Source organism: Mya arenaria, chromosome 4 (genome assembly GCF_026914265.1).
Source record: "Mya arenaria isolate MELC-2E11 chromosome 4, ASM2691426v1".
Lineage (NCBI taxonomy): Eukaryota > Metazoa > Mollusca > Bivalvia > Myida > Myidae > Mya > Mya arenaria.
In genome coordinates this window covers 67,106,054-67,215,319 of record NC_069125.1, presented here as the reverse complement: position 1 = coordinate 67,215,319, position 109,266 = coordinate 67,106,054, and the positions used below count along the sequence as shown (strand labels likewise).

At 36.0% G+C, this 109,266-nt stretch overlaps 8 protein-coding genes and 1 long non-coding RNA gene across 20 annotated transcripts; 2 read left to right on the top strand and 7 right to left on the bottom strand.

The window, feature by feature from the left end:
- Positions 1-1,145: 1,145 nt before the first annotated feature.
- Positions 1,146-22,774, bottom strand: LOC128232055 (kinesin-II 95 kDa subunit-like). 2 transcript variants are annotated; one of them, XM_052945391.1, is made up of 23 exons: positions 22,716-22,774; positions 19,826-19,852; positions 18,419-18,519; positions 17,901-18,008; positions 17,120-17,244; positions 16,773-16,897; positions 15,336-15,419; positions 15,066-15,145; positions 14,709-14,778; positions 14,432-14,524; positions 13,312-13,444; positions 13,007-13,094; positions 12,641-12,736; positions 12,235-12,308; positions 11,884-12,041; positions 9,040-9,132; positions 8,592-8,690; positions 8,293-8,412; positions 6,076-6,194; positions 4,218-4,331; positions 3,938-4,043; positions 3,482-3,621; positions 1,146-3,117 (listed from the first exon to the last, which is right to left on the bottom strand). In XM_052945391.1, the coding sequence occupies exons 2-23, from the start codon at positions 19,826-19,828 to the stop codon at positions 2,988-2,990; spliced, it is 2,259 nt and encodes a 752-aa protein (XP_052801351.1). In that variant the 5' UTR covers positions 19,829-19,852; positions 22,716-22,774; the 3' UTR covers positions 1,146-2,987. The 2 variants fall into 2 exon arrangements, with proteins under 2 accessions (XP_052801351.1, XP_052801352.1); XM_052945392.1 differs by having other exon boundaries at positions 22,617-22,725.
- Positions 22,775-25,286: 2,512 nt separating this feature from the next.
- LOC128230152 (tetraspanin-9-like) lies at positions 25,287-35,358 on the bottom strand. The gene is made up of 8 exons (XM_052942196.1): positions 35,095-35,358; positions 33,781-33,855; positions 30,995-31,186; positions 30,627-30,701; positions 28,295-28,378; positions 27,824-27,958; positions 27,447-27,530; positions 25,287-26,022 (listed from the first exon to the last, which is right to left on the bottom strand). The coding sequence occupies exons 2-8, from the start codon at positions 33,841-33,843 to the stop codon at positions 25,954-25,956; spliced, it is 702 nt and encodes a 233-aa protein (XP_052798156.1). The 5' UTR covers positions 33,844-33,855; positions 35,095-35,358; the 3' UTR covers positions 25,287-25,953.
- Positions 35,359-38,847: 3,489 nt separating this feature from the next.
- LOC128232122 (uncharacterized) lies at positions 38,848-40,530 on the top strand. The gene is made up of 2 exons (XR_008260494.1): positions 38,848-38,960; positions 39,950-40,530. It is a non-coding gene; the product is annotated as an uncharacterized LOC128232122 (long non-coding RNA).
- Positions 40,531-46,207: 5,677 nt separating this feature from the next.
- On the top strand, positions 46,208-50,277 carry LOC128233065 (farnesyl pyrophosphate synthase-like). Its single transcript, XM_052946943.1, has 9 exons — positions 46,208-46,371; positions 46,686-46,845; positions 47,165-47,299; positions 47,574-47,654; positions 47,794-47,916; positions 48,110-48,274; positions 48,410-48,487; positions 48,760-48,894; positions 49,369-50,277. Exons 1-9 carry the CDS (start codon positions 46,367-46,369, stop codon positions 49,567-49,569), a joined length of 1,083 nt encoding a protein of 360 aa, XP_052802903.1. The 5' UTR covers positions 46,208-46,366; the 3' UTR covers positions 49,570-50,277.
- Positions 50,278-50,840: 563 nt separating this feature from the next.
- Positions 50,841-53,017, bottom strand: LOC128233064 (uncharacterized). Of its 2 annotated transcripts, none has more exons than XM_052946942.1 (2): positions 52,833-53,017; positions 50,841-52,270 (listed from the first exon to the last, which is right to left on the bottom strand). In XM_052946942.1, exon 2 carries the CDS (start codon positions 52,221-52,223, stop codon positions 51,042-51,044), a length of 1,182 nt encoding a protein of 393 aa, XP_052802902.1. In that variant the 5' UTR covers positions 52,224-52,270; positions 52,833-53,017; the 3' UTR covers positions 50,841-51,041. The 2 variants fall into 2 exon arrangements, with proteins under 2 accessions (XP_052802902.1, XP_052802901.1); XM_052946941.1 differs by lacking the exon at positions 52,833-53,017 and adding an exon at positions 52,414-52,792.
- Positions 53,018-53,303: 286 nt separating this feature from the next.
- On the bottom strand, positions 53,304-62,177 carry LOC128231013 (thymocyte nuclear protein 1-like). Its single transcript, XM_052943437.1, has 8 exons — positions 62,113-62,177; positions 60,964-61,052; positions 57,255-57,412; positions 57,021-57,089; positions 56,793-56,888; positions 56,562-56,623; positions 53,767-53,951; positions 53,304-53,498 (listed from the first exon to the last, which is right to left on the bottom strand). The coding sequence occupies exons 1-8, from the start codon at positions 62,175-62,177 to the stop codon at positions 53,452-53,454; spliced, it is 771 nt and encodes a 256-aa protein (XP_052799397.1). The 3' UTR covers positions 53,304-53,451.
- Positions 62,178-65,191: 3,014 nt separating this feature from the next.
- Positions 65,192-72,556, bottom strand: LOC128230276 (uncharacterized). Of its 6 annotated transcripts, XM_052942410.1 has the most exons (7): positions 72,099-72,556; positions 70,196-70,557; positions 69,817-70,038; positions 69,324-69,497; positions 68,481-68,496; positions 67,275-67,288; positions 65,192-65,680 (listed from the first exon to the last, which is right to left on the bottom strand). In XM_052942410.1, exons 2-5 carry the CDS (start codon positions 70,532-70,534, stop codon positions 68,488-68,490), a joined length of 744 nt encoding a protein of 247 aa, XP_052798370.1. In that variant the 5' UTR covers positions 70,535-70,557; positions 72,099-72,556; the 3' UTR covers positions 65,192-65,680; positions 67,275-67,288; positions 68,481-68,487. The 6 variants fall into 6 exon arrangements, with proteins under 6 accessions (XP_052798370.1, XP_052798368.1, XP_052798365.1 ...); XM_052942408.1 differs by lacking the exon at positions 68,481-68,496 and having other exon boundaries at positions 67,262-67,288; XM_052942405.1 differs by lacking the exon at positions 68,481-68,496.
- Positions 72,557-74,285: 1,729 nt separating this feature from the next.
- Positions 74,286-83,516, bottom strand: LOC128231863 (uncharacterized). Its single transcript, XM_052945105.1, has 11 exons — positions 83,432-83,516; positions 81,670-81,881; positions 80,989-81,082; positions 80,747-80,832; positions 80,476-80,598; positions 80,125-80,232; positions 78,815-78,909; positions 78,363-78,613; positions 78,073-78,195; positions 77,698-77,787; positions 74,286-75,976 (listed from the first exon to the last, which is right to left on the bottom strand). The coding sequence occupies exons 2-11, from the start codon at positions 81,860-81,862 to the stop codon at positions 75,583-75,585; spliced, it is 1,557 nt and encodes a 518-aa protein (XP_052801065.1). The 5' UTR covers positions 81,863-81,881; positions 83,432-83,516; the 3' UTR covers positions 74,286-75,582.
- A 1,030-nt stretch (positions 83,517-84,546) lies between these two features.
- LOC128232410 (histone-lysine N-methyltransferase SETDB1-like) lies at positions 84,547-107,328 on the bottom strand. Of its 5 annotated transcripts, XM_052945935.1 has the most exons (33): positions 107,120-107,328; positions 106,704-106,891; positions 106,350-106,533; positions 99,939-100,098; positions 99,724-99,817; positions 99,321-99,482; positions 98,998-99,076; positions 98,691-98,771; positions 97,030-97,164; positions 96,497-96,654; positions 96,214-96,316; positions 95,824-95,938; positions 95,564-95,645; positions 95,374-95,447; positions 95,105-95,178; positions 94,588-94,767; positions 94,124-94,232; positions 93,740-93,889; positions 92,996-93,106; positions 91,846-91,914; positions 91,547-91,652; positions 91,164-91,347; positions 90,624-90,809; positions 90,287-90,408; positions 89,341-89,445; positions 89,002-89,146; positions 88,582-88,706; positions 88,170-88,244; positions 87,247-87,350; positions 86,799-86,879; positions 86,376-86,494; positions 85,752-85,840; positions 84,547-85,199 (listed from the first exon to the last, which is right to left on the bottom strand). In XM_052945935.1, exons 1-33 carry the CDS (start codon positions 107,318-107,320, stop codon positions 85,082-85,084), a joined length of 4,068 nt encoding a protein of 1,355 aa, XP_052801895.1. In that variant the 5' UTR covers positions 107,321-107,328; the 3' UTR covers positions 84,547-85,081. The 5 variants fall into 5 exon arrangements, with proteins under 5 accessions (XP_052801895.1, XP_052801897.1, XP_052801896.1 ...); XM_052945937.1 differs by lacking the exon at positions 97,030-97,164 and having other exon boundaries at positions 84,550-85,199; positions 86,799-86,882; XM_052945936.1 differs by lacking the exon at positions 98,691-98,771 and having other exon boundaries at positions 84,550-85,199; positions 86,799-86,882.
- Between the last annotated feature and the right edge of the window lie 1,938 nt (positions 107,329-109,266).

The following is a 109,266-nucleotide window of genomic DNA, read 5'->3' as shown; positions in this document are numbered from 1 at the left end:
CTGGGGTATCACAGGATATTCATAACACATAAAATTGCTCACCATGCTAAGACGATATGCAGAACTCTTGTCCCTGCAATCTTTTTTTAAGGCCAAGGCAGTTGGTCATTTTCAGCTTACACTTTTTTAGCTCTAGAACCACTAGCCGGATTCCATGTTATGGCACAATTATTCACCACATTGTGACAATAACTCTTCAACAGCATGTAAGATTTCAATATCGCACTATTTCACACAATTAATCCTCATCACATTGTGGTATATGCAGAGTGATATTCCATCCATATCAATCTAAGATCAAGGTCTTGCCTAGGGGCAAGAAGGTCTCATTTTTTGTGTACGATTTACTAATTTAATTGCTTCAAGGAGTTCCCTGTCAACACCATTTCTGCAATTTTTCAATCCACCACTTTACCTCATTAATGGTTGCTTGGCTCCAACTCAGATCACACTTGAGAAAAAATATGATTTCTTAAGATTGTTATGCGTTTTCATCAAAAACAAGCATATACTTAAAATTGTTACTGATTACTGGTACTGTTCTCAAATTGGGACAAAACATGTTGTTACAAAAGTCATGCCAAAGTTCGATATTTGCAATTATTTTTTTTCTCTTCGCTATAATTGAAAATAGTTCTATATATATATATTTATATATATTGAATTATACCAGACTGAGTGTGTTGCTTATTGCACAGGCCATATAGATTGGATCCCATATGATTAGAAATGCTCAAATTAGAGAGCAGACAAGATGGTCTTGATCAGATCAGATTTTGACAAATCAGGTGTAAAATGTGAACTTGCTGGTTATCATGCCCATTGTTATTGAGTTTGGAAGCCTGGGTCCAGACTATATGGGCTCAGAAAAAGATGTATTTTCGAGAGTCTGTGGTGGCAAATGTGGTAATGTGACCCCCTCACACTGTGCTAGTACTGTTTTCTACCTACTTTCAGCTTATATTTATTTTCACAATCAAGCAAAAACAATTGGCTTTATGCTTTTAAGGGTCCAATTTGGATGTTGCCAATGAACATGTCTAGATAAGACCTGCCTACATTACTTCTACCTGGAAAGTAGTTATACAATAACAATATTTAGCAAACAAGTTCACCCTCTATTGCATGAAGAGAAACACTCAATTTAATGGTTGATCAGTTTTATTCACAAATAATCAAAGTTGAAATTTATAATCAAATTACAGCGAAATGTACAACTTCAGTTTGCAAGTAAATGAGACAAAAGAAACAAAACAAGAACACATGATCTAAACTTGTATATGAATAATAAATAAAAGATGATGTACAATGTTTATGTCAGAAAATACACATACATTCTGATCGAAGTGTACATTGTAGATAATCAACATTTTAAGTTACAATCCTATGCAATAACCCTTTAAGAACAAAAGAAAAATCAACAAAACAAAATAAGGACGGATTTCATATGATTAGCCTCAACGTCAAGTGATTGAGAATTAATGTATACTGTATATTACATGTAACCATTTTTTATTAAACAAAGACTAGCAGATCTGTAAAAAGTGAGATTTTTTATTCATAACATATATTTTTAATACTTTCAAAGCAAATTAAAATGGATTGGTCTTACATAAGATACTATAAAAATAAATTAATGTATGATCGAGTAGCTACTGGTAACACTACAAGTATAAGACAATAGGACAATATGTTTTGCTTGAAACAAAAAAACAGTTTTACACTTTACATGAACATCAGATTAATGAAGGTACTTTGAAAAAGAAATGTTTGAATTTGCATGTATTTCCCAACTGAACCAAAACTAACAACAGGTAGATGGAGCAGCCTGGACAATAGTTAGTACACTTGACATTCTCTACTATTTATATAACAGAACTAAAAAGAAAATTCAAACCGTGTCATCCATTGATTTAATAACAAAATATTCTGCAGTTCAATACAACAATCAAACAATTGAACAACACTAAATTTACTCAATAAATATGTATAGAAAACGTTCAGTGTAAAATAAATAAGTTGGTAAAAATATGTACATTCGCAAAACAAAATATCACAGTTGTGTTGTGGCAGCACTACAGATGAGAGCAGTTACAACTTGCAACAGATTACATGGATGCTCATTGTCGTGGCAGCACTACAGATGAGAGCAGTTACAACTTGCAACAGATTACATGGATGCTCATCATTGCAATAGAGAATAAGCCGACAGATGTCTCCCATGTAATATCTTCAAATCCATACAAGTTGGCACATCATTGTTATGGTCCACAACCTTAGGGCTCCCTTCTTAACAGTCTCAGTACAGTTTTCTTACACCAGTTAAGTAATTGACATAATAGTTTATATATATATATATATATATATATAATTATATGAATATCATCAGAATACACCAAAGATTACCCAGTACTTGTGTTTATAGTAAATGAAATCAGCAGTATAAATCAACTGCATGAATTCATGTACAAACTTTTTGTAGTATATTTTATACATATTTTGACAGTGTTATCATCATGTATCCCTGAGCCCTTTAACTTAACAAACATAGTTCATTAATAAATGTTTGCTGTTCACATGTGAATACCAACATATCACATAGTGATTAATAGTGAAACATTTTTGTTGCAGTTAGTTTGCTTGTCGCAATTGTCTAACAATAAGACATTTTTCTTTATGCATGACATTTACAAGCTTCACAAGAATTTTAAGTTTTTAACCATTGTAATCTCATTAAATGAATTAAATTCTTTATTTGAACCATATTTCCGACAACTATACAATGTTTTCAAGAGGAGAGAGATCATTCTAATAATATGCATGGCATGTATAGCGCTAAACAATTAAATATTTGACATAAAAATACAAGCGCCTCAATTTGTTCTCCACTTCGACGTTCTAATCAATAATTGATAAACAGTATCCAACTGAATACTACAATCTGCTCATCTTAAAATGCTATAATCGAACAAGTATTGGTTACTGTGTCAATTTTTATTAACCAGTCCCCGGGCCTTGGGAAACAGTTGTGATTTGTCCACATTGCTCTTCAAGGCTGATTTTGGTCTAGACTTTCCTGCATCCTTTCGTTTCCTGTCAGTCTTAAATATAGCAGGGCTGAAACAAAAAATTATGATTATGTGTTTATTCACTATGCTTGCAAATAAAATGTGATCACATATTAATAAACTTGTGGAAGTACATGTACATTTGTGAAATAGGCAAACTGAGTTTTGTCATTAGAATTAGAATATTATAATCTGGAAGTAAACAATATAAGACTTTGGTGCACATATGGTTTTTAACAAACTATAGATGATGTAACAACAAAAAGAGCTTCCGTCTAAACAAGATTCACTCCCAATGCCACCCCTACTATCAAGCCCACTTCCCAACCACAAATCCAGACTTCAACCTCCCCTTCATGTATTTCTCAATTCCACATTTCCATCCCCCACCAGTCAACATCCCCTCCACGTACCTGCCATCCAGTTCCAGATCTGCCTCATCCTGTAGGGCTGCATCAAGGGCGGCCTGGATGCGGGGAGCCACCTGGGGTCCATCATAGTCGCGTGTTGTCCGGTTAGGCATGTCCAGCTCAACCATGATTATGTTCTCACCCTGCAGTAAGCATAACAATACTGATTGAACACTACTATGCACTATGCCATGTTAAATAATCTTTTAAATTGACACATAAAGCCATCATCCATCTAAAAGCAGCAAATAACCCACAACCAATCCACATGTCAGTCTTTACTAACACACAAATCAAAGATAAAATGTAATTGCTCTCTATCATAAAGACATACATACTGAACAGTGATTTTTTTTTATGGATATTAAGGTGTGCATGAAAGACTGCTGTAACTACCTAAAACGGACATGACATTTAATGTGTATTGATAATTGATAATGGTGCTACAAATTCTCCCACCTTGAACCGTGGGTTTCCCCCCATGGCAGCGGCCATCCTGGCATACTCTGACACAGGACGTCTGTTTCCTAGGGCTGACTTTGGTCTTTTGGCCATCGTCTCAGCACTGTGGTATGAAATACATTTAGTACATGTTATGTGGGAAATTCAATCCACAATGGCTCCCTCCAGAATTTCTTGCAACAAATAAGCTCATTTACATTTCATTTGATTTTCTTATGTTGTACAAGAACTTATCAATGTTGAAAAACAACCGCTATTGTATGTACACACTACTTACTTTTTGTTAGCTAGAGCTCTGAGGACCCATGTGTCTTGTTCCTCATCAAAGTTGGCTCTGTTCTGAATCTTCACTTTGTCTTCAATTGGAATGAAGTTCTCGATGATCAACAGTCTGCAAAACAGAACAAACATCCATATACATGCAAGCATTTTGGGTCAAGATAAGAGACACATTATGATTAATTAGAGATTGTTTTTTTGAAAAAGCGCTTTTCTCCCCTATTGTGTGGTCGTAGCTGAGAAAAAATAAATGATGGACATGAAATTTGTTATTTTTGGACTGGAGACGAACCAACAGTGAAGTTTGGTTCATTCACCCATATTAAATAATGAACATCTACTGCAACCTTGACCTTTGACCTACTGATCTCAAAATCAATAGGGGTCATCTACTAGTCATGACCAACTAGCATACCAAGTATGAAGTTCCTGGGTGCAAGCGTTCTTTATTTATTGAGCAGAAACGAAGTGTGACATACAGACTGATTGACTAACGAACTGATCACAAAATCAGTAGGATTCATCTACTAGTCATGACCAACTTGCATACCAAGTATTAAGTTACTGGTTAAAAGCGTTCTTTAGTTATTGAGCAGAAGCCGTTTCTTCACCTCAATGCCACAGTGACCTTGACCATTGGCCTACTGATCTCAAAATCAATAGTGACCTTGACCTTTGGCCTACTCATCTCAAAATCAATAGGAGTCATCTACTAGTCATGACCAACATGCATACCAAGCATGAAGTTCCTGGGTACAAGCATTCTTTAGTTATTGAGCAAAAACCTTTTTTAAGCTTAAGGTCACCACCAACATTTTACCTGATAACAGTGACCTTGATGGCGACCTTGACCTTTGACCTACTGATCTCAAAATCAATAAGATTCATCTACTAGTCATGACCAACTTGCATACTAAGTATGAAGTTCCTGGGTGCAAGTGTTCTTAAGTTATTGAGCGGAAACTGTTTCTTCACCTCAAGGTCATGGTGACCTTGACCTTTGAATTACTGATGTCAAAATCAATAGGGTTCATCTACTAGTCATGACCAACTAGCATACCAAGTATGAAGTTCCTGGGTGCAAGTGTTCTTTAGTTATTGAGCGGACACTTTTTTTTTCGACTCAAGGTCGCGGTGACCATGACCTTTGAATTACTGATCCCAAAATCGATAGGAGTCATCTACTAGTCATGACCAATTAGCATACCAAGTATGAAGTTCCTGGGTACAAGCATTCTTTATTTATTGAGCAGAAACCATTTTTAAGCTTAAGGTCACCACCAACATATTGTTTTTTACCTGAAGGTATCTTTGACCTTTTGATCTCAAAATCAATACGGGTCATCTACAAGTCATGACCAACTAGCATACCAAGTATGAAGTTCCTGGGTCTAAGCATTCTATAGTTATTGAGCGGAAACAAAGTGTGATGTACAGACTGACGGACTGACAGACTGACGGACGGCAAAAACAATATGTCTCCCCATGAATGGGGGAGACATCATAATTCTTTGATTCAAATCATTCAAAATAAAAATCACTTTTGTAGTTATGTTTGTTCTCAATGTAATAACAATTGAGAATTACAATGAAATCCATGTAGTAGGATAACGAAATTTAATTGTCTTTGAAACCCGCATTCTTCGCTTTGGTCAGTATACAGGTTCATATTCATGCAAAAAGGAACAAATTATTGGTTGCATTAGGTGTCTTAGATGTGACTTAATTCAAGCTAAAATCAATAAATCTGCTGAATATGACAGCGAGGCAAAACAGAAAGAAGAATCATTCAACAACACATAGAAAACCTTTGTATATTCATGTGAATGAAATGTGGTTTGAGGGAGTGAGTATACTTGAGTTTGAGTTCTCTAGTGAGCTCATTCTGTGTCTGCTCCAGTTCCTGGCGTTCCTTTACATGCTCCTCCTGAAGGTCCTGGATCTCCTGCTTTGTAGCCTGCAGCTTCGCAAACAACTGAAATATAGATGCAACAGTGTGGGAGGGGAAAACAAGGTAAACACTAGATAATTCTAGACTGGTGTTATATATTGACTGTTAACAATTTTTAAGATCAATATCACTTTTACGTAATTTCAGTAAAACTATATAAACAGTATTTTTCGGTCCCGATTTTACTCCTTCTTTGTTTAACTAAATTTTTAATCTTTAATCAGAAATCGCTAGTCCGAAATAATCGCTATTCCGAAGTAAAAATTACAGTCCCAATTTGGTAATTCACACTTATTTTATCAATTTCGAACTCAATCGTCACCTAGTTTTTCACACCATACTGCGAATGCAATCAGGCATCGGTTCTAGTTGACAATGGTAGCATAATTAGCGCTTTTTAAAGAATGATATGGAGCATGCGTATGTCACAAATGTCAGAAAATGAGCGATTCATTTGGGTGATGTAGTGTGTATATACCGTAATTGCTGGCTAACACAACCTGAATATCATTCGAAAATGTCTATCTCATCAGATTCGATCGTTATGTTCCGAATGCATACATGTGCTGTCATTTTGTTTGTAATGTTTTATGTTGCTTTAAAAAAGAATAACAAATTATTTGTCATTAATGAAACAATAAATCAACAAATATTTTTGTATACAAAAGATCACTCAAAACTGATGAATCATATAATTGGTAACCTGTAACCGACATTGCAATATTCAAGACTTAGTATTTCACGCCATCTAATATTCTTAAATGCTGTCATTTTCTGAAAATTGTTAATCAGAAATATCCCTATTCCAAAATAAATCTTTGGGTCCCTACAATTTCAGATTAACAGTGTTTAACTGTATATACCCCTCAAATTTGGGTAACAGAGCAAACACAGTAATTGGGTGTCATGGTCACTGAAATCAGGAAACAGAGCAACCCCTGTATTTGGGTAACAGGAAAATCCTTTTAATTGGGAAACAGAAGAAACCCTGTACTAGGAAAACAGAGCAAACCCTGTATTTGGGTAACAGAGCAACCCCTGTATTTGGTAAACAGAGCAACCCCTGTATTTGGATAACAGGGAAATCCCTTTAATTGGGAAACAGAAGAAACCCTGTAATTGGGAAACAGAGCAACCCCTGTATTTGGGTAACAGAGCAACCCCTGTATTTGGTGATTGGGAAGCAGAGCAACCCCTTTAATTGGGAAACAGAGCAATCCCTGTTATTGGGAAATAGAGCAACCCGTGATTGGGAAACAGAGCAATCCCTGTAATTGGGAAACAGAGCAACCCCTGTGATTGGGAACAGAGCAATCCCTGTAATTGGGAAACAGAGCAACCCCTGTGATTGGGAAACAGAGCAATCCCTGTAATTGGGAAACAGAGTAACCCCTGCAATTGGGAAACAGAGTAACCCCTGTAATTGGGAAACAGAGCAACCCCTGTGATTGTAAACAGAGCAATCCCTGTAATTGGGAAACAGAGCAACCCGTGATTGGGAAACAGAGCAATCCCTGCAATTGGGAAACAGAGCAACCCCTGTGATTGGGAACAGAGCAACCCCTGTAATTGGGAAACAGAGCAACCCCTGTGATTGGGAAACAGAGCAATCCCTGTAACTGGGAAACAGAGTAACCCTTGTAATTGGGAAACAGAGTAACCCCTGTAATTGGGAAACAGAGCAATCCCTGTAATTGGGAAACAGAGCAATCCCTGTAATTGGGAAACAGAGTAACCCCTGCAATTGGGAAACAGAGCAACCCCTATATTTGGGTGCCATAGTAACCCCTGTAATTGGGAAACAGAGCAACGCCTGTAATTGGAAAACAGAGCAATCCCTGTAATTGGGAAACAAAGCAACCCCTTTAATTGGGAAACAGAGCAATCCCTGTAATTGGGAAACAGAGCAACCCCTGTAATTGGGAAACAGAGCAATCCCTGTAATTGGGAAACAGAGCAATCCCTGTAATTGGGAAACAGAGCAACCCCTATAATTGGGAAACAGAGCAATCCCTGTAATTGGGAAACAGAGTAACCCCAGTAATTGGATGCCAAATCAACCCCTGTGATTGGGTTGCAACCACTGTAATTGGGTAACAGAGCAACCCCTGTAATTGGGTACCTTTTTTAGTTTCTTTGTTTTGACCTCAACCTCCTGCTGCAAGGACACGTAGGTCTCCTGGAGGTCAACGGCCGCTTCCTCCTTTTCCTCTAATTTCTGTTGGATATCACGCTCAACACGCTGAAATATTTTACATAATGTAATGTAAGCCCTGTACAACACAGTTATGAACAATTATCTGATGAACAGTCTGTGGTACAAAAATCACCACAAGCAGGACTATCAGAAAAATGCCATAAATTGAAAAAAGCAAATTCCTAATAAAAAGCAATTCAATGAATTGAAAAAAAAGTCCTGACCTGCTGTTCCGCAATCTCCCTTCTGCGCTGCTCTAGGGCTCTCTGCTGCTCGTTGGTATGGTCCACAATGTTGCCAACAAGAAGTTTGCTTTCCATCGCCTGAAATACACCATGTAACCAAAACAATTACTTTTATTCATATATTTTATAACAACTTGTCATAAACCAATTCTTTTTTAATTCAAAACACATTTAACTCTCTATGCTTTCATTGGAAACAACAATTAATATACTGCTATAAGGTGTAAGAAAATATGTTTGTTTCAGGATTCATGCCCCCCCCCCTTAAATAGGATAAGGAGGTTGAAAGATTTCCATTCTTTATTTTACATTATGCAAACTGTTTCTTAAGATTTTCTATAACCAAAAACTAAATTAGATATGCTTAATACAATCAGTGTTAACATGTCAATGTTCAATATCCACTTCATTACAATGTACAGTGTACCTTTATTTTTGACTCTAATTGATCTCTGGCCTCCTTCTCCTTGTTCATCGTGCTCTCTTTGTCTTGGATCTCTTGAAGGATCTTGTCTTTTTCCTAAAACAAATTAGTGAAGAGAAAATAGAAAAAAAATAAACAAGAGGGCAATGATGGCCCTAAATCGCTCACCTGAGATGTGAAGAAAAAAATATCTATTAACATTTGTTTGGTAGTTTGCTTAACATGAAATATGTCATTTGTCGGCTAGGCACCCCAGCAGGGAGATGAGATTATTTGATATTGTCAAAGGTATAGTCTATGATCATTAAAAACCAAAACCTACTATCTAAGATAAAAACCTACAGCTTAACTTACAATATGTCAATTGCTTGGAAAATGCTGAAAAATTCATTTTTCTTAGAGCATTAGAAACGCTTATAGCCATAAAAACTCAATTTCCACATGAAAATAAGAAAACTGTAATCGAATATTTTGTCAGCAGTCTTATATCACTGGTTTTCAGACATTTAAACAAAGATTGGCCCAGTCCGAGACAGGAAAAGAAAAGTTGTCAAACAGTCATTCTGTGAGAGTGCAGATTTAAACAGAGACTATAATGATATATTATGCTTCAGAGTCGGGTTAGAGTCAACGTTTTTTTTCTTTATTTCAAACATGTTTTCCATTTACTTTTAATTAAACAGTTCAATCCAGTCAGTTTTTAAACATTTTATTGGCTTAAAAAATTTAAACTGACTTTTAATAGAGAATATTGTACTCAAACTTCGATTGGAAATTACTATTTCTTTTAAAGAAAATAAAAACAGTCATAGAAATGTGACCTGTACCACCATTTGGGCATAAGCTGATGGATTTATATATGGTAAGACATATTCATCATAAAAGATGTTATCTTCTATTTTCACGAGCCCTGAAGATTTGGTATAAATGGTTAGGAAGTAGCTGATTTCTGACTGGTCATGTAAAGGTCAACTGCAAGGCATGACCTCAGAAATTTCCTATGAATTATTTTCCTATAACTAGAGTATAGTTTCACAAGATTTTAACAATATGGAATTTCACTCTGCATTCAACTTTTTATTTAAAATTTAACCATAAACATACAGTTGAAAAGTTTTTCAGAACTTCTTGATGATTAAGTATGTATGAATGATTTCCTGTATCTTAAATACAGCTAGAGAAAAAGCATATTTTTAAAAAAAAGCATGTGAAATTGGAAAGGTATTTAAAATATCAAATTTGACAATGGACAATTCCTGCAGAGTTAATACAATGATCAGACTATTGATAAAAATCAGATGAAATGTTTTGCCCATAAACATAATTACACTGGTCAATTTGGAAATACTGAAGTTAGAGAGCAGACATAAAAGTGTGACCCCGCATAGAAATACTACTGTACATTCTGAAACAAGAGCAATGTTGTTACCATCACTCTTTGTTGTTATTGTTGTTGTTTTTCAAAAAACGACATAACTCAATAAATACATAAGTCACTAGTCAGAAGTATGGTCCTTTCTAAACATGTTCATATTGTCACTGGCAACAATATTACTTTATTTAATGCGAGAATCTTGAAGATGTTTAAGTTATTGCCAAGGTAAAAGTCTTTCACAACATAGGGCACCAAGGCTATCATGGTCTTCCACAACAAAGGGCACCAAGGCTATCATGGTCTTCCACAACATAGGGCACCAAGGCTATCATGGTCTTCCACAACAAAGGGCACCAAGGCTATCATGGTCTTCCACAACAAAGGGCACCAAGGCTATCATGGTCTACCACAACAAAGGGCACCAAGGCTATCATGGTCTTCCACAACATAGGACACCAAGGCTATCATGGTCTTTCACAACATAGGGCACCAAGGCTATCATGGTCTTCCACAACAAAGGGCACCAAGGCTATCATGGTCTTCCACAACAAAGGGCACCAAGGCTATCATGGTCTTCCACAACATAGGGCACCAAGGCTATCATGGTTTTCCAAAACATAGGACACCAAGGCTATCATGGTCTTCCACAACATAGGACACCAAGGCTATCATGGTCTTCCACAACATAGGGCACCAAGGCTATCATGGTCTTTCACAACATTGGGCACCAAGGCTATCATGGTCTTCCACAACATAGGGCACCAAGGCTATCATGGTCTTCCACAACAAAGGGCACCAAGGCTATCATGGTCTTCCACGACATAGGGCACCAAGGCTATCATGGTCTTCCACGACATAGGGCACCAAGGCTATCATGGTCTTCCACAACATAGGGCACCAAGGCTATCATGGTCTTCCACAACATAGGGCACCAAGGCTATCATGGTCTTCCACAACATAGGACACCAAGGCTATCATGGTCTTCCACAACATAGGGCACCAAGGCTATCATGGTCTTCCACAACATAGGGCACCAAGGCTATCATGGTCTTCCACAACATAGGGCACCAAGGCTATCATGGTCTTCCACAACATAGGGCACCAAGGCTATCATTGTCTTTCACAACATAGGGCACCAAGGCTATCATGGTCTTCCACAACAAAGGACACCAAGGCTATCATGGTCTTTCACAACATAGGGCACCAAAACTATCACATAATCTCAACCTTTATCTTTGAAAAACAGACAAACAAACAATTGTTTGCTTGTGGTGTCCAGACTTGATCATCAAAAAAATCCCCAACTTTAAGTTTCATGGCCTCTGGAGGAAGTGCCAAAAGGTTAAGTTACAATCTGTTTCTTCTTCTTAATGAATCTCTCCCTTCCTTATCTCTGCAAACCTAAAACGTTTGAAAAATTGTCTTATAAACTCGGGTATTGCCAACTATCATATCTATATAGCTCCACTTACAGCCTGCATCATGCTCCTATTGTTAAGAATGGACTCCTTTTCTTTTTCGAGGTTTGCCTGCTGTTCTTGCCTGTATGCCTCCAAATCCTCCTCCTTACTCTCAATCTCCTCCTCCTCTTCATCATCATCTTCTTCCTCAGACTCACTAATTATCTCTCCTGGAACAAACAATCAAAGCCGTTTTTATTTACTTTTCATCTCCAGTTTCATAAAAACATGTTCAAGATATACCTACATTGCATGCAGAGTCAATGATGCGATGTATTGCTAGCCTAAGTGGACTCTGTTTTACCCAAATACACACCTCGTACATGTTTGTATAGAAACCTGGTACATGTATTGGAAACATACCATTGTCATTCCTTCTTGTCCTCCTCTTTTTCTTTTTCTTTGGACCTCCTCTCCCTGCCAAGGATGCCTTCAACCTAAAACAATCAAGTATACCCTTAACATTTGTCTCACCACATTTGGTGTTTTATTATTTACATTCAATAATTACTTAATCAGAACTTACTCAGACAAACTTACTTACAAACCAGAAGCTCATTTGTGATTTTGATCCCAAATTTGAATCATTATGATGTTTTTTTTATACCTGGCAATCTCCTCCTGGAACTCCCTAAGCTGAGCCTAAACTTGACACATAATTGTGCCCTAACTTGAAGCATTATTGTGTATGTTACTACATGTACCTGGAAATCTCCTTGAATTCCCTCAGCAGGGCCTAAACTTGAAGCATTATTATGTATGTTATTACCTGGCAATCTCTTCCTGAAACTCCCTCAGCAGGGCGTCCTTCGGGTCTTCATTGATCTTTGGTTTGTTCTTGATGTTCTTTGCTCTGTTTGCATACCTATGGTACACAAGCAATGGTTTAAATAATACTTTTCAAGAAATTTAGCTTATAAACAATTGTAAACTCAGGTCATAACAGATAATTTTAACCACAATTCAGAAGACTTCAGTTTTATAATGTAGAAATATAGGATAAAGATAACTGAACACTGAGTTTTCTAACGAGTTATCTTTCTGAATGAGTAAACATACTATTAAAAGATATTGATTGGTGCTGACATGTACAAACACAAAAGGCATACTGTAGATCAAGTGTTCAACAACTAACCTGAGTGTGCTCATCGTTTCATCAAAGTTGTAATCAGCAGGTCCAATGTTGGCGACCATCACTGTCTTTGCATTTCCTCCTAATGAATCTGTAACACAGCAACAAAACTATTCCACATACAAACAGAATCCGTATTAGACTAATACATTTTTACAATTCCTTAAAAACTTGCACTTTATTGACAGCTCTTACTCAGATGTACACATGTAATTAACTCAAACAATAACTGCTAAATCAATCTAGAGAAACAAAACTTGCAAAGTAACATTTTATTTATAAACCATAATTTTCAACAGTTAACCCACCTTGAAGTAATCTTGTAAGCTTAGAGTCTCTGTAAGGTATGTGGGTGCTCTTGCCATCAACCAGTGCAGATATCACATTACCCAGGGCTGACAGGGAAAGGTTGATCTTTGTGGCTTCCTTTAGCCTTTGTCCCTGAATATAGTGCAGGAAAGTGTCAACTTAATATCAGTTGTAGTTGTATGACTGTTTTAACAGTAGCATTGTATATTCAGCTCACATCAATTGTACAGCAACAGTTAAAACAAATGATGTTTGTCAAACATTATGCCCCCCACCCAGAGTGCCATGTTTTCAGAATTTGGGCAAATGAAAAAAAATATGCATGGACCTCCAAGTCAAGTTTTAGGGCCATGGGTGCAGGCAGTGTCAAGTTATCACACAGACAAGCTTTTAGCGTTCAAGGTCACTGTGACCTTGACCTTTGACCCCTAAAATTAAAAGGGGTCATCTACAGGTCAGGCCCAGCCCCCTAGTCAAGTTTGATGGTCATAGGTCCAGGCTTTGTTATGATATAACTGGGTGAAGCTTTGTTAACTTTTTCGAGTTAATGGTCACTGTGACCTTGACCTTTGACCCAATGAAACCATAAGTCAAGAGTGGTGATCTACTGGTCAGGCCCAACCCTCAAGTTTGATGACTATAGGTCCAGGAATTGTCGAGTATGCCTTTAAAGTCACTCTGACCTTGACCATTTACCCGATGACCCCTAAAATCAATAGGGGCATCTACTGGTCAGGCCCAGCCTCCATGTCATGTTTGATGACACTATGTCTAGAAATTGTTGATTAATCACTCGGACAAGCTTTAAAATCCTTTAACCATTTAAGGTCACTGTGACCTTGACCTTTGACCTGTTAACCCCTAAAATCAATAGGGGTCATCTACTTCTCAGGCCCTTCATGTCAAGTTTGATGACCAAACGTCAAGGAATTGTTATCACTCGGACAAGCTTTGGTCTACAGACGGACCTACCGACTGACCGACCGACATTTGCAAAGCAATATACCCCTCTTCTTTGAAGGGGGGCATAATACTGATTAATTATAATGTACCCATATAATGTCACAGACGATACATAAATTTTCTCTATTTATCATGGGTTGCCACAGTATAGCATACCTCAGCCTTAGTTTTGGCTTGGCGCTCACTGCCAGCGAGGTCCACAAGGTTGAGACGACCTACTCGGATGTGGTTCTCCCCATCCTCACCTTCCTGTAAACAGAATACAGCATGTTTTACACCATGTAATTTAGAGCTATTAATATGTCATAATATGTCTTACCTTAAAAATATATTCAGTTTTACAATCAAAGTTTAGATTATGGAAAATATCAGTTTTCAATTTGGTACAACACTTAAATATCTATGGGAGACCACCAATGTAAGGCAATCGTACCTCACTACACTCAATGGTGATGATGAAGATGGCGTGACTTCTGGAGCTGTGCTCATTCATGTCAGTGGCACTAAAACACATTATAGGTAGGATTATTAAATTTAAGTAAAATACTACAGAAACAGTTGACAAACAAAATATTACAATCATACAATGTTACATGTACATGTATTCATAGTATTGATTCAATATTACTATTCGTTAAATATGCTGAGGCAGCGCCCTTATCAGGTAAAAGTATGGCTGTGTCTTGATTCAACATCATCCTGATTCAGAAACATCGAGTTGACTGTCCTGTTTACAGGTACTTTCAAAATGTAATACCAATAATAAAAGCATAAACATGTAGGCTCATACCCAACTGATCTGTTTTGATTTCCCACATTCATCACATGCTCTATCTCTCGCACACTTTTTGTGACAAATGATGACAGATCCTGCAATATAGAACATGGTGTTTTATTTAGAATCTCATGGTTATAAATGTTTTCATAACATACAGTTACATAACTTACTTTATTTGAAAATCTCTTTATCACATTTTAGCAGAAATATCTACAAAGTTTTAAGAAAGGCCTTATCACAAACATTCAAGCACAGACTGATTCAATGAATAGGAAAACCTACCTTCACATAAACCCCGGTGTCTGGTCGCTCTTTCAGCTCCAGCCTTTTCTTCTGATCTTTTGATAGCAAATCTCGAATCTCTTCCTAAATTGTTATAAAAATAAGTAGACTCATTGAATTGATATCCCCAACAGATAAGGCAAGGAAGGTGGAATGGAAATCATGTGTTGGTAAACATGCAATACACTTTCAGAGTGATGGAAGCTCAGTAACAGTGGATATGAGATACGAGTTTGTTTACAACTGTTTGAAATCAAAATATTGTATATAGTGTACTATTTAGATTTGACCTAGTTTCTGACCCCATTTTACCCAGTTTCATACTAATAAAAGATTTTATCAAGACAAACATTCTGCTTAAGTTTCATGATTGGACCAGAAATATTGCAAAAATGTAGCCTTTAGGAAGATATGGGAAAAAAAAAGAAGTGTGTTGGATTGAGCAAGGATGGACAGATGGAAGGACAGACAACGCAAAACAATATCCACCTTCGGTTCAGGAGATGATAGTTAATGTACTGATACGTTTGTAAATGATGAGATTCTTAGCTGAATTATGACAGTAAATAAGATTCCCCTACAACAACAGAATGAAGCCCTACAGTAAAGATATCCTTCCATAACAGAATGAGATCGACTGTAAAGACAACCTTTCACAATAGAATGAGACCAACAGTAGAGATACCCTTTCACAATAGAATGAGACCAACAGTAGAGATACCCTTTCATAACAGAATAAGTCCCAACAGTAGAGATACCCTTTCATAACAGAATAAGTCCCAAAAATAGAGATACCCTTTCACAATAGAATGAGACCCAACAGTAGAGATACCCTTTCACAATAGAATGAGACCCAACAGTAGAGATACCCTTTCACAATAGAATGAGACCCAACAGTAGAGATACCCTTTCATAACAGAATAAGTCCCAACAGTAGAGATACCCTTTCACAATAGAATGAGACCCAACAGTAGAGATACCCTTTCATAACAGAATAAGTCCCAAAAGTAGAGATACCCTTTCACATTAGAAAAAGACCCCAAAAGTAGAGATACCCTTTCATAACAGAATAAGTCCCAAAAGTAGAGATACCCTTTCACAATAGAATGAGACCCAACAGTAGAGATACCCTTTCATAACAGAAGAAGTCCCAACAGTAGAGATACCCTTTCACAATAGAATGAGACCCAACAGTAGAGATACCCTTTCACAATAGAATGAGAACCAACAGTAGAGATACCCTTTAATAACAGAATAAGACCCAAAAGTAGAGATACCCTTTCACAATAGAATGAGACCCAACAGTAGAGATACCCTTTCATAACAGAATAAGTCCCAAAAGTAGAGATACCCTTTCACATTAGAAAAAGACCCCAAAAGTAGAGATACCCTTTTATAAAAGAATGAGAGCCCAACAGTAAAGGAATGAAACCACACCTGGTATATCTCAAGGTATGATGCCCTCACGAGGTACTGCTGGTTTTCAGAGTTGGAAATGTGGTTGAAGATATGTTCAAATGAATTTGGAATAACTCCTCTCAATTCTGGGTCATTTTTCACTCCTGAAAATAGAGGACATATATTTGTAATAATTAAGAATGAAATATAAATATTGCAGATCTGTTTATTTTTTGTAAAAAAATCATCACCATAACTGAATAAGAATACTGATGTAAACAATTTACATAAAGTTCCAGACAAACATTTTTTTTCTTATCTTAAAAAAACTCTCCTTAGATATTTGCCATGCTAAAACACAGCAAGGTCTGAGGATGATATCTTACCCTGCATAGTGAAAGTCTTCCCAGTTCCAGTCTGGCCGTAGGCAAATATTGTGCCATTGAAACCCTGCAGGACGTTGTCCACAAGATCTCTGAATGTTTCATCATACAGATCTCGCTGCTTAGAGCTGAAAGTTTAGTACGGGAGTATAATTCTTAAATATGTTCAAGACGAAAAATGCAGGAAAAGGACCTGACTATTTAGTATTAGCTATAAAGCAAAAGCATACTAATCTGATCTGATATTGGTACTCTCATGACACAGTATTTAGTTTTGAGCCTGATATTGCACTAGAAAAAAAGTGTAGAGCTGGTGATAGAGTTGTCCAAATACATGTACGTCCGAACACACATTTTTCTAGGCACCCTGCTAGGCAGATATTCTGACCCATTGCGAAGGCAAAATAAATTACAATCACGCAGATTATCCAATTTTTTGTCACGTTACTCCTGAACATTTCATTCCTAATTGAAGGTTATAAATCGTCCAGCAATTGGGTTCCAATGCTTGTTCCCAAAATGCCAAGAAAAAGACCAACAGAAGGATTTTTGATAGGCAATCACAGAAAAATCCACATAGTAACATCTAATTGTTTAGACTAAAAGTTGAGGAAAGCCTTCGACCAAAGTAATATCTCAGATGAGGGGAACATCCAATTTTATTTGGAACAAGGAATTTTCTTGCCTCATTAATATTTTGTGAAAATTTACTAATTCAAACCAAAACGACTACTTCAAAAAACATTTACTCATTCATAGTAACACTGTATTTCTACACACTTACTTCCAATCATACACTGAATCAAATGTGAAAGTTTTCTTCGGTTCAGCAGCACTTAATTTTGGATTCTTCAATTCAATTATTCCCTTTTTTGTGTTCATATCAATAACTCTGAAATAAGAATATAAATCCATAGAAATGTACGTCCTGCTTGGCTCAAAGGTCAATTACCGGTTTCTGAAGTTCTTACATCGTTCCAGGGAGTGCAACAAAGAAAATACAACTATTAAATAGTGTACAAAGTGTAGTTCATTTATTTTAAACATTTAAGCACAATGGTTTCATCGGAATGAAGTTTTTGTAGATTAAATTGTAATAAAAATATGATGTTCTTAAGTGAATAATCAGCATATTAAACTGAGATAGCATACATAAACTAAATAATTATTGAATGTCAGAGTAATGGATCACATTAACAGATCGGATTAAAGAGGAAAATTGAGGAAGACTGTAGTACACTACATTACTTAAGTGCATGCTGTACTTTATAACCATGAACCATAGAAAAGATTGGTACTAACCGTTCAAATCCCTTACTTTCCTCGGTTGAAGCCATGGGTCGACATCGTACCACCACTCGTACACTCTCAGACTTCTGAGGAATGTCAATTTTTGTGTCCCCCTGAAGTATAGTAACAGAATAACAGTGACTGTGTTAATTATTGGTCATGATCTTTTCTATGTACATGAGGCCTAAATTCAGAATAGGGTTGCCACCTCAGTGAATCAGTTTACACCAGAGATATAACGGAAAAGCAAAGGCAGCCTAGACATAAGTAATGTCATGCTTAAAAAATTACAACATGAGCATAAAGCACACCAACATCTACCATTGTTATTTCAGCCTGAATATTTTTCAATCCATTTTCTTCAAATAAAGGGTCATAATGCAAGAACGAATGAAATGTCACACAAATCCCATGTGCACAATTTCTCATCCTGAACAATACTTCTGTGTGTAGGTGAAATACTTTTGGAGCTAAAAGCAGCACAATATTGTGTGGCTAGACATAAAGGAACGGGACATGTGCAGCTCCTACAAACCCCTCAGATATATGTACAAGCTTGGAGGTATAAGTAAAGTTTGCATGCCAAAAAAGTATGATCTAAGGAGGTGTATTTGTAACATTGAGGAGAATTAGATTTACAAATAATTTTTGTCTAATCATAATTTTAGCAATGCCTGCCCTAGGTGCAGAGAGTTCATCAAAATTCCTTGGATAAAAAATGTTCTAGGCATCAAAAATATAGAGACGTTATTTTAAATTGGCCAAGTTATTTTTCTAGGGTGTTATGGCAGGTACATGTACATTACAGACAAGCAGGGCTTTTTCTAACCATTTTGGGAAAAAGACCCTAGACATTTTGGGAAATTTTGCATTGTGAAAATGCGGAAATTGGGAAATTTTACAGTGAAAAGAAAAATCTGTCTAGTCTCCTGTGAATTAGGAAATGATTTAATATTAGTTGATTTTCCCTTTAAAAGACCCACAATGACTGAAATATCAATCATTGGGGTGTAAATATCTATTGCAATAAATCATGACAGATAATATTTCATATCTCTGAATGTGATGAAAATCCACAATTTCCAAGTTCAATTACCAACAAAACTTCACATCACATAATTTATTAGGATGTTGAAAATGAACCAGTACAGGTAAAAAGAAATTCTAAAAAAAATATTTATTTTTTTATTTTTTTTGGATTGGGATTTTTTTCTGAAGATTGGGAAAAATATCTTATATTTTGCTTTGGGAATGGGTCAGATAGTCTGACCCATGGGTACTATAGAAAAAGCCCTGAAAAGTCAACTCTTTCATCCTGATATAAATTAAATTACATGAATTATGTGACATATCCAGAATATTGATATCCCAAGTGAAAATAGGATGGCTACTCCTTCGTCCTATATATATATGACTTACCATTTTACTTATCTTTACTGCACAGATCTGAAATACAGAAAAAAATAAGATTTATATAAATCTGTAAATTTTTACATGATAATAACTATATACATGTAGTATCCTGTTGATGAAGCACATGATATACAATTTTCATAGTGACATTGTGCGCGCTAAGTTTGCACTTTACTTTCGGTTTTGTTGCAATTTGTTATTGCGAAAAATGCATTTCTTTCTATCACACTGGGGGTTAAAAAAAGTAAAAAAGGTTAAGAGAAGTCATTGTATATAAATACAAAAAAAAGTAAGTTACTAAAAGATAATGTGACTGAGTTAAATATTATAATGCATCAGAACTACAGTAGAATAAAAAGGGCATCAACAAAAATTGTGCTAATTTAAAGGTTTTAACAGTTGAATATTGTGCAAGTGTGTCTAAAAATTCTTGAAAACCACGATTGAAAAGTATCCAAATAAATACATGTAAAACAAATTTAGATTCAGTAGAAAATTCTGTTTTACAGAGTATCGCAGGTGTTAACACCTTGGACTAATGCTGCGTTTGTAATTCTTCAATTCACTGACCAGCAAGAAGAGGTAGAGAGAGTGAAAACGCTGAGGAAAGTGAATAACATGAAATAACATTTCATGTATGTGATGTCGAAAATCCGCAGAGGAAAACGAAGAGTGGAAGTTCTGCGAGGACTGTTCTTTTCGCAATCCTGAGTTTGGTGTACAAATAAAAAAATCAGTGCATTCACCATGCCATTTAAGCTAAAATCGTATTGCATTAAGATCAAAATCCCGTGGCGCTTCTTTTTTCCAAATGTAAAATTTTCCAGTAGTGAGAAAAATAGCTCGGCTTTGTTCAGATTCCCTGGACACTTGCATTTTCCTGACCAATTAGCCTGTTCCAAACATGGGTATAACGTAATTTTCAATGACAGGGTGTTGTTATAGCAGCTTTTTGATATCAGATTAATGACTCACTTTACGACTTGTGCCAATCAATAATTGATCTTAGTCGGTGTTTTTGATGCAGGGTATTGATTTTGGATGATTGGTTGTATTAATCCACTATTTATGGCAATTTACACTTTCGGGAATCTGTATTTAAATTTGAATCATTATCACCAACGGAAACTGTTTTCAACATAAATTTTGCTCTTTTAGTCAAACAAAACTAATGAGAGAGCATGCAAACTGAACCAAGGCACATACCAAATGGTAACTTCCTACTCTTTGGTAAAAACAATTGCCTATTCACAACCAGGTGGGTATCCTGATAGCCATATCTGAATATGAGTATCCGAAAGTTGAAGTCGAAAACAAATTGATATAATACAGACTTGGTAGCGATTTGGGTTCTGATGGTGAATATGAATTGCCTACCTAGAGCTTCTCGGAGTTTGGGGTTAAAATTTCCATTTGATTGAGCATATTTTTTTTATATTTCTCTTGGAATTATTGGTTGATATTTCATTTTGTTTAAGCTAAATAATCATGTTTCAATCTATTTTAGTCTTGAGGAAATGGTGGGGGGAGCTTGGCCATAGGTTGGGTCGAGTCAAAATTGTCTGCAGGGCTTTTTCTGCCCATTTTGGGAAAAAGACCCTAGACATTTTGGGAAAATTTGCGTCGTGAAAATGCGGAAATTGGGAATTTTTTCAGTGAAAAGAAAAAAGCTGTCTAGTCTCCTGTGAATTAGGAAATTATTTAATATCAGTTTATTTTCCCTTTAAAAGACCCACAATGGCTGAAATATCAATCCTTGGGGTGTAAATATCTACTGCAATAAATCATGACAGATAATATTTCATATCTCCAATTGTGATGAAAATCAATGATTTCTGAGTTCAATTACTAAAAATACTTCACATCACATAATTTATTAGGATGTTGAAAATGAACCAGTACAGGTAAAAATAATTTCTAAAAAAAAAAATTTATTTTTTTATTTTTTTTTATTGGGATTTTTTTCTGAAGATTGGGAAAAATATCTTATATTTTGCTTTGGGAATGGGTCCGATAGTCGGACCCGTAGGTACTATAGAAAAAGCCCTGGTCTGTTGATTCTAGTGGTAATTATCCATTCATATAATAATTGTGTAAAGTATTCCAAACAACATGATTTTTAGTAGGGTAAATTTGTTTTAACAAATGCATGTCCAAATGCAACAGTTTATTAACTTTGATAAAAAAACTCCATAAGGTGTTATTTTTATTTTGTTTTTTCAAGTCATTTTTTTCTTATATTAGTCATTTTTTTAAATAAAAAAAATCCACTTAAAGCTGCACTCTTACAGATAAACCATTTTTACAACTTCTTTAATTTTTGTCTTTGAAAGAGCAAATCTTTGTGTAAATAACTGATAAAAGATTACTGAAAAAGATCAGATCACAGATTTTTATATTTCCGTTCTGAAAATTAATGTTTTATGGTTTAAACCATTACTAACGGTTTATAAAAAATGCAAAAAATACATATTTTTTAACTTAAATATAAAAATCTGCGATCTTTTTTTGTCAGCAGTCTTATATCACTGGTTTCCATGGATTTTCACAAAAATTGGCTTGTTCGAAGACAAAAATAAAAAAAGGTCAATATGTGAGAGTGCAGCTTTAATTTGTTATACATCTTTTATTTCTTTTTTTTTTAGAAATGCAAAATGTCTGTTCAATCCTATTCAATCGATTATATACAAACGGTAAAAAAAATGAAAGAAACCCGTGTCTGGAATCAGGAATGTCAAACAGAAGATTCGATATTTAGTAAACATTTTAAAACAAGAAGTGTGTCTCGTTTACATACCAGTACATCTAAATGTAACTGGAACAATAGATATCGGAAACCTGTGTATTAATTAAATATTCTACAGCCTAACGTCTGCAATACTTTTTGTTTACTTACAATAGTTCAGTTTTATTTTCACATTGAAAATATTTCCAAAACGCCATCTATAAAGGGAGGGCACTGTCAAGTTCTATAAGACGGTCACTATTTCCCGTACAGCGCCGTACCTGGACTGTATTTTTGGTTAATGGCTTGGCCACGACATGATGCTGATGCTGATGATGATGATGATGCTGATGATGATGATGATGATGCTGATGATGATGATGATGATGATGATGATGATGATGATGATGATGATGATGATGATGATGATGATTATTATTATTATTATTATTATTATTATTATTATTATATTATTATTATTATAATTATTATCTGGACTAACAACAAATTCTACCCCATTTATCATTACTATTTTATTGTTTTAAAATTAAATGCTGCATCATACCTATACTTACACAAATAGTATTTAGGGGTTCAAGCTGCACTCTCACAGATTGAGCATTTGGACATTTTCTTTATTTTATGTCTTTGAATAAGCAAATTTCCACATAAATGTGGGAACCAGTGATATAAGACTGCTGACAAAAGATCAGATCACAGTTTTCATATTTACGTTCGAAAATTGATGTTTTATGGCTAAAAGCGTTACTAACGCTTAAAGAAAGATGTGTTATACGACAGTTTTCCAAACAATTGTAATCTGTCCTTTAGGGAGTTATCTTATATGACTGAATTGAAGGCATTGATGCAAAAATCAGCTGATTCTGACACAAAATTAAAAAAAAGACAAAACTGTCAATCTGTGAGAGTGCAGCTTTTTAAATCAGGTATAGGAGTTGTCAGTGGTCAGTTATTCTAAGAATAATCTTTAACAATTAAAAGTAATTTAATATAAGTGCTCAATTCTTTTCTTCGATATTTCCAGTTGCCACCAGAGGCGGCGGATATGTACATTTATAGTATATCATTCCGTTATAGACGGAATTACGTTCATAATATGTATGTTTACTTGGTTGGTAACATGCCAATTAGCAAACCCTGGGCTCTGTGTGGATTGAGAATTTACTGTATATAAAGACCAGTGGACTCCTTCAAGGTTGAGCATGCTTTTCACTAAAGGGATCATTTGGTGTTTGTTTGACGCATATAACCCAAGAATGCCACCTGGAGCCGCGCTAACTATTTCTCAGACCAAAACTTCAGGATAAGGATCTCCGGTTTGTGAAAACGATTGAAATGATGACGTCGTTTGAAGTATCGCGTTTAAAAAAATACCTGACTGGTACTGTAGGTACAGTTGAAGAGGCACTATCAGCAGCAGTTGTAGTTCGCACTCATATTCGCACTCGATTGTTAAACATTGATGCTTGGACGCGTACCAGGCGTGCCTCTTTTGACCTTAAGTTCCATGCAAAAAATTCAGAATCCTGTTGGCAAACAATGAATATTTTTTAACCTTGCTGGACCGTTGATGACAAAAGAACTCTCGGAGATGTGAATTTGTTCCATTGTTTTAAATTTCGGTTTGTTCCCGTTCATGTTCAGGGTTTGCATGGAATATTGAGAATAACATGTTTATGATTTTTCTTAATGCTATTCAAATGTAACTGACAAACCTTTAATCGCCCTTACACCAGAAAACAAACTTTCAGTGTTCTTAGATTCATGTTCCCATGACTGAGTTCCCCCAAATAGACAATACTGGTAAATATTGTGCGATCAAACTCGCAGTCATCATTTCCAAATTGATTGAGTGACCTCAGCTTTGGCAATCCTTTAAATATTTCCGCAGCGAGTCTCCGATTATTGTTTGGTCAAAGGAGCTATGAAAAGCAAGTTACAGGAGGAAGTCGTACCAACACAAACTCGCACCAATACGAAGTGGCTTCATAGATGTTGCGAAACACTACATGTACGGCCAACGGGTGTGTGTGTGGAATTCCTTTTGTGCGTTAAACCCTTCAAGTATGTATAAATTGACATATACGATAACTTTTAGCAAGAACCAACTACTACAAGTTTAAAACTTTCACAACTGAACAACTTTTAAAACCCAAAAGCAACTTTTACATGTACGAGTAGCCAACCGCACATGTACTCTTCCTGTTTCGAAACCTTTCTGTGATCTGAAACTTCACTGGTAGATTGTCATTGACCAGTCAATGAGATCATCGTGTTTTTGGTTAAGTAGGTTAAGGGTCAAATGGAACCATGAAACTGACAGGTTGTAGTTGACCAGTAGTTGACCCCTATTATTTTTGGGATCAGTAGGTCATCGGTCAAGGCTATAGCAGTGTTTATAAAACTGCATTCATACAATTAACTTGAATACAGTTTTACCATGCAACTGTACTTCAGCAGCATATGACCCCTATTGTTTTGGTGTAAGTAGTTTAAAGGTCAAGACCACTCAACGTTTGGTGGTTTATCCACAGACTGACGCATACTAGTTTATCATTTTAAATATATGTATGTGGAGAAAAAGAAAATGTAATACAAAGACGTAAAATGAGATATCTTAACAGCATACAAGCTTTTTTGGTATTGGAAAAAGCAACATCAGTAATTCCACATCTGCATTCAGTTGAATAAAAAAGCAAAATAAATAAAATACTAGATGTATAATATATTTTTTCTGCCATTTATTCTACATATTTATACTCAGCAATGTTTCCTTTTAAAATGTTTCCAAAATGAAATGAGCTGCTAGTATTAGCGAACTAGCTTTTTTGTGGGAGGGATTCCATCAAGCTTCACACATGTGGAAACAATGTGATATATTATGTTCCAAAGATTGTTACGAATTGCAGATACTTCCATTATGCTTAGGCATTCAGATGGAGTAACTTAACAGAATAAACCAAAATTCAAAATGATACATTATTATTTAACAATTTATTACAGCCACATGTATATGCATGTAGTTAATAATATATAAGCTTTAATAAAAACATAAATATTTTGTGAGTATTTGAGATTCAGGGCATTCTTGAATGTAATCTTATAAACCAATAGTTTGTTTAAACCACCTATGTGTTACCGATATATTATGCAACCTCACTTAAGCTTCCACTAAATCATATTCAAAATGGTATACATCACTAACACTCTATACCATAGACACACAGGTGGAATGTCATAATGTGCTGGAACCCAGTTTTGTGTCTTCAGCATTTGTCTCAAAAAAACATTTTTAAAATAAAAAAGTATGATTTCAAGATATGATGACAATTTAACAACTAGTATGTCTGTAGTTTCTGACAACTTCAAGTAAATGACAAGGCCCTCCTCAAACCATCAGGGTCTTCTCTCGTCGCATCATCATAATCAGTAGGCATGAAACAAGCACAGTGACAATCTGAAACAGAATAATGCTTACAATAAAAATATTAAGGGCTAGGATCATACCTCAACAGATTTTTTTTTGAAAACAAGAGCTATCACCAAGACAGCGAGCTCAACTATTCTGCCGCTTTTAATTGTAAGGATTGCAAAGACTTGGTAGAACATGCATGGATCAACTGTAAAATTAAACTAAGTATGATGAATCTTTGAACAACCCTTGTTTAAAGTTTCAATGTAAGACATGAAGTAGTTGCTGAGATATTAACTTATGTGTGCTGACATGCAAAACCGTAAGTGGAATAAAAAAGGGGAAAACTTTATATTATATGCAATTACCTTACTTGATTAATTTTAGTAGATTGGATGGTTTGGAGCCCTTATATAAAGTGTTGATGCAATATGTGGAGAAGTTGCTGAGACATTGACATTTGCAAGTTTATGTGCAAAGCCTTAACCAGAATTTATAAGACATAGGGCCATAATTTTCAGTTTTTGCAAAATAGAGTTATCTTACTTGATTAATTAAGTAGGTTCGATATTTTTGAAATCATGTAAAAAGTTTCATTGCAATACATGAAGTATGTGCTGAGATATTGACAAAAATGTGGTAACATGCAAAACCTAAATCAGCATTTCTAAGTTGAAAATAAAGCGCCATAATTTTCATTATATGCAAATAACAGTTATCAAACTGGGTAATTCAAGTAGGTTGGATGGATGAGTAATGTTGTATAAAGTCTCAATACAATTCATCAAGTAGTTGTTGAGATATTCACCTATGTGTGTTTACATGCAAAACCTAAACCATATTTTCCAAGTTGAATAACAAAGCGCTATAATTTAAATAAAACGCCATATTTTTCATTTTATGCAAGGTAAGAGTTATCAATTGTGATTAATTTAAAAGTTTGGATAGTAAGGAACACACGTCTAAAGTCTCCATGCAATGCATGGTGTATTTCCCTAGATATTGCCCTAAATGTGGTTAACTGCAAATTCTTTACAATAATTTCTCAGTTGAATAATAATTAAAGGGCAATAATTTGCATTATATGCAAAAGAGTTTTCTAACTTCAGGTAGGTTGGATTGGTGAGTACCATTATATTAAGTCTCAAAGCAATAAATCAAGTAGTAGTGAAACAATAAAGGCCTATTATTTGCATTTTATTCAAAATAGTGTTGTCCGACTTAATTATGTAGGATGGATAGTTGGGATCACATATCTCAAGTGTCTGTATGAAACATGTTGTATTTGCTGAGATAATGACTTACATGTAAAACCTTAACGAAGGTGTAAAGCCGACACTGACACTAGCTCTCATTATTCTTCGAATAGTCAAGCTAAAACAGACAAGCTTAAGGTCTTATTTTTAAATTAGCTCAAGAGAGAACCCATGTATATCCAGTACAGAAAACAGCCCCAATTAGGTAGATACCTGTAGGACACCAAGCGTTATCCCGGCAGCACCAAGGGCATAGAAATTGTCCTCTACCCAGTTCTTCCCCTTCTGATAGCAACCCTGTGGGAAACAAGAATATATCAAAACATAAGTTCTCTTTAAAACTCATTTTGCTTTGATGACATTAACAGCCTTCTCATTCAACTTTACAAACATTCTCATTTCTTACAATTGTTAGCATTTTGAAAATGAAACCTGTCACAGAAGTGATAAATGGTCCCTACGGCCACTGGGCATTGTCAGACATACAAACAGTTGTAAACATTCATAAATCATTTTAAATATTTTCTTTAAGTAAAACTTATATTCAATGATGTAAGAGAGTGGAAGAAAAATCTTTTACAGAAACTCACCACATCATAAGCAACAGTTCTCCCCTGTGAGCCACAGTTAGGCCCATCACAGCAGGAGTCGGGGAGCGTCTCCGGGTAGTCGGGGTCAATCTGGCCATACCAGTCTGTGGAGTTTTTCACACCACAACAACGCTCCTGCAAGTACATGTTATAAATATGCACAATGCAATATACTGGTAATAGCAAACTTGAAAAAAGGTGGCAGAAACTTCGAAAAATGTGGCAGGTTTATACTTCAACTATAGTTAGAGTTGAAAACTACAAACAAAATATTGATGTACAATATAACGTTTTTATGATTTTCAAGTAGTGCATTCACATAATTGATAGTAAAAATGTTCAATTTTACTGGACAAAAAGCATTTAATTTATTCTGATCATTTAGCTTTATGTTGAGAGAAATGCTCTTATTCATTTATTTACCCATGACGAATTAAACAAGTAATGAAAATAGTTCTACAAGAGCTGTACCGCTTGTTGCAATTTGTCCCACTCATCTCTCTTTTCTGAGTCCCTCAAACCTTCCAGTAGTTTTTTCTCCAATTCTGAGTCTATCTAAAAGAACAAACACAATTTATTAATGCTTTTCTTAAAACCCCACATTCAATCATTCTTATAATCTAATTAATGTTGCAGACAGTGGTACAAAACAAAATGTCAATATTAATATTTTTTCGCAAACTGTACACTGCTTTTTGATTATGGCCAAAGATAAAATTTTGCACGACAATGACAAGACCTATAACAACGACACCAGAACTATGACAATTTTTCTTTCTTAGAAAATTAGACAAGCTTCAATGAAACAAGAGCAATGACAGACTGCCCAATCCCCAACTCAATTAAGAACAGTATCAACTACGCCTTTCAACAAAGGATACCTATAAACAATAACAAAGCACAATAACTAAACAAGAGCTGTCACAGAGACAGCGCGCTCGACTATTCCGGCACTTTTCAGTGAAAGGATTGAAAAGTTTTGGCGAAACATGCATGGAACACTGTTAGACTAGATTTCAATGCAATACATGATGTGCTGAGATATTAACATAAATGTGGTTACATGCAAAGCCTTAACCAGAGTTTCTAAGTCTAATAATAAAGGGCAATTATTTTGCATTAAATGCAAACTAGAGTTATCTAACTTGATTAATTTAGTAGGTTGGATGGTTGAGTACCATTGTATCGAGACTCAATGCAATACCTCAAGTAGTTGCTGAGATATTAACCTATGTGTTCTTACACGCAAAACCTTAACCAGAATTTCTAAGTAAAATAATAAAGGCATATTATATGCATTAAATGCAAACTAGAGTTATCTTACTTGGTTAATAAGGTAGGTGGGATGGTTGAGTACCATTGTATCAAGTCTCAATGCAATACCTCAAGTAGTTGCTGAGATATTAACCTATGTGTGAAAACCTTAACCAGAATTTCTAAGTCAAATAATAAAGGCCTATTATTTGCATAAAATGCAAACTAGAGTTATCTTACTTGGTTAATTAAGTAGGTTGGATGGTTGAGAACCATTGTATCAAGTCTCAACGCAATACATCAAGTAGTTGCTGAGATATTAACCTATGTGTGAAAACCTTAACCAGAATTTCTAAGTCAAATAATAAAGGCATATTATATGCATTAAATGCAAACTATAGTTATCTTACTTGGTTAATAAGGTAGGTTGGACGGTTGAGTAACATTGTATCAAGTCTCAACGCAATACATCAAGTAGTTGCTGAGATATTAACCTATGTGTGCTTACACGCAAAACCTTAACCAGAATTTCTAAGTAAAATAATAAAGGCATATTATATGCACTAAATGCAAACTATAGTTATCTTACTTGGTTAATAAGGTAGGTTGGACGGTTGAGTAACATTGTATCAAGTCTCAATGCAATACCTCAAGTAGTTGCTGAGATATTAACCTATGTGTGAAAACCTTAACCAGAATTTCTAAGTCAAATAATAAAGGCCTATTATTTGCATAAAATGCAAACTAGAGTTATCTAACTTGGTTAATTAAGTAGGTTGGATGGTTGAGAACCATTGTATAAAGTCCCAATGCAATACGTCAAGTAGTTGCTCAGATATTTACCTATGTGTGCTTGCATGCAAAACCTTAACCAAGGGGTGTCGCCGACTCCAACGCCGACTCCGACTCCGACGCCGACTCCGACGCTTGGGTAAGTAGTATAGCTCTCCTTATTCTTTGAATAGTCAAGCTAAAACTACTGCCAGAGCATAAGTGTCATATTTCTTAGAGGCTTCCCAGTGGATTTTGGTCTGAATTCCAGGGCATTTTGATTGAAGACCAGAATTATTATGCTGTGAAATTAAGCGCAATATCGCCATTTATAATGTAAGTCTTATTACAGAAATCTCCAGGGGCATACCTTTAGGACTTTTTCAAATTATGCTCCGGACAAAAAATATATATGAAGAAACCAAAAACACCAAAACTCAAAAATACAGCAGCCAGAGTTATAGTTCCTTTGCACTGCACTTCTCCTCAATGAGATATATCTGAAGTTGTATCCAAGATATGCTCTGGACCAAAAATAGGTATGAAAAATTACAAAATACTGCAGCCAGAGTTATGTTCCTATGCGCTGCACTTTAGTCTTCTCCTCTATCAGTTTATGAAGTTAAAGTATTTTCAAACTATGCTCCAGACAAGATTGCCCAGACACACACAACTACCATTTCTATATCGCCTTTGCCTTTTGGTTGGGGATGAAAAAGGAATTAATTTTGTATGAAAACAGAACACCCATAACATGTGTTACTCAAAATAATCCTACCTCACTATGGAACACATAAGCAATTACTCCTGCTGCTATTGACAGAGCTAGTATAACCAACACACACAGCATGTACTGGAAATAAAGATTACATCAATCAGTACTATAATCTTACAAATAAACTTAATTTGCTATCATAGAATACATATTAAAGTAAGAATGAAAATAAAATGATATCCATGTCCACAAGAAAAACAATGATGATAAACAAGCCATTTGTCATTACCACTGACGGTTAGATCAATAACATACCTGGTTAACAAAAAAAAAAATAATTTCAAATTCCAAAGACTGTACCATACATATATTTATTGTTCAGTGTGGCTTTTTTAAAGAAGGTGATAAAAAAAATTGAAACTGTGACTCACAATGAGGATGACACATTGGCTCTGCATCCAGACACCAATGAATCCAAACAGGCAGACAACAATCACAATGGTTCCTGAGGCAATTAGGAGGGCTGTCACGGTGAAGAACTCGTCGCTTGGCATCAGGTCAATGTAGTTAGAGCGGGAAATCTGCCAGTATGCTCCAACAACCAACATTGCCACACCCATCACCTGGGACAGAGATTGATAAAAAAAATTCACCATTAAAATCAAGTATTCATTTCAGTTCAGCTTTGGTGCATTGGTTTTAATAACGTTACTTTTATCTTTTTTTCATGGGTATCTCAAATTTTCCAAGAAAAGTTCAGTATTTCTGCTTTGTATAATTACTCCAATCAACATATAAAAATGCTATTTATATGTCATAATTATTTAAAGATCGCAAGTGATTTTAAAATCTGTCCATACAAGGGAAAGTAACAGCCCGGACACGACAACCTATACTCTATGTCCTTATATGCAGCACTCCATTGTGAATAAACATTAAGTGTGACCTTGACCTTTGAAGGAGGGACACGGGTCTTGCACGCGACACGTCGTCTTGGTATGTGGAACACATGTGGCAAGTTATTTTAAAATCTGTCCATACAAGGGAAAGTTACAGCTCGGACACAACAACCTATACTCTATGTCATTATATGCAGCACTCCATTGTGAATAAACACTATGTGTGACCTTGACCTTTGAGGTAGGGACACGGGTCTTGCACGCGACACGTCGTCTTGGTATGTGGAACTCATGTGGCAAGTTATTTTAAAATCTGTCCATACAGAGAAAGTTACAGCCCGGACACGACAACCTATACTCTATGTCCTTATATGCAGCACTCCATAGTGAATAAACACTATGTGTGACCTTGACCTTTGAGGCAGGGACACGGGTCTTGCACGCGACACGTCGTCTTGGTATGTGGAACACATGTGGCAAGTTATTTTAAAATCTGTCCATACAAGGGAAAGTTACAGCTCGGACACTACAACCTATACTCTATGTCCTTATATGCAGCATTCCATTGTGAATAAACACCTAAATATGACCTTGACCTTAAGGGTAGGGACACGGTTCTTGCACGCGACACGTTGTCTTGGTATGCCGAACACATGTGGCAAGTTATTTTAAAATCTGTCCATACAAGGGAATGTTACAGCCCGGACACTACAACCTATACTCTATGTCCTTATATGGAGCATTCTATTGTGAATAAACACCTAAATATGACCTTGACCTTAGAGGTAGGGAAACTATTCTTGCATGCGACACGTTGTCTTGGTATGCCGAACATATGTGGCAAGTTATTTTAAAATCTGTCCATAGTATTCTGAATTATTGAGTCGGACGGTGCGATTTTAATATGCCCACCTTCGGGGGCACCTTCGGGGGCATAAAAAGGATGAATAAATATCGAAAACAAAGATTCACATAAAGGATATCATATTTAATTTGAAAGAAAAGTGCAAAAAAACATGGTATTTCTCCCTTATGAGATGATAGCTGATTTCTGTAAATCTTTAAGGACTCACCACTCATTTAACATTGTTTCAGCTATTAACTACAAGGTTACCATCTTGTAATCAGTAATTAATATTTCCATAAATGCATTATTTAGTAAGCAGTTAATGGTTTATCACTCAAAATTTATGTTTGTTATATATATGTGTATGTATTGATTGAGCTGCACTCTCACAGATTGAACGTTTTGACAACTTTTTTTATCTTATTAGAACCAGCCAATTTATGCAAAAAGGCATGGAAACCAGTCAAATAAGACTGCTGACAAAAAATAGATCTCAGATCTTTATTATTAAGTTTAAAACATTGATGTTTTATGCATTTTTCTTAAACCTTTAGTTAAGCGTTTAGCCATAAAACATTAAATTTCGAACAGAAATATAAAACAACTGCAATCTGATCATTTGACAGCAGTCTTTCATTACTGGTTTGCAGATATTTACGCAAAAATTGGCTTATTCAATACAATAAATAAAAAAAAGTTGTAAAATCAGGTAAAGTGGGAGAGTGCAGCTTTACATACGAGTTTTTGATGCTTTACTACTATTGTTTGAAAATAAACTTCGCAAAAGTGCCTGTCAATTACAAAGCACAATTGCAATACCTTTTTACACCTAAGATACAGTCAATTTGTACTGCCGCTTCAAGCAGTCTCAGACTGTCAGTTTCAACTTTTCAAAGAGTTTTGCATGTCACCACACCATTCATGCAAGCATAGCAAAACGCTGCGATTGAGATTGTCACTTGAAATTAAATCAATGAAAATTGTACATTTATGCTTTGCAGGGTTTGAGCCCGCCTCCTCAGTAGTTAATTACAGGTGAATCATTATATGCCACTTTGCATAAAAGGGACTGTCATTTTGCACCACCAAAACAATAACTTTTTGGATTGTCACTGCACCCTTCTTGCAAGCATTATACAACACTACGACTTAATGGTTGGGTTGAATTGAAACCAACTTTAGAAACAAACTTTAACTGTACATGTGTGGAGAATGTGCAGGGTTTGTGCATGACTTTCCAGTAGTTGGCTGCATGTGATATGTAAAAATGTACGTCAAATCAAAATCAGTTCCTTTGATGTGTGAAGTTGATCAACAGGTTATACAGGTTGCACTTGATTGGTGGATTGGGGCGAAGTTTGAACATTGATCAATCATGCTTCAAAACCTTGAAATACTAAATTCATTTGTAAACAGTAGTATCAACCTGAGCATCTCCATTCTCTCAAAGCTCCGAGTGATGTCCACTTACCAAAAACAGCAGGTTGCATATTACAAACAAGATCTGGGTGGTTCTGTACTTTGAAGATGCCATATTGCTGCAACTCTGAAACAAATGTCAATTTTATAGAAGAACATTTCTATACTAATTTAACATTACAAAAACTATCCTTGTTTCTTTTTAAAGATAAAACATTTGTAACACATAAGATGCATATACCACCATCAAAAGTCTAGAATTTAAATTTTAATTGAGAAGAGTTGAACTAAAGAAGGACATTGTTGCTGTTAGGAAAATGTAAAACTATAATTACGCCCAGGAAAAGCCTCTGAATGAAGACATGCATCATGAACAATTTTATTTGTTATTTTTTTTTTTTTGTGTGTCTTTGCTAAATATGTAAAAACATGTAAGCATGAATTGAATTTGAGCAAATATTTTAATTTTGGACAAAGTAAAGTCAACCTAACAAACTGAAAACAAAACTTGCCCTCTATGCTGTCCCTGCAAATTTAACATTGACAAAGATTATTAAGCTCAATGACTAAGCCTTTAAGGGGGTCATGGTATCAATGAGTGTGTCATATGTTAAAAAGCAACACTTTAATCATGGTTGTTATGTGATAAATAGGTTGGATAAAAGGATACTCAAGGTTTATTTGAAAATATAAGCTAAAATTTAAATTCATTTTCAGACACGTGTTGTCAGTGTTGTGATCTTCTAAGATAAAATTAATGGCCTCAAGATCTTTTTCATGAAACAGACCCCAGGAGAACCTCAGTCCTTGATGTCATCCTTGATTAAGCGTATCTGTTCAATGTGGAACTGGATAGTTTGCAAAGCCATTGGTAAAACTCTGAGAGCCGCCCAGTTCATGAAGCTCACTTGATAGAGTTTAATGCTACTGTCTGGGCTGCCATTTGTTTCAACTTCAAGCCCCACATTGGCACAGATTTTTCTTACTCCCCACGTAGCTACAATAATGAGCGATCAGGGATACTTTTTTTATTATTTTGACATTTCATGTGTATCCCTGTATCACCAGTCTGCCATAGTCTAAAAATCGTCAAAAGACTGGTTAACGGCCATTTAGGTGGACTAACTCCCCACGTTGACTTTAGATAGTTACAAAAAGAGGACTTACAATATGTACTGTACAAATGTATACTACATATACTGATAGGCAATACAGCAGCATCTACATTACTCAATAAAATACAATAAAAAATAACAATTCATTTCATTAGAACATTTTTGTCCTTTCTTATGAGTAAAATCGTACTAAACAATAAACCTAAACATATTCATATCTGATACAATTACAGTATTGTGCTAATACAAACCTTTTATGGTTGCAGTAGGTTCGCCCAGTTATCACAAAATGTACACAATGCTTGATGCTAAAAATAGAACTCATTTTGAAAGCTGAAAAACCGGTTTCAAAAAAGAGATTGTACCAAATCAACATTTATCCGGCACATAAATTGGAATGATCAGTAACATCATTTGGAACTATAAAAAATAATGGTAATGTATCTAAATAGGTGTAATAAATGCTGGCATTTTGGCGAAAAACTCGTTTTACAAACATTGTTTTCAAGTGTAATAATTCAGGCGTATAATTGGACGTAGTATAAAATTATTCCTGCTTTGGAAAACGACCACAACACAACGCCAAGGCAAGGGAAATCAGTCGATGCGGAGGCACCGAAATATTGCAGAAAAGGCACGTGTGAAGGGTTTTACGACGGTTTATGTGAAGTGAACGAGGCTAATTCAGATGATTGAGAAAATGTATAAAGCACTATGTATTTTGCCAATATTTATATTCCCCCTCTTGCGTTGCAGAGGGGAGACACATTGTTTTAAACTTCCATCCTCCCATCTGTCAAACGTTCGAGTTCGCTCCATATCTGCCCTTGGAAGACTTTCATGAATCTCAGATAAAATGTTCACCGCATCGACGTGCTAAAACAACATCCAAAACGCGCTGGCTTAAGATCACGGTCAACATACGAGTCTTATAGTTGGTGTCCGCTCTGTATCTCTTTAACCTCGGACGGGTTTTCATTGAAACTCGGGTCATATGTTCACTACATTTACATGGAGACGGTATTCAGAAACTACACCCATGATCATCGGCTCAATGTGAAGGTAACAGTTTAGGACGGTAAAAGGCTATATATTATTTCGTCTCCATATCTCCTAAACTCTGATGGGTTTTCATGAAACTTTGTTAAAATGCTCACCAACGTGTACATTCCACATTTAAAGCATGCCGGCCTTATGTCAAGGTCACAGGTCGAGGTCAAAGGTTTAGCCATTATTTTTGTTTATACTTGCGTGTCCGCTCTGTACACCGCTTGAAGATTGTTCATGAAAAAAAAGGTCCAGGCGAAGTGTCAAACTCACATTCTAGGCGTGCCGGTTCAAGGTTGATGTCGCAGGTGCCTCTGTGTGCCTCAGTGTAGCTACGGCACTGTATACTGTATGGTATCTAGACAAGATATAGGCAAGTTACGTTAATAGTCCATTGATGAGGGCTGTTTAAAAGAATTCGGCATACCCAAATATTGTCCAGGTGCCAGAATAAATTACCAATGGTATTGGAATATGAACGTGCTCATTCGTAGGTTTTAAATCGGACCGCTTCCTTTATTGTAAGGGAAGATAACTGCACTAAACAGGATATGGATCGGACGGATAAGTTTCGTGAAATAAAATAGTAAGGAATATATTTTATTTTATTTTTTAAAACACACACCAAAAAAATAAGATGCAATTTGTATACTTTCATTTCTGTTAGAATTTTTTTATCATGAATAGGTATGATATCTTAAACCTTGCCAAAATTGTATTGATAAATAAGTGTAAGTAAAAAAAAGTTATTCTTTAACACATGTACATGAGCGTGAAAGTGCTTAGTATCTGTCTTTCATGGTAATGTTGTAATCGTGCTGTACTTACAGGTAATTAATGACCTTACGTGTAAATACTCATGTCAATACTATATCGACAGCGTCAACTACTACAGTACTGTAGGGATTGTACATTTAGTAATAAAATATTTGTAATACGTTTTCGCGATGCCCCTTAGAAAATTTGGTGAAAGTAAATACGTCATGGGCAGGAAAACCTTTATTCCAAATGAATATCTATTGACATAATTCTGCCTGCAGCAGATTTTTTTTCTCTGGTTTAATATTTATTGTTAATTGATTGTTTTCACGATTGAATTTTTCAAATATAAAATTCTTAATGTAGCTTCAGTGCAGGATGATACAGGAATCTAGTGGATTTCACATGAAATCCACCAAAAGGTGAAATCCACTCGGAGCTCATTCTTTTAATTAATAAATAAAAGTTCTTGTAATAATATTGGAAAATGCTTTGTTAAGGGTTTATATTTCAGTTGTTGTTTTTTTAAATTGGTCAAAAAATGAAGTAGAGCAATTTTTCAACATTTGATCGAAGTGAAATCCACTTATTGAGAAGTGAAATTCACTCTTAACTCATTGATGGTTGTGTCACGGCTGTAACTTTCTCTTGTATGGATGGATTTTAAAATAACTTGCAACATGTGTTTGACATACCAAGAGTCAAGTCAAGTCAAACACCGTTGCCCTTTGTCCCTTCCTCTAAGTTCAGGGTCACACTTGTTGTTTGTTCACAATGGAATGCTGCATATAGGGACATAGATTCAGTGTGCGAAATTAACGGTAGCCCGATCGCCCGTGGCGACGAAAAATTGACCCAGGCTACGAAAAAAATCCTTTAAGGTAGCCCGATTGGCGATGAAATCATCAGGCTTGTTGGTTAAAAAAAATGTCAGGTAAATGTTTACCTCGACACCGTTGACCGACTTCCGGATAATCTCTCATTGTTATGGATATTTTCTGTTGCAGTAATCTCCCTTGTCAAGCAATTATACGCTATATACTGCTTGAAAATACTTATTTTGACGGAAATCATATTTCGGACTGTCAATACTTTTTTTTTGTTTTAGTGAGATATTAAAGTTTGGATGTTGTTTTTGTTGTGTGTGTTTTTTTAAATAAACTTGGATTATTTAGTCACCGAAAATTATGAAATAGGTGTTTGTAAAATCCTGTCACTAATGCCACAAGCAGCACATGTTGACAGGGCTTCCATCCTCCCCCTTTATCAACAATCCAACTGCCTTGACAGAACCAGCCCCCTCCCCCCACCCCCCATCAACCCACCACCAGCCCCCCTGCCCCCTGGCAACACAGGACCACACAACCACCATACTTGCATTTTATACAAAATATAATAAGATATTGTACAGTTGTCATATCATTCCTTGTTTTTAACCATATAAGGTATTCAAGATGCGTTTTTCTGTTAACCGGTGGGCTATGGAAATCTGGCTTGGGCTACAGAAATCTCAAAGTCTGTAGCCCCATTGGCTACCAGGTAAAAAAGGTTAATTTCGCACACTGTAGATTATAGGTGGTCGTGTCCTGACTGTCACGTCTCTTGTATGGATGGATTTGCTAACATGCCAAATCTAATTTAGTCATTATTCAGAACTAAATATTTTGAGTAGAAATCATAGAGGTACAAAATATATATATATATTAAAATAATTATTTCCTTCAACGCTGTGAAACTGCTGTTGCTAACTAAAGATTATCGACTGAAACACTTATTTTCATGTAAACTGCATATTTCACATTAAGTTACAGGAAAGAGAACAACAATCATGCATCCTACAAAATAAGACCAACAAAAAAGACGTTGAACCCTTATCAACCATTTTGCAGTTATCCAATTTAGAGTTTGTTCGCACACAAGAACAGATATTCTCTGAAAGTTTTCTGTTGAAGAATGTCTCGAATTTAAATAAAAACGTGAAGTTGATGTAGCAAGATTAAATTCAAGGGAAAAATAAATTTGGGTAATAGGGTAAAATGAATTAATTTTTGGGAAAAAATGAAATAAAATGAACTCTTTTTGGCATGGGGAAAGAGCTGATATTCGGCCCTAAAATTAACCAAAAGTTCACTGATTCATGAATGTCATTATGTTATTAATGCTCATAATTTTACATTATGCATTTCTTTTCAGTGCAGTGTTCTAAATAAACAATAATGATCATTCCTGTACGCTGTTTTACCTGTGGAAAGGTCATCGGCAACAAGTGGGAGGCCTACTTAGCCTTGCTGCAGGTTGAATACACAGAGGGGTTAGTGTGAATTATGATGAGTTGACTGTTACCATTCAATGATCATGAACTGTCAAATAAAACCAGAAAGAAAATTATAAATTAAACTATATGCTTTATTCATGGAGACCTCCCTAGGGGATTTAGACATAAGTCAGAAGGGTAGATGACCCCTTTTGACATATATTTTAGGGGTCAAAGGTCAAGGACAGTGACCTTTATTGCGAAAACGTTGTCAAAACTTGTCTGAGTGATAACTCGACAATGCCTGGACGTATGGTTGTCAAACTTGACATAGTGACCTTGAATGCAAAAGGTTTGTCTGAATGATTCCTAGACAATGTGTACATTTTTGGTCCTTAATTATTTTGTGGAGGTTGGGCATGACCAGTAGATGACCCTTTTTGATTTTGGGGTCATTAGGTCCAAAGGTCACTGTGACACAAAAAGCTTGTCTGATGAATGCCTCGCCCTCTTCATTGGTGTGACATCATTCTTACCTATTATCCTCATTTGATTGGTCATAATCTTAAAACTGCCTCAAGGGCATCCAATGCCACTGACAAAACAGCTGTCATTTCGGGCCATGCATATTTCATTCAATTTTCCAAATATTCCTGACAACATGGCGCTCAGAGAGGCATAATGTATGACAGGCATCACTTGTTTAAAGTAGCTTTCCTGTTTGACTGAAAAGCATTGTATTGAGGAAGTATCTAGTCTTCAATTTGCGCAATCAAACACAGTATTTAAAAAAAAAGAGAGAGAGAAAATCTTGGGATGTCCATCCACCATCTTAAAAGCGATCGAATATATGGGGGAATGTTCCGCCATGGGAGGATATGACATGAATGATTAAATACCACCAGCTTGAAGCAACAGATCAAACAATTTTCTGTTCAAAAGCAAAATAGAAATTGGAGATTCATGTATATATTATATTGGTGATGTCATTAAAAAATGAATTGTATGTCAGTTGCCATGTACAACTCTGCTAATCTTTATTTCAGAGATGCTCTTGATGCACTGGGCTTGAAGCGATACTGCTGTCGGAGAATGCTGTTATCACATGTGGATTTGATTGAAAAACTTCTGAACTATGCACCCTTGGAAAAATCATGAACAGTGCAGGTTTTCAGTGCTGAGATGTTGCATTAACATTGAAAAAAATGAGGTGGTGAACATGTACATTAAAAACAACATTAACATTGATGTACTGTTACTTGTGGACCTCAATTGTTGTTGTCCAGTACTGCATTATGTTTAATGTGAAAACCAAATTGTTGGGAATATTGTTGCATTTGATGCAGTGATATATTTCAAACTTGATGTACATGTAGCTTTTATCCACTTTCACTTTTTCAGTAATTGTTGGTTGCCTCTGTTTTTTTGTAAAGATGGTCACTTTAAATGTGTTTTTTTTCTTTTCTTTATATTCTTGAATGAAAGCAATATTTTTTAATAACAGTTAAGAATTGTTCCAATATTGTATATAAAACAGTACCTATAAAGTACAATTTTTATATTTTTTTAGATCAGGATTCTGCTGTCAGAGTTTGGAGTTGTATGTAATAAATGGTTATATCTTTGAGTTTTAAGCATTTGTGTTGCTAGTCCAGATAGTTATTAATGTTGCAAATAGTATGTGTTATAATATGAAAAGTCACCAACATGTTTCCAATACACAAAATGTACATGCATGTCAATACCTTCAAGCAATGAACAATTATTAAACGATGTGCTGAATATGAACATGCCTAAACATTGCACAACGGCTTACTGCTTATTTACCCCAAACCTTACTGCATAGTGACCAAAGCAGTTTACTACATAGTGACCACATTACCTTACTGCAAAGTGACCACAACACCTTACTGCATAGTGACCACAGCACCTTACTGCATAGTTACCACAACACCTTACTTCATAGTAACCACAACACCTTACTGCATAGTAACCACAGCACCTTGCTGCACAGTCACCACAACACCTTACTGCATAGTGACCACAACACCTTACTGCATAGTAACCACAGCACCTCCTGCATAGTGACCACAACACCTTACTGCATAGTGACCACAACACCTTACTGCATAGTAACCACAACACCTTACTGCATAGTGACCACGACACCTTACTGCATAGTCACCACAGCACCTTGCTGCACAGTAACCACAACACCTTACTGCATAGTGACCACGACACCTTACTGCATAGTGACGACAACACCTTACTGCATAGTGACCACGACACCTTACTGCATAGTGACCACAGCACCTTACTGCATAGTGACCACAACACTTACTGCATAGTAACCACGGCATCTTACTGCATAGTAACCACAGCACCTTGCTGCACAGTAACCACAACACCTTACTGCATAGTGACCACAACACCTTACTGCATAGTGACCACAACACCTTACTGCATAGTAACCACAACACCTTACTGCATAGTGACCACAACACCTTACTGCATAGTGACCACACCACCTTACTGTATAGTAACCACAACACCTTACTGCATAGTGACCACAACACCTTACTGCATAGTAACCACAACATCTTACTGCATAGTAACCACAGCACCTTGCTGCACAGTCACCACAACACCTTACTGCATAGTGACCACAACACTTTACTGCATAGTAACCACAGCACCTTCCTGCATAGTGACCACAACACCTTACTGCATAGTAACCACGACACCTTACTGCATAGTAACCACAGCACCTTGCTGCACAGTAACCACAACACCTTACTGCATAGTGACCACAACACCTTGCTGCATAGTAACCACAACACCTTACTGCATAGTGACCACGACACCTTACTGCATAGTGACCACAACACCTTACTGCATAGTGACCACAGCACCTTACTGCATAGTGACCACAACACTTACTGCATAGTAACCACAGCATCTTACTGCATAGTAACCACAGCACCTTGCTGCACAGTAACCACAACACCTTACTGCATAGTGACCACAACACCTTGCTGCACAGTAACCACAACTCCTTACTGCACAGTAACCACAACACCTTGCTGCATAGTAACCACAACACCTTACTGCATAGTGACCACGACACCTTACTGCATAGTGACCACAACACCTTACTGCATAGTGACCACAGCACCTTACTGCATAGTAACCACAACACCTTACTGCATAGTGACCACAGCACCTTACTGCATAGTGACGACAACACCTTACTGCATAGTAACCACGACACCTTACTGCATAGTGACCACAGCACCTTACTGCATAGTGATGACAACACCTTACTGCATAGTGACCACGACACCTTACTGCATAGTGACCACAGCACCTTACTGTATAGTGACGACAACACCTTACTGCATAGTAACCACGACACCTTACTGCATAGTGACCACAACACCTTACTGCATAGTGACCACGACACCTTACTGCATAGTGACCACAACACCTTTCTGCATAGTAACCACAGCACCTTACTGCATAGTGACCACAACACCTTACTGCGTAGTGACCACGACACCTTACTGCATAGTAACCACGACACCTTACTGCATAGTAACCACAGCACCTTGCTGCACAGTAACCACAACACCTTACTGCATAGTCACCACAGCACCTTACTGCACAGTGACCACAATACCTTACTGCATAGTAACCACAACTCCTTACTGCATAGTAACCACAACACCTTACTGCATAGTGACCACAACACCTTACTGCATAGTGACCACAACACCTTACTGCATAGTAACCACAACACCTTACTGCATAGTAACCAGACACCTTACTGCATAGTGACCACAGCACCTTACTGCATAGTGACGACAACACCTTACTGCATAGTAACCACGACACCTTACTGCATAGTAACCACAGCACCTTGCTGCACAGTAACCACAACACCTTACTGCATAGTGACCACAACACCTTACTGCATAGTAACCACATCACCTTACTGCATAGTGACCACAACACATTACTGCATAGTGACCACAACACCTTACTGCATAGTAACCACAGCACCTTACTGCATAGTGACCACAACACCTTGCTGCATAGTAACCACAACACCTTACTGCATAGTGACCACGACACCTTACTGCATAGTGACCACAACACCTTACTGCATAGTGACCACAGCACCTTACTGCATAGTGACCACAACACTTACTGCATAGTAACCACAGCATCTTACTGCATAGTAACCACAGCACCTTGCTGCACAGTAACCACAACACCTTACTGCATAGTGACCACAACACCTTGCTGCACAGTAACCACAACTCCTTACTGCACAGTAACCACAACACCTTGCTGCATAGTAACCACAACACCTTACTGCATAGTGACCACGACACCTTACTGCATAGTGACCACAACACCTTACTGCATAGTGACCACAGCACCTTACTGCATAGTAACCACAACACCTTACTGCATAGTGACCACAGCACCTTACTGCATAGTGACGACAACACCTTACTGCATAGTAACCACGACACCTTACTGCATAGTGACCACAGCACCTTACTGCATAGTGATGACAACACCTTACTGCATAGTGACCACGACACCTTACTGCATAGTGACCACAGCACCTTACTGTATAGTGACGACAACACCTTACTGCATAGTAACCACGACACCTTACTGCATAGTGACCACAACACCTTACTGCATAGTGACCACGACACCTTACTGCATAGTGACCACAACACCTTTCTGCATAGTAACCACAGCACCTTACTGCATAGTGACCACAACACCTTACTGCGTAGTGACCACGACACCTTACTGCATAGTAACCACGACACCTTACTGCATAGTAACCACAGCACCTTGCTGCACAGTAACCACAACACCTTACTGCATAGTCACCACAGCACCTTACTGCACAGTGACCACAATACCTTACTGCATAGTAACCACAACTCCTTACTGCATAGTAACCACAACACCTTACTGCATAGTGACCACAACACCTTACTGCATAGTGACCACAACACCTTACTGCATAGTAACCACAACACCTTACTGCATAGTAACCAGACACCTTACTGCATAGTGACCACAGCACCTTACTGCATAGTGACGACAACACCTTACTGCATAGTAACCACGACACCTTACTGCATAGTAACCACAGCACCTTGCTGCACAGTAACCACAACACCTTACTGCATAGTGACCACAACACCTTACTGCATAGTAACCACATCACCTTACTGCATAGTGACCACAACACATTACTGCATAGTGACCACAACACCTTACTGCATAGTAACCACAGCACCTTACTGCATAGTGACCAAAACACCTTACTGCATAGTGACCACAACACCTTACTGCATAGTAACCACGACACCTTACTGCATAGTAACCACAGCACCTTGCTGCACAGTAACCACAACACCTTACTGCATAATAACCACAGCACCTTACTGCATAGTAACCACAGCACCTTACTGCAAAGTGACCACAACACCTTACTGCATAGTGACCACAACACCTTACTGCATAGTAACCACAGCACCTTACTGCAAAGTGACCACAGCACCTTACTGCAAAGTGACCACAATACCTTACTGCATAGTGACCACAACACCTTACTGCATAGTAACCACAACACCTTACTACTTAAGATACGATGTTTTCAAATTATTTTGGAGCATTGTTGTCATTGTAATGCAATTGCATGTGTTTATCTTACACGGAAATTGCTGATTACCTATTCAAGAGGAAGAATACATGTATGTAACTGCTCAACGAAGACAGTAATCCAAGTACTGGTTACATTCTTCTGTTAACTTTAAAACATATGTTTATGACTATTTGTATTACTTTTCCATATCTTATACCGGGAAAATGCTAGATATTTAAGCGGAATATTCATTCGAGTGATCTTCGGCGACGGATTCATTTAATCATCAACGGCACCCAAGATTAAGATGTTATACATGTATATTACTCCCAAACGTAGGTTGCTCATAAGGGCCGAAAACACTTGGTTGTGAGCAAGTGTTGAAATTAACCAGGTTGGTACCAAGTGTTGATGGCAACTACATACTGTTCTATGTTGGAGTTTAAACATTTATCAGTGCGCCGAATAATATTGGTACCATAAGAAGTAACGCAAACAGCGTACGTACGATGTTTTGGACTGGAGAGAAATAACACGTTGGCTGCATCGGAAACGGACCAAGTTACCATGAACGTTAATAGCATGCATGAGGACATCAAAAATGCATCGGGCAAAGTGCACCTTTTTCACCCTTACATGCCCGTCACTCAAGCCTGAACAATTTTATTTGAGATTTCGGGGGTTTTCTTTATATTTCCAAATTTAAAAGTAAATAAATTAAAAAAGGCCTACCCGCACTTAAAATAGGTTAAAGATTAATATTGTTTTATTTGTTATCCCAGGCCTTAAATTATTAGGCCGAAACATCAACTCTGGTGTGCTATATTCAAGGGATTTTTAAGGAGCACTCGATGGTACTTAGAATTTTTATATTTGGTATCATTTAGTACGCAGATCCAATTTTTAATAATATTTGTTTCGCAGGATTCGGGGCGAAAGGGAGGGAATTGTCGGTACTCAATGGAAAGGGAGTTGACCGTGACCCTCACTTACGTGACAGTAATCATGCATCTCTATTATACCGTGAACCTTGTGGTGCGGCAATAAGGCGGTGCGCCAGTGCACATGCACAAGCGATTGATCGGGCAAATGCATGATTTTACAGTAAAGGGGGTGTTAAATAATTGGGAGCGCAACTCCAAGTGTGCTTTACCTCCAACAATGCCAAAACACCAGTGGCGGCCCCAGGATTCGACGTAAGAGGGGGACTAACTAAGGGGGCGTAACCTTTTGACTTGCCCCCTCCCTAAGAACCGAAATATAATTTGGTTTAATGTGGTGGCAGTTTTTTTTTAAATCTAGTCCGAAATAGTGCATTTTGGGGGCGTATGTTATTCCTTTTTTTTCTTCTATATATATATTGACATAAAAAGTAAACTTTGACGATTTTAGACCACCTCCCCGTGTTGAAAACAATAGGCTTCAAATGCGTCCTCCCTTAAGATTGTTTGGCTCATATTGAAACCACAGGGAGGCAGAAACAAATTATTTTGGGAGCGCAACTAGCAACAAGCTCCGAGACGACACGACTGATTTTATATATAGACTATTAGGGTAGCTGTTTATAAAAGCTATTTATAGAAATCTTAAAATAACTACAAATCACACTAACTTTCGATTTAGAACTTCCGGGTTAGGCACGTTGTTATTATACTTTAGTAGTAATGACTGTATTATGACATTGACGAGTATTTCTATGTAGCGACATCATCAAAAAAGCTGTGTTTCAGGAGAACTATTCAACTATCTCGTTAGCTGTTAATGACCATACATCTAAAATACGATGAGGTAATACAACTACATTGGATCACAATAAGCGATGTTTTCTCGCGATACTGGTATACATGTACATGTACATTCTAAAAAAGGGGTGGGGCAAACACACATCGTATTCAAGACAGGTTCAGGGGACTCTGGACTAAATGTTTTACTGGAAATGCTACTTTACACGAATCGACTAAAATACTTGACCATGTTCATCAATTATTTCAATTCTTATAACTTAAACTAAATATATTATTAAATTATATTTCTTTACGATTTTAACATTCTCGAGACAATGTCAGTGAAGTTATTACGCGTAACATGTGTTCCATCCATAGCACACCGGACATACATGCCAATGGGTCAGTGGGGAAGAAAGCAAAACTGATGACAGAGCTGGAACAATTCGACGAAATATTTCCGGAGCTGGTGGACTTGCTTGTGAATCCTGGCCTAAATGATCCAGAGAAAGCAGACGCCTACCGCTGGTTTAAGGAGGTGAAAATTGTTAACAATTCACGTTATTTTCCAGCAACAGAATAATGTTTTGCTTGTTAATAATGAATTTCGTAGACTAATTATCGTAACATAATCCAGACATTGTGTGGACTCGGATTACAAGTTTTACATGTGCCGTTCAGTAACAGAAAACTGCCTTCACAAATTCATGTTTATCACTGTGGTATTTCCGCAAAACCTAGGTGGATGTTACTTGTAGACTTAGAGGTGAAACCTAAATTTAGAAGTCTTATAAAGAGTGATCGGACGGATATGACAATTATGCCCGTTAACATGTTTTTCATGATTTTTATTCTAGGTACTAGAATACAATGTTCCCCATGGGAAGAAGAACAGAGGGATATTTGTTGTCATGGCATATAAGCATTTACATCCTAATGCAAATGACGCCGATCTAAAAATTGCCCGCATACTAGGATGGTGTATAGAATTGGTAATGTTCAATATTGTATTAATCATGTTTCGACAGCAACATACTGGTAGTCATTAGAATATCATTATAAAAATGACAACCATTTAAATATCACTGGGCTGGTCTTTTTGATTACATGTCGCTGTTGTATCACAATGCAGACTTCGCAGATTCATATTCTACTGTTATTGAACATGCCACGGTTACTGATTAATCATAAATTATATATTCCATCAGTGTCGAAATGAAATTAAAAGCATATATCTCGAGCTGAAGGTGTTTCTTCTTTCTGCAGCTGCAAGCGTTCTTTCTGGTCACCGATGATGTAATGGATCAGTCATTCACAAGGAGAGGAAAACCTTGTTGGTTTAGAAAGGTTTGTTACACCTGTTTGAACGAGCTATACTGAACTTCAAACAATTGGTTTCATGTTTTTCGATTACCTTAATATTTGCGTTAGTATACCATTTTCACATGTTGTACATGCCTTACCATTTTACGTCGTCGTCTTTCAGGAGAAGGTCGGTCTGGAGGCTGTGAATGACGCCGTGTACTTGGAGGCATGCGTCTACCGTATTCTGAAGCACTACATTCGGTCAAAACCTCATTATGTCGACATTATGGAGCTCTTCCATGAGGTCTGTATACTCTTACTTGGCTACTTAGTAAAGCATATCGTTGCGATTGAAGACTGATAACAGAAGTGTTTCCATAAATATGTCCATTCTTAAGGGTAAATGTGCAACTGCATTTTAGTGGCTGAATACAATCAATTAATTACTGTATAGATGAATAAAACAGTCTCTAACAAGCGTTGAATAATTTGTTCAGATAACCTTGAGCACAATAACCGGCCAATGTCTGGACATGACGGTATCACCTGCCCCAGGAACTGTAGACTTCGCCAAATACACACTGGAAAAATACAACGCCATCGTGAAGTGGAAAACCGCCTTCTACTCATTCTATCTTCCCGTGGCAGTGGCCATGTACATGGTAGATACATATTTTAGCAGCAAAATTGGAACTAAATAACTTATGTATAGGTTAAATAATTGTATTGACGACAATTAAGTATTAAATAGAATAATTATAAATATATTTATAAATGCATGTTTAAATACGTGACAGGTTGGTGAAGCCGAAGAAGAAAATCACATGGCTGCAAAGACTATTTTGTTGAAAATGGGACAGTATTTCCAAGTCCAGGTACGATTAAGATGAAGTAAAAAAACAACGTCTGTATTGTTTTGACATCGTAGAATATCCCCGATATGGAACTTGGTGACGCTTTGCTTAATACCATATACTTCTTAGGTATTAAGCGAATGTGTTCGTGATTTACTCCTCGCGAGTCGTTCTTTACTTCTAATTAATGAAACAAAACAAAAATCTTAAAGGATTCCGCATTAACCCCTTGTTAATATTGCTCATAAAGAGCTTTGATTCTAAATGATGTACCAACACCGTGTCTGCCCTAGGATGACTACCTGGACTGCTACGGTGCTCCGGATGTGATCGGGAAGATCGGTACTGATATTCAGGACAACAAATGCAGCTGGCTGGTCGTCACCGCCCTCAGTCGGGCCTCGCCCCATCAGGTTCAAATTCTACAGGTATGGCAGTCTAACAGATATTTACAGTATCTTATTTGTGAAGTCGTGTCTACCTAGTGGGACAAAATAAACCGGGTCATCTTGTCTGACGTCCTCAGTGTCGCATCCGGAGTCGAACTTTCGAGTTTCTATCTAAAAAGTCGAGTTCACGCTTTATATATTTAATGGTTTACCACGTGCGCCGGGAAATCAGCGGAAATCCTTAAATATTCTGAAAGGTCCATACATGTACTAGTAAAAATAATGTCTGCTTGCATGAGAGTCCAAATGTCTACCAAGGCGAAATTATGGGTCTCTTGGAAAACCCAAGTCCCAAGATGAAAGGACATATCAGAGCCAAGTGCCACTCGTGCTATAGTTAATTGCATAACTATATTTGCATGGCTATGTTCGACATCAAGTGACTCCTTACAGGGCTTAGCGACATTCCATACATCCTGCACCATTACAGATTTATTTACTTCTGTTTTTCAGACAAATTACGGCAGCTCAGATGAACAAAAGGTAGCGAAAGTTAAACAGCTATTTAAGGAGCTTAACCTTGAACAAGCTTTTCGAGAATTCGAGGAAACTAGCTACACAGAAATAACAGAGTTAATAGACACATATGAAGGACGATTACCAAAACAACTTTTTACAGAACTTGTTCAAAAGATTTACAAAAGAAATAAATGAAAATGTGTCCAATTAAGTGAACATTGTTATGGCAATTGTAGAGCGTTATAGTGTTGTTTAATGTAGACATATCTGTGTGAAATATATATATACAGCTGAGACGTGAAATGTGAAACACTGGTACAGCTGATTATTATTTTTGTAACTGGTCGCAATCTCGACCTGTATGCGACGTGTACAACACGTAGTGCATTATTCATTCAATGGTGTGATTGCGGTGATTTTGAACAAAAATGGCATGATTGTAAAACAAATTGTTTTCAATACAGAGCCATGACTATGTGACAGAGGTCAGGAGTAACATAAATATATAGAGTATGTACTTCTAACTCTGTCTTGATGTATTTTTTTCTCGACCGTTTTCTAAGAAAATACTCGGACTATTGCAAACGTCTTGGTGTCGTCGGCGTTGGGCAAATCTTTAACCTTGCCTGTTAGTAAAAAATATGAAATTTGGTACAAATGTTGACCGAGACAATACCTACATGTAAAGAGGGACGGATAACTCGGGATTTTATCATTATTGGATAAAATTGACATTGAGTTATGCCCCATTGTTCTACCTAATAAACTAATAACAGGCGAGCGTTGGCGTTTGTATAGCGGCGCTCTTGTTATTTTTTTATCATAATCTTCTAGGTCTTATTGTATTTGAGGTAACATGGCTTACTCGTGTATTGTGTCGCGTAAATAAAATGTCTTAGTGTGCTGCTTTCTCCTTTGTTCGACGGATATCAGAGACACACTTCGAAATGTCTCCCTGAATTCAGTCAGGGTAAGAACAAAAAGAATAATGTTTAGTTTAAATATGGCTCGAGTGTCAATACAAATACTCGATAGAATCTCAAATTCTTTTGTGGTGGCTTCTATTGGTGAAAGTGCCATATAGCAATGGAGGAGTCTAATTTCGTAGGTTAAAGCGCAATATAATACATAAAGTTTTGTCATCATGGGTATTTAGGTTCTGCCTTGATCAGAAGATAAATATGTTTGTGTGATGTGAAACTCGAGGGCCAGTTTAATCATGTATACGTATACATCAAAAAGCATAAATGCCGGTGTGTTGGAGCGTTGTTTGTAAAGGCGGGTGTTAGCCAGCGTTCTCGCGGATGATAACACATGAACGAATCGGACGACACCGATATTCACACAATTTGTGACCCTAACAATATGACAATACTGTATAACTAATTTGAAATCAATAAATTTCAGTAACTAACAGTTGCCCTTTTTTCAGTGGAATTGAGAATAAGCGTGTTTATATATTTGTGTTCATTTATTTGATAAATAAAATTGCAATTGCACCTTGTAAAAAAATAATAACAAGCTCCTATACATTGGTAAAAAAGCTAATCTCGACATAATAGGAATAGGTGCATAGAATACATGCTGTCAATAATATCATGTAATATTAATACTTTTACAAGGCCGAACAGGGTACATATATGTGAACTAAAATTTAAAATATTCCATTAATTCGTCAACTTGTGTCCGTAGAGTTGTTTTGCATAGTTTTCTTCGCACAAACGCAGCTTTTTGACGAAATAGTCTTCATCTAATATGGCCTCAGTAAAAGTGACGGGCACTATATTTGCGTTGACCAGTTTGTGTTCCTCTGTCCTGTCCACAGTCTGAAAGTCCTCGCCTGCGCTGTGGCGTAGCCGGATATTGGCGATGCTGTCCAGGTTTCCGGGTCGTATATTATCATCGAAAAACACATGGTGGTTGCGTTCATCTGAGCTATCTACCCACAGAGGTTTGCCAAACCTGGAGTCAAAGCTGTGGTCCAACCAGTCCTGAACGTTATCACGTATGGCATTTATTCCGTTCATGTTTGACATCCACATATACATCTCCTCGTCCGTTTTCACGCGAACTCTTTCAGATTCACTGTCTCCTGCACATGTGTGGACACTGAACACAGAAGGCTCAAAATTACTTCTGCGTAAAACGTACACAGTATCGGAAATGTCCTCGGACATTTCTTCCAAGTTGTGACAAAATGGCAGTTTATTAGAGATGGCATGGCGTAAACTTTTCAAAACACTATTAGCGTCACTTCCGTACGTTCTAAATATCACTGTAAAATCTTTATGCTGATCAACAAGATATCTAAGCAATTTGTAAAATGCTGGCAGAATGAAATGAAAACGCCAAGCTTCGTTTCCTGGAACAGTGAGATCTTTATGAACAGTCTCCTCATAAGGAAAGTCCCACTTCAAAACGTTCAACAATTCCTTAAGATGGGGCTTATACCTTGAGCCTTGTGGCTTATCAGTAAACGACATCAAATTGTATCGAAATGTTTTCCTGTCTCTGTTAATATGGGGCAACAAACGTTTTTCCTGGAACTTGTAAAAGCTGACGTCATCCTGTTCGTCCGGTGCCACGGCGAGCACGTGCTTCGAGTGCCATTCGCCTTCCCGGTCCTTCCCCTGAGCCAGCCCCGACAGGTACACGTTTAGGGCGGCCTCGACAGTCTCCCCCGTTGCGGAATCCACTGGCACTATGGTTTTGTTTACGTCGAAATGTAAGATCAGTTTTCTGTTTTGAACGATGTTTGCCATTTTGTTACAGCTCTCGTGGAAAATGGAACACAAACGTTGTTTCATTTCTTTTAAGTGACTGTCGCTGAGTGTCAAGTCCCTCTGCATTCTACTATATTCCTTTCTGCTACCTGTAAGCCTTCAGGTACTCAAACCTGCCAAAAACATATCTAATTTACACACCACATATTAAGCACAATACTAGGATTTTTGTTATTGAAAAGTTACATTAATCATAAATTCATACTACATAAAGACACAGTCAGATATCCAATTTTTGATATGAATACCACCGTACATTTAAAGTCCACTATCGGTACAAATCAACACTGACTGTCGCACAGATCGTGGTCTTGATTCACTGACGTTGTAACTAAATCGATAAATAACCCTTGCGCTTAGGAAATAAGTAGCACATGATTCAACTCGTACCACTGTTTCCAATGAGACGACCTACATACTGAATAGACATGTTATTGAAAACTCTGCCTTATTCTGGAGATATTTGGTTCTCCCTGCATTAAAAAGTAAACGACCATTCACACTCTAAAGATCGGTGACATTTTGACCGCTTACGATTGAAGTCCTCACCGCCATCAAGGTCAATACACTCAAGCGATCGTTTAGTACCCTCGTACTGCCTAGTGCCTAAATACCCGCCATTATGAAAAAGTACGATTCATAAGAATAACCTCTGAAAATATTTAAGAAACTTACCTGAGGAATCTATATGTTTTTATATAGGAGTCGAACCTTGTGTATATTTGTCGATCTTTGTACGGACGCTACCTTAACTGTTTCGATATATATATATATATATATGTATCTGGATATATGTCCGGATCCTACCGTAACTGTTGCTATATGTCCGGATCCTACCGTAACTGGGTTGCTATGACCATCATTCAGTTTATATGCTCAATACAATATGTTACAGTTTATTCAAAATATTACGAACATTGTTTAAACAGACGTTTCCATAAATAAATCTGATAAACACAGACTTATATTTATAGAATGTCTACTTGGCGTACTGGGTTACCAGTTGGACAGGTAAACAAACTGAAAGACCGTATGACGTATTCTAAATAGTTATCTGTCTTGTAAAATAGTTCAAACACTCTGACGTATAACTAGGCCAAGAGTATGACAAGTTGGAAACCGGTGAATGATTCAATGAAACACAGAGACAGGATAACACCGATTTAATAACAAACTAGTAGCGACAGAGTAAACGACAAGAAAATGATAGCCACGGACAGGGGCTAGCTCAGCTAGAACCCGCATGGTGAACACGTTATGGCTGTAAATGGTTACTATAACAGTCTTTCACTTTTCACTTGGCAGGCGTGGTCTCCAAGGATAGTATGAAGTCCCATTCTTCTGAAAAAAAATATGATAATACATTTAGTTTATGATATCCTGTAAAATGAACATCATTTCCAGTACGACTGGTTTAAGTGTTCGTTTCATAATTTTATGAAGTCATTAGACACTCCCCAACACATTGGCGTGCCGATTACATCAATACTACATAATTAATACGAACAAGTTAGATACAACTATTTTAATAAAAGAGTATGCTAAATTTCTAAGGATTGTTTGAAGCTTATGTACAGATACATGCATACCAGCAAGTGCTCGCACATACCCTGTGAGATAGGCTGGACCGACAGGCGTGCACGGGTAAAGAGAGAAAGGTCCCTGAGCGCTCCGCCTGACTGCTTGTGTTGTCCATGCAGCGCCTTGAGCTCCGCGAGTGGGATGTAGCGCTGCGTCATGCGCCGGAACTTCACATCCACCATGTACCAACGGGGCTCCTCCCTGGTCGATTTTCTGCAATATAGGCGTAACCGGGTATTCGGGTTTTCGGGATGTATATAGCAGCGCTTATACTTATCAGGATATGTTATTTATTTATGCACATGTAAATTGATCTCGTCATAACTTTTCAATCTAAACGATAGTCTGACACACTGCGGGGAGGGCCATTTTCTAACGTTGTTATAACTTGTGGCCCAACCCAATTGTATAATTATATTATTTGTTGAAATGACTTATATGACGTGCGTATATTATATACAATAAAATACGATTAAACTAAAGCGCTTATACTGTATCGCAATGAAGCTGTTTTTTTGCGACATGGAGAGCGACAGGTCGCAAGTTCGACCCAAACCAGATGCACAAAGTGATTCAGTGAACAGTCCGTTACAACTGGAGCTAAACGTAAATGACTCACGTTGCACGATAAGTCTCCAGCTTATTGTAAATTTACCGTAGAGCTCGAATTTCGAGGACGACTTTCAAAATGGAGGGGGGGGGGGGGGGTGTAACCGGGTATTTCATATGTATATAGCGGCACTTATACTGTCGCGCATTGTAACCACGCGGGAGTCCGTAACATGAGAGTAACTTAAAATGTCTTCCGGTTCAAGTTTTTCCTTACTGGTTTTAATCAATAACAAAAACCGTTTGATTGCTTGAGTGAAGCGGCAAACAGGTTATAAACATGAATTGTATTTACTGTATATATACAACTACAATTACAATCTAGTCGATAATCTAGTTATCGGAGTGCTTTTACAAAATCGCATATCATGTATGTGTCCTATACTATATACGTTATTCTTCTGCTGACGTTTACAATTTATTTTTAAAACGAAGAATATAAATAACTATCGTAACGTCAGGTGGCAGGCCAATTTGAGAACACTTACACTTGGTTGATGTAGTTTTCTTTCAATTACTGATATTTTGAAATCGCAAAACTAATGTTTTATCATGGAAATCAGCACAAAATTGTGCGTTGTTTCATGTTGCTTTAATTAATGTAGGTATACGGAACTTTCAATGAGTAGTACGTCATTTCAGTGAACGTTTTCTGTCAGTTAATGAAGAACACGTAACATTAAGATCAAAATATCTTCCGCAAACAATTGAATTAAAATCATATTTAATAAACAAAACAGATTCTTTCGAAAGAGCATGAAAGGTTAACATGGTAATCAGTTTTACAGGTTTCCAATAACAACAACCAAATTGGACGCAAAAATGAGAAGCTAAGAAATGCTGACGCTCGTATTTTAATAATTATATAAAAGATATGTTTAGGTGATTTGATTAAAAAATACGTTTTTTTAAAAATTATCTGGTAGAAATATAAATTCAAAATATTTAAAAACGCTTTTCAATTTCAAATTTAGAAATGTCTGAAAATTGTCAAGTAAAGTCGGGATTCTTTCATCAAACTCATTCGACACATGAATTTAATAGGCCTTACTATTGTGAATCGAAATGAAATGATGTTATCAAACATAAGTAAATACACGTTTCTAGCTGAGTTTTAAAATGCATATAAACAAGGAAAATGTTTTCACAAATCTCCAAATTGTTCACCAGCATCAAATTCTAGTACAATCGACCCCAACGTTATGCACCAGTCAATTGTAACCACGCCCCCCCCCCGGTGAATAGCCGGGACTTTGACTTTTGGTCCAGCCAACCCCGGGTAAAATCCCCGCCCTACGGGTACGAACTGATGGTTAAACCCCGGCCAAATGCACCCGCACCCCAGAGACTCTATATAAGGCCCTATCTCCGCTAAATTTGGCGCTATGACAAAACCACCGCGGTCACCCGGCCCAGCGGGGGCACCTAGAAAGTAAAAAAACGGCCCTTTTCCCCGGCTATCCCCCGGACCTGGGGGGGGGGGCGTGGTCACAATTGACTGGTGCATAAAGCGATCGCAGAAGGCTAGTTAAATATAGTACCTCTGTGTAAATTTCTAACCATTTTAGAGGGAAAACCTGTATCAAAATTCATTCAACTTGAATATTCCTAGGTTGTTTTTCCACCATATTTAAACATGGAGTCAATTTTTTCGATCAAAGTATAGTTTCTTTTAAATAACCGTAAAATATTCAAACATCTGCCATACTGAATATTTAAAGTAAATGAAGCCATTAAATGTTGTATACGACATAATAATGTTATTGTAAGTCATTTTCATACTAGTTAGTTTTGCAAAATATAAATAAACACGTTAACTATGATTGTTTTTTTTTATTTAAATTAACTCACTTAATCTCTAGAAAATTAGAATAAGTTAAACCAATAAGTTGTGCATCGTACATTTGATGAATGTATGCTAATGTTTTAACCGTAAACAACTTTAAAATATTTCTTGCAAATTGAGTTCTTTTTTTAAATAATCATTAACGTGCGGAGATCTAAACAAAGATTGCATTTAAAATGGTTTCAACGATTCACGTAACTAAATGCTACATTAGACAACGAAACTTTGGCGACATTAACTCCTTTGTTAGCCTGACCTTTCGACGTCACGTCTTTACAGTCATAATAATTAGTCCGTGTAAACGAACACCCTGGGAAACAAACACCCTGGGAAACAGGACGTATGTAGCAAGTTGGGGAATCACTTACTTGTCATAGTGGGGATCTTTCGGGTCAAACTGAGTGTGGTCCACATATCCCTCCTTTGCCACCTACAGTGAATTCATAATTATTTGTTTATCCAGTTGTACAATATCCCAAACGTTTTAACCGCGTCAAAAGTCAGATATACACGTACATAAGGCATGAACGTTTTATATTTGGAAACATAATGATTATTTTATTATAATTCAATTTTGAAAGCAAAGAAGCGAAGCTGACCTCACATATCGCACATATCCCCGGTTGCTTCGTGTTGCTATGGTAAAAGAACACCTGGTGACCTTTCTTCATTTTATCCCTCAGAAAGTTCCGGGCCTGAATGTAAAAGCAATCCTTACATATAAGTTAAAACCACATGTTCTTCCAAAATTAATCACCATAGTTGATATACAAAAAGTAGCGAAAAGCAAGTGGGACTGTTGATTAGTGTCGGTTATGTTGCCTGACCTGATAGTTCCTGACGCCGTCCCAGCAAGCCGTCTGGTCCGGACATTCCTTCAGGTCCTCGACACCGAACTGGAACACAGTGATATATAAGAATTGCCTAAACACACTTTGCATAATATAAGAACAGCTGAGAGTGGTACTAGTTGAACTCAACAGAGGTCGTGGCCAAGGCCTATACACCAACACGTAACACAATGTTATTATAGTGTTTAGTAACAAAAAAACGTTGTTTACTTTGACGTCGATCCCGTTTTCGAACCGGGACTCGGGCTCGGACTTCATCAGCCAATGCGAGATTTCCTCCTCTTCTTCATCCGGAGCTTTGGTGGCGACCTTCACCTTTTTGCCGGCCGCTGGAAAATTCTCCACATTCTCGCTAATCTCAACTGGCCCTGGTAGGAAATAACAGTCGTGTTCAAAAACATTTTCATCATGGACAATGGAAACTTATGCTAGTCGTGCAAATTACATGCAAACTCTAGGCAAGAATTATAATATGCGCGTGTTTCCTCTCCGATGACTCGATCGGTGATAAATAGCTTAAATTTGTGTATATTGTTAAGCACGCGCGCGCGTGTGTGTATGGGGGGGTGTATGTGCGTGTGCGTGCGTGCGCGTGTATGTCTGTTGCATCATCAGCAAAAAAGCGATTGTTTGATTTCCGTATTACTCCCTTAATATCGGGGGTTTGTTTTATATAGCTAGGCAGTATTTGTAGAAAAATGCTAAATAAAAATCGAACACTGAACATCATTGTCGCACCCTCGTCGTAACCCCTTTTCAAATTGGAACTTTTTAGACAAATGACCATTATTTGTAATTATACTTTGTACATCGTTATAGAAGAGGGTCGTCCATTTCATTATTTCCGAGCCTAAACTTTTCAGGCTGTCTAATATAAAAAAGTGATCAACGCTGTATTCAAGGCTTTTTAAAAGTCGGCAAAAAATAGGAGTCCGGGCATATTATTTTCTTCAAGATATTGCAAAACCTCAACTATGGGACAAACATTTTCACCATCTTCCTTTAATAACCTAACCTATCTAACCTGTTTGTTCGGAATCAATATTTTTTAGGTAAAACTCTTTTAATTCTATTTGAAATTGCCTTCGTATTCAATAAACTGATCGGGTTTTAATTAGAAAGGTTTTCTAAATCTTTATCCCGTTTTGGAATAAGAAAGATTATACCTTGCCTTTGAAGGGGTGTTAAAAAAACATTTCTAAAGTAATGATTTAAAGAGTCAATTAAAACATTTGAGTATCGTTCCAAAATATCTATAAAATTCTGTAGTGAGACCATCCAAACCAGGGCTTTAATAATTTTTCATTTCTTTTAAAGCATTTCCGCATTGACATATTTAAGTAAACCTTCGCAGGAGTTGCTTCTACTTTTGGGAAGCTTATTATTAGTATCATTAAGGAATACGGCACTTAAATCCACGTCTAAGTTTGGGTCCTTTCTATAAAGTTTTTTAATTTAAAATTTATTTATTTTATTTTCATGTATTTTTACGCCTGTCACAATTTCATTGTTTACCTTCAATTTCTTAAACGTTTTTTCTGCGTGTTTTCCCCTAAGCTTGCGAAGTATTCTGTATTGTTTTCATCATTTTCAACATGTATAATGCGTTCGCCCTTAAAATATTTCCTTTAAATTATATGATTGCTGCAGATTATAAAAAAAAATATCCAGTTCATGTTTTTTTCATGGATTCAATATATGTTATATCGCTTACACGACGGGTAATCATTGGAGCCATAACATTTTGTTATGTGCTGAAAATGCTCCAACGCGTCTTCCGTTATAGTGCCAATGAGTGGAATATGGATGTAAACAGTGAGTATGGTTTCTTATTTTTCATTTTTAGAGGTTTATACCAGTAAGTTTAAAAAATGGAGAATATAGTTCCACATAGGAATGGCCATGAGTTGTTCTAAATGTAAAAGTTTTGAATACAATTTAATATCTGATCGTCTAGAACTTGCATAACTTGCTAGACGTTAGTGTTGACAACGAACAAATCTGAATTTTCGTGAGAATTGTTCTCGTACCTTAGGTTTAAGCATTTTCTTTACATGTGTGTGCCTTTTTTATTGACAAAAGGTTGCCGCGTTATACTGTTCAATACATGGCGACTCATCATCATCATCATCATCATCATCATCATCATCATCATCATCATCATCATCATCATCATTTTTTCACCCACCTCCATCATCATTTCACATTATAATATTAACAATACAGTTTGACAAAACATGATAAATGCCGACCATAAGACCGCGTTAGACCGATAACCTTTAGTATTTCGGGCTGTATGTACAGATAACCCTTCAGTATCTAAAAATGCTCATGACGACATTGACCAATTCATAGGGTTTATATACTGGTCAACACAATTCTGCCTAACAGGTATGAGGTCCCAGGGTCGCAACGTTCTTTAATAATGATCGGAACATGATTTTCAGCTAAAACTGAAAGTCAGCATAAACTTTCCCCACTGATCTCAAAACCAATAAGGATTATCTACTGGTCAACATTCCTAATAAGTATGAGGTCCCTGGGCCCAAGCGGTGCATCGCGACTTTGAACTTTGATAAGCTCACCTCAAAGTCAATACTTGTAATGGCCAACCTGCCTACCAAGTTTGAGATCATTGGGCCCAATTTTCTTCTGTTATTGATAGGCAACAGATTTTCAGCTTAAGGACGCCATGAGATTAACATTTGACACACTAAACCTCGAATTCAATAGAAATTCTCTCCTGTGCATGACCAACCTGCACAAGTTAAAGTTCGCTTGGACCGAGCAGTCTTCAGTAATCGATACATAGTGGATTTTCAGCTCGAGGTCACCAGGACCTTGACCTGTGACTCATTGACCTCAAACCGGGTCCATTTGCTGGTCATTACCCATCTGCCTATTAAGTTTGAGGTCCCTCTGTCATATGGTTCTTCGGCTATTGATCGGAAATGGATCATAAGCTTAAGGTCAGCATTACTTTGAACTTTGACCCACTGACCCCATTTTTCAGGGTTTCTACTCTGGTCATTACCAACGTGCATACCAAGTTTGACGCCCTTTTGACCGAATGTGCTTCAGTTATTGATTGAAAACGGAAATTCATTCGGTGGAAAAGAATTGTAACGCTTCGTTGGAATGATAAGCTCTGTATGTAATGCCGGTTTTCAGCTGCATCAGAAGGGTGAGTTATTAGTTAAAATTCGTGCAATTAGACGTTCATGGTGTTTTTCAAAAAAATAATGATTGCATATTTTTAAACACAGTAAAAACTGTAAAGAAAGTTACTATTGTTTTGTAATTCCTCTGAAAGATTGTTCTGAATTATGAAATTGTGAAACGTCTTCAATACTAGAGACGTAATTTATTCATAGATAAGCGTAGCAGACAAAATTTTCAGCAGTCTGGTGTTAACCGATATGGTTGCGTACACGGCATTTACTCCCATTCGAACATATATATTTTAAAGTTTTAACATTTGCGTATACGTTTTCCTATCGCCAGGCAATGACAGATATAATGCAAATATATCGAGATACGGATATCGCAATATACATCGCATTCCGCTTCTTGGCGTATTGTTCCAACCCTATGTTGTACACATTGACAGGACGAGAGCAGTCACGTGGTGTTTTATTCAAATCGATGAAAGAATATTTAAAAAGCTATTTTTATAATTCATTTTCAACGAATTTGTTAACTCAACAAAATAATTGATGTCTCCCTTTGCCTTTGATGATTTGTATCAATGGTCTTTCTTGTAGTCATGATTATATCAACTATGAGTATGATAACGTGACCATGCTTCGTTGTTGAGTGCATAATTGTCGAACTCTTAACATCACAACATCAATTATATCGTTTAGATCTTGTAAATGATCATTAAGAAATTATTTTCAGTGACCTTTACATAGATTACCTCTTTTCTTTGGTTGTTTTCGGGGCATTTCAATATCCAATCCGGTGAAGTAGGTTTTTGACGTATGCTCCCGCGCTTTCTTACGGTGTCTGTGAAATATTTGATGGTTAATTTTACAAGATGGGTTAAATAAAACCAATATTTAGACGTTCACATGAGCTGTCTTTGTTAAAATAAACGGTAGTTGACGTGTGGCGTATTGCTTGATCTTGTTCAATTTATATGTTAATTCTCACCCAGTTATCGATTGGATGGTGCACAATGAAATAAGACAACTAAACTTTTATAACTTCATTGTTGACAACCTTGCATACCGTCGGACTGAATGCATGCAATTAAAACATTCAACGTTCCTTAAGATACGTCAAGATGTCTTAAAGATGTTTATAATTGGCTTATACGTACAAATTCAGTCTACTGTACAATCCAAACGCAATTTCTATTTTTTTTTCACGGCGTCGATGTCGGCGGCGTTGGCGCCGTCACTTACCTACATCTTATAGAGATATTTTAGTGTATAAATTATGCATATCTACAGAGATCCGCATGTGCATTCACACCCATCGTTCTTAATATAGTCAAAACTTAACTAAAACACCTAGAGAAGATCTATTTGTCGCTATCATTATCTAATTATGGATGGCAACAATTCAGAGAGCTCTCCAAATTAATTGGAGAGAGCTCTTATTCAATAAATGAGCTCAACAAATTAATTTTAGAAATCTTATCCATGATTTATTAACAGTCCTCTTATTTAAATTGTTGACAACATTACCTCTGCTAAATGTGAAACAACACAATACAAAAATAAGAATAATTTGGAGATATCTCCAATTGAACTCTAGAGGTCTGTAATTGATTTAAAATTAAAATTAATTTTATTCCAGAGCCCTTCAACTCAACTCAACTCAACTCAAAAAGAGTGCATTGCCTGGAACAAGTGCACATCCGGTAACATCTTAGAATACCAGAATTCTATCCCTACTTATTGATGAGCCCACACAAATCGAGGCAGACAAGCAATCACCCGATTTTATCAGTAACACCATGCTCTGCAACATATTACTCGATGCCTCGACAAAACTCCCAAAGCAAATTCAATAATAGGGCAAAACCATATTGGTCAAACGCAGTCTGAAGCGCACACACTGAATCTCGTCTTTTACGACGTCGTTGGAGTAGCGACGGTAGGCCACGCGTGGAACAGTCGCCATTATATATGCACAATACAAGCAAACGAAAACTACGTTTAGAAAAATACAGCGTGAAGCTATTGAAGCTCACGAAAATTCATACATAGACGAGCTTAACAAAGTGGCAGAGTTGGACTACAAGCTGTTCTGGAAACTCCTTCGGTTAAAAAATCCCCAAAAGTCAAACGTCTGCTCAGAGATTATCTATAACGAAACCTCATACACTAACGAAAAGGTTACAGAAGGATTTATGCACCACTTCTCCAACGTCTTTAGCAGTTCAAATAGTCAAGATACCCTCGCTTACCGTGACGAGGCCGAACTAAATAGCTTTTTTACCGTAAATAGCGGAAATCGAGACCTTTCCCATTTTATCACAATTCCCTTCATATCGAAACAAATAGAAAAACTCACCCGGGCACTCGCAAAACACAAAAGCCCTGGTCACGATGGTATACTGAACGACCATGTATTACTAGATGGGCCAGCAACAATTAGAGCGCTCACATACTTAATCAATGCTGTAATTAAGCAAGAGTCAAAATCCAAAAGAAAGGAAAACAAGCGTATTGGTACCAATTTACAAAGGCAAAGGTAAAGATACGCGAGACCCATCAAGCTATAGACAAATGTCTCTTATACCCTGTTTTTGTAAAATCTTTGAAAAACTCTTGGCCAACAGAATATACGCCAACCCTTTACTACACAAGTCACTATTTCCTAGTCCCCAACAAAACGGGTTTCAAAAGGGTCTCAGCTGCTTGACAAACTTGGCAAACCAGTGATGAAAGACTGTTGACAAAAGATCAGATCGCATATTTTCATGTTTCCATTCAAAATTTAATGTTTTATGGCTTAAACCGTTACTTTAGTGAACGGTTTAAGAAAAATGCATAAAACATAAATTTTGCAGAGGAAATACTAACATCTGCGATCTGATCTTTTGTCATCAGTCTTTTATCACTGGTTTTCAGATATTACGCAAATAAGTGCTCATTCCAAGACCAAAAATAAAATAAATGTCAAAACGTTCAATCTGTGAGATTACAGCTTTAACGGCGATTTTTGTCTATACCATAGTATGTTTACGTTGCGAGTCATCTTCGTTTTTTATTCACGAAGTATCCATTAAGAAGATTTGTAAATTAAGGTAGCTCAAAATGAATGTATTTAAAATGCACGAGAGGATGCGCATGCTATTAGTAATTGCATTTATATGAAACTCATTTAGCTGAGAAAAGTAATAAGGAACCTAGATGTAAAATCTAACACAATTATATGTGACGGTTTTCAAATAAGCCTCACCTTTTGACGTTGTACGTCTTCGATTTGAAGATTTCTTCAATTGAATTGCACAGCTCTGTAAATGCTTTCGAGATATCTCTCATACAGTTGATGCTTACTTTTTTCAGCTGGAGCGCTCTTTAATTGACTTGAAGATGTCTAGAATTATTTGAAGATCTCTTCAAAAAGTTTAGTGTCTCCAAAACGCACTATTTCGGACCATACATTGTTTAAATCACCCCCTCCCCGAGTGAAATGAGGTTCATACCAAGCGGAAACGGGATTTACCGAGTTTCCATAGAGCACACTGCACGTGGGTTAGGATGAACCTATCATACACGACCGGCCATGGTAGATGTTTTTTCTCCCATCTCAGATAAGTAGATCCAATAATTTAACCATGCTAGATATTCTTATCTTACCCACGGTCGAAGATAAAATGCCCGTATGGAACTCCTTTTTAACGGTCACCACATTATAATTACCTCCCTTGTTGAAGACTGGACCGTCAGTAGCATCAAGGAAATCTTGTCTTATGGTAATATTTAGAACGCTCATTAATTATATCTCGCTTCAAATGCCACCATAAAACAGTTTTCACGCACCATTCAAGAAATAATGCTTCATTTTCCTTAGAACTATTTAAAAAGACCGATTTGACTTTTAACATTAACTGGATCACTGCGCACGTATCCATGACAACCACGTGCTATCGCATATCCATACGCAGGCAAAATACATGTGTATAGTAAAACAATATTTCAATTATTTTTTTCTTCCGGGTACTTTTTTTTAAATTTGCTCGTGGGCAATATTAAAAGTATCTTCCATGGCCGAGAGTGTAAGATTATAAGTATCTTCCATGGCCGAGAGTGTAATATAGGTTCATTCCGACCCGAGCGTAGGGTGTTTTGCGGAAACGAGGTTTACCGAGTTTCCGCAAAACACCCTCCGCGAGGGTCGGGATGAACCTATCTTACATGAGCGGCTATGGTAGATGCTTTTTCTCCCACCTCAGTTAAACAAAATTAATTAAAAATGTATTTTTTGCTGGAACTCTTTTGTGCTTAGTGAAAATAATTGCGTACGGATATGCGATAATTCGTGGTTGTCATGGATATTCGCGCAGTTTCCGCAAAACACCCTACGCTCGGGTCGGAATGAACCTATCTTACACTCTCGGCCATGGAAGATACTTATAATCTGATGTGGGAGAAAGGTTCGTCCCAATCCGAGCATATGTTGTTTTGTGGAAACGAGATTTACCATTGAAATGGTTCTCCGTTTCGTGACTACAGAGTTATGTCCCTTTATAGTAAAAGGTTCAAAATATATTAAAAGTTCAACCATCAATTATCAGAAAACCATACTCTTTACCAAACCATATCTTACAAGTTCTATCCATTGGCATTTCTGCTAAGACGTGCCTTTTTGTAAAGCTCTAACTGTCGTTGACCACTTCGACATATATTGTACGTGATATAACATTGTTTAACATTAATATAAACTTGAAATAGAAGCTCCATCGCGTGTTACAACAAACAAAGGGTTAAACTTGTTGACGAAACATTGTCTAGTACGTATTGGTGATACTGTGGGGTTCTTTCTTCAAAATGTTGTGAAAGGTGGCCATTGTTATGAGCTGTAACGGAACGGTTTTTTAACTAGATATCCGTCAATCCTAATCCTAAACAATCGAATGCAAATCTTAAATATTATATTTTTTCCTATTAAAATAAAGACAATTTTTAGAATAAATATTTATTAAAACTGAGATGATTTATAGCAAAAATACAATATCATATTATAAAAACCGTTTGGTACCCAAATGTACAGTGGATTAGAAATGTAAAAAAAACCTCAACTGACGTATTTTCAAAAATGAATGGAATACAACAAAAGATTAAATTTACAAACATATGTTGACATGACAAAAAAAATGAAACGACATGTAAATATATTAATATAGATATAATATTATATTCTTCTTTAAAACAAATGTACAATATAAAACCAAGCATCCTTCATGAAATATGAAAATGTTGCATGCAAACATTGAAAATATATCTCGAGATGTTTTATGGATGTGCACATACACAAGGCAGTCGATTGAGCTAAATTACAATGTTATATATCACAGTCCAACATTCAAGTAATCTCTTGGTCCACGCCGGCTCTGTTCTGCTCCATGTTGCTGTCTACTAGGTGGTTTTGAAATACCCAACGTCATGAAACCTCACCTACAAAATAATCATCAAAACTATGGAAGCGTATACTATGGAAGCGTATATCGTATATACTGATGCTGTGATAGTGTAGACGTGTCTGCTTGTTTCATTGCGAATTATAAAGCGGCAGTTTGCCAAATTTATTTCGGCTTTGTTCACTTACTAACCTGAGATGTCGATTTTTTTTTGTCGAACAAACCAGTTGAATGCACCGTTTGGAGATCAAATGAAAATAAATCACATTAGATGAAATAATTTGTAAACAAAGAATAAGTTATATCATGTTAATAAGTGCACAAGCCGATAACACTTTGACAACATGTCGTGTTATATCTCGTATTTAGTAAAAGTAATAAAAGTCAACAAGATTACAAGATATAATCATCAGTATATACGATAATGTTTCCATAGATGCGATTAAATACATATTTAAAGAATGTCAATTTAACCGTTAAAACGACACGATGAATTAAACAAGAAATAATGAATGATTGAAATGATTATTTCCATTGATAAACTGATAAATTTAAAAGAAACAGACCACCCTGTTGATTTTGATAAAATACTGATTTAATAATGTTATACTAAATATAAATGATGATATCAAATTAACACAAATGATGATTATAAGTATATTGCGTAGCTTTAAGAAGGTTGACTCATGATTTTAAGTAATAGAAGAGTTTGTACAGCGAAACGTTTTATGAAATAAAGTATCCGATTTTTAACAAAAATGAACTAGCAACTATTACATCTGTGTATAATAGGAAATGTGATAGTAAACAATAAGTTCTGTCTATGGATAAACATATATGTATGCTATGGAACTAATTATAAGGTATATGATGCATGCATTTATTTAATAATGTCGCCACATTTGTTGCCTTTATGTGACATCTTTTACCCACGGGGGATTATTTACTACACCTCCAGACATGGGGGCAATTGCCTTCCAAGGGATGCGTTATACGCGCACAAATTACCCCAGTGGTAAATTTGCCCCCGATGGTTTATCTTGTCGTATAAACGCGACGCTATTATACAATGTTCACTCTGCAGATCGTGAATCTACTCTCGTAACATAAGTTTGAGAATAAAAGGGTACAAGAACTGGACATATATTGGACTCATATCCCATGATGCACAATCTATATCGCGATGTGTGGATGCCTGGTGAGTGGTGACCCCATATTATTTTGGTACCGTTTGAACGTGTTTTTCTTGTGTAGAGAAAAAAAATGGAAATATGTACGAGGAGACTTGTCTGACCATGAATTATTTCAAAATAACTCATTTCACGTCGGATTTGAGTTGAAATACAAACCGCAGTATCTATGGGATCGGTTAATATATAGTAATCAATTCCATTTGAAATGATACCAACATTACAATGGCGCAAGGAAATGACAATCTCATTTGTACATCGGAAACTGTGTTTGTTACAAAGCATCCTACATGAATTAGCTAGTACATGTATGATGAATGTGCATTTCCGTTATTCTACATATATAGAAGTATGTGCACGCGTTTGGTTAAAAGCTCATTTTAGTGCTCAATATGCAGTTTTCTACAGTTGAAAGATAAAAGTTTTACCAAAATCGCTTACACGTGTGTTGTAATCTGTAATACATATAGGAAATGTATTTCGTTCTAAAATATTTCAAAACAATTGTTGTTTTTCCATGCATTACATCGATCTATATATGACCAGTGGTGTACCCGGATGTCATCATATTGAAGGAGAGAGAAAGAATAGACATCACGGCGTACTGTCCGAATATTTCAGACCGCATCGGCTAGAGTATAATTATACGGATTTTCATGCACACACAAAGAACGGTTTAGAAGACCACTCCTTTACATATATTAAACTTTTATGAAAGAATCATCAAAACATCAATCCACCAGTGCAGTGTTACATGGTTACCGTACATTTGAGGAAATTAGTCCATGGGGAAATATATAATGATGCGAACGTCACTTTGAAAATAATACTTGTATCATCGTGTGTGTGCTTTTTTTAAAAATCAATTCAGCTTTTAACAAATTTAAACGGCTCCATTGCTAAACAAATGTTAAGGTGTTGCATTCTCTAAATCAGCACTTAAAGTAAGGGGGGGGGGGGGGTCAAGTTAAAAGAAACAGTACCTGGGAAGACAAACATATTTCACAAACACATTCACCGAAATAAAACACATTTTTTCTTGCATATGTATATCTATAGTTGTGATTGTATCGACAACAATAATTAAGAGTCTAGATAGCAAATAATGTTGATTCTTCTGAATTACTGACTAGAATATCAGCACACACGTGCGCGTTACTTACGGTCGACAGTTTTAACGACTGCTTGGTCGTGTACCCTAAAAATACACTGGGTGTTTACAACAAAAACAAAGCCTCTTTTTCTGAATTTTGGTATCCCATTTACAAGTTCAAGTTCATACACTTTAATACAGCCGATTGATATTCCGACAAAAATATCTGGCACAAATGTATATTAGAGAAAGCTGGAACTGTTAAATGGAAGTGCGCTGAAAGCAGTGAAAGGCTACTGGGTAACGGACAATACATGTCTTCACCCGAGCTAGAAACGAACTCGCTGAAAGAAGTACCGTACTTTCATATTTATGAATTATAAATGAAATGGTATAATTCAAATAATGATTTTATATTTAAAATAATGAAAGCTATAAACATTGCAGTGTCCGCCGTGAAAACAGTTGGTCATAAATGTAATACAATGTAATAGTATAAGGGAATTAGTAAAACTATATGTTTGTAACACTTTCTATTTATATATTTAACTCACCATCATATTAAAGGGACTAAGATGTCAAAAAGATAATGCACGTATTATATGAAATGAAATTAAAATAAATTACAAACATAGCTACTGAGCAATGTATGCATCTAATTTATTATGTGTTTTACACACTTTGGGACCAAGGCCGTTTTTTTTAATTCCTGCTTTATTTTGCTATACCTAAAATTCAAATGAAATTTGGAGGAAGCATTTATTTTAGCAATTCGCAATTGAAAATGAAAAAAAAATCGGACAAAGATTTGATAAGGCCTTCAGTCCATGCATTTTTTTTTAAATTAGTTTTTCAATAAAGATGCAAGACATTGTCAAATGTCCGAAAGAAATCCGGAAAGTTTTAAATGGTGACGATGTATGGCCATTTTGAAGAACTCTTGTTTTGTCACATTATAAAAATGGTCAGTAAATGGAAATTCCCATTCAAAATGGACCTCTTAGGTAAACTTCTAAACCTTTCTATTTAACTTAGTTTTTTTCCATATGGAGCATATCAAGTTTGCATGATACATTTCAGACAATGTTGATAGGATTCAAACAGAAACAGTATGCAATACAACCAAAACATATTAGGCTCTACAGTGCACATGTGAAACACACAGTATTAATACAAATGGAGTAAGGAGTCTTTGCGAAATTTCATGCTTGAATTACGTATACATGTATATTTTGTAACAAATAAAAACAATCACGAAGTATAGACAACGTCTTTAAGGGGTACAACAGTTTCATTGACTCATTTGTATGGAAAATTGCATTTCAGGGGAAACAGCGGTGCACATACAAGTAAACCTGAGTATTTAATTAAGACTGTGGTCCACAAGGCATACATACCAGTCTGCGGCCATACGGGTCCGTGCGCACGAGCTTGGCCTCTGAGGTACGTTTGTTGTCAAAGGGGCAGTTGTAGTACCACCGGACTGAGTCACGGAAGGGACCGTCAGCCCCGGGCATGCGCGCCATACACTCGTCACAGTAGTGGTGGCCACAGCCAAGGTTGTTCATACACTGTATATATACAGCGGAGTCAGTGACAAGGTTCATGTTCAATTACATAACAAATTCAACAGCGGTTAGGCCGAGTTGTAAGCGTATCGGACTCTGGGTCAGAGGGTTTCCCCGTTCTGAGCTTCGTCGATGATGAGCACTCGCAACTTCGTCCAGATATGGATTTCTTTTATCAATCATTAGATGTTAGAACATACATTTTAACATGTATTATGTTTGTCAGAGCTTATGTTATTCTGACTTCGAGTTTCAGAAAGTTTACCAGCTGCTTCTTCTTACTTATTTTACAATATCGCTGTACTTATTTCGTGGCACTTACGACGTTAGATTTGAAGCACTGGTTACAGACTTCCAGTTTGAGTTCTGACGGATCTATGTTCTGTCCTTCCGCCACGAGGTCGTCATACTGGGCGAGTAGCTTCTCCGCCTTGCTGGACACCTTACCTGGACGGCCCCGCTCCATATGCAGGCCCTGCGACCGCTCCATTGACGGGTAGCTCGGTTCGTCCATTTGCTCCCGGGGGCGGTTCGGGATGGGCTCCTAATTACGTTACAAATAATGATATTTTCGTTTCATGTTTTGTAAATTATCAGTTTGTTTTCCAATCTTAATTTTACCTTTCAGCAAGAACAAGAAAAACACTAAATATTCTGCAATATACTTAATATGTATATGATTCATACTAAAATATACCTACCCTATACTCATCTCTCCTCAACGTTGAATCTTCAAACCGGCTTCTGTAGGACATATCTCCGTCGTAGCGGTCCCCATACACTTCCTGTGGGTCCGTCCGGAAAGGTCGTGGGTCCCGGAACTTCGACTCCGGGTCCCGGGTCATGGGGTACGGGGAGAGATCCCGGGGGTAGTAAGAGTAGTTCTCATAGTCCCGCTCACGGTAGTCGTCGTAAACAGGGGAGACTTTTGCGGTGGGCATATCCTGATAGGACGTCCCATACGTCGTCTTGAACGTATCCTGAGGGTTCAGGTAGCGCAGGGATCGCGCGTGAGGGTTCACACCGCGCTGCTGTGACATCTCTTCGGATGGTATATGACACTCTGCAGGAATATTGGCTGCTTTAATACACTGTTGTTGTCGGATACTTTATTTATTTAAACGTAACCAAAGGATTCCCATGTTTAAACTGCAGACAAAGTAGTCTTGTATAGATCTAATTAGATAAACCTATTATTTTTCTTATGAATGCTTGTGTTATGAATGATATAGGGTTATTGAAGTAATGTTTGAAGAGAAACTTAACCGAAATATTTTAGAAACATCAATCATGTAGCAAACTGCTGTTTGGTAAATAAACCATAAACTTCTGATTTTCTATTCCAAGCAAATTAATCCTATTCATTCATTAAGATCATCGAGTGGTTTGGAACGTGAATAAATATAATAAAGAATAAGAGTTAAAGAAAACAGGAGACAAAGTTTTTGTTCGCTTAAGAAAGAAAGTAAATATTTCTTTAACATGCCATGTTATATAATAAAATTGGTCTACCCTAAAGACATTAACTACCACGCTCTCAAAACGCGGATTTCTCGTAAACAATTACAATGTAGTTCGTTAGCTCATTAACGAAATTTATTCTCCGCTTGAATAGTGAACTTCTAGTGATATGCCTAATGTTTGATGATATTGAAGTAATGATTGATAGAATAATAATGTGTTCAGTGTCTAGAGACTCACAACAAAACCCCACTAGGTAGCCTTTTCACTTACACCACCATGGCAAGCATCAATCAACTACAGCTCTATACACTGATATTGAAATCGATTCTCGATCATTAAGGAACCTCACATCAAAGATTCAATAAAATGTTTTCCCTGTTATTTTTTTATGATTTTCAAACTATATATATTTTTTTAAAAACCGGTATACATGTCCACGGACCTATAAACCAGGTCCATGACATGTTGAATAAATAATATAAAACAATAACTATTTAATAAACATGTATAATAGTATTTTATATTTGCACAGCCAAGTTTCCGCAGTTAGTTTGCGACAAGAGGGAACAAGAAGAGAAGCTCCGAAATGGTTGAAATGTAAACATGTATAATAGTATTTAAAATGCTCACAAACTTATTGCAAGGAAACATTGTATATGGTAAAGAAAATGTATCAAATACTGATGATTTTGCAACTACATGTATTTTAAGCCGTTTTAAAATCAAATACCACTATATAATATATTCTTGCATCTGAAGATATCCTGTAAAAGTTTTCAAGATGTGGCAATAGTTCAATGACTTTTATCGAAACGCACCAAGTTATTTCATCCCGCATATACGAGTTACTTCTTTCAGTACTAATCTGAAAACTGTGATGTGATTAAGGCTTGGTAAACATATCAAATAATAAATCAAATTTCTTGAGATCAAACTATATGCGATACCAGTATCATATTCAAAACAACCTTAAAAAACGCACGTATAACATTATTGTATTCTCTGTTAGAAAAATTAAGAACATGATGTCCTTTTCTTCCCATTCCTAGGTGAGCATTCATGTTGTAAACATATAAGCAAGCATTTAAACGTTAATCTTAAGTTAATGATATAATAATAATAAATAATTATAAACATTACCTTGTTTGCGTTATTCACCGTTGCTAATAACCGATTCTGGATGGAGTCCAAGGCCTTTTACTAGTTTTGGTTTTAAATTTCTATTCATTAAGTACTTGTATGTAATTGCTGATCAGGTCGCTGTTAGCGGAACCGAGGCACGCACCTTTATTCTCACCAGATATCTATATGACTTCAGGATTAACTTCCAATTCGGTTGAAATCCATTTAACTACGCCATAAACATATATCTATACAACATTCAAAGACTAACTCTTAAAACGCATCAAGAAAGTAATAAAATATCTTTTGTATATCTATATCGATTCTTTAGATAGCAAACGCGAGCGAAAGATTATTTAAAAACTATATTGATACTTTAAGTGATAGTTTCAACCTGTTAAATGAAGGAATATTCAAATATTCTATAATAGTAGTTCATTGGAGTAAGTTCCTATTGAAGCTCCAACCAGCTTATTACGACAATTTAAGCTCCACAGTAAACACTGCCTACTTTCGCCCATTGATTGTGTGCCAAGTTCTGTTTGAAAATCGACAGTTCGTCAATAGAGTAATTGCCATTTTTGTTTAATCTGTACAGGCGCCATGATATGGGGCTTCACAACATAGCAACCACGTGACAAGGGTTACCTTCATGGGCTGGACATGTGAACACGTAAGGGAAATAAATATGCCGGTGTCAAAGGTCGCGTTAGGCCCTGATGAGGGAAGAATCCGGAATATTTGTTAATGTTTTAGAATGTCAATAAAATCGATTTCATGTGGCCTGATAAAATACTAGTTTCTGAATTTAATACAACAGAGAATTTTGAACATTTTTTTAACTGTTTAAAAACAAAGAGGTATAAAACTTTGAGGGACAGTGCTGTTATTTTTATTGCCATGGAAACACACAATCCTATTGTGCTGCGGTACTTGGACTTTATAAGATATTTAGACAATTCGTTATAACGAAACATCTGTTGCGTTATGAAGTTCCTGGGTGCAAGCGTTCATGGGTTATTGAGCGGAAACCGTCTTTTTCACCTCAAGGTCACCGCTACATTGAACTCTGACCTTCTGATCCCAAAATCAATACTGGCTATCTTTAAGTCATGACCAACTGGCAAAGCAAGTATGAAGATTCTGGGTGCAAGCGTTCTTCAGTAATTAAGACCAAACGGCATTTTTACCTCAAGGTCACCGTGACCTTGACCCTTGACCGTCTGTTTCCAAAACCAATACTGGTCATCTACTAGTTATGGTAAACTGGCATACCAAGCATAAATTTCACTTATTGCGTGCGTTATGTAGTTAATGAGAGGAAACCATTGTTCACTTATTTAAGTTTACCACCAACTTATCGTTTTTCACCTGAAGGCCACCGCTGCCTTGACATTTGACCTACTGATCTCAAAATCAATAGGGGTCATCTACTAGTCATGACCAACCCGCATACCAAGTATGAAGCTCCTGGACCAAACAGATCTTCAGTTATTGAGCGGAATCCGTTTTTTCCTTTACCTAAATCAAAATCAATAGGGGTCGTCTACTGATCATTATCAACCTGCATATTTAGTATGAGTTCCTGGTTCCAAGCGTTCTATAGTGATGGGGCGGAAACGAAGTGTGACATACGGACGGGAGAAATAATTAATGCTCGAAAGCGCAAACCAATTTTGTACACAATTACAGTATGTTTCAATGGCCATTTACAATAGAACTAATGTCAATATTTTCACAATAAAACAAGAGCAATGTTATTGTAAGCGGGTGCAAGGCTTTCCCATTTCTTGCATTTGATAAAGGGACATAACTCATTGTTCTCACTTGACCAAGGGACATAAATCCCTTTCATACTTCACAAAGGCATTGGGGCAAAAATGAAATATGGATTCTTCTTTGTTTACACTAACATCTCCAAAAAATAGGGCAGGTATGTAGGCATAATCTTTTCTTGCTTTTTTCTTTATAACTGAACATATATTTAAGCAAGAGTGCTGCGTCTTCTTGCACAACTGATGATGTACTTATCATTATAAAACATCCATCAATACCTATTACGGATTTGCCAATTTATGGAAGTCTTCTTGCAGTAGTAGTCCGATTACATACAGTCATCTAAATGCCTTGATTTCTCTTAAAAGGCTGATACTACAAACAAAATGACTTGTGTTCAATAATTATATTACCATTAACCTCTGACATTCTATGTTTGACGACGAATTAAAATTGCAAATATATAAACATCATAGTGAAGTTTCTTATTTCTTTTATTCTTAGTTTTATTGGGAGTATATTTTCTTCCATTGAAACTGATTCACTGTTAAAAATACATTTAAGCAATAATATAGTAGATTATTGGATATGTACATTTTGATGTAAAGAAAAACAAGAGCTTGACACAGTGAATAATTGCATACAAATTAAAAATTCATAAATGATAATCATGAATCATGTCCAAAGTAAAATTACATACATTGCGATATAAATTTAGATGCAAATAACTTTTTATAAAATGTGCATGCAACATAACAAAAACGAAATGGAGGTAAAATTAAAGACACCAGTGACATATGGACGGAAATAAGAACACCAACAGTACACAACAAAACGGTATTGCACCAAACAAGGTAAAGATAATCACTAACATGGGGAGAATAAAACGTACAAGACAGGAACACATTATACATTAAAGGGTTTAAGACCACAAAGCTTGAGCTAATATTGATTGCAAAAGACAGTTATTGCATTAATATATGTAGAAACAGATAAAATGAGGCAGAAAAGGCAGAGTTCATATGTTGACAAAATGCTACAAAAAGGAACAGACTCAAAACCATGGATACCAATATCCATAAAAGAGAAATGCTGCAACCCAGAAATATCTATCAAACAAAACATTAACAGAAATAAAAGTAAATGCAGTTTTTAAAAGATTATTGTTAACATATTTATATAAGGAGACTTAAAATGAATGGAACATTACTCTGGAACACAACTCAATTTAATGATGTGTAATATAATATTTATAACAGTAATTCATGTAAATCTTACAAATATACCTTTTTGAACATGGTTATCATTTAGAAGCATAACAACCTTTATAATATCCAAAATTAACTACATGTAATACACTAACTGAACTTCACTCATAAATCAATAATACAAATATCACTATACCAGTATTTATCACAGTCTTGAATGTATACAACGTATATGAAATTCAATAACTCTGCATATATAATGGAAAACTTATGTTATTGCTTACAATTAAAAATGTTCATATATGTAGATGTCTTGATATTTACAGGATGGGTTAACTGCCTACATATATTAAATATTTCTATGTACATTTATGCATGTATTTGATGTTTTTGAACATTGCACATAACACAACATACTATGAGAAAAAAGATGATGCTTCAATATTTTGACACATTTAAAGAAAAATCATTTAAATAAAGATACTGCTGCAAATTTTGAATATTCCGATATCATTTCTTCACACATTCTGCACTCCTTGTTGGTGGGCTAGCGCACTATTTTTGTCTGAAACCCATGTTATTTCAAACAGTCGAATTGAACTAAAAAGCATGGCCAACTGTTCAAACACCTTCCTCAAAATCTCACCAATGGGATTGAACATGTGTCTCATTCCTGTGAAAACATTCCAGAAGAATATACTTAATGGCTGCACAAAACCGTTAAACACTGCAGACAAGAATGGCTTCATCAAAAAGTCCCCAAGAGTAACAAACACACCGATGATGATTGGCTGGAAGATGTGCCTGGCGAGGAACCTTGCAAGCTCCACAGTGAACCAGATGACAACACTGAGCAGGATCCGCAGCACCGCAAACATCTCCTGCCATACACGCTGCATTATCTTATCTACCCTGAAACATATGCAAGCAATGGTTGTTATATACAGTATAATAAAATACAGTTATCTAACTTGGTTATTCAATTAAGTTGGGTGGTTGAATACCATTGTATAAAGTCTCAATGCAATACATTACCGTAAATAGTTGTTGAGATATCATCCTATGTGTGCTAACATGCAAGACCTTAACCAGAATTTCTAAGTCGCATAATAAAGGGGCAAAAATTATATATTATAAAAGATAGAGTTATCTTACTTGATTAAATAAGAAGGTTAAATAGATGGGAGCCTGTGTGTAAAGTTTCAATGCAATACATGATGTATTCGCTGAGGTATTGACTTAAAAGTGGTTACATGCAAAACCTTAACCAGAATTTCTATGTCAATAAAAAAGGGGCCATTATTTTTAGTTAATGCAAACTGGAGTTATCTTACTTGGTTATCTAAGTAGATTGGATGGTTGAGTACCATTGTATAAAGTCTCAATGCAATCCATCAAGTAATTGCTGAGATATTAACCTATGTGTGCTTACATGCAAAACCTTAACCAGAATGTCTAAGTCAAATAATAAAGGCCCATAATTTGCATTATATTCAAAAAAGTGTTATCTGGGAATACATATCTAATGTTTCAATGCAATACATGATATATTTGCTGAGATATTGACTTAAATGTGGTTACATGCAAAACCTTAACCAGAATTTCTAAGTCGAATAATAATAATTAGGGCAATTATTTTGCATTAAATGCAAACTAGAGTTATCTAACTTGGTTATTTAAGTAGGTTGAATGGTTGACTACCATTGTATACAGTCTCAATGCAATACCTCAAGTAGTTGCTGAGATATAAAGCTATGTGTGCTTACACGCAAAACCTTAACCAGAATTTCTAAGTCAAATAATAAAGGGCAATTATTATCATTAAATGCAAACTAGAGTTATCTAACTTGGTTAATTTAGTAGGTTGGATGGTTGAGTACCATTGTATCAAGTATCAATGCAATACCTCAAGTAGTTGCTGAGATATTAACCTATGTGTGCTTACACGCAAAACCTTAACCAGAATTTCTAAGTCGAATAATAAAGGCCTATTATTTGCATTATATTCAAATAATTGTTATCCAACTTCATTAATTTAGTATGTAAGATAGTTGGGAATACATATCCAAAGTTTCAATGCAATAACTAATGTTTTTACTGAGATAATGACTTAAAGGTGCTTACATGCAAAACCTTAACCAAGGTGTGACGCCAAAGCCGGCCCAGACACCAGGGTGAGTAGTATAGCTCTCCTTATTCTTCGAATAGTCGAGCTAAAAATGATATTACAACAAACATATGCAAGACCAATTTAAAATTCCGCATTATATCAATAGGGGTCATATACTGTGCTAATGTGAATACCAAGTGTAAGACTCTACATCAAGTCATTCAAAAGTTACTAAAAGGTAATGAAAGTGGGATGACAATGGAGCAGATGGGAATAATGCTGCCAGACCAAGGAATAAGTCCCAATATATCTGCCATGCTATACTATCTCATAGTGTTCATGTAGATAGATGTCAAAAATATAGCATCTGACCTACATGTAAGCATGGCCAATGATGACAGAGCTATTGACAATTACTCGGCATTTTCCTTGCAAACCAGCATTACACTTTTAAATCCAGAGCATTCATATTAATAAAACATGTAACAGTTAACTGGTGTTTAAGTGTCAATGAGTGACTTACTTGTCAGCAACTTGTGGCAACCTGGCCTCCTCATAATCTTCCGTCACCTCATAGTAACGTAGGTTGCCATGACCAAAGTAGTACAAGTACCTGTTTGTAACAAAAGTAACAAATTAAAGTATGTGTTTAAGACATTTTTAGTTGTTTCAATTTAACTTAATTTAACATTAGTTATTGCTGTGGTATGTTTCAAAAGGGATTTGCCTACAAAGCTATATCAAACATTCAAAGTAGAGAATTATGAGGACACTGATTATCGCAAAAATACTTAGATCATTTGGCTTATAATTTTCAAAACAAATGACTTTTTTCAGATTTTGCTTTGTCATCAACATGCTAGGATATATAAATTTTTTGGCAAAACAAAGACAATACCTGCCGGTGTCCTCGTCCCTGACAAACAATTTCTCTGGGTCGCCCAGTTGCGAGGCATCCAGGGACTCCGCTCCTAGCTCTACATTGGTATACTCCGCCATTGCACGGGGAGACTTTGAAAATCTGCATTAAAGAACATTTTATGGTAAGAAACAAGTGCTTGCATCCAAATAAAGTAAATAGCACCATCATTCGATATTAAATTCTGTATCTCTTACACAATTGAACTTTAAATGAAATGTAAAATGTACTCCATAAAAAAGTAAAATAGAAAAAGTAAAAAGCATTACCTTGGTTCAATAACTTGAATGACAGAAGGTGATACCACTTCATTTCTCCTGACAACATTAGCTGGGGTTGACACTGGAGCAGCCTGTTGTCTTATAACCTGAGGCATCTGGACCTTGGAAACTTGACCTTGTAAAGGATGTGCACTCTCAATCTGACCTTTCCCAAATGATGACCTTGTTGTTTGACCTTGATATTGTGACCTTGCACTGTCGGGGGGAGCCTGGCTTCTAGGTGTTGCTGGCACTGACCCCTGAAGATAATAATCCACTAATTATACTTTTATATTAACTTATCAGAGGCATAAGTTTAAGTGAAGTTAATTGTTTGGTCATTATAGACTACAATATAGTATGTTCAATATTAAAGTAAGTCTACAACAATTAAAGTTTTTCCAAAACAAAAATGCATAATCACCATACTGCCAACAAAGCAAAGAGATTTTATGTAATACCTTGTCAGTCTTGAGCTTGCGCTTCTTGCCTTTTTTCCAGCTCATCCACGTACCCTCAGACCGTGCAGTATCTGGCTCCTCCACCAATGACACTTCTGAAACCATCAACAGTGATCACGTCGAGTTAAAACAAGCAAGCTTGTGAATTGATTTCCCCTGCCAAAGGATTTAACATTTACAGACCCCAATTTAAGCAAAACTCTGCAGAGAGTACTTTATTTCAAAGAATAGCTTATGAATATGAATTGAGTAAAACAAAAGTACCGTACAATATGTAACTCTGATGGTACTGATCCAACCAAGACAACACATATGCATGCACCAAAGCAGTTATACTGGTTGTTCACATATCATGAAAGTTTCACTATTTTCTGTCAATATGTATTTATATAAATGGCACACAAGGTCAATTTTTTCATTAATAAAAGGGCAACAATTTTGTTACTGACTTACTCAAACATTTCTTGATTATACATCAATACACTAAAAGTTAACACATTTCATTAATTTCTGTCTTAAGTTACACAGTTACAGCTCTGGATGGACAAACTACAGCATTTACCATTATCGAAGGGCAATAACTCTTGTGATACAGACATGATCAATCTTGCACCTGTACCACCACACTCAAGTTATTCACACTCCACATTTCAAGTCTCATTAATTTTGTCAACTACTAGGTAGTTACATAGTAATCTTTCTGGACAGATAATTAAGCTTTTATATTTATTAAAAAGCAATAAAACTTTCTGACCCAATCTAGACAAATCTTGTGTATGCACCATTAAACTATGTTTACACACATACATAATTTTTTGCTGATTAGCTACCAGTACATTGTAATTGTTGTAGACAGGCAATTTAAGCTTTTTATTATTATTAAAAAACAATAACTATTGTGTTAATGACCTGATCAAGACAAATCTTGCACGTGCACCACAGGCACTATGGTAATACACTTTTCACAAAAATATATGTCAATGAGCAACATAGCGATGGATCCAGACAAACACATTTTAGCTTTATTAAAGGCTTATATCTTTTCTGTTTCTGACCTATCCAGATGAATCTTGAATGTATACAGGCACACTATGGTTATACACACTTCTTGCATTAACTTCATTCATTATCTGTTTAGTATTTACATAATAATGTCTGTGGACAAACAGACAAAGCCAACTCTACATCCCTCCACCAGGGTAACCAGGGTATATCAATACCACAGAAAATGACCTAAACTGCACTACTTAGTATTAAATTGTAATGGCTATAACTTTTTTCAGAGTACACTGAACACAACCATGCTTTACCTTCTTTTGCTTTCATCTGCTCCTCTTTAAGTTTTTCTTGCTGGTATTTTGATCTGATTTCTTTCAAGATCCTTTCATCTGGATCTGACTCATCCCATGAACCCACACCTAAACAAGAAGGTAATTGTTTATTAATGTGTTCAGTAAACAAAAAAGAAACAAGCTTCACAGGCTGGTGTTCAAGAAGCAAATGCAGATTTTTATTCAGACTTGTGTGAAAAGGTTTATCTGAATTACATTCTTATTCCATGTATTTTTTCTTCATAAATACACTGATAACTTCAAATATAAAATATCAAAGTTGTACTCTTATAGAAATCATTGTTTACAACAAAACAGTAAAAAACTTGCTTCTAATGCTGCCCTGAGGGACAATGCCACTCCTGGGGGTTGGGCTTGGGGCTGGGTCGTATGCTGTTCCCTTCCTGTCCTTGCCTGGCGGGCCTCGTAATGCTGGCTCGGGGGTAGTTCTATCTGAAGGAAACATAAGTCATTTTCTTTGAGCCCCATTATCAAGTTTCTAACTTTAAGGAAACCTATCTGCAGTTCTTAAGTCTTAACTTATCATTTTGGACTTTTTTTCAGAACTTGAATTGTATACATATGTTTTAACAACACTTACCTTGAATGGCATCTCTGAAGTTAAAGGGAGCATTTGCTGAATCTGGACGTTTCTTGTGCTGAGGTTGATTTGCAGGTTGTATATGTCTGGAATGAATATAATTTTTAAAATATTTCCTATTTTACCATAAAATATTTCAACCAGTCAAATATTAAAATATGTGGATAATGGAAACTTACCAGTCTTTCAGATAAGAATCATCATTCAATAACATACAATCAATTAAATAATAAATAACTTACTGTTGTATGTTTTGCTGTTTCTGTGCAAGAATGATATTGTTTTCCTTTTGTGTAGGTGTTGGTGCTCTAGGTCTTTCTTCCGGAGGTTTCAAAACTAAAATTCAAAACAGACAAAAACTGTTCAAGCTGCTGCAATGTCGACACCAACTAGGTACATTATTTATACATATTTTTTTTTAAAAGTTAGAAAATCGAATTACACATGCAAAAATAATGTTCAAGTTCCTTGTGGGATACCCCCCTTAAAACATTAACAGGTAAACTATGCTCCATTTGATCAAGTAGCAAGCTCAGAATATAATTTGCAGCGAATTTCGACGATGGATGGTTGGCATCAGCCTGATCACATTCATTTCAACCGTATAAACATTTTATCAACTTCCAAAATAATTTTGGTTTATAAACTTCAATGGGCTTAGCCCCCTGTGACCCCTGCTGGTCTGGACCAAAGGCGTTCAATAGCAACAACTTTGAAATACTAAGAGGGAAACCTGGCATCATACATGAACACTAAATGAAACAAGAATATCTGGAGTAACTGTATTTTGATGTTTTAATATGAATAAATATTACACTTAACCAAAACCTTGATAGTCACTCATTAACATCATTTACATTAAAGAAATTTTAAAGTATCACAGACTGTTTGATGTACAAGTATATAAATAGAGAATATCTTACCATTTCTGATCACCTGATCATTTGGGAGCTCTTGTTCATCGTTGTCACTCTCCCCAGACAGTGCTGACTCCTCTTCTATCTCCTCTGCCTGCATGTTTGGCCTCAACTGTCCTATCCCAACTTGTCGAGGGGAGGTGAAATCCAGAGTGCTGTCCCAGTCAGAATCACTTCCATCTTTGGTTGAACTATCCATGGTTCTTCACAAAAGGTACCTTAATATAATTGACATGATTATTTATCTACATATGTTTGACTTTAATAGTATACAAGTCATGTACATGTATTTTTCAGATCAACTGGAATGGAAATTTAAAGGGTCTTTCCATAATAAAATTGATTCTAAATATATCAAAGGAAATGTAATTGTCCTTCTATCTGTTCCAGTCTTTGTCAACATTTTTGTGTCCATCAATTATCTTCTACACTGATTAAAGTATACATAGACGTAAGTGGGTAAGAGTCAGTTGCCCAATTGGCTCAGTTGGTGGTCTTCATTGAAGTGTTCAATCCTGCACCTGGCGCACTCTTCCACAACCTTACTAAAAATATATCTGCTGTTGGAGGTAAAAGGCAGGAGTGCCTGGATTGGCTTTAAGGGTGAATTAATGGAGGAGTGAAGTATCGGTATGTATATGGTAGATACCAGCATACTATTTAGCTCAGTTGTTAAGGTCCCAAGCTAAATGTATTGTTCCCTTGATCCGCTGTTCGTCCCAACACCAGCAGCATTATTCCTCCAAGGTTTAATTAACTGGTGCCAAGATGAGCCAAAAAAGGTTAATGAGGGCAAGAGTGTATTGTGAGTGGGAAGGAAACAGCTGTCCATTTAGATCAGTTTCATGCAACTCAGTAACAGCAGGTGAGTAGTTCTTGGACACTTGTGCGATGCACTCTTGCTCCCAAATAAGATTTTCTTCATTTTATGCAATTGTTTTCATATACCTTTAAAGATAAATAAATGTTGAAAATGGTTCTTATGAAGGATACCAAGTTTAATTTAAAAGGAAGGTGCAGAAATATTAAGTAATTAATATTTTCCATAAATGCATTATTTAATACCGTAATAGTTAAATGTTTATCACTCAAAATGTTTGCAGATGTCTGAATATTTTGTATAATTCTTCTGTTAAAATTATGTAATATTATAAAAAATGTAACTAGATTAACTTTATTTACTTAAGCTCCAAATGAGGTTTTCAAAAGGGGTCAAATTTTAGTTTGACAGTAGCCTTTCCTCAAATTAATAACAAATCGGGATAAGTTTCTGAATTCAGAATCCTTTCACAGTTATAAATATTTAAATTATTTGTAGCAAAGTTAAGTGACATTTGCAATTACTTAAATGATGTATTAACCGTTTTGTAAGATTTGATTTGGATTTAATTTCTTTAATTGCACTTGGAAAACACACAAGTTGTATCAGTCTTATTCATGTTTGAAATGTGAATGTTCAACCAAAAATTCCTTACAATTTTGCCTATATCTATCATTGTCTGCACAAAAAAGATGTAAACATTTTAATCCATATTTTATGGTGTTTTTAGCAAGTGCAGTGCACTTAGATCGGCTGAGGTATTTCCAGCACCTGTACTTTATATGCCACTTCCAAAATGCTGTCCGATAACTACTCGTCTTCAACTTCAGTACAACCTAACTCAAATGGATCCTCGGAAGACACTTCTCTTTTAATAAATTAATGGAATCATTTCGGCAATGCTAATTAAGAAACTATTATTGCATAAAGTAAAGTTGCATGTCTTACCTAAATACACTAGTCTGCAAAAGCATAATATTTACAATCGGAGTGATCTGCAGGAACAAGTTGAAGCTTCCTTGTCAACAAGACAATTAACTCCATGAAATATTAACCGAAAGAAAAATAGGAACATATAGACATAACGTCCTGTCCAAGTCGGTCTGTGTTTATCGACAAACCGTTTTTGAAATATGCTCAACATTTGTTTATATTTATGACATAGTCCAAAGATTTAAATAATCCAGACAATGATATAAGTATGTATTGAATTCGTAGATGAATTGAAGTCGAATGTTTAAGCCTTTGAAGTAAATAGGTTCATTACAATCATGAATCAAGCAAAATACACTTCCTGGGCTTTACCTGATTAGGATTTATAGTGTATTAATTGGTTGAACAAATAATCTATTTCAGAAAAAATCATCGCGTTTGGTTCATTTGACTTATTGAATGGACCAAGGGTCAAAACCCATTATACTTAATATAGTATAAAATGTAGACAATCAAAACGGGATTCTTCTCATCCCTAAAGGAAGGATTTGCCATAACCAAAAATTGTAAAAAATCCAACCACATTCAAGTATTTGAACTAATACTTTATATTGCTCCCAGGCTTTCATGTTATCAGAACTTACCTACCTCTTTTATCAATATTTTTCGATTTTTTTTTCCTGAGTCCATTTAGGTCTACCTGTGTCCATTGGCTGCAATTTGGTTTGACCTAGCTTACTGTGTGTCATCTGGACTTGTGTATTTAAATTCAATATATGACATGAGTCTAAAGTGATCACAATTTCAGGTAAAATCGGGATATCAGCAGTGTTGAAGAAACTGAGCGAGATCCAGGTGCAATGCGCTAGCTCTTTTCGTACGCCATGGTTCGTCGGAAAGCATCGATTCATAGAATACAATTGTTTGGGTTTTTATCCCATACATATCCCACTGAATGCAAGAGCTCTACCACTGAGCTATCATGTCAGTGTCATATTGGTTTTGTTGTCATACACCAATAAAAATACAAACGCTTGCTTTTGAAATTTATACAAGCGACCAATTTGATTTAACTAATTTAAGCATTTATTTTATACTATTTATCATTTATGTCATTGACTTTTATATAAATATTTTTAAATGCCAGTTACCCAGTAACCATAGTTATGATTTCTATATAAGACTTAAACTTATGCAACTGCTGACCAGGAGTAAACACCAAATATTGTTTAATGTATGTTGTGTTTTTTTAATTATTTGTTTTTCGTTTTTGGTACATAATACAAATACATACAAATTACTTGAAGATCAAACAATTTCAAAATTACTTGCAGAATGATGAGACAGCTACAACAAATAACTCACAAAAAATACCAGCACAATGTACATGTACCCTTGCAATACTTAAAAGTATTGGCAGTTTTATTTATCATGTTCATTACTTAATAAGACTTGTGTAGAGTGTCATAATACAGGCTTTTTTTCCTTAACAACATCTACATCCTTCACATAACTAAATAATACTGCAGTACTCAAAAAACAATACTGTCCAAGTATTCAGTTCCTATGGCAACAGTTAGGTTAAAGCCCTTCGAGGTCAGATCAGATTGTTTCTTTGCAATCATTCTAATCTCTTTTCATATACACATGAATCCTTGGGTTAGATTAGAGTAGCCTGCCCCTGCACTCGGCTGATCCACAGTAGCAGTACAGCACCTTCCCATGCACGCTGCCAACTTCATAGTTGTAGTCCCAGGTCAGTTCTGAGCCTGCACTGATATACCTGGCAGGAAAAAACAGTAAAATCAGTTAAAAGTATGGTAAGGAGCTCAATTATTTATCACCCATCTGCTCAGTCTTTTATAAATCGTTCTATACATATACATCACTATCACTAACAAGAACTTCACTCTGCACATTACTACAGTGAATGCAAATTGATTGCAAACCAGAATTCCAAACATGGTTATCCTAAAAGAAGATCCTTAGAAGGGGCACAATAAAGGTTGGTGCACTTTTTCAATTTTTAATGCATTTTGTTCAAAATGAAAACAAAACATATTTAAATTTATGTTCAGATAAATATATATATTAATATATTTTATTTCAGTAATAAATGTGTGGCCACTAAACTCCCACTAAAAATACATGCCCAAACATTGCTCATATTTTTTATCTGTACACAAATCACATTTTTGTTTTGTTTGGATTGTTCAATAAATTGAACAAAATAATGTATTTATATTAAAATTTTTTTTATTTGTGCCCTTTTCAAGATATAAAAAATTTATATGTACATGTACTGATTGAAACTTTTTGAGAATGATGCACTTACTGTCCAGCAAAGAATGCAATCCAGGGGAAACGGAGATCGTGAGTGTCCACAAACACATTCTGAACGAAGGCATTCGGCTGGCAGCTGTGCTGTAATTGCATTGATACTGACATTATTACGACTGCATAATGGCTTATCATACTGGCCAAAATTCTCGAAAACTTTTATGCATAAAAAGTTTGTCTCTTATTTCATTTAGTCAACTAACCTAAATCAAATTTATTTTGCAAAATGAAAATTAGTTATAGTGAAACATAGAATTATGAGTTATGATATAAATATGAGTTCATTACACACATTATATAAACAAATAATGAGCTTAGCTTGATCCTATCATAAAGAAACTTAAGCTTGCTCCAAAAAATGGGGTCTGATGTTGAAATGTAAGAAGACTGAAAACAAGTTTTGATTTATCTTCAACTATCGGTATTGATCAAATAAATGCTTACAAATAATATGATTCTGACTTTGGTTTCTCATATAATGCATATATACATTTAAACATTTAAAATAAAGTCACAGAGGACATTTGTGCAATAGCATATGAAACTATTAAACAAAATATTCTGATTACTTAAGAAAAACATTACATATGACCAGACAAAACTGAATAAGTTTTGTTACATTGAGGTATCTGCCTATGTTTCCCATGGACTTGGCGTCCATAATGTAGCATGACTGGTCGTCCTCAAAGTAATCACGTGTTGACGGACCTTGGGGCTCATCTTCTTCTTCCTTTTCGTCTGCACAATACAAAATAAATCAGATAACAAACACATCTTAGTTGACCAAGGGGCTAAACAAGATATGTACCAAGTTGAAAAACGAACAAAATCAAATTATTACTGTTGATGAAAAGTGTCCACAGTATTATCATCACTAATGCCTTAAAAGGAATAATCATGTGTTCCTACTACATACAAAGATGGATTACCTTTAGCCATCTATAACTGATGTTACGACTGTCAACGGCATAATCAGTAAGCATTTGTCTAGGAAATTTATTTCATATTTTTTTGTCTGAATGCAAATGAAAGTCAGGCATACCTTCTTTCTTTGAAGAATGGTTGATGGGACCGTATCTAGCTCCAGTTGACCGACCTATACGCTTCTTCTTATCTGAGCTCTCTGCTAAAGAAGCAAACACTGATTAACAACGCGAGTGTCTGCGAAGACATGATTGTACATTTACATGTATCAACATCGCAATACAAAATCAGGACAATATGCACACTCTGTTACCGTATCACAAAAAACATGCATTTTATTGTATTAAAGATATTATATTAGCTTGAATAATGTTAGTCAGGGGATGATTATGAACACAACAACTGAAGCAAAACATGCATCTTCATAATAATATATATTAGATATGATCATCATGTGATCATTTTCTGATTTGCGCCAAGATAAAAGTACACACATTGTTCATGTTCCAAGACATTAAGGTCTTTTTGTATCAGGATGTAATGCAATCTATTACCACTCAACTGACCTGTGATAGACGGGGTGTTGAGGTCAGGGAGCTCTGGTGACGTTCTTGAGCCACTTGTGCTCTTTTGAGCCGTCTGCTTCCGCTTTACATCCCGATCTGACGCCCTGCAACATCAAATGAATTATTCAAAGAATATGTAAAACATTGTATGTCAGAATAAGCAGGATGTTTGTAAGTTACTTACTCTTGTCTACAGAAACATGAATAAACAATTACATATACTGGTACTAGCAATGCAATTTTTAATGAAGCTTTAATGCGAAACATTGAAAAGTAACTATAAAAAACACCATTCAAAGAAGAATAACATGTATTGGGACTTTGAATCTGCATTTACTTTATTTAAAACAAAAATTACCTAAAAATATAAAAAGAATACTATTAAAATACAATATATCTTCTTCACATCCAAATAAAGATTAGTTGTGATTTTGAACAGGTGATATTGGTTCAGAGATATGAACACAATTTTACCTAATAAACAAGTGGAACTGTTTGTGAAATGGCCCAATGTAGATATAGGGTTATAGTGGCAGAAGTCTTTAGAAAACTTATAAACAATAACTTTGGAAACAGTGACATTCAACCTCTGGTGTTGCATATTTTCATCATTCTTATCTCTACCCTTGGATCTGTATCTAGTAGAAAACATGTACTACAAATTGTTAGAATGTCAGTAAACATGTCATATAGAATACATAAAGAGGGAAAGAAGACAAATAGAATGCCAAATAGAAGGTACATAGAGTATTATGAAAAGTTTTATAAACATTTTTTTTAGCCAGAATAAATACATACACCATTACATGTAATAGGATTTAAGGCTAATACGAGCTACATTAACAATTAAAAGGATCTTCATTTGTTCCTTTAAATTATGACAACATCTAAATCAAGTTGACAATCCATGCTTTTGTCAATACCTAGTTTGGTGTTGTTTTTCGGAAACTCCAACCTCTGGCCAACCTTTTTTTGTGTAGGACTTATCCTTAAATGATCTGTGTAAAGCAGAGGCAACATTCTGACAATGTTGAATCAAATAAACATATAGATATGAAATAGAAAGACAGGTCAAGAAGCATTACACCTTAATGACTTTATGGTATTAGTTTTTAAACATGTAAAGAAAATAATTTTGTTTATTAATGATTATGCCTAATTGGCTTTTGTTAGAACATACATTTACATGTATTATTGCATGAAAGTGATGCATTTTTTAGACAGATTTGCAAATTAGCTGTTCACATTTACCAATACATTGAATCTGAGAAAAATCTTGCTTCTATAATTGTGAAAGCCAGGAGTTACAAATAGACATTCAGGGAATTCACATACTCATCTGAGTCAGATCCGTTGCCATGGTCACTCTCTGTCTCCCAGTCTGGCCCGTCATTGTCACGGCCCATCTCATCAATGTCTTCTACATCACTCTCATAGCCTGCCTTCTGTCTCTCTACAACCTGCAAACGCACATAGAAAGGTAACATGTATCAGCTACGTGCAAAAATACCAGTTCAACAGAACAACAACATGTACTGACTATCTACCTACAGGATAAGCCTTTAAATCTGGGTTCACTTTAAAACAAAACCCTAAACTATGTATGCAAATTTTCTTCGTATACTTTTGTTTTTGATAAAAAACACTAATGGTTGGAAATGTGTTTTTTTCTATCTCAGTGTGACTATAAAGTTGTGATTCAAATATGTTTTTTTCTTTACCCACAGGTTGAAAAGGCAGTAATAATTTTTGTACCTCAATGTAATCAAGTTCAGCGAGATACTCGTCCCCGTATTGTTGTCCATCTTCGTTCGCCCCCTGGTCAGTCAGTAACTGACCAGCATAGATACAGATAAATCCGCCACGAGGAATGTCATCCAGGCAGCGCAGGCCCCAGCCCCTTGGGAAAAGAATATAGACATAAAAACAAAAAGAACAATTTTCCATCAAACCTTTTCATATTTACTTATCATATTTAATGTAAACTTGATTCTAGTAGTGTCATCCTTCAACTTTTTTTCAAAAGTGACATAAATTAAGTGAAGTGTAATCTACATGTACAAAACACACTCACAAATTATACAACAATCCTACCTTTTCTCTGTTTTGAACACTTGCAGTCTGTTTTTGAGACCATTCTGAACAACTCTTTGGACACATCTCTTGTCACATTTACATCGTGAATTGCACTCATAAAGCCTGAAACAAACATCAATATTTAATAAGTTACTGCCATTTAAATACACGAAAATGAATCAATGGTCTTGGTGTGTTTATTATCATATTTGATAAAAACAACAACTGAAAACAGTCATAAGCAAATGTGTTTTGGTTTTTCATTTGCCAATACTGGAATGATATTTACCCATTACTCACATCAGCATTTATTCTAACTACACTTGTAGAAATGATGCTAGCTTTATAAAGGATGTTATATGTTGTTTATAAACAGTGTATACAGTGAAGAGACTATCCCCATATATAGAGAATACATTGTAGTATCAAAGCTTCATGGCATTGATAACATTCATTACTGTGTGTGTCCAAGGCAGGAGAAAGTTACTGGAGGATTATTGTTATCCGTTATAAGTGATTTGCTTAACTGATAAACCCTTGCAGATATTTAACAGGTCTCTGGTTTAAATGGTGCTTCAGTAATTTTCTGTTGGTCTAGGTTTCAATTCTGCAAGATTTCTTATTAAAGGGAAACAACTTGTATTCCAGTTGACATGAATTTTATAAGGTGTTGTTTCCCATGGAGTACATACATGGTCAGGAAGTTGGAACAAAGGTACTTCCATGGTCAAAGGCACATAACCCAAAAGAGTTGATAAGGGTCAACCAAAATGCAGGCACTATCAAATTGATATCTTTTAAACTCAAGCAACAAACTCCAACTGTAAATCGTTGAATGGCACATAACTCTGAGACAAGAGGTGAAGAAAATATACCAAGGCCCTAGAACCCTTTGTGGTGGTGATGTGTATCAAGTTCAATGAATCCCCTTTCAAACTAAGAACTACAGAGATTGTCAACGTACCCTGATATAAGTGGTTCCTCTAGCCGCCTGTGTCTGTAGCCAGCATTTGGCATGGCTCGCCCACCATTCACTACAGCCGATGATCTAGATGTCAGCTGTTGGCATGCACACTTGGAGGGGTCCTGATTTGAAACATAAAATTATATGCTAAGAGGAGAACAAAATGTGTATAAAAATTATGGTTCATATTTTGCATTACTTAAATCTTAATTTGAAGCCAAATTTCAAAATCAAATCATTGGCAAGATGTGTTAATCAAATATGCTATGATGACAGCAATACCTGAACAATCAAATTACACAATCGTGTTTGCATGCTAAAAGTCTGTTTCACATACCCTGCAATTATCTTCGCAGTCACAGCAGACAAGAAAGTTTGGGTCGAGGTTGAGTTTTACACCACTTGCCGGGATACGCTGATTGGAGTAGTCCACATAATCCGGGTACTGGCGGTCAATCCCATTCACACATGATATAACAACATTCTCCTTTCCATACGATATGTCCTTGATGTCACAGAAAGTCTGTAATATGAAAAATAGACACACATGTATCACAGGGACTTATCTCCAGTGAGGTCATTTTCGTTATTGAAGTCAAATTGATATGCTTACAGCGCTTTCCTACAATGGTCTATTAAATTTGAAATTTTTAGTGGCTGGTTTTATCAAATTTGCATGTAAAAATATTGACAGTGTTATTGATAATTTTTGTTAGATTAAATCCACTATAGCATTGTCCAAAAAATATATCATGATATTTACAGTCCTGTTGCACTTTCTTAGATAAGACATATCCTTTTAACTGACTTCAAATTCAGATAAAACATAAACAACACTTGTAACTGTTCACCTTAAATAGCAGACACTAAGACTCACCTTAACAGGGATAAACTCGTAGTGTACATGTAGTTCTGGGTCACAGCAGAAGGCATCAATGGGAAGCTGACTGTCTGTCAACATCAGGTATAAGTCCAGCTCCTCCAGGTTGCGAATTCTCCGCCCACATGGTGCGCGGTAAAACACAACACGACGACCATAGGGCTTTGTCTTAGCCACATGCCTGGAATGATTTTTGTTCATTGTCAAATTTACTACTAGTACATCTTATTTTGTTTCTTGTTAAACATACACATTTATTTACATTCAAACTTCGACACCATTTTTACTGTTTTATGAATGTCCATAAGTAAAGGTGCAATGAGTCACATGACTTGTAAAAACAATGCAAATACTGCCCCAAGATTTCACAGAAAAGCTACCTTTCCCATCCAAAGAAGAGGGGAATGAGCAGAGGATTGTTCCCTCTATATTTGTCTGGATGATCAACAACTTCCTTCAAACATTTCTTGGAACACTTGTGGGGCACTGAAAAACATGAAAAGAAATTAAGATGGCCCTATGTTGCTAACCATGATTTAAATGATCAATCAGTTGCTGAGTAAATTGATGGTTGATATCAAATATTTATTTGACCTCAGTCAAAAGTTTTTACGCATAAAATTATAAATTAAATTCAGACTTACTTAATAAATACTATTACTGTTTGTTAATGACTTACCCATTTGAACTTTTTTTCTGTCTGCAGATGGAATTATATGATCGAGTCTTGTTCCTAATGATTCTAAATCTGCAAATGTTAAAAAGGAGACAACTTTTTGAATGTCAATTTGAAATAAATATGTACAATAAAACTGCGTTCGTTCCAACAGGCAGTCGTTAGAGAACCGGCGGTCCTTCGAGGTTGGAGCTTGGCCCGAACACTTTTCCTTCTATTTTCATATAAAATATACTGACTCTGCATCATACCAAAATAAAGCGAGGAGACGAGCACAATCGCCGGTCCCAAATACACAAATCATGCACAAAACCTTATGACTTGAGGTCACAATTTCACATTTTTTCCTGAACACGTTTTCCAAAATAAACAAACAATTGCTAGGTGTTAAAATATTCGCAAGTTGTAAAAATTGCAATGACAGTTGACAGAAAATTTCATAAGGTGTAAAAACTGCTTATCACTGTTTACGCATGACCGCTATTAGTTGATAAGGCCATTTGAGAAGGTAATAATGAGTTTGAACAGTTTCACGAGACAGACAAGATGCGCCAAAAATCAGTCCTTGATTTTGCGAAACTTAAGTCTGACTTATGCAATAATAGGTACTGTCATATTTAAATGCTGCTTGTTTAGAAAATGTGCTTTTTGTAAAAGTAAACATAGCTTTTTATTAATTTAGAATGTTTTTTCTTTCACATTTAGTATACGACAGCCTTTGAACATATGAACGATTCCACAACGCAACACATAGTCAGCATCGAATTAAACAGTCGGTTTAACGACTTCAAACTTAAATTCACTGTAAGATATTTCATAACAGACTGGAAAATTGAAACTCGGGTTGTTCAAAACATTGGTTCCCTCGAGGTTTCGGCTTGGACCTCGGCGTTATCGAGCGATCGCAGTTTTACTGAATATTAAACAAAGCCAACATACAGGGATTCTATTATTAAACAGATAAGCACAAAATTGATAGTTAAAGGAAAACAAAGGTTATGCCACCAAAAAAAATCTTATCTTATTTAACAACAATTCTGGTTTGTACTACAAGGACATGGATTTCAGCTGTGAAATATTCATATCCATCCTTCTTTTTACTAGATAACAATTCTAGTTCAATTTAGTACAATAACAATTTAAAAGTCCATACCAACAGTGCCAGCCTCTTCAGGGGTTGTAAGTCTGTCCTGGAGAATACTAGCCATGTCCCGACTCTTTGCAGCCACCGGAGGGCTGCTGATTGTAGATGTGCTGAACTTGTCTTCAAACAAATAAATAATACAATGTATTCTACATCATCAACAAAAAAGAAGTTGTGACTGTTTTCATACAAAGAAAGTATAGTCTGATATCTAAAGGTATATATTATAAGTTATAGGGTAAGTAGGTGACTCGATATGGGATATACGGGCAAAGGAAACCATAATGGGTAAAGCGAAGCTCAAACCCGAATACAGTTTCTGCGCCCCTTATATCCCATGTTGGGTCAACAACTACTAACCCTGTAACATATATTTCACGTCAACAACCTATTTAAATGTTTCATTTACTCATCAGAATTGGAAAACGGATGCCATTTTCATACAATATTAATTTGGTGACCCAATATAGTAAAAGCGGCCAGTCCTTGACCAATGGCTTGTGTCATTTGTGTTGGAGTCATGACATAATTCAATATGTAACAAAATCTATTTTCTAAAATGTTGTGTTTAAATATGCATTCAAAAAGAATACCATTCCACAGCGTAAGAGTATTGACATATATAACCATGACAATGACTTCAGTTCTATAAGAACTACATGTAGATTGAACAGTAGATTCTTGTACATGTTCAATAGATTCTGCAGTTCAGTGTCATAGCGTGATAAAGGCAGTTGTAGTGTTACACTGCACCTTGTGGTTGGATCTTAAGTGAGGGTTTTCGGTCCTCAGTAGATTTTCTTTTCATCCAGCTGGCCTCCCACACCTGTCCAGTGTTCAGGCTGGATGGAGTAGTGCTCTTCTTAGCTACAGACTTTTTCTTCTCAGCCTTGGCTGGTGAACCTTGTATGGAATGTAAATACTTAAAAATAGTAACAATACAAAATTCAATGCCATTTATTAACATAAAACTTATCTTAAATCATTATTTCTTCAGCAACATTATAAACAAAAGATAGCCTAAAATCCTTTAGGTATAAGGCATGTTATTCCAGGTAGCAATTACCTGAGTATATTTACAGCATATTAAAGAAGCACTTACAACAATGATCAGTTTAGAAACTATCAGAAGCTTACTGTCAGTGCTGTTGTTCCTGGTGTATTCCACTACAGGTTTGTTACCACTGGCAACATTGAGGTTGTGTCTCTTAACCTTGCCCATGATCCGGTTAGCTTCTGCATTTGCCTGTAAACAAAGGACACTTTGTTTAATAAAAAATACTAATCTATTTCGACTTTACTGTTAGACAGCTTAAAGTTGAAAATTAGTCTAAAATCGTAACTGATGATCAGAAACAATCTGTTACGGCATTTTGATAAATTATTGATATTGTAATTTCAATCAAAAGCTCATAAAACTGTTTTATCTCAAGTGGTATAAAATAAATAAAAGGTGCATTTAAATGATAGTAAGCGTACTTAACATTGAATGTTATTTATAAACATGAAAGCAAATCATTATATTGATAATTTTCATTTGGAAGTAAATTTTCAATGATACAGTTGAGGCTTTGAGCTGAAAACAAATAAAAAAAACTCACTAGGGCTGTGTAGAGTGGTTCAAGGCGTGTGGAACCTCGGTAGATCCACTCGCTACGTTTGTCAGCTGGGAAGAACATGAGAACAAGGCTGGCGTCCACCTCCTCCACCTTGGCTGTCCACCACTTGCCCTTCCACTCTGTCTTCACTGTCTGACCCTTATGTAAGCGCACCATCGGCCTCTGGTAAGGGTGAAATATAGTATACATGTAAGTCAAGCTTCAGCAGCTTCAAGTCCAATAATTAAATTATATTTGAGTTTTAAAGGGGTAACAACAAGTTAGTTATCTTTAGTTACACAAGCCTGGAAAACATACATGTACATGAAGTTTCAACCATTGAGTTTGTTTAATCAATCAATCTCTTATTTTCAACTAGATAAACACAGAAAATCTTTGAGCATAATGGTAATGAATTTAATCAGCAAAGTTAACATCTTTTTCAATTCAGCATTAAATTACCATCCTATCAGCCCAAAACCGTTATGGTGAAAAAAAGTTAATCTAACTTGAATATTACCTCTGGATACTGTGCCAAATAGTCCTTCACAAAGTCTTGTGAATCTGGATGTATATCTTCCCATACATTACGACCTACAAACAGGCACACACATACTGTAACAAACCTGTAGATAATTTGTTAATACATTTCCAACTACAAGTACAGAAGGGAATGTAGTTGATGGAAAAAGTAATATAACAAATAGTTAAACTAGTCTCACTAATGTAATTGAGACATGGAAAGTATTTCTTTAACGAATATGATGTATTGCATGCACAATAACTTACTTTGATAGAAAACTTTATGGATCTCCTTTGAGCTGCAGTATTGAGCATAGCCATCGTCAAAAAACACGAGGTACCTGAAAACATTATCCCGCCACTGTGATTTAATCTATAAAAAAAGGCAAACAAGGCAAAGAAAAAAAACAAGTCCCTTAATTTCTTTTGTTAAATCAGTAAATATAATAGTTCAAACCTGAGCTCATTCCTCCCATTTGGAGCCTCAGCAATGATACCAGCATAGAACGCCTCATTAGACTCATCGTCCTTGTACAGGGCTAGAAAAAGTCAGATGAACATGTCATACATGTAGCATTTGTGATAGAAACTTTTTTCAATTTATATTGTGTAAATGTAAAATATGTGGCAATATTCACTATTGCTAACAATTATGGAGCTTACAAAACTTTAAATATCAAACATCGATCCCCCAATAGATTTCACTGTAACACAGACCTATGATTCTGGTGCCCACAAGGACAGGCTTGTTGATGCTCTCCAAGAATGCCACATGTTTCGACACCAACATCTTCACCACACGCTTCTGCTCAAAACGCACCTTGAATTTACGCTGTAACAAAACAATATACCTTCATTCACATTTTGTTCTTGCAAATATCGATGTTTGAATTAGTAATTATTAACCAATTATTTCTGTAACACTAACATTTAGAATGCTTTATGCGTAAGTTGTTAAAAAAGTCTTGCAGGTGTCATGAAACCGTAGGCATGCTGAAATGTATTATTCATATACTTCATTGATACTTAATAGTACTTTCCAAATTAATCTCCACATAAGAAGCTCCCATATTACCGTAATATTTAACTCCATGCCTGGATACTCACATCACAGATAGTTGTTGCTGGTTTATTAATGTCCATGATCTCAGCCTTCTGCCAGACATCACCGTACCTCCGGGCCAGCACATAACCTCCAACCTTACAAACACTGAAATCACATTCCAGGGTTAATCCTTGGGTATAAGCATACGGCAGAGTAAAGCTACAAGTGTAGCCAATATTACAAATGACTATGTTTAAACTGTTCTATTTTCATTCCAATGGCTTTGAATGAAGATATGGTAACCAGATTTTCATTAAACTTGTAGAGAGCTCAACAGTGGCATACTTGACATCCTCCAGGAAAAGTTTTTCCATGTGTTCCTGGTTGGCTTGTGAGCTCTGCATGTATGAGGAGGATGCTGGTTTCCGCTGCTGGAGGGCTGACAACACTGACGGGGTTGCAGACTGGGAACCGGCCATGGGAAGGACAGACGACACAGTTTTCTAAAACACATCTTAAGTCTTATGTTACAGTACAAATTATATAATTAGTTAATTACATAATTAGAATTTATTTACAGCAAAGTGTACACTATGGATATAAAAGTATATAGAAGTAATAATAATAATAAATTGACCAAAACAATACATCTACTCTGAACATTACAATAGAAACTGAGATATTTTTCATGAAGGATCTTGTCATGTTTCGCTAAAAGATGCGAAAATAAATATAAAGCAAATGAAACATTGAAAATATCTACTTTACATTCCAGACATATATACCAGTACAAATATACCGTATACAGAAGACAAGCTGCAGAATTATAAAATATAAAAATAAGTATATGGCCATGCATAAAAGCCATGCTCCCTTACTGGCAAAACTGAGGGTGGTGATGATAATAATGATGATAACTGGGATGACGGTGATGATAATGATGTATTGGAGGGTTGGAGATTTCTTTGTAAAGGCTGAAGATTGTTCTTCGGCACGGTGTGTAAGACACTTTGCTGAAAGTGGTACAGACAAACAACATGAACAATAATGTACTTGTATAAATAAGTGGCATTGATCCTTCTTAATAATTGTACAAAAACTGAAACATTGCCATTAATAAACAAATTTATAAAAAAAATTTATGTAGTCTATAATGTATATACTTTGAATATTAATCATGTTTCATTCTTTCCTTTTGCCATAGCATGAAAAGTGAAATTAATGAATGAAAATTCAATATAATAATAATAAATAAATATTAGCTCTTAGAAACCTGGTATTTTCTGTGATATTATATGTTAAATTTAAGAAAATAGAAAACAAAATCTATTTTAAGGGCACAATGCATTTACAGCTAACACATGATGCATTTGTCTAGTGCAGTTAAATCAAATGCATGTACAGTATAAACAAAACCAAGCCTTCATGCATTACGAGTTTGGATAATACTAAACATTTAACATTATTGTATATGAGGCAACATTACAAGATTCTTCAAGACATTGCACAAGTGTCAGAGACAATAACATTTTCTGTTCAAAGTTACAACAGGAGCTTAAAGATTCTTAATGGTTGAGCCATACATGTTGTACATGTATCATATTTTGAGTTACATGTTGTACATGTATCATATTTTGAGTTATTTCTCATTTTGTTCTACTTTTTCTGGTATGGATTACGAAATAATTAAGCGATCAATTTCAAGCTGCACTCTCACAGATTGAACGCTTTGACAACTTTTTTACTTTTTGTCTTGGAACAAGCCAATTTTTGCGAAAATGCATGGAAACCAGTTATATTAGACTGCGGACAAAAAATAGATCGCAAATTTTTATATTTAAGTTAAAAAATTGATGTTTTATCCATTTTTCTTAAACCGTTAGTAACAGTTTAAGCCATAAAACATAAATTTTCGAACAGAAATATGAAAATTTGCGATATGATCTTTTGTCAGCAATCTTTTATCATTGGTTTGCAGATATTTACCAAAAAATATGCTCTTTCCATGACAAAAAAAGAAAAAAAGTTGTAAAAATGGTAAATCTGTGAGAGTGCAGCTTTAAAAGAAATTCCACTGTACATTATCTTTATCGAACAACATGGAAATCCATACAAATACATGTATCTTAAATGCACAAACACTCTCCATGAACTTTAGATGCTATCAATGTGTACACCTAACAATAAACCTGGATGGTGAAATGCTCAAACAGATATCCATATACATGTATACATGTTCAATGAACAAGCAGAGTTTCGCAATAACCTTTCTTACCTTTCATTTATGGTCCATTTTTGCGGCTTTGAGGGTCAAATACATTGATATTTGACATGCTTTTAATGGGGATGGCTACTATGTATTAGTTAAGAGTTTAACATGAACTTTTCTGTGTGATTTTTTCTTATTTTGTTCTTTCTACCAGGTGAATATACATGCTCATCATGCAAATAAGGTTTATTAGGGCTAGACTCCTGTTTTATTGCCTCTGACACTCAGCATGACCTAACGAGCAAACATTGACAACAACATCTGTCTTACAGCAGTTATCCTTAGTTTGAGGGAGGACTGTTTTGCAAGAGAAGCTGTGAATATTTTCCTTGCACTGTCAATTGTCCTTGACTGCAATCAGTAGCAAGGATAGTCATTTTCTTTTTCAAATTATATCAAAAGCAGTGAACTGGATAAGCATCAAATGGATAAAATCATGCATACAGAAATATGCCTCTCTTTTTTCCTTTATTTTAACACAGGTGGAAGAGATTAATAAAAAAAACAGACATAATAATTACAACTGTTTTTAACAGATAAACACGAAACAACCACAACTCTGAAAGTGTATCCTTACCGGACTATTGGCCAAGGCGGCTGCCAAATTAGCCCGGGTCTGGCCAATGGTGGATGGTTGGTCTGTCTTCCTCTTTATACTGTTTGAAGTAAAAATTAAGAAGACTTCAGTGAAATAACATCAAAACATTTTTTTTCTTTTAGTTAAACAAATGGATTGTCTATCAGTTTTAAATACACACAGCAACAGAATAATTTAAACTAATAAACTCCAACTCCCTTTTCATATAGAATTCCTGTTGATTAAATAACTGCTTAAATATTTTCAAATCATTTGATCTATGTTGTATCTAATTTCAAAGCAAAGTTGATGCAAGGATGTACCCAGAGTTTGATGCCGAAGCCTCCTGTTTTCTCTTCAGGGCAATGTTTGGGTCAAATGTTTTCTGTATGAATTGAACATCGTCATCATCTTCATCAGAGTCTGTAATTGTGACCTCAGAGGGTCCATTAGCTTCTGCATCTAGTATCTCCTGGTGTCTTTGCCTGAAGTGGAAATTTAGTTTTGGGATTAATCACCAGTTTAAACATGTATAATTATATATAAGTAAATATTGATAAAATAAAAAAAAAAACTAAGTTAAAGCTCTTTTTTGAAGACAATATAAATAACCTACACTTAACAAATGAAATAAATTAAATGAATGTAAATTTCTTCAAGCCCATTAATTTGAAATGGTGAAAACTGTGACACTAAACAAGCCTTCTGAGAGCTGCAGTAACCTACTCGCTGTGCCTCTCCTCCTCCTCAAGGGTGTTGCTGAACTGGACAAGCTGCTCCATGCAGTCTGAGAAGATACGGTTGATTTCACGCTGCTTACCTTGACACAAAATAAATGATGCATGTTACCAACAAGACAATATTCTGTTCAATAAAACATGTAAAAGAAATGGATTTAGATTTTAATTAATTTTTCACTAATTTGAGAATTTAAAGCTTACGTTCAGCATTTCTGATTTGGTTCTGGACCTTATGGATGTCTGCTTGAAATCCTGTGGAATCTGGGTTGCAGATCTCATCAATTACAGAGTCAACCAGACTGTCCAAGTCCAGGCTGTCACTGATCTGGAACATCCGGCCATCTTCTTCGGACACTGACATCTGCAATGTATGATACCTGTTCAACTGTTGTAAAATAGACACTATTTCACAAGATGTTGAGCCAGATGGGATCAGTTAAAACATTTGGTTTCTTACGCTCTTTTGTAGGGTTTTCCCCGTTTAATGTTTGGTCTGATTCAACATTTCAAATTTCACTTGTTTCCTGAAGTATGCTGGGAAACCCCGTAATTGTGAATGAAAGACTTTGTCAATGTCAATTGCAATGAAATGAACAATAAAAGATCCCATCATGTCTTTAAGATGTATTATTTAATGTCCATGTTATGAAAAGTTATCATAATTTATTTATAATTGCATGCATAACATACATGTTTACATAATTTATATCAACCCAGGGTCTTTGCCATTTCGTTTATTTAGGGACTCGATTACCATGATTATTTGTTTAACAGTTAGAGAGGAGTATTTACAAAACATCAGAAAGTGACCAATATTCAACAAAACCTCAACCCAAACAATGCACAAGTAAACTAGAATAAGAAAATAATTCAATACATTTTAAGTAATAAAAGTGTTTTGCAGAGTATAAGGGACAATATTATTATTCAGCTTATTTGACAACTGATATTAAATAAACAAATGCACTGAAAATGGCCCAGAAACAAATATGCATGTGAAAACTGATATTAAATAAACAAATGCACTGAAAATGGCCCAGAAACAACTACGCATGTGAACACAGTTGGCATTGTTTTGACATTCAAAGCAATACTCACCATAAATACGACAAAGACCTTATATTATATATAAATACAGTATTTATATAACATCTTTGTCTCTCATTATGGCGAGTATTAATTGAATACTGGTATTGTTCACAAATTTATCATCAAATTACACATTTCACACGTCTTTACTAGTTCGCCTAAATGGACGTCATAGAGAATATTCATGATTTTTCTGCTTTGCAGACTGGAGACAGGGATTCATAACAAATATCAAAATGATTAAAAAGTATCCCGGGGCTGCTGAATGCTCATAATTGTCACAGTGGCTTGATTTTTGGAAATTATTTCAGCCATAAAATAATCATTAATTATGCAATATAAAAATGTGATACCTAGATAGGAAATTAAACACAAAAAACTCATGCAAACTACATACGAGTATCTGTGTGTGTGTGTGTGTGTGTGTGTGTGTGTGTGTGTGTGTATGTGTGTGTGTGTGCAAAAAATGTTACACCATGATCACGAAAAATAGCACAGAAATGACTCTCATAATTCTTCCAGAGTGTTTACATAGCATCACATGATGGAGCCAAGCATTTGCTGCTTTATTCAGCATACACCTGGTACCAATAATTAAAATATTCCGCAAGTAAGAAAAGAACAAAACCTTTTACCCCGAGCGCACAGAATGAAAATAGTGAATGCCAGGGTGACATAATGTTAACAGTCAAAACATTAATGTGCGATAATGAAGGTAAAAAAATCCCCATAAGTAGATTACCAAAATGTTGTTTGTACATGGTCTTTTTGAGCCGAATTGAGTGCTAAAAATTAGCTATCTTAGGGTCTTTGAATGGCTTGTTTCCACACTTACAAGGTATGGTCGGAAAGTTCCCGGACTGTACTAATAACTTTGTTATTTTTCAACGCAGAGCTTTGAAACTTCGGTCAAGTTGAGACACATATATATATTCATTTTGATAATAAGCGGACATTCGCCTTTCACCTAAGTCAATACATTCCAAAAATATTGTATCCATAGCAACATAATATTTGCTGTTGTGGAGCAAGCCTTATATATTCCTATATTGTTCACATTAAATGCATTTTGTAACGTTAAAAAACCCGGGAAACGTCATCTTGACGCTTTAAGGAGAGGCGCGAGTCAACATCCAACGACAAGAGATGTGGGAGGAGCACGCCCCCTACAGCCCAGACCTTGCGCCACTTAATATTGCACTTTTCCCGGCCGTCAAAGCTCAGCTACGCGGAATCAGATTCAACGATCTCGAAACCATAAACAATGGTTTCAAACTATTTACACATCATGGGTCAGGAGACATGAACGTTGGGTGCAAGCACATGGCCGCTATTTCAAGAAAGAGTAAACTGAATTGACGTTGACGTTATAAATTTTAACGTCGGGTTGCTCCGCCATATTGTTGGTACATGTTTTATATTTATTGTAACTTTTTTACTGTTATATGTATGGAATCAAAATTTAAGAGTGATATGGAATAATAGATGTAGTAAATCCGTACTTAGATTTATTATAATACAATGAGCCTTTCACAAGGAATGCGTTCTGTCCAGGAACTTTCCGAACAAACCTCGTAAGTAATTTATAGCTACCAGTATCAGGTACATATTTTTATACTGCATCATTAATTATTATTTTGTGGCTGAAATGATAAACAATGGCTTTGATCACACCGCATTAATTGTCAAAAATTCCAAAATTCGAGCCACTGTGATCATTTATTATGGCTCTGCAAACCTGCAAATAGCAATAGAGCCCAACAAATATGATTTATATCATAATATCACTTGCTAAAATACATTTTTATTAGCCAGACATAAACTATTATTTCCAGCAAACAACTGGAGAATGCACTAAACAAAACCGTACTGTCAATCAATCTTTGTTTTCAAGCTTCTTTGCTTTTCTCCCGAGTTGTAATATTTGTCAGAAGCAGACAACAAAGAGGAAAAGTAATGGTAAAAAGCCAAACATCTACGCAGTAGTTACCTCCCTTGAAATGGACTTTCTGATGTATTTTCTGATTTTGAAAGAGCCAAACTTAAACGTAAATTTTGAATGTGTGTTGTTCACTCAAGAAATTTACAAGATAATTGAGGATGTCACCTCCCCAACCCAAATACTTTCCAAACACTTCCCGTCATATATAGGATTCCTGCCCCTTTATGGCGATATTTCGGATGCCGAATTTAGGTATGCCTGAATACACTCAAAAAGCAAACTGAATTCGGATTACCTCTGATTTAGTCACAAGTATCGTGAGTTTAACAAACATTTTTATATCTCAACAAATATTTACGACATCACAGGCTACTTCATATTACAAAAAAACACATGAAATAGAAACATGATGTAACGTGCGACGTCAAAGACGCAAACGATCCCTTCAGACAAAAGCATACTCAACCCTGAAGGGGTCGACTGGTCTTTATATACAGTAAATTCTCAATCCACACGGAGCCCAGGCTTTGCTAATTTGCATATTACCAACCAAGTAAACATTCGTTCTATGAACGTACTTCCGTCTATAATAGGCCTTTCTTGATATTAACCTCATGAATAAAACATGAGGTGCCCAGAACGAGGCTCGGTTGGGTCGGATGTAAACATTGCTGATAAGCAGAATGGCTTCCCATAGTGATCGTGATACGAGTTTTATTCCAGATATAACTTGTTCTTTTGTTGAACAATATATAAAGAAAAATAATTTTTCTTCTGGGAATAAATTAATACACTCTGGCTACAAGTTCTACAGTGAGGGATTTGTTCAAAGCCTTAAAGGTAAGAACATGTTTTAATCCATCACATATATTCAAAACAGAACATCATTCATACTGAACATCTTATCATAGTCAGGGAAACTTGATGTGTATTGACTGGTATTGATATAAAGATAAAAAGATCTAATCGCAAAGTAAATACCATGGCTAATTATTGACCATTAAGCACCTCTCTGATGATCTTATCATGTTAGAGTGTATACGCAAACTGAATATCAAGGACATTTATACTGCAATTAATTTACCATTATAGCATTGCATTAGAATCTTCTGTATGTTGTGAAAATGAATCACATTTTCATGCCCTACCATCAAGATACCATATTTATTCTATTTCCCTTCCAGTTCAGCCAACAGAGTTAGGATATAAGGTGACTGGAAGATGTCACAAATCAAGAAGAAAGTCAGAAGATCCCTATAATTGCCAGGTAGTCTAAGTGAAGAAAAAAACTAGGCACTAAAATTGTTTGATATATATATATATATACATATTGCCATGATATAAATCTGACTTTTACTTGAGGAATAAACTGAACATGTCGTTATTTTTTTTACTTTAGGTTGAATCAAAAGAAAATGAAGATGGCCCAAGTGTACAAAATGTACAGTGTAAATAGCCCTGAATGCTTGCTGTGGACATGTCACTGGATTATTATATAAACTAGCCCATTAAAAAATGTGTTGTGTAAAAAGCATTGCCTGAGGACATTGCAAAAACATCATTGCCACAAACATTTCATATTCCGAGAGGTCCGAAGATATCTGAAAAAGCTGTACAAGACCTTGACGTAAAAGGGTATTCCAAAGTTCAGGATCCAGTTAGTTACATTGAGCCTAGGACATTAAAGTCGACCCTGTATAATGCCATAAGAGGTGAACCAACTAATTGGGCTGAGCAATATGAATCACTAGCAAGTGCAGACCCAAACTTACTGGTTCTTAATGCTCTAAGGCAGCCAATCATTAACAGAGTTCCTACTAAATATGGTTCCGTTCCTGTTAGGTCAGTTTTAAGTTACCAGCATAAAATGCATGATGATTATATCATGAATGTGGTACATGGTGTTGGTTTCCCAGACTTTCCAGTGCAGGATGCCATGTCTAACAATTTTAACCCTGTTCTTAATCACACACAAGATGTGAAAATAAAAGGGCTACGTATATTTAAGTGTTTTAGAAATTAATAAATTTGAAGAAAAAAAACAGGTTACAAAGTCAAAACCCATTATGGTATAAGCTTCGAAAACGTCGCTTGACTTCATCACAGATTGGTAGGATATTCAAGAGGAGAAAAGACGAGGAAGCCCTTGTTAAACAGTTGCAAACAACACGGCGAGTTTTAACAGCACCTGTGAAAAGAGGGATTGCTTCTGAGCCTATTGCTGCACAAAAATATGCAAATGTAAAAGATGACAGGGTAAATTTATATCCTTGTGGGTTAGTTGTCAGCCATTGGGCCCCATGGCTAGGAGCTAGCCCAGACAGAAAAATGAATGATCCTACACGAGCTCCGCCATTTGGGCTTCTTGAGATAAAATGCCCACAAGTTACCAGCGTTTTGGAGGCATCATGTTTAAAAAAAGAATGCGACAGCTTCTTTGCAGTTAAAAAGAAATCATGACTATTACTACCAAGTACTGGCACAACTAGCCTGTACTGGACTTGAATGGTGCGACTTTTTCGTCTGGTGTGAAAACGATTATCATATTGAAACAATATTCTTTAATCCAGATGTGTGGGGAAATGTGAAAAACAACGTTGACATGTTCTTTTTTAATAACTTTATTTAGCTATCTATACATCGTCAGACGACCATAATTGAACAGTTGGTCCTTGAAAGTTAGAAAGAATGCATGATATTGTCCATAACTGGTTGGTTGAACCAACCAAAGTCAACGGCACTTGCACATCAAACAAACGATATTCTTTTATTCTTCTATTAACTCTTCCAATGTGTATTCTTAATTTAGCAATTTGTTCATTTTCTTTAATTTCAGATTTTGTGAATTTCTTCTCAGATCTTAAAAATGGAGGTATATTCAAAATTACATGTTTTTCATTCAAAGTTTTTTAGGCGTAAAACCTTTGTCTGCCATGACGTCATCCCCAGGTTCGAGGAGGTCGAGAAAGCCAGAAAGTCGAGTTATTTCAACATCAGACATGCATCCAGTATACAGAGGAGAAATAAAAGTTACAACGCCATTTGGTGCGATACCCAATAAACATTTGAATGTACATGCACTTTTGTAGTTTGAATACATTTGAGAATTTAAAACTAAGGATGATGGTTGTTATCTTTTTTTTATCTCTGTGCAATCAATTATAACTCTTGTGTTTGGATAGATGTCCTTAAAGCACTTTGGCATTGCATCCTTTACCACTTCCTTTGAGAGCCAAATAAGTATCCGTCAAAGTGTAAGATACAGAGAGTTTGCCCATGTAACTATTTTTCTACTAACTGTAGAGACAGAGCAATTGAATCTTACATTTATATCTTGTTCTAGATGCCCCACACGCAATTGGCATAAAAACATGAAAAAATCGTCAATCAACAATTAACATACTCCTTTTCCGTCCTGGTAAGTTTAATGTTTTCCCAGCTTCGTAATATTTACTTAGCATGTTAGAAGTAGATGGTTCTACACATTGGTAAAATGTTAGAAATATTAAATATGATGAGAATCCTGTGTAGAAATTTATTAGTTTATCATCCTTGCTGAAGCGGCTAACAAGAAAACGTACCACAGCTAACTGCTTGTTCACATTTGAACATTCTTCGGTTTTCTTCTGCAACTGATCCTTCAGCATGTCAATCTCTCTATGTTGCTCAATATGTAATGGGGTTGCTGTCAAAATGTCCTCCCCACTACCACCAGGCTGTTCATCTGATGTCAATGTTGAATGATCAGCACCATCCAATCTTAATCTGAAATAATAATTCACTCGTCAATCAATTTTGCAGTAATTAATACCCAGTTCTTGAATACTAGTTGGTTTTGAATGTTAAAGTTCAAGTGGATGACTGTTAGAAATTTGATAAAATATGTTGTGATAACAAAAGAATCAATGCAAACTATATTCACATAATGTATATACCGTTTAGTTTTGGGTTGCGATGTTGCAGTGGGCTTTCTAGTCAGCAATCTTCGTGCTGTCTTTTCCTCACTCCAGTCAAAAACGCTAGGAACTATTCCTTTCTTTAGCCTTCGTGTTTTTGAAGGTGTCCATCCCACATAATCCTCTGTTTTAAAATGTTTGCAACAGACAACTGTTGTTTTTGAAATCTGTAAATAAAAGAATACGTCAATTATCATGAATAAATACGATATATGTGCAACATTATCATTCCTAACCTAAATGTATCTATTTTAAAAAGTAACACTTATTTATAAGAAAGTATTATTATATTTGACATCTAGGATAGCCATATTATACATATTATCAAAGACAAACAATATCCTCAAGTGTATTAACTTCAAAGTAATTGCTTTGTTATTAATGAAAGAGCTTACCTGGAAATCGTTGCCAATATCTCTTCTTATTTTCACCACCCATTGTTTTCTTATATTCTCATCTTTTGGAAATTTATGAAAGCTGATTTCAGAATCATATCTTCCATTTGAATTACAGTCATAAACACAACAGTAATAATTAGATATCTTGTATTCTCGCACAAAACTACTCGGAATCACATCTTCACCTGAAGTGGCCATTGCTATCAGTGACCATGTTTACATCTGACCCATCTGAGCCTCGTTCTGAGAATGGAATGTTAAGCATGCATAACTATTGAGAAAGGCCTATGGGGTGTTATACTATGAACGCACATCCACCGCCTAGTCCAAATAATTGTACGTATAACACGTTTATTATTTTAGACTAATCCGCCACCTAAAGCGGACCGCTTCATTACTTCCCCTCCGAGAAGACTCGTCCGGAGTCTTGGCCTGGGAAACTCATGGGTAAAGCAACTTCGATTCGGCAGTTGTCAACATCCCACCGCTGCCACAATTTGTAACTTGCGACGTCAAAGACGCAAAAGATCCCTTCAGAGAAAAGCATACTTAACTCTAACAGGGGAAATTAACCTAATGAATTCCACGCGGGGTATAAATTAAGTGTATAAACATAACCAAAATGCAATACTTGGAAAACAAGAGTATTAAAACGCAAATGTTCATTGTAGTATGTAGACTTTGCTTTTCATCGATTTATCCTAACTTGTTTTTGGTCGATTTTGAAGATAAGCTGATATAAATCACCCTCGAGTTCGTTACTTTGGTAGAGACCAGTACAGAGTCCTTATTGAGAGGCCATGATCCAAGAGTGCCCCTGGTGGGAATCGAACCACGACCATTGGGGTGGTAGGCGGGCTCATGTACAATTAAATGTCTCTTACCGTTTAACCTTAATGACCATTATAGTATGATATTATAGCGTAGTGTGATTTTCAATCAAAATACATAAAACAAATGAAATAAGCGGCTAGACTGAATTTCAATTTATATAAAAATGATATAATTCAATAGTTTCAGCATCAGTTTTGGTCCATACAGATACATTTTTCATTAAAAATGGTTTCCTTTTCCGTTTATTTGGTCCTTTTGGTATTGAACCGTTATGTATGTACAGTACGTTGTTTTTCAAATTTCTTGCGGGAAAGTGACTACCCACCCAAGTGGAGAGTACACTTTTAAAGCTGCACTCTCACAGATTTACCATTTTTACAACTTTTTGGTCTGGGAATGGCAATTTTTTGCGTAAATATATGCATACCAGTGATAAAAGATTGCTGACAAAAGATCAGATGGTAGATTTTCATATTTCCGTTCTAAAATTGATGTTTTATGGTTTAAACCGTTACTAACGGTTCGAGGAAATTGCATAAAACTTCATTTTTCAATATAAAAATCTGCGATCTATTTCTTTTCAGCAGTCTCAAATGACTGGTTTACATGCATTTTCGAACAATTTGGGTCGTTCCACGAAAAAAAAAATAAAAAAAAGTTGTCAAAATGTTCAATCTGTGAGAGTGCAACTTTAAAGATTATATGCAGATCCTGCATGAATGATAATTTTTAACGTCAGAGGGTCTGCTTAGCGAATTATCGAAATACTGTCTATGATTTTGTTTTTGCTTTCCACGTAATTTACAAGTGACAATCTTGCGGAATGAATCAAGTACTCCTTAAATCCCTTGAATTCCGGGAACAAAAGGGCGGGTTTGCCTCATTACATTGCGTGAGACGATTGGGTCAAGGTCATTACGGACCAGACATAACGGACCATATTTGGGGACATTACGGACCATATTTCGGGACATTACGGACCAGGATTTTTGGTATAAGACGGACTGCATCTGACACCAGCTCGTTTCAAATGGTCTTTATTTCATCTGGTTGTAATAATATCGCTTCAAACTCCAGTACGTATCAAACTTGTGGTCAAACGTGGTTAGTGTAATTATCGGCGGTAATTTATCAAAGAAATAAACATTATATAGTCATCCTTTAATTCATAAAAGTGTGAAAACCCATCTTGATGGCGCACTGTCACTGAACCATTCAATTAAAACAGTTGTAACTGAACAAAACTTACATGAAAATCCAAAGTTTATTTCAGAAAGCAATCGAGCACCTATAATAACATATAAATATAC

Excerpts from the sequence above, each read along its gene's own strand:
- LOC128230276 (XM_052942403.1), bottom strand. The coding sequence starts at position 70,534 with ATGTCACAGCAGCGCGGTGTGAACCCTCACGCGCGATCCCTGCGCTAC. Across the intron at positions 70,039-70,195 it reads TGAGGAGAGATGAGTATAGG|GAGCCCATCCCGAACCGCCC; the intron begins GTAGGTATATTT and ends TAACGTAATTAG. Across the intron at positions 65,681-69,323 it reads ACCCGTATGGCCGCAGACTG|GTGAGGTTTCATGACGTTGG; the intron begins GTATGTATGCCT and ends ATTATTTTGTAG.
- LOC128232055 (XM_052945391.1), bottom strand. Across the intron at positions 14,525-14,708 it reads TCACCATTGAGTGTAGTGAG|GAAGGTGAGGATGGGGAGAA; the intron begins GTACGATTGCCT and ends TTCTGTTTACAG. Across the intron at positions 12,042-12,234 it reads GACAAGAAGGAATGACAATG|GAGAGATAATTAGTGAGTCT; the intron begins GTATGTTTCCAA and ends TGTTTGTTCCAG.
- LOC128231013 (XM_052943437.1), bottom strand. The coding sequence starts at position 62,177 with ATGGCGACTGTTCCACGCGTGGCCTACCGTCGCTACTCCAACGACGTC. Across the intron at positions 57,413-60,963 it reads AAAACAACCAAAGAAAAGAG|GGCCAGTTGAGATTAGCGAG; the intron begins GTAATCTATGTA and ends ATTTCCTACCAG. Across the intron at positions 53,952-56,561 it reads AAAGATCCCCACTATGACAA|AAAATCGACCAGGGAGGAGC; the intron begins GTAAGTGATTCC and ends CCTATATTGCAG.
- LOC128231863 (XM_052945105.1), bottom strand. The coding sequence starts at position 81,862 with ATGGATAGTTCAACCAAAGATGGAAGTGATTCTGACTGGGACAGCACT. Across the intron at positions 81,083-81,669 it reads TGATCAGGTGATCAGAAATG|TTTTGAAACCTCCGGAAGAA; the intron begins GTAAGATATTCT and ends TTTGAATTTTAG. Across the intron at positions 77,788-78,072 it reads AGGGACGAGGACACCGGCAG|GTACTTGTACTACTTTGGTC; the intron begins GTATTGTCTTTG and ends TGTTACAAACAG.
- LOC128233065 (XM_052946943.1), top strand. Across the intron at positions 46,846-47,164 it reads CCTACCGCTGGTTTAAGGAG|GTACTAGAATACAATGTTCC; the intron begins GTGAAAATTGTT and ends TTTTTATTCTAG. Across the intron at positions 48,895-49,368 it reads ATCAGGTTCAAATTCTACAG|ACAAATTACGGCAGCTCAGA; the intron begins GTATGGCAGTCT and ends TCTGTTTTTCAG.
- LOC128232410 (XM_052945935.1), bottom strand. The coding sequence starts at position 107,320 with ATGGCCACTTCAGGTGAAGATGTGATTCCGAGTAGTTTTGTGCGAGAA. Across the intron at positions 106,892-107,119 it reads ATATTGGCAACGATTTCCAG|ATTTCAAAAACAACAGTTGT; the intron begins GTAAGCTCTTTC and ends TTTTATTTACAG. Across the intron at positions 97,165-98,690 it reads TCAAACTAAGGATAACTGCT|CAAAGTGTCTTACACACCGT; the intron begins GTAAGACAGATG and ends TACCACTTTCAG.
- LOC128233064 (XM_052946942.1), bottom strand. The coding sequence starts at position 52,223 with ATGCAGAGGGACTTGACACTCAGCGACAGTCACTTAAAAGAAATGAAA.
- LOC128230152 (XM_052942196.1), bottom strand. The coding sequence starts at position 33,843 with ATGGCATCTTCAAAGTACAGAACCACCCAGATCTTGTTTGTAATATGC. Across the intron at positions 30,702-30,994 it reads GCCAATGTGTCATCCTCATT|TACATGCTGTGTGTGTTGGT; the intron begins GTGAGTCACAGT and ends CTTTATTTCCAG. Across the intron at positions 27,531-27,823 it reads GAACTGTTGCTTATGATGTG|GGTTGCTATCAGAAGGGGAA; the intron begins GTGAGTTTCTGT and ends TGTTTCCCACAG.